This window comes from Thamnophis elegans, chromosome Z, assembly GCF_009769535.1.
Source record: "Thamnophis elegans isolate rThaEle1 chromosome Z, rThaEle1.pri, whole genome shotgun sequence".
NCBI classification, from domain to species: Eukaryota; Metazoa; Chordata; class Lepidosauria; order Squamata; family Colubridae; genus Thamnophis; species Thamnophis elegans.
In genome coordinates this window covers 91,790,682-91,931,188 of record NC_045558.1, presented here as the reverse complement: position 1 = coordinate 91,931,188, position 140,507 = coordinate 91,790,682, and the positions used below count along the sequence as shown (strand labels likewise).

Here is a 140,507-nt window from a genome sequence, read left to right as displayed (position 1 = left end):
AAAATAAGTGATAGACATAAGAGAAAGGGAATATTAGTGTATACACTTTTATATAATAAAATCATTTATATAATAAAATAAAAGGAATAACAAGAAAAAAATGGAATAATTGAATAATGACAGATTGCTACCTAATATAAATATGCATCATTAGAAATATATAAGTTGATTGAACGTAATAATTATGATTAACTGTATTAGTTTTATTTGTATTAGAATGTATGACACCCAGGAGCCACACTATTTATACATTGATTTGATATATTTGTAAAAACTTGGGAGGGGAGAGCTTCCAATATCAAAATAAACAATAGAGGGAACGAGGGGCATCCTTGTCTTGTACCCTTTTGAATTTCACATGAGTTAGTTAGATCACCATTTATGACAATTTTTGCATTCTGTGACGTTTGAATTCCTTAGATAAAATGTTTGAATTCCTTAGATAAAATTCTCTCCAAAGTCCATTTCCTTCAATATTTTAAACATAAAAACCCAATTTAGGTTGTCAAAGACCTTCTCTGCATCTAAAAATATTAAAGCAGCCTGTTTCTCATTATGATATTGTAAGTATTCAATAATATTTAAGACAGTCCTCACATTGTTTTTTCAGCAGAAAGCCTGCTTGGTCTTCATGCAGTCGTGGGATTCAAATAATTTAATAACTGGTACATTAGGGGATACACACACACACACACACACACACACACACACACACACCAATGATGGCTAACCTTTTTCTAAAGGTGTGCCAAAACTGTGCGTGTGCATAGTTTGTTCGGAAACGAACTTCCAGTTGCCCCATTGAGTCTGTTTTCGTCATCTCTAAGCTCCAGAGGCTTTCCTGAAGCCTGGGGAGGGTGAAAAACAGCCCAATGGCCCAACCATAAGTTTAGGAATGAATTTCCTGATTGCCTGTTGGGCTGTTTTTCACCCTTCCCAGGCTTCAGGAAAGCCTCTGGAGCCTGGGGAGGGCAAAAAACAGGCGCAACATTTGAAAGTTTAGCAATATGTAAGAATCTAAGCAGTCCTACTAAACCAAACCAAGGGTCCATTTAGTGCCACATTATGGATCCCTAAATGGATGCTTTATAGCCAATCAGATACACCAAAGGTAGGGGTGTTCTTGTTTTGGGTTTTTTTTTTTAGAAGAGTTTTTTAGGATCTAAATGTTGTACCAATTAGGGGTCATGGGACCTGCAGTCTAATGCAGATGGAGAGCATTGGCCATGAACACGCCATCTATAATTAGGAGGAGGTACATATTCTCCTACAACAGGGGTGTTAAACTCGCATCGTCAGGGCAGCGTCACATGACATATCAGGACTTTCCCCCCCTTCACTAAACTGAGCGGGGCAGAGCCAGCATGTGACACATCTGGCCCTGATGTTTGACACCATTGTCCTATAGTAATAATGCCTTGCGACATTCTTCCTAACCCCATATATGTTACAACACTACTCAATAATGAATGAAAGGTTACTTTTCTCTGTCAGTGATGAAAGATGTAATGTTTGTACAGTAATGAGGCTACTCTGGAAGCATTTGGTCATATCCATTAATTCATCATCAGGGCTATACCCTGAGAAGAAAAAATAGTTTTGCTAGTTTTAATCAGAAGGCAGCTGCAAGTACATGGCTGGGAATTTCCCGGCATTGTGGCAATTCTGCCTCACTTATCAAGACATGATAATCCTTTATTTTGCATTTTAAAATACATTTATTTAGCACTTGCAATATTCATGTAAAGCTTTTAAAAAGTTCTTAACAAGGTGGAAGATCCACCTAAAGCATAGGAGAGGACTGAACGACATTCAGGCAGAGCTCAAATGCTGGTATGCGCACCTGTCATTTCCATCAAGGCCAAGCACAGCAGTTGGGTGAACAATCTTGAGTTGACATTATGCCTGCCTTTATCCTGCATTATGCATTCCTATATTCCAGGGAAAACTGGATTTTTGCATTCATTCAGAAAATTCTGATCAGTTTTGTTGAATAGGAGTTAACCAAGCTGATGAGATGAATTTTCTGCTTACCCAGACTTTGAAAATTAAATCCTTACTGGCTGCTCTTGGGTCCCTGTCTGACTTTACACAAATAATATTGCAATGCCCCTTAAAGACATATTGAAGTCTCATGAAGCCAGAGGATTGCAGAATTGAGGCTTTATTGGGGAGGTAAGAGTCAGGAATGGCAGCTGCTCTACTCATAAGAAGCCTGTCTTGAAAGGAATTGGAACTGAAGCCTGGTTAGGAATCCAGTTGTTCACCAACCCCTCCTTTATGCTATTTCATTTAACAGAACTGGTTGACTCTTTGCAACTGTGAGTCATTTAAAGAAGGCTTTTTTGTCTGCACGACTGGACAGCCTTCCCGTCTGCCGCAAAGGAATTTCATATTCTATTCCCCCCCCCCCTCTAAATAGCTCTAGGTCTGTAACAGTTTATTGCAGGGAACAACCCCCACACTCTTGTCTTTTCAATGGGGGTGGGAAGAGGAGAGGAATCCACCCTGCACAGATCAAACCTCTTTGCTCTCATTCCCTAGCAGCTGGGATTCTTAATGTGTTAAGCAGGCCTCTGCTTCACTGGGGGAAGAAATCTCCATTTCAAAGCCTGTATGTCAACTTTAAGTGGGAATGTAAAAATGCAACATGCTTTGGGGAGGAGGGGAGGATACGAGTCAGAGATCGATTCATTTTTTTAAAGTTAAATTGATTAAAAAAAAAAAACATGCTAGCTTCTGAAAAGGTAACAAAAGTTTATTTCCCTCCCCCCCTTCTTAATTAGCATTGCAAACAAAAAGGGGGCAAGGGAGCCAAAAGAGGGTAGGGTTGAAAAAGTCAAACTGACCTGGAAAGAGGGTAAACATGAAGGAGCTGGAAGGGAGGGGCGGGAGAGAGAAATAAATGAATTTTAGATATTTGTTAAAATGCACACATATGTGGAAAAGACATAAGCCATTCTGACATGAGATGGTCTTTCTTTTCCATAGGCTTCTAAAACCAGAAGGATTAAATTAAGAACAAAAGGGGGGGGGAGATAAACCCATGGCCCCAACATTCCTTGGCAGAGGGAGCTCAACTCTCCTAGGTCCACGTTGCAATGTTCTGTCCAGAGGACACAGAAAGGGGGAGGGGGGTTACTAAAAGTTTGGGTGTAGTCCCTGCTTGTGTGGGGCAAGCAGCTGAAAGACCTTTGCCAAAAAGGGGACTAATGAGATCCATCTGTTGATGTATTTACAGGGTTCATAAGACAGGTTTATAGGAAATGCTGTGGGGGGTGGGGTGGGGGGGAAGAGAGAACCATGTAGATATAATCGGCTATTTTAAAAAATGGAAAAAAGCATGATAACAGAACTTAGAGCTTTATCCTTTTGCACAGCAACTGATGCCATCTAAATTGAGTTTTAATATGAATTTTAATATGAGCTAGAAAACCCAAAATCTGGATCTTGATAAGTTAATGGGGGGAGAAAAATGCCCCTGTCTCATACCCACAAAAGAAAAAAAGTGGGGGGAGGGGAAGACACATTTGTAGTTGAAAGCTTTGGACAAAATGTTGTTCTTGAATTCAGGAGCTCTACTGGAATCTGCGGAAAAACACCTCTAATTTACAACCTCTTGTCACCAGATGCTTTTGGGAAAACCCAGTATTATGGTAGAAGGCAAAACACTGTAACTGGAAATAACAGAGATATTGACATGCTTCATTGCATAGTAGGCAACACTCAAGTACAAACCATATGCAGTGTTGTGTTACACAATAACTGGTTTTTTTTTTTTAGAAATAAAACCAGATAGAATGTGCTTTATTTATTTATTTTGTCCTAGGTGGACACATGTTTATTGCATTCCAGGGTCCATCTGGTTCACTTTAGTCACCCTTTGATTTGGGGCTTTAAACCACACTCTTTTCTCTGATGAAGAGAAAGACTCTGTGTGTGTGTGTGTGCGCGCGCGCACACGCAACATGCAAGCAGTGTTAAGAAGAAAAATAGAGGTTTCCATTTCCATCACTTTTTAAAATGCAAGATTACTTACTTACTTCCTTTCTTACTTCCTCCCTCAGCTTACCCCTAGTATTAAAAATCCCATTTTGCATTATTGTTTCCTCACCCATCCAAATTGTTTCCTTTTTGATGGAAAAGGAGGAGGAAATTATTTATTTCTTTTCAAAGTTTTAAAACTTCACACCAAATGACACAAGAAAGCAACCAACACCATTAGCAACACAAAAGCAGTCTTAAGAATGACAATTTGCCAAGGGCAGGAGGCAGGAGAGGCCATCAGAGTCTGCCACAGGGGGAAATTTTTGAAATTTAATGGGAGCTTTTCAAAAAGATTTGTACAACAATAGGTTTCCTTTTTTAAAAAAACTTCTTCCATATATTCTTTAGCATCCTATTTCATCTTTAGACTCATTGCAAAGAGTGGTTATCATGCTAGAGAAATGGATGGAATTTACTAGCTAACTTCTAGGTAGCACTAGAGCGGCTTCAGTAAAGCCTTTTAGAAACTTTAACTCAAAAATAGCATTTTGTGTTTCTTTATAAATAGTTCCAGCGGATTCCAATTCCACCCCAATTCAAATATTCTGAAAAATTAAAGAAGTGAACTGTTAGAAATATATTATTTAGAATACTGATCAATCATTTTTTCAAATGGAAATACTAAATTTTAAAAAACATTTCTTCTACTATAATAATTTTGAGAGCAATTCTTAATTCTGATAAAAAATGCTCAGGATCCGATTGTTAAGATTTTAATGAAATGATACAGGCTTGCCAAAATTCTCAATATATTGGGAGTAAAAAGAGAATTACAGCAGCCATATCTTTTCACAGTTTGCATAACTAATGCAAAATGCATACGTGTGCAGTCATCATATGCAAGAACTCAATAAAGAATTTCACCAAGTTTTTTCTAATGCTTTTTTCATAAAACATGATAAGAAGTTAATCTATCTGCAGTGATTTTCATGGAAACCTTAGACTGAGATTGTTCCTTAGTGTTATCAGAAATCAATTCCAAATCAGAGACAGTTGATTTAGAAAAAAAATAGTTTAGATTTAATGCTTTTTCATTGAATATATTGCTTTTTTGCTACAGTTGTTTTATTGAATAATAAATTGTTATTTTCCTGTAAGAGGCATTTATAGAAGTTACCCAAACATATATGAAAGTTCTTAAGAACTGTAATAGAAGTTGGGAAAAGTATGCATCTTCAAAAGAAGAAAATAGTAGAAGACAGAAATGTAGAATTTTTTCTCCTATACTGGGAAAAACTGGTAAAATAAGCTTCTTATGCTTCTCAAACACAGTACTTTTCAATTGAAATAAATTCCCCTTAAACTTTCTAAAATGCCACCAAGCATGTCCCTTTTTTAAAAAAAGTTTTTTTAAGATCCTTCTCTTCAAGCAAATGGATATTGCGCTGTGAAATATCAATTGTAGTTTTTAGTTACTTTCTAAAAGCTAAGTGGATAGCTCACAAATAAATTGCTTTGGAGACGGCCGCTGCTGCTTTTGAAAAATACTCAAACTGAATTTGCAAAGAACAAGTTTGTTTAATAAAGGAAATGTCATTTTTAAAAAGCTACCTTTTGTACAAAACATCTAGGAAAAAATAGAAACATACAAATGTAACAAAGAGAATTCTGAGGCTTAAGGCAAGAAAAACTTTCTTGGAGGTCATAATTCTCTAAAAGAAATAAACATAAGAAAATCTGCACAGCCAAGGCCCAAATTTCAGCAAAGGCGAGAAGGCTCAGCCATCTTCCCCCAACCCACCCCAAATATATTTTTCACAGACAGAAGATTGCTTGCCAAACTTTCAACCTGGAAAAGAAAAAAAGAGATGGAAAGAAGTGTTCCTGGAAATCTATCAAAAACTGTAGCTTGCAAAAGGGAGTTAGTTGATGGAAGATGTTTAAGGTGGGTTGGGTGCTGGGAGTGATACAAAACCTGGCTCTGGTGAAAAACTTAGGCAAAAATAGCCTATTAAGGGCCAACCCAAACAGCACACTCCAGAGAGAAAGAAAAGGAAAAAGGGTAAAAAATAGAATTCAAAGAAAAGAGGATGAAAAAAATAGTTTTTCTTTCTTTGATCCCTCCATACTTTTTCTGAAAAATAACGTCCTTGCTGCTGTTCTCTTACTTGTTTTTAAATAGAAATATATAATTAAATTTACAAATGCTATTTACAATTTTAATTACAAAAAGACACCCTTTAATAGTTAATTAAAAACCTAAAGCAAAGAAGTTTAGAACTTGTTTTAATTAAAATGAGAGAGTTTTAAATACTTGGGGAGTTTTTCTCCTTTGTTTTTCTTTTTTGCCTCTCCGATTGTCAGAGGAGTTTTCAGCTTTATGTAGTAAAGAAGCCCCATTTCCCAAATTGCAGGGAGGTTTTCCAAAGAACATCTCCCCATACATACAAACAGAATCAGCTCAAGGAGGGAGATGCAGGCAGATCTGGTGTTTTCTTGAAATTCTGGAGCTGGCAATCTTCTTCCTCCATTTCTCTTCTCAAACTGTAGTCTCCCCATGTTTGCTGTTAGTTAGCCTGGTATAAAACTTCCTCCAGGAATGAAGGGTTTTCCCAGACCAGATCCAGAAACCTGAAGTGATGCCCACAATCAGCGTCATGAGATACTTGATCATGTAGACAGTGAAGTCAGGGGTCATGCGTGGGGTGTATTGAAGTGGACATGGAATGGCCAAACTCTTACAGTTTTGGCTAATCCAGCTCCGCTCCCAGTGCTCACGGAAGGCTTGTTCATAAAAGTAACAAGCAATAACAATGGTGGCTGGCACCGTATAGAGGACACTGAAAACCCCAATGCGCACCATGAGACGCTCCAGCTTCTCTGTTTTGGTGCCCCCATGTTTCATGATGGTACGGATACGGAAAAGTGACACAAAGCCTGCCAAAAGAAATGAGGTGCCTATGAAGAGGTAGACAAAGAGGGGAGCTAAAACAAAGCCCCGAAGTGGGTCTATGTTGTTAAGCCCCACAAAACAGACACCACTGAGGAGATCACCATCAATCTGCCCCATGGCCAGGATGGTGATCGTTTTGACAGCAGGCACAGCCCAGGCTGCCAAGTGAAAGTATTGCGAGTTGGCTTCAATGGCTTCATGACCCCACTTCATGCCAGCTGCAAGAAACCAAGTGAGGGACAAGATGACCCACCAGATGGAGCTGGCCATGCTGAAGAAGTACAGCATCATGAAAAGTATGGTGCAGCCTTCCTTTTTGGTACCCTGCACCACTGTCCGATAACCATCATCTTGGAAACGTTCATTGCACACCACCCGTTCCTCCAATACAAATCCTGCAATATAGGCTACAGAGACCATGGTGTAACAGCCAGAGAGAAAGATGATGGGTCGTTCTGGATAGCGAAAGCGCTGCATGTCCACCAGATAGGTAGTGACAGTAAAGAAAGTAGAGGCACAGCACAGAACAGACCAGATGAGAATCCAGATACGTGCAAAGTGAATCTCCTCTTGATTGAAGAACATGTGACCATCATTCTTGGTGGGTTCACATGGTGCTGCACAGTCTTTCTCCCCAAGAAACTTGTAGTTGAGGTAGCTGGGCACTTTAAGGACTCGTGGGCAGTGGAAAGGGTGGTCCAGAGTGGCATAACGTGGTGGCCCAGCAGTACCTTGTCCAGCAATTGGAGTGGCACTTGTAATCAATGCTGGAGAGCCACCTTCCTCTGAATGGTTCTGTCCTACACAGATCTGCTCTGCCCCATGGCGGGGGAAGTTCTCACAGCGCAGTCGTTCTGGCCACTGGAAGCCAAATTTGTTCATGAGGGCCTCGCAGCCTTGGCGTGCCCTCTCACAAATGGATCGGCAAGGTGGAATGGCTTGCTCCAAGACAGTGCACACAGGGGCATACATAGAGCAGAGGAAGAATTTGAGCTCCGGGGAGCATTGGACCTTCACCAGAGGGTAGAACTGATGGACCTCCAAGCCAGCGTCCTCTTGGCTGGTATGTCCCAGCAAATTGGGCATGATCGTCTGGTTGTATGCAATGTCAGTGCACAACGGAATGGAAATAGGCTGGCAGAAGCCATGGTCGGGGACAGAAATGCCCTTCTCTCCGTGGAATTGGGCCCAGCAGGATCCCAAGAGCAACGGCAGCAGCAGGCAACGGGCCAAAGACGCGTCGGCAAAGCGCATGGTGGTTTGCTCCCCGTCAGCTCTTACGGATACCCAAGCGCTTTTGTCTCCTCCCCAGGACGAGCTGGTATCTGTCACTTGCTTCGGAGACCCTAGTTCTGGCAAAACTTTTTGGGATCAGCCTCGGAGAGCTGAGGGAGGCAAAACTCCACTCACCCAGCGGGAACTCTTCCTCGCCGCGCGTCTCTCCAAGCGCCTTTCGCTTCCCTTTGTGTCTTCCCTCCCCAATTAGTCTGTTTCAAAGGAGGGCCCCCGGGCTGAGTTGAGCTTCGCCCAGCCTTCTCCTCTTTCTCCTCCCAACTTAATCAATTCCAGGCCGGCCCCTTCCCTCCTCCCCTCCTCCCGCCCGGCCGCTTGCATCTCCATCAAAGAGATGCCTAAACCCCTTCCCAAAATTTATTGTCGCCCAATCAGATTCAAATCCAGGGACCAACCCTCGTCCCCTCCTTCCTTCCTGGGATTGGTCAGCCACCTCGGGGTGGGGTGGGGGAGGAATAACGAGATCACGAACCGAAAACCAGATTTCTCCCTGCTATGGTGTCCTGTGGCAGTTTTAAAGGAGAAATAATTTACCTTGGATTATCATTACTCACCTCCAGTCATAATTAAATTATTAGCAGGCACATTACCTTCGTTGTGCGGCAAACTCAACTCCCTCCCTCTTCCCAAATTTTAATAAATAGCTATAAAGTCAGCTATCCCTTCCTTCTGAAAACAATTTCCAACCAAAACACACACACACACACACACACACACACACACACACACACACACAAAACACACACAAAAACACACAGCGCTTGGAACACACGCTAATGTGCTTCACAGGTCCCCCTCCCCACCCCCATTGCCTATGCTTCTTTTGTTTTTTAAACTCTGGTATTTTGTTTAGGGAAGGCCTCTGTTTACAACTCACAACAGTTGTTACTATCTAGGTAGAAAGATTATTTCTCCCCCATATCTTTTCTGGCTAGTGTAATGAGTGAGATAGAGGAGGGAATGTTCTGTTATCATTGCTCTTCAATAAACAAAACTACATGTGTGGCAGGCTTAGAGGCCTTTCTGTCTGTATTATTTCCTTATATAACAACCTGAGGTTTTCCAAATTAGTTCCTTCAGATTAAATAATATTAGCCTCTGTGATGAGAAAGGAGGGAGGGGGTGTAGGTAATCATCCAGCTTCTGTGGAAAACATTTGTTCCATCCCTGTTTAGGCTTATTGTTTCCTTACCATTAGGTAAATTTTCTAGCATTCATCTTGAATCTTCTTTCTTTTAACTGTTATTGTATTTGTCCTGTTTTGGGTTTCAAAGAAAAACATGTCCACCCCATTAACAGCCTTCTAGATATTGACACATGGTTAGCCTATTTATTTTTGGTCTTCTAGTCTGCAAACTACATATGTCCAATTCCTTTCTTCACTTTTCATAGAGCATGGCTTTCCATTCCAACTCCCTTTCTTTTTTGACAGCTCTCCCCTAAAATGATTCCTGATTCATTGTGTCCCTTTTAAAATGCAATGGCCAGAACTGGACATAGTACTTCAGGTGTGGTCTAACCAAAGCAGACTACAATTTAAGTTACCTCCTGTAATTTGAATGCAATACTGCTGTTAATACAGATTATAATTAGTCTGACTACAATCAAGTATTTTGATTTAATACAAACCTGTACAGTCAAATGCTCCAACACTGTAGAGAGCTTCCAAATACCAAATGCCCCTGATGCCAAATACAAGTGCAGCCTAGCTTGGCAGCATCTCAAAAATTATTTCAAACTCAAAAAAGAAAAAAGAAAATATACTCTTAACCAGACCAGTATCACTGATGCTAATTGCCAAAACTGCAGTAGGGCCCATGTCTATGAATGGGGTGGGAATACTAAGTAGGTCTTGGACTGGAAGTGCAAAGAGGAGTAAGAGAGGAAAAGTGAAAGCTAGAATGGAAAGTATTTAGGAGCAATGTTAGGCAGAGCAACTTGCATCTTTATGCTGTGCTAGGATTAGCCATCTAACCATAAATTGAAACTATACTTTGCCACATGAAATTTTCTTTCTCTATTATATCTCTTCTGATTTGATAAGCAAAGTAATTGGCTGATTAATCAGCATTATTGTCCTTCATTTAAACATAATTGTGCTGTTGGCTCTGGCTGTTTAAGAAGACTACAGAGATTGGAGGAAATGGTTAACTGTTCTGATCCCACGCATTACTGGTCACTGGACTATATACCAATAAAGAAGAATATTTTGAAGTCAGGGTTGAGATGAAGGGTATTATCTGAGTGTGATTGCTTTCTTGCAGATGGTGCTAGCACCAATAATGTTATCCAGTTTGGGTAATGAAAAGTCTGCAAGAAAACAACCAAGCTCAGAGAGCATCAAGGACTACTCACTGGACTACAAGTCAAATATTTGGTTGTGAAGCTTAATATTTTTTCACATACTTGAATGTTATTTTCATGTAATTAAGGATGCCTTAAATCTATTGTGATCACTGATCAAGGGGACAATCAGGGTTAATACTAAGGGTAGAAGATCAACGAGTGCCTGCCCAAACCCAGGCTCTTCTCTGGAACAGAAATAGCAGTATATGCAACATATGTTCTACAAAATACAAGACTTCCTTATCCTTGTTGCCATTCCTAGTCATTAAAAAAATAGGACTCAAGGACTATGGAACTGTGTTGGAACTATGTCCAGAATATATTGAAGTAAATGAGTTGTCTCTCTCATCCAGAAGGGCATAGAAAAGTGACACAATCTATGAATATAAGTAGCAGTGACTATAAATGACATGGCCTATCTGATCAAAGCAAAACAGTATAGCATAGATTATTCCCTTCTTGCAATACTTTGATAGGAGAAATGACTATTTTTCTTCAATACCAATTTATTTCAATCGGAATGGATAATGTTCCAAATGTAGAGCTATGATTTTCAGCATCCATCATCATTAGCTGTATGTCCTGGAAAGTTTTCCATGCAACCCCAATGTATCTTTTGGAAGAATGTTGGGAAAGTTCAAGAGGCCTTATATCATCAGAAGGGAGAAATCAATAAGAAATATCACCTATTTCTTATAATCTTTTAAAATTTAATTTCTGCATTCAGATTCAGAGTATCTGATTGTGATGCTATGCATAGATGACAGTGATTTAGAATTTGGACCCAATTCTTGATTAAATAAAACAGTCTGTTGCTTTGCAACAGTTCTTTTACAATCCAGAGCATAGCAGCCTGAAACTACTCCTAATTGCCACTCCCTTATGGCATGAATCTTTGCAATACTGATGAGTCAAAAGGGAAAGTAATGTGGAAACAGTGAGGAAAAAAGCACATACAATTCCTCAAATGCTGAAAGCACCATCAAGCCTTGGAATTACAGAAGTACTGTACCCATTGATGGCTACTGAGTTGAATCTGCCATAGAGCTCCTACGTTTATTGCAATGATATAAGAACTGATGGGTCAAGTAAAAGGTATTTCTCTTGCTTATCTTTTTTATCCTCCTTATACTTTTATTTTAAAGTGGTAATAAGTATATGTCTAATAAAGAACTCCTTCAAAAATCTTTATTACTAGCCAACCTAAATCTCTTCTTTCCCCATCCTCCCCATCCTGCATCAATTTTTCAGAGACTGAAACACTGGACACTTCTTGCACTTTTCTTGGCAAAGCTTTTCAGAAATTGTTTGCCACTACCTCTTTTCTAAGACTGGCAGAAGGTGACTATCCCAAAGTTACCCAACTGGGTTTGTGCTTAAAGCAGAAGTAGAACTCACAATCACCCAATTTCTAGCCAGATGTCTTAACCACTACATCACACTAGCTCTCCTCTGCCTTCTCTTTACCTTCCTATAATCTCTTGTAAATGAGAAAGAAGGAGTTTGGCTCTTTAAAAGAGCTCTTTGAATGCAGATGCTTTCCACACTTATAATCGCCCCTTTTCTTTAACAAAGAAGGCCCATTACGAATCCTTTCTTTCTCCGGGGCACCTCTGTGCAAAGACAGTCTTTCACACATTGGTGTAAAGATTTATTTGGTGTAAAGATTTATTTGGAAAGCTCAGAATTTAGACTGGAAAAGAAGGAGGCTGGACATAATTATGCTAAATTTAGGGGCCATTACCAAACAGATCTGAAAGCAACACTGATTGCATTTTAATTACTGATAATGTTACCTTGGAATCTTCCATGCCTGTTGGAGAGGTGGGATGAGGATCTTAGAGGCAATCCAGTACTATCAGAATATAAACTTTGGGTTGGATAATATGCAATTATGATTCAATTATTAAACAAGAATGAAATTATGATTGATTAAATATTAAAATAACTAGTTTAATACACTGTTGTATTTGTATATAGTGGGATGAGTATATAGTTTTAAACATCTAGCAGTTGTAGTCCACTCTTAAGAAGCACTTCAATTTTTTTGAAATTAAAAATAAAATTAAAATGATACATATTTTATTCAATTACTCATTATGATGAAGACTGGGTTAGATCCAAATTAAAGACAGATGGAACTATTTCCATGTGAAATCAACTAGACAGATTGATCAAGAAAATTAAATTCAACTAACTTTTCTAGGAATACACAATTTAGTGAGTCTCCACTTTTGGGGGAACCCCCCCCCCAAAAAAAAAACAGTGGGGAAACAGATTGACTCCTGCCAAAACATGTCAGGATATTTCTACAAGCCTAGATCCTATCCATAGGACTATTTTCTTGTAGAAGTTCCATTAAAGCAGATAAACCCCACAATCAATTATTATAGCCCATGTGCCAGAACTGTTTTTCCTTTCCCATGGCAGTAAAAAATACAACAGAAATACACCTTCAGAACATTCTAAATCAGCCACTTGATGTGGCAGCAGATGCACTATGCCTGCCTTGTTTTATTATAAATATTTGGTTTATTTCTGATCAAAATTGGTTTTCATATAACTCCTGTTGTTCCCTTGCTTGCCCTACAGAGTGTCTCTCTTCCCCCAGGACCCTAAACTGTAGGAGAATCTGGTATGTGTAATAGAATCAGGCTGTAGCCTTTCTTTCTGAACAACTGACCCTAAGCCTTTCTTCCCTTATCTCTCCCCTACTCTGCCAACTTAGCCTCTTCCTTTCCCTTCCCCCTCCTGCCATCTTGGCTTATCCTCAACCTCTTATCTTCCTGCAGTTGTAATTCTTCCCCTGTCATATTTCAAGTCCTGCTCCTACTTCTCCCCTGCCTGACCCAAGGCTTTTATCTGGGCTTTGCAACTTGATCATGCTTAAAAAAAAACCATCACACCTTCCACTTTGTGCTGTCTTTCTTTCCTCCCACTTTTCAAGTTTTTCCCCCCTCCAAACTGCTAGCACCAAGCTAGGCTTTTGTCCCTGGTGTAGCTGACCCCAGGAAAGCTGCTTCTGTGTTCTTTGAAACTTGGTTGCCTGTTTTGTTTCAAGCTATTTGTGATTTTTTTTCCATTTAAAATAACCCAGGCTGGGGCAACCTGATCCAATTCAAGCCAACCACAAAACTCTTCAGTTCTACATTCCTAGAGACAAATGAATTGCCATTCATGACCACCATAAAAGCAATGTACTTCTGGTACAAAATGACCAGGAAATAGGACCAGAATTCTTTAAATGTTCCATATGATGTCTCAGATTCTCCTGCCCTTGCCTCCCACCTACATACATTTTCTTGCTAGTTAATAGCTGTCCATTATTGCACCGTTTCTTGGTTGGTTTCTTTTGTCTTTTTATTGCAAGCCTAATAGTGTAAGAGCAATGTCTTGTTTTGCAAAACTGGCCTGGTTAAATGCAGCAACAACTTAATGCTGAATTGTATCTCTGATAACTACTACTTTTCACCTCCAGGTCTTCACGTAAGAAAGTACATAATAAACCAAGATCAAATAAAGAACCATCTCCAAACACATTAAGGGAACCCAGACGGAAATATTTTTGAACACAATCGTTATTGCAATTAAAACACTCACTCTTCACAAATTGTAGTAAACCATAGATTATTTAATCATAATTTATTAAACTGCAGTTGACTAGTTTCCACCAATAAGTGAATCACACTTTGGCTTAGCTTGTTCTATAAATCTAGCCACTGTCAGACTAAACTTCTCTCCACTGTGACCAGACTACATCTGACAATAAAACAACTATGCTGAAACTGTAAGAAATCTCTAACCTAATTATCATTGCTAACCTGTCCCCTTAAGGAGCTGTTTTATTATAAAATATTTTGAAATTCCCAAATAAATGAAGTATAGTCATATAATAATGTGCCAGAATATAGTGCTCAGTAGAGCAGGTAATGGCCAAACCATGAATTAGCCAAGTCAAATGCTGGATTTGGTTTTCCTGGTGCAAAGTAGTCAACTATCACGCCAGGCAGGAAATTGCAACCTATTTATTCTGTATAGGTTTTGGGACTACATCACAAATTAAGAGAGCCCCCAATACACAAATTAGAATAGTTTTTATATACTATTATACAAAACAAAGGCACATGTTCATTAGCAAGCCTTAGGCAACAAGCAACAAAATATTCACACCCCTGGTAGAGGATGGTTCTCCCAGAAGATAAGTTCCTTAGTAAAACATTACAGCTTTTGTCCCTAACTCGTAAGGTTGATAATTAAGTATGCAAAACTTTCTAACTAATTTATCTGCAATAGGAAAGGGACTTCAGCTGGAGTGGACTTATAGCTGAATCAATTGCTAGACTGGTTTGAGTTCGGGTTGTCTTTTAGGGTAAGGATGTGAAGCGTAAGAATGAAACATGAGGCCCCAAGGATAGAAACATGAAAGTTATTCAACAAAATGGAGGGTTTTTTTGGGGGGGGGGTGTTAAAACTAGTTATATACTTTTACACAAGGATGGACAGGTTTCAACCATATTTAATGCACTGTACTTAGGTTCCACCAAGTTAGAGACAGGTCAAAACTGAAGCACTTTTCAAGCATGCTATTCTAGAGAGAGAGCAATCATTATAAGTCCACAGAACATTCCAAGCCTAAGGCAAAACACGATAATTAATAAGTTACCCCAAATAGAGGAGAGGTAAGCCCATTTTCTAAGCAGTATGGTTTTCTGTGGAAAAAAAGGCACTCATAGAAATACAGGTAACCTTGACTTACAACAGTTCATTTAGTGACTGTTTAAAGTTACAAAAGCACTGAAAAAAGTGACATGACCATTTTTCACACTTACTGTGATCAAAATTCAGGTGCTTAGCAACTGGTTCATACTTATGATCGTTGCTATGTCAACTATGTTACTAACTTAACAACTGCAGTGATTCATTTAACAACTGTGGCAAGAAAAGTTGTAAAATAAGCCAAAATTAACTCAACAAATGTCTCACTTAGTAACATAAATTCTAGGCTCAATTGTGGTCATGTCAAGGACTACCTTAGAGCCTATTGGAGTCTGTAGTATGGTAGAAAAATGTGATCCTAGTCCTTTCGTGCAAGCAATTCTTTCAAATAATTTTCACTTCTGCATTTCATTTAGGCAAAAGAAAAAAAAACTATTGTTATTAGAAGAGTACCGTATTGATCTTTTGCAAAAACACTCAGAGTTTGAGTTTGATTCTACTTCTGGAACTGAATCACAGACTGTATGTTGCTTCATGTTGCTGTTTTGTGTGAAGCTTTTCAGGCGTTCTCCATTCTTATTGTGGTGAGAAAAAAAATGTACTTGCATAATGCTGGAACATTCTTGCATTCCATTCCATCCTGAACTGAAGCTTCTTGGCTGAGCATCCCTGTGCAGTGGGGCTGGGCTGCTTTTATTCCCGTCTCCTTTTTAATCCCTGGGGCAACACCAACCCACAGTTACATACTCAGCTGGGTTCATGAAACGTAGAAAACCCTAATCCTAGATTAACAAATCACAATGGCAAATTGCATCTTATGCTATATTATTAGCATGAAGACATTACCTGATTCACACAACATGCTGGCACAATAGCTGACTTCACATAACACCATAATGCTTCAGCTAACTGAATTCATTTTAAGGCATACTTAATGTTCTGTATGTAGCTATCCTTGATTGTCTTTAGAAACTATCAAATATCAAAATCAGAAACCAGAATAGTGACTGTCAGTCTGCCTTCCTTTTTGTACAAAACCTAGAATGAGTTGTAAAAGAAAAGCAAGCATTGTAATGACTTCCATCTGATGGAAGTAATCAGGTTGCTTTTATGATTTTCCTGAAGAGCAAGCGGCCTTATGTTCCCAGGAGTCCTTGAGCATGGTTAGTGAGAGAAACAAGGTTGCTTTCTTTGTTTCCATTGTTCCTAAGTCAGAAATGAGAGAGGATGGGTTTCTGCATTTCCAAATCCTACATAACTGATAGGACTCTCACGTAAGCATGGGTGCAATTGAGCTATTTGCCATGAGCTCATCCTGTGTTGAATCTCTGCAGAGGTTCCTCTAAAGTGCCTACTATTCTTACCCTAGGATGTATCACAAATTCCCATCAGGGGCACTTTGAAAACAAAGGATTACCATCCCCCTGGAAGAAAACAATAGGCTGGTGCAAATTTGCATGGTATACCTATTGGGAAAAGAACTCCATTTGAAAAGGTATAGGATCTCCTGTCTGAGCAGGGGGGCTGGACTAGAAGATATCCAAGGTCCCTTCCAGCTCTATTCTGATTGATTGAATTTTCTCAGAGACTTCATCCTGGCAGTGAGATGAAACTCTTTGCAGTTGCTTCTCTAGTCAGTGAAGGAACTGGTTGTCCTCCGTAATAATGTTCTTCTTCGGGACATTTTTATGTGTAATACTTTGGGTTTAATTGCTGATAAATGCCTCAGAATACTCAATAGAAGAAAGCAAATATACCATCTGACTCGTGACTCATTAAAACAGACATGACTCTTTCCAAGAAGGCACATAGCTGCTCAGAGATATGAGAAACCTATACAATGTACCTAACCAACCATGTCTGTATTTGCACAACAGGAGTTAGCTAACCAAAATTTCAACCCAAATGCCAGCTTTGTATGACACTGAATCATAATTTAACCACAAGAGGTGGGCTAGTAGATACTACAAGATTAAATTGTATTTGACTAGTTTGTGATTTAATCTGTCATGCAAATAATGTCAATCACTGGATTCATGTGTCATGCTAAACTAATTATATGCTTGATTTGAAATAGGTGTATTATTTGAACTCCAATTATGATTTACAAACTATGACTTATGAAAGGAGTACAAAAAACTGATACTTGGGTGCTGTATGCTGTCTGCAAATATTCCTTTTGCCATACCCATAGCCCACTGAATGGTAAATCCAAAAGCTCTGTCTCTTTGTGCATAGAGAAAAAATGCTCTCTCTTCATGTATATATGAAGCTTGATTGGTGCTGTGCTGTGGGGCACAGCACCAAGAAAAGCAACAGAGAAGACTCAACTAGAAGGAAAATACGTGGACACATCTCATTGCCTAAGTACACTGTACTTAAATTGTAAGAGATAAATCGCTATATTCACACAATCTATAAATCATAAGCCATTGTTTACTATCTGCAATTGGTTTAAATCCCAATCAATTAGGTATATAAATTCTCATGGAATTCTGACAATATTTAAGAGGACGGTTGATAGAGATAACTGGTTGTCAGGGTGACGTACCCCAAGTTACCCCAGCACTTCTTTTTGTTTTCAATTATAGGTAGTCCTCAATTTACAACAGTTCATTTAGTAACCATTTGAAGCTACAATGGGCCTGAAAGTGACATGACTTTTTCACACTTACGAATGGTGCAGCATCCTCATGGTCACATGATCAAAATTTGGATGTTTGGCAATTGGTTCATATTTATGACAATTGCAGTGTCCTAGGGTCACGTAAACCCCTTTTGCAACCGTCTGACAAGCAAAGTCAATGGGAAAGCCAGATTCACTTAACAACCATGTTACTAACTTAACAATTGCAGCAATTCACTTAACAACTGTGGCAAAAAGTTCATAAAATGGAGCAAAATTCCCTTAACAGATGACTCACTTAACAACAGAAATTTTGGGCTCAATTCCGGTTTTAAGTTGAGAACTATCTATATGGCTGACATTAGATTTTCTCTTTTAATCCTCAATGCAAGCCTAATCTGGCTTTATGTTACGTTGCTTGCTCTCATGTTTGTAAAGTTTTGCTTGCTGACAGAGTTACAAAAATGCATGGAATATCGAAGCACTTAAAACAGCTTTCCCCAATCTGATGCCCCACAGTTTTGGTATGTAAAGATAGTGGGAATTATAATCCAAAGCATCTGACAGATCCTGTGCTGTGTGAGATGAGAAATTGGCTTCCTGAACTACCACTTTCAGCAGTCTCCACCAGCAGGGCCAATGATAAGAGAGGATGGGAGTTGTAGTTTGGCGAATCTGGAGAGCCTTAGGTTCTGAGAAGACAATCTTTTGCACTACTTTCATCAAGAGGCCCCACCAGATGTTAATATTTTTCTCTTCCAATTATTAGCAATTTTATTTCTGAACTATATGTGTTCCATCACTATTCCCAAATTATCCAACCACCAAAACAAACACTGGAGACAGGATTCAACATTTTGTGACACTCTGCTTTCATGATAAGAAGCCTTTCACACATCACCCAGTGGCAAAGAGGCAATTGAAAGGAAAAGAACAGGGACTGGTAACTCTCAGGAGGAGAAGTGGAGCAAACAAGCTTCAGGGAGCAGAGCTTCTGTGCTACCCAGAGCATCTTGCCTTTGCCTTGACAAGTGGCAACAAAATAAATAAACAATGTAAATAAGAAAATATGCAAATAAATGCTATTTGCATATTTACACAAATTGCAAAAGACAGCATTTGGTGGGATAGCATTTCAATTGCTTTGCTGCCCGATATTTATTTATTTCCTAGAGGAAGAGCAGAAGGAAGCTGTTTGGAAGATTCCAGCCATGAGTGAAACTGGTTAGTGGATTTATTTAATTCTACCTCATGTGCCTTGCTTAAGATTGCCAGCACTGAGATTTGGTCATAAATAACTTCATCCTGATGTTTTGAAGTTCTTTGGATAAGTGTTAGTGAAAGGAAAGAATGGCCTGGCCCTATTTCTTTCCTCGCCTAAACTTTCTCTCTCATTCTCACTCACGACTTTTTTCATACTTCTTCCCACTGCCCCCACTCCTTCTTGCTTGTTCTCTTTCCATCATTCTTCTTCCTTTTCTACCCAGTTTTTTCTTTTGGGATTTTCTTCCCCACCCAAGCCTCCCCCGCTCCGCTCCCCGTCTCTCTCTCTCCCCCCCTCCAACTTCTTTCCTTCACTCAGCTCTCTCCTTTTCCTGTAACTTAAGCTTTTGTTGAGAGCAGGAGAAGGCCGGTCTGCCTTGAAAAGAGGCCCCTCTCTGCCTTTCAGGGTGTAATTGAAACCATAGGCGCTGTTCCTAGCCTTGGAGGAGGGGGGTATAGGATCCCAGAATCAAAGATCTGGAGCTGGGCTGGGGGGGGGGGAATAATTTGACCCTTCAAGACAAACAGTGATTTATGATCCTCTTGCTCACCAGCTAGTCAGTCCGCTTTTCCTACTCCAACCTTTGGCAAGCAAGGAATTCTCCCCCCATCCGTAAAACTCAGGCAACTACAAACACACAGAATTTTCTACTTGCACACCATCAGCCAGAAATCCTAGAGAACATTTCATTTCAGATGACTATAAAGAGAACTACTTTTCAGCTCAACACAAAAATTCATACACAAACTTGTTACTTCACTGCTATTTACCAAACCTCTCCTGTCCCCCCTGTCCCACCCCATCTGTTTCTGCCACTAAAAGTTAAGAAAATTCAGTCAGGAGAATTATTTATTTGGTTTTGTGACAAAACTTTTTTTTCTTACTGCTCCATCTATAAACTAGAATATTCAACCAGAATTTAGGATAGATATATGATTGTTAGGGTTTCTTTTCTGATTTTATCTTGTTTTTTAAATTAGGTAAAAAGAAAAACAACAACAACAACAACAATAACAACAACATAGAAAGGTGAAACTGTCAAGAGTGGCTGGATCCTTCCAAAAAAATGTAATCCTACAACTTTTGAGCATATGCAAATTGTGTTTTGAAATCCGAGTTAAGATTCATGGCTTGATCTGTTTTGAAATTTTCATGTTCTGTTAGTTGTGGTTTGTTTTAACCAAGAAAAGACACAAAATGCCTTTGCAAATACACAAAATGTTTTCATTAGAAAATTTATCATTTATTAATTGTATTAGCTACCAAATAATCTTGACTCACAGTGGCTTGTGACTGCAACATAAAATTACAATAAAACATCCACAGTTAAGAAAATTAATCCACAATTTCAAATGATATTATAACATAAACTCATAACAAGTAAAAATGCAAAGTAATAGTTACAAAACACAATAAGAAATAAAATACCAGTGACAAGAAAACTCATAACAAGGTCTGATACCTTGTTCTGAGCTTGCTTGCCACTAATATTTTTTTTGATGTTTTATTTGTATTTATCTTCAGTAACTTCCAGAATGTCATTAGTAAAGAAGCTGAAATCCACATAACCATGTTGCCAAGGCTTAGAACCTCTATTCTAGGGACAGGCTATTGCAGAGTGTAGATGCTACTATGGAAAAACATCCACTTATAACCTCATAGGCTTGGAGCCCCTTTACCACAACGAAATGGGCTAACTTCACTTCTCCAACGCTTTTAAAACATTAGTTTAATAGCAGCAACACATTTTATTATAGCCATTGGCTGATCAATAAATAAAATTAAAATGCAATATAGTACAAGTCTTCATATAATCAAATTTTAAATAAATATAATTGGGCTGACGTGGTTAATAAAATGCCTGTAACTGAATATTTGTGTTTGTGTGGGAAAAGAGAAAGAGGGAGGGGGAGAGAAGGAGAGAATCTCCAAATATTCAGTTACTGTCATTTTATATATATAATGTATGATATATTTTATGATATATATAATGTATGATATAATTTTGATCATTGCTTAAGCAGAGTTATCAAAAGATTTCTGATTTTATCATTAACTTACTTTAATTTTGAAAAAATCCTTTCTCCTATTATACCTGTATTTACATGTTTTAAGTGATTTTTGTAATTGATCTAGAAATCAATTTAATAAGCAACCTGTAATGTAATATATTAAATTAATTCATTCAGTTCAGGTATTGTGCACAATATGTGGACGATAAATATATCCTCGGCTGTGAAAAAGATCCATTTTCATATGAGCATGCATGTTGAGGGAATTCTAGAAGTTGGGAGTCCATGCATCTTAAAGTTGCAGAGGTTGAAAAACACAGAGCACGAGGAAATTTTATTAAGAACAGTTTAGTTATATATAGATTTTTCCTTATGCATTAAGGACAATATTTTGTCTGTATCATATTCCAAAGCAGAACAACTGAATTAAATGTTTTTAGTTTGGTATGACCTGCAGTTGATCTCATGTGTAAAATGTTTGCAAGAGACCAGACCACTAGTGGAGAGCAGCTTATCTCTGACGTAGTTTTTGTCCTGATTAATGCTGAAGTGAACTGAGCTCTCTTGCATACCACTCTGCTATGATCACTATTATTTCTTGCCATTTTCTGAGCAGGATGACCTATCATTTCTATTCGTATATTCATATAATGTCAAAGTGAAATAACCATCTTTTAGTTTTGTGCAAGAAACCAGGAGACCATGAATTCTAATCAAAGATGATATACAGCAGGTTCTGACTAATTCTAGAGAACTGGTAGCAGAAATTTTGAGTAGTTTGGAGAACCAGTAAATACCATCTTTGACTGGCCCCGCTTCCATCTATTTTCTGCCTCCTGAGTCCCAGCTGATCGGTAGGAAATGGGAATTTTGCAGTAACCTTCCTCTGGAGTGGGGAGGTAATGGAGATTTTACAGTATCCTTCCCCTGCCATGCCCATCAAGCAACGCCAACAGAACCAGTAGTAAAACATTTTGAATCCCACCATTGAGTCTAGTCCAGGCTTATGAAACCAAATGGGTGACTTCTAAGGAGAAGGCAGTTGGAAACTCTTTCAAAAAGACTAGCAGAAAGAAATCATTGCCAGGAGTTATAACTAATTCAAAAGAGGGAAGAAACTCAGCCTTTATGTCTACAAAGTACTTTGGCTAAGGTGACCATATTTTAAAATTGGTAAAGCGGGACACCATTGACTGTGTGTGTGTGTGTGTGTTCTTGATTAAAAATTTTGCCGCCTGGCGCTGCGGCTGAAGTGAAGCCACCAAAGCTCCCGCTGGTGCCCCTGCTTGTGGCAGCGGTGGCAGTGGCTCCCCCTCCGCTCGGAGTACCTGAGCTGGGCACCATGTTACCCCTACCACCGCCTCCTCCTCCTCCGCTGTGCTTTTGAGAAGCCATGGGGCCCTTTTTTTCCTGCTCCTGCCCCCTCCGCTGCCTTCCTACTGGCTCCTGCGGCCTCATGGCTCCTCAAAAGCATGGTGGAAGAGGAGGGGGCAGGGGTAATGCGGTGCCCAGCTCAGGTGCTCCGAGCAAAGGGGGAGGCGCCGCTGCCCCGGGCGGGGGCACCGGCGGGAGCTTGGCGACTTCATCTTTCACTGTTTTTATTGCAAAGATCCTCTGAAATCCTCTGTATTGTTTAAAACTCCTCTAGGACTTATGACCTGGTCTCCTAGCATGTAAACAAAGACACCTTTAAAACCTGCAAAATTGCATTTCTCTCACTGCAGCCTATCTCCATCATCTCTAGATAATAAAGGAGATGCTCTGTGCAACTTCTAGAGCAGGGGCCCCCAAACTTGGCAACTTTAAAACTTGTGGACTTCAACTCCCAGAATTCTCCAGCCAGGCTGGAGAATTCTGGGAGTTGAAGTCCACAAGTCTTAAAGTTGCCAAGGTTGAAGACCTCTGTTCCAGAGCTGTGTTAGCTTTTGAAACAGGCTTTCCCATCCTCAGTTTCTGCAGAGACTCCAAACCTAACAGCGGAGCCTCCTGCCTTTCTCCCACCGCTCCTCTGCAAGCCAGAGACATTTACAGAGTGTGCCCGCAAACATTGACCATCAGCTTGAGGGAAGGGTTTCTGTATTTGGTGGCCTTGCACCGGGGGCAACTTTGGTCATCCATGGCGAGAATCTTCCTACTAAATTTGCCACCGGAGCTGCCACCACCCTCACTCCAGAAACACAGCATCCGCCCTTTAAAAGCATCTGTCTGGCTCTCCGGCGAGGGAAAGGATTGTTCCACTGTGCAACAGGAAAAAATGTCCTGTGCCCTTTGCTAATTACTTTATGTGGGCTTTGAAAAGAGGAGAGCGGGTGAAAAGTGGGGTGGGTGAGTGGCAGGGCGAATTGAAGTGAATTTCTTCAGGAGGTATTTGATGTGAAACACGGTTATCCGTGCTTACTCGGAAGTAAGTTCTATTCACCCGGTTTATTTCCTTAAAATAAAATAAAAAAGCTTCAACACTTACAATTAGAGTAATATCGGTTCAGATGAGACGATTCCTTTCCCGCGGGGCTTGCAGGAACTACTAGAGACAGCAGCCGCAACAGCAATAGGAAAGCCATAAAATAACAGTGCAATATGCTCCCCAATTCGGTATATAATAAAGGACCTCCCTGGGCTTGTTTTGCTGAACACGGAGCGACTGACGATAGTTTGAGCGGGCGCGGCAGTCGCCCCGCGCTCATCAAAACAAGTCCGGGGAGATCCTTTGCAGGCGGCCAGTTCTAGCCGCCTGCAAAGGACCTCCCCAGCTTCCGGAGCCTCTGACAGTAGAAATCACTGCGTGGCAGTTGCAAACTGCCACGTGGTGTTTTCTTGCCACATGCGCGGCCACGTGAAAAATTGGGACTTTTTTGAAATGCCGCGGGGCGTGGGACAAATTATTAATAATCGGGACTGTCCCACCAAAAGCGGGACATCTGGTCACCTTAACTTTGGCATAGTCTGTAGATCTGTGACCAAAAATAAATTAATAAATTCTCACATAGTAAGGAAATATATACCCACCTCTTCTGCTTGGAGGATGGGACATTATGGACAGGATTTTATCACAGTCACAAAGTGTTTCAGAGCTACTCTTAGTGTTCCCCAGTTCCCCAGAATTATGAAGAAAGTGGAAATATGAGAAAACAGAAGAGGAGAATCAGCAGAGGGCATATGAAATTGGAGAATGGCAGTCAGGAAAACAAACTCAAAGGATAACAATCATACAGGGCCCAAGGATGTGAGGGAATAATAAGCAGGTGATACGCAATAAATTGACAAGTTTCCTTGGGAGGATTGTGGGGAAATGTGTACAGATGAAGAAGTAGAAGGTATCAGCTTCAGCGGTCATTGGATAAAAATGCCATGAAAATTCACATTTCAAATATAAGAATTCATGAATAATGTTGAAAATCAAGACAATTCCTTTAATTATAATCAGAGATGAGAGCATTGCTGAGAGCTGTAATCCTAAATCGGGGAAGTACAGGAAAGAGTTTTTCACAAAGTTGTAAGTAATTAGGAAGAATTAAAGATAATAATCTGAAATTTTTCCTGAAGTAACATAATTTTCATTTGTGTTTTAAAAGGGTATACTTGGAATAAGAACGGGATGGATTGGAAAGATCCTTCCTACAGAATTTAGTTGACCTTGTTTGTGAATATGTGAAGGAAAGGAGCTGGGAGCCCAACTGATTTCAGTCTTGGCTTCTCAAGACTTAAACGCCACGTGCTTAGAGAAGTATTAAGTCTTTCTTCCAATCACCCCCAATCCAGTTGTCCAAACTTAGCAAGAACAGCTGAGGGCCCTCATATGACTCAGCATGGGGGCTCCATAGAGGAAAGCCAAGGAGATACCAGCCAGAGCAGGGATCCTGCAGCTGTGCTTATCAGGGTTCGCCTCGTTGGAATACTTAACCATGCAGGAGATTGTGGCATTGGTTATGTAGTTCTTTTAAAGGAGAAGAGTAAACAGTTTGAGGATAGGCAGACAACAAGAGTGAATGGTCTTTTACAGTTCCATGCTGATCCCTGAAAAAGTTGCATTTCTCACATGGGATATAATATTTGCACTTAAGAAACCATATAGCTGCTTCCTCAAGCACTATAGCCATATAGTGCTTGAGGAAGCATTTTGTAAAGGGAAACAAATTTAATAAATAAATAAATAAAATGCATTTCTCAGCCCTTATCCAATATATTCTATTGGAATAACTGAAGGAATTGCTGCCTTGAAAAACTGGAATTGGATATGGGATATCGGAATAACTTGTGCCAGTGTCTTCATATTTGACAACAACTTTATTATTTGTGTTCAAAAAAAACACTTGCAACAGACTCTATGTAATATTCATGCTGAAGTTGTAGAAGCAGCCTGGAATTTAAGGGTGGCCACAACTTTGGACAAGATTACTCCCATGCAGCCTCTCTTGAATCATTATTCCCAACCCTCCTCATGGTTTAGGGAAGAATTAAAGGTTCTGAAAAGGGCCAAGGAACACCTAGAACACAGATGGAGGAAGACAAGGGATGACTCTAACTAGACACTACTTAGAACTTATATTAAGGCTTACCTCATGGCAATAAGACCAGTGAAACAGCAGGTATTGCTCTTATTGCATCCTCAGAGTACTGCCCAGAGGCCCTAGGTCAGGCAAAGGGTTTTGTTCAGCATCTGGACAAAATTGCTTGGATTCATTCCCAATTGAAACCCATGCATGGAGATAGCCCATGTGAGATGATGAGGGGGAGCGGGAGAGGAGAGGTCTTGCCCTGTTATCTGGGAACAGTTTGAGCCAGTTGGCCCTGATGAAGTGGACAGGGCCCTTGATGCTGTCAGTGCCATCACCTGTCAGTTAGATCCTTGTCCCTCCTGGATGGTGAAAGCCTAGCAGTTGGATCCAGACAGTGATTAATACATCACTAGAGGAGGGAAGATTTCCAGATGCTTCTAAGCAAGCCCTGGTTCACCCTCCCCTCCTTAAAAAAAATCACTGAATCTCACATGTCTGGACAATTTCCAACCAGTTTCCAACCTCCCATTCTTAGCAAAGGTGGTGGCCTGGCAGTTGCAGAGGGCCCTGGATGAAATGGATTATCTGGACCCCTTTCATTCAGGATTCACGTCTGGTTATGAGATGGAGATGGTATTGGTTGCATTCATTAATGATCTCTGGCGAGAGCAAGATATGAATAGTGGAACTATCCTTGCTCTCCTTGACCTCTCAGCAGATTTTGATACCATTGACCATAGAATCCTTTTGGGCTGGCTGCAGAGGATGGGTGGCACAGTTCTACGTTGGTTCAGCTCCTTTAGCAATAGCAATAGCAATAGCAATTATACTTATATACCGCTTCATAGGGCTTTCAGCCCTCTCTAAGCAGTTTACAGAATCAGCATATCGCCCCCACAGTCTGGGTCCTCATTTCACCCACCTCGGAACGATGGAAGGCTGAGTCAACCTTGAGCCGGTGAGATTAGAACAGCTGAATTGCAGATAACAGTCAGCTGAAGTGGCCTGCAGTACTGCACCCTAACTACTGCGCCACCTCGGCTTTCCCTGTGGTGGTCCCAATTGTTAATAAGGAGTGAGAGGTCCAGCCCCTGACTGCTATTCTATGGTGTATCACAGGGCTTGGTACTTTCTCCACTCCTTTTCCGCATCTATATGAAACTGCTGGTTGAGATCCTCCATCACCATGGATTGAGATATATATTGTACACTTATGACAGCCAACTCCCCCTCTTGATGACTCAAGAGATGCTGTGGCTGTCCTTTCACATACCTGCAAGCTGTGGAGGGCCTGGATGGAGAACAACAGGCTTCAACTGAACCCTGGTAAGACTAAATGGCTTTGGATTGCGGGGCTCCGGGATCAGTGACTTTGTCATCTTTGACTCTGGATGGGATGGCACATCCCCAGAAAGACCCAATCCGCAACTTGAGAATTCTCCTGGACTCAAGACTTTGTTTGAGGAATAGGTGGCAGTCGCAGCTAGGAGAGCCTTTGCACAATTTCTTGTTGTGTGCCGGTTGTGGCCTTTCTTGGACAGGATTCCATGTGCTCAGTTGTTCAGTCCCTAGTCATCTCATTACTGGACTATTGCAATGCACTCTACATGGGGCTACCATTGAAGGGCATTCAGAAGCTACAACTGGGGCATAGTGTATCAGTGGGTAGTTTTGGGGGGACAAGAATGCCCCCTGTGACACCACTGCTCCACAAACTTCACTGGTTACCTGTCTGCTTCTGGGAGCAATTCAAGATGTTGGTAATCACGTTTAAAGCCCTTCAGGGCATGGGTCCTATTACTTGAGAGACCATCTCACCTCACTGGGATTGGCCCATACTACTTGTACCAGCAGAGGCAGCATACTGTAGGTCCCATCAGCCCAATTATTCTGGCTGGCGGGGTACAGGAGGAGGACTTTCTCTGCAGTTGCTCCTGCCCTCTGGAACCCCGCAATGTGAGGTTGGCCCCAAACCTCCTATCTTTTCATAAGTGCCTAAAGATGTGGCTCTGCCAGTCAGCTTGGGGCCTCAGTGAGGGAACAGCGCAATGGAGGTGGTTGAGTAATAACAGATCCCACCTCCCCCCACTCCACCCTCCCCCATGTGTCTTTGGTTTTAAGGTTTGATTTTAACTTTTTATGTTTTAGCTTAGAGGTAACTGTAAGCCGCCCAGAGTTGCCCTATGATAAGATGGGCAGCAATAATTTTCAATTTGAATAGAACAGAACAGATATTGTCCGTTGTGTGCAAAGTACATGTAATCCCCAAGTTACAAACTTTCCCTTAGCGAAAGTTTGAAGTTACGTGATAAGTGCCCCCTAGTCTTTATGAGTAAGTCCTGAAACATGTGCGCACTTCTCACGACACCGAGTGCCGAAAACAGAGCACTTTGTGCATGCTTTGCATGTGTTCGTCTGGGCAGTGACTAGGAAAAGGAGCTGCCCAGGGGGCATATGTGTGCTGGAAGATGTACATCTGGTTTCCGGTGCGCATGCAGCAAGTCTTCTGGTTAAAGATATTCATGCATACTTGCTGTTCAACTGGCCGATGTGTATGCTCACGCCGGAAAATGGAAGATCAGCTGCCTCACGCACAAAGGCCAGCTGATCATTGCATGCGCATGCACAGCAGAAACCTAGAAGAGGAACAGGTGACACTGTGTGTGCCAGCCAACATGGCTCCATGTGCCACTTCAAGCATTCGTGCATAGGTTCACCATCACGGCCCTATAGGGTTCTTTGAACCGGTGCCCCATAGCCACATAAAACTTTTTGGCCAAGAAAACTAAGGCTCTCTAAATCTTCGCAAGTTGAGTATCCACAGGCCTAGTCCTACTCCATAGGAGACCCAGCATAGGGGGGTGGAATGGGCAGGGTGAATGTTGCAGAGGCTCTGTGGTCATTTGTAAGGGCGAACAACTACTGTGGTGATGCAACATTTGTCATTTCCTTTTTGGCACTTGGTTCTTAAAAGGTTTGCCATCACTGCCGTAGAGCTTGAAGAAAAGGCCTTTCCTGACAAAAGCGGAGCCCTGAAGCAATGCACATTCCCTCTGGAGGCTCCGTTCTCTTCGGCAAAGGCCTCCTCAAGTCCCAAAGGGATTTTGAACTGGTGCCACATAGGCGCATAAACACTTTTTGGCCAGAGGCCAAAATGTTAGATCGGATGAATGAAGGCACACTCAGGCTTCAGAGTAACAAACAGCTCTTTATTAGCACAAGTCAACTATGTACAATCCAGCAAAGGTTCAGTCTGACAGCAGCCCTTATATAGGGAGCTGTCAGACCCTTCGACCAATCAGATTGAATCTCTGTTCCCTCCGGAACAGAGGATCTTGGTGTAAACTATTACCAATGTTACTGGTATCTAATACCCCTCCCCGCTTAGATGGGCTCAACCGATTTGTGATGTAGTCATGCAGGTAGGCAGGCTTTCTGGTGGCTTGCCCAGACCTGCGCAGTTCAGTTGGTGGGTGTTCTTCAATCAGGTCGGATGGACCTGTTGTCTCCGCGGCTTCGCCTGGTGGAAGCTCCTGGAACTTCTCACAGGCCGCAGCTGGAGTTTCTGGAGCCAGTTTGCTCAGAACTCGCTGCGGAGCTGCAACAATTACAGATAAGTGCCCCAGTACCTTCGGGATTGAGTTATCTGTGGAAGGAAGGAATACATGCTCCTTTTGTGTAGGGCTTTGGCTAACTTGTGCAGGAGTTACCTCTGATTGCCTAAGACTAGAGTTGGAGATGTGGCCACGGAGTTGGTCAATGTGCCATCTCCAATTTCGACTGTCCTTGAGCTCTAATAGGTAAGAGCGAGGTCCGGGGATGCCTATTACTGTGGCAGGAATCCAAAGAGTTCTCCCAGCGTATTTGTGGGCATAAACGTGATCCCCTACACTAAAGTTTCTTATTTTTCCGGTTGAATCTGGGGGTGACACGGCAAAGTAGTTTGGGTGTAGCTGGTCTAAGTGGGACCTTAGCCGGCGACCCATTAGAAGCTTGGAAGGGCTTCCAGCAGTGGTAGCACTTGGCGTGATATCCTGTATGAGGAGGAATTAATCAACCTGTGTGCCAATCTCCCAGGCCCATCCTGGATAGGACTTCTTTTGCACATCTCACCATTCTCTCCGCCTGACCATTGGAAGCTGGATGGAATGGAGTGACCAGGGCATGTCTGATTCCCTGTGCTGCTAAGTAGGTCTTGAATTGCATGGCTGTAAATTGGGGCCCGTTGTCAGAGACCAAAACATCGGGCAGGCCATGAGTGGAGAAAAGTCTCTGTAACCATTTCACACCGGCGACTGCAGCCAGAGCCTCAGTTGGTTGTAGTTCTGCTCGGCAGCAGACAATGTTCGTTAGTAGGCGATGGGCGCCTCGGTTCCATTGGGCATGCGGTGGCTGAGGACAGCTCCTATGCTAAACGGGGAAGCGTCGCACGTTAGGACAAGTGGCAGGGTCTGGCTATATTGGACCAAAAACATGTCCGCTGATAGCAGTTTCTTCACCGCGGCAAATGCTTCTGCCCCAGGACAACTTGGCATGTTTACTGAGAAGCCAATGCAAAGGCTCAGTAACCGTGGCTTTCTGCTTGAGAAAAAAACTGTAGAAGGAGCCTGAGGAACCCCTGCAGTTCGGCCTGATTGCAAGGAGTAGGGGCATCCTGGATTGCCTTAATTTTTTTGTTGGTCAGGTGAATCCCAGAGCTGTCAATGAGGTACCCCAGGAATTCAACCCTTGGCACGTTAATTTGGCATTTTTCTTTTTTGAGGCGAAGGCCTCTGTCTCTGATTCTGGCCAGAAGAGTTCCCAATCTTTTAAATAATTACGCCTTATTAGCAGCTGATAACAAAATGTCATCAAAATAGGGGACAACTCCTCGAATCTTCTGCAAAAGCCGCTCCATTATGCTTTGGAACAGTCCAGGAGCGATACTAACTCCGAATTGAAGGCAGGTGCATTTGAATGCACCCCTGTGCATCACAATGTTTTGGGCCTCCGTTGTGGCACCATCTACAGGCAACTTCTGGTATGCCTGGCCCATATCTAATTTTGCAAAAACTTTTCTGGGGCCTAATGAGTGCTGTAGATTCTGTACAAAGCTTTGTTTATTGTGCACTTATAATCCACGCAGATGCAGACAGACCTGTTAGGCTTGACAGGTGTCACTATAGAGGTTTCCCAGCGTGCATGATCTACCAGCTCTGGGATTCTCTGGCCAATCAATTTGTCTAGTTTCAAATCAATTTTAGGATGGAGAGCAAAAGGTACTCTCCTGGGTTTTAACCTGGTGGGGGCTACATTGGGGTCCAAATTAAAAGATATTGGAGTCCCCTCATACCTACCTAGACCGGTATTGAAGACGTCCTCAAACTCCTTAAGGAATTCCTCAGTGCTTTTGTCTCGTATGGTGTTGATTCTGGTCACTTCTAGGCCCAGGGTTTCGAACCAGTCAAGCCCCAGGAGGCTCTGTAGGTCTCTGTTGCCTACTGTCATGTAGCTGGCCACAGGACTTGAACCTTGCCTGGCCCACGATGGGGACTCAGTTCCCCTGGTAGTCGCAAAGCCGGATGTCTGGAACCCGCAGCTGATGCTTTTTAAGGCTAGGGATAGCCTGTTTGAGCACAGCCCAAGACATTATGGTCAAAGATGACCCCGTGTCAATCTCCATATTGCATGGAGAGTCTTCAATGAGGACTGTTGACTTTCAGCTTTTTTGGCCACTTCATGTGGACTTGGCCTATGGAGGTGTGGTAGGTGACTCTGGTGTCGCCGTCTGTTCGCTGCCATACCCCTTGATTGGGCCTCTGCTGGTGGTTAGGTATGCTTCTGGGATTCCAGTTTGTAGTAGGGCAATCGCTTCTGCAGACCTTGGCGATGTGCCCCTTGCGTTTGCAGCATTGACAAATGGCATCGCAGAAAGGGCAATGTGTTCTGAGGTGGTTTCCTCTGCACCCGGCGCAAGGCGGGAAACGCAGTTCAAATTTACACATTGGCTTGGTGCGATCACTGCACATGCGATAGCTGTCATCTTCGCTCACTGAGCCTTCAGGCTCTGTGGCCTCGCAATGCAACCCTTCCGCATGCTCTTTGGACTATTTTGGTGCTGCAGGGTTTCCATTGATTTAATTGAAGCCCTGGCTTCGTCTAGGGCAATTTGGAGCGTAAGATTAGTTTTTGCTCATCTCTGCAGGCCAATGTCCCTAACACTGCATATGATGCAGTCAAGTAGTTCATCAAGATCTCTAAACTTGCAGTACTCTGCAGCTCTTCTGAGTGCCGCAACGTATTCGTTGATGGATTCCCCTTCTTTTTGGTTACGGATGTTGAATTCATGCCTCCGGATGTATTTAGACGGTCTGGGAGCATACTGTGTGCTCAGTGTCTGTTGTAGAATGGACCAAGCGACCGATCGGAGTGACGTTGGCTCAGATAAATCCTTCGCCATCTCGAACACCTCTAATCCGCAGTAGCTCAAGAACATATTTCTTTTTCAGCCTTAGGAAAGGCCCATGAGGTTGTTGGCTTCAAGGAAGCAATCAAACCTCATTATGTAGGATTCCCAGTGTTCGGTGGCTGGATTGTATGGAATCGGTGGGGTGTGCGTTGTCATCTTGTGTTCCTGAGCGCGTTTGAATTTGCCACTCAAAGATGTCTGCTCGATGACAAGCCGTACTTCGGGCTTGATTGACTTGCTGGATTGTCATACTCTTTTTGTCTGCCTAGTTGCCTTCTAATCCCACCCTCGTCACCAGTGTTAGATCGGGTGAATGAAGGCACACTCAGGCTTCAGAGTAACAAACAGTTCTTTATTAGCACAAGTCAACTATGTACAATCCAGCAAAGGTTCAGTCTGACAGCAGCCCTTTTATAGGGAGCTGTCAGACCCTTTGACCAATCAGATTGAATCTCTGTTCCTGCCAGAACAGAGGACCAATGTTTCTGGTATCTAACACAAAAGCTTCTGGGGGCCATGATCTCTTGAGACTTCAGGCACCCATCCGCTTTTGCAAAGAATGGATACCTAAAGTCTTGCAATAGTAGGGTATCCAGAAGCTTCCAGTCGTGTTTGCACACCAACAGGAGACTTGAAGCAATGTGATTTTGCTGCCCCAAACCTCCCTTCCGTTTGCAAACACTTTTCCATGCCAACCCTGGAAGCCTTTGGAGGAGACTCACAGCCGCCACTTCAGAAGTAGCAGGTAGCCTCGGTGAGTCAGAGAAACTTAGCAGAGAGCGCTTGTCCTGCTCTCCCTCTGGTCCCACCGCTCATCAGGAGCAGGCAAAGAAACAGAGAGGCTGAAGAGAAGACAGATCTTCACAAGGTAAATGACCTGGTGCAGCAGGTTGGGGGGGAGCAATTGTGGGGACCCCAGGGGAGGAAGAATGAGGTATCTCAGTGGGTCGTGGGAAACCTTGGGTGGTCTGAAGCAGGTGGCCTGTTCCATCACTAGGCCTCCCCATGGCCTTCCCCACCCTGAGATATCATACTTCATGTGCACTTAATGAGCTACACATTCAATTAGTGAATGTGTGGATGGTAGAAGGGAGTGGCCCAGAGGTGGTATTCAGCAGGTTCTGACCACTTCTGGAGAACCGGTAGCAGAAATTTTGAGTAGTCCAAAGAACCAGTAAATACCACCTCTGACTGGCCCCACCCCCATCTAGTCTCTGCCTCCTGAGTCCCAGCTGATTGGAAGGGAATGGGGATTTTGCAGTATCTTTTCCCTACCATGTCCACTAAGCCAGGCCCACAAAGCCATGCCACATTCACAAAGCCACACCCACAAAGCCACGCCCACAGAGACCTGGGAATGATTTTGTCAGTTTAAATTTGGCAACTTTAAGATGGGTAGATTTCAAATCCCCAAATTTTCTAGCCAGCATGCTACCTGAATGCTGAGAACAGAACTAGGTATGATTTCCTCAGTCTAACCCAGTGTTTCTCCAATTTGTCAACATTAAGATGGATGAATTCTAACTTTCAGAACTCCCTAATCAGCATGCTAGGGAAGGTTGGGGGCTCTAGCATGTTGGCTGGGGAGTTGAAGTCCATCCATTTTAAAGTTGCCAAATTTGGAGAAAAAGGAACCTGGTGTAAACATTGAAAGTAGATTGAGTGAAGACTGGAGCTACAAACCTTGTGATGAGCAAGTACATGTTATCAGAATCTGCCTGGACCTCATGACAGTATAGTGTGCATGTTTGAGGAATTCAGTTTGCTCTAAGAAGTGCAGTCATAGAGTACATGGGAAATCCAGCCTGCTATAGATTTTGGCAAAGTATGCCCAGCTGCTGGGACGGTCAGAAACTATTTTAACTCTCCTAAGGAACGTGATACTACAAAAGGAGACGTTTAAAAGAGACTGCAGGTGGGCTTTAGGCTTGTTGAGCCAGTCTGAGTGCTGTTTCCTTTTCCTTCCACATACTACCAGCCCTTCATGTTTGCATGTGACAAAATGCCAAGGGGGACAGCTATTTATAAGGTTGGAGAATCTTCGGGGCTGCTATGACAAATTTTTATCCTGTGTAGGAGATTTGCTACATGGAAATAATTAGCTGTACTCTATTCCCCACCCTGAGGGCAGCAACACCAACTAGCTTTCCTATTCTCTGTATTCCAGCCTATCTTAACTTTCTCATTCATTCTGCATCAGTTTTCTAGGTAGTTTGTTAGACACAAACCTGGGAATCAAGATTTGAATTTTGGGCTTTGATTACTCAACACTGTAAATAATCAGTGGGGGGACGTGACCACTTTTCTCCTGACCACTATGCTTCTCTCCACTTCTCTCTTGAAATCTGTGATGAAGAGTAGCACTCACGAACATGGAAGTAATTGCTTGCTGAGGGAAGCTCATGATTTACTAAAACAGGGATACAAGGTAGGAATTTAATGGGAAAGAAGACCCAAAACAGTGCATTACAGAAAGACTGTCGACTTACTGTTAGAAGGATGTTGGAGTTCAGATATTTAGGAGAGAGAATTGGAGTACTCTGGAAGAAGGCACAGCGATGGCCAGTCTCTTAGAGAGGAGTGTTCAACACCATAACTTTTGCTTTGGGATCTTCATCTGCATGTACGTCACACACAAAATTTCATTCTTTGTTAGATTTATATAGTAATATTTATAAAGTCATCAAGTGAGCTTTCATGGCTGAGGGTGGATTGGAACCTGTGTCTCTCTGTTCCAAGTCTCGCATCTTCATCTGTACATGACACTTATGGTAAATGAGCTTGGGCTTTAATATCTTTTCCAGCTCTTTTCCTGTTACCATGTCTTAAACTGTCTACCGTGGACCTCACCCCATTCCTAAGAGGTCTGTAAGGGGGCTTGTATAAGCACAACGGTGTGCCTACCATCTCTGTCCTACTGTACCCATTTATTTCTACTCATTTCTTATGTATATATGTATACATGCTTATACTTGTATTGTTTTCTCATACATGCTTGACAAACTTAAATAAATAAATAAATTAAAAAATTTAAAAAAATATTGAATGTTTTTAAGCCTATGAGCTGTCTGGCAATATTTGCCATTTTTAATTATCTATAGTTATGAATAAAGTGATACTGGAAAAACAATAAACTTACAGGAGTTAAGACATTCTTTGGTCTAACAAAACATCCTAGAATCTGTTCTGAGGCCTGATACATAGTAGATTCTGCTGAGATCAAGCTCCCATAGCTGATTTCTCTGGTACTGATATAAACTTTGTGAAAATATAAATTCTCCAGCTCAATATGGAATAGAACAAGACAGAATAGATATTTTTGTGGATGGGGCCATTTCTGTCGCTGGGGTAAAGAACTTTGTTTTCTTCAAATGTTATAATGGAAGTGGATTAGATCCAGAGGTGGTATTTAGCAGGTTCTGACCAGTTCTGGAGAACCGGTAGTGGCAATTTTGAGTAGTTTGGAGAACCAATAAATACCACCTCTGATTGGCCCCACCCTCATCTATTCTCTGCCTCCCAAGTCCCAGCTGATTGGGAGTAAATGGGGATTTTGCAGTAACCTTCCCCTGGAGTGTGGAGGGAATGGAGATTTTATAGTATCCTTTCCCTGCCACACCCACCACGCCACGCCCACCAAACCATGCCCACAAAACCGGTAGTAAAAAAAATTGCATCCCACCACTGATTAGATTCAAATTAAATTGCGTGGATGTTACAGGAGCATATGCAGAAAGCCAGCTTGCTGTAACCATAAATTTGCTTGGCTCATGAACTTAGAAATAGGTACACATGTAAAGGAAGATTACATTTTGTGTTTTTTTGTTATATTCTACTGTACTATAATTGTGTTCTATTCTAATCACCTACACCAAGTTGGATAACATTTGAATAATCAATAGCCAGTAAAAGCTATTGCATAAACTAAACTATAAAAGTGTGACATAAACTACAGCAGTATCATTTGTAAACTCATTAGCTTCAATGGGATAACAGAACAAGCGTTGTCTGTTGCAGATGATCTTCTTAGCAAAAACATATTCTTCAACTTAGATGGATCGCAGATCCTGTTGGTTTTTGGTTGGTTTTTTTAAAAGTCTTTAAAACATGCCTCCTCCAAAGAATTTTGAGTGTAGAATACCAGCCCCCTCCCCACTTTTAATTGGAATTTTAATATAAAGTTTTAACCATTTCTCTGGCCCTGGGGTTATTGTAATTTGCATTTTTTCAGCTTGTTTGTAGCCTTCTTATTGTAAAAGGACAGGCAAATCCTAAGAGTCTCTTGAGGATTAGAATAATATATAAATTCTAATAAATAGTTATGCATAATCATATTTTGATTAACCAAACTTCAGTATGCTTAGCTTTGCTAAATCATGCCACAGACAAAAGAAATGAGCTCCATTATTAGGGAGAGGAAGTGAAAAAAAAGAAGATTGCCCACATTTTTTTGTTTGTTTTCCAAGAGGTGATGCAGTAAAAGTGAATTTTATGGTGCTGTTGAGCCCACAATGTATATAACTGTATATTAATGTAGGTGGTTTTGTATGTTACTCCCAGTCAATATGCAATTTAATGGCAGGTAACTTATTTTGAAAGGGCCTGCTGCTTAGATACCTGCACAATAAAGAGCTGTTCAATTATGCAGCAATGGTTTAGGTCAGGGGTGTCAAACTTGCAGCCCGCGGGGCGAATGTATCACATGCTGCCCCCCCCCCCGCCCCCCAGTTTAGAAAAGGAGGAAAAAGTTGCAATACATCATGTGACGATGTGTTGTCGCAAGTTTGACACCCCGGGTTAGGTTGTAAGGGGAAGATGTACCTCAAAGCACATTTCTTTACTTCTTTTTCAGGTCCACATAGCCAGGCTCTCTACGCACACTTTCCAAAATTACTCTTAAAGGGTCTGGGAATGCTCCCTCTTGCTCAGGGTTTTAGCATTGATGCCTGGAGATTTGGGAGGGGGTGTTAGTGTTGCATGCTACAAGAGGAAGACTCTTTCTTCTGATATTTATTCCTGCACATACCCCTTCAGCTTTGCTTTTGTCTCACACTTAAGAGTCTTTTAATTAAAACCAGCTACAAAAGGCCTAACTAGTGCTGCCGCCAAGGAGAAAAAGAGGATCATTGCTATGGAAATCAATGGGAGAGGCTGAACTACCATTACATACTTGGCATCATCAATCAAGGCGAAGCTGGGCTGGGGTAGAAAATCACATAACTACGAAATGTGGACTATCTAATGTATTTCACATTTGTAACCTGTTTCTTACCAACAGCAAGAGTTCTCACAATTCATAGATTGGGCTTGCCCTATACATAGAGAATAGGATCCATAAGATATCCTAATCCAACCCAATATTATTTGAATTTAAAAACCTCAGATGCGCTCAGATGGTCTTTGTAGAATTGTAGAAGAGACTGATACCCAGAAGAGGTACTAACTCAAATGCAGCGCTCTTAATCTTGTGTTCTCTAGCTTTTTTGAAATTACAGCTGCTACAATTCACCAGGCACCTCTGTGTTTACAGTGTCATGTGTTCACTTCATCCTCTAAGTTGGTAATAAAGTCAAAGGCAAGCATAGGCATCTGAGTTTGCTTTTCATTATGCTTCATTTATAAATTGGTGGAAATAAGTGGAGCCAAAATAGATCCACCACATCACACCCGGTGTTCATAAACATTTATGCTGAATAATAAGTTGCTTCCAACTTCCAACTATTTTTATGCTCATGTTGGCTGAAGTGGATTTTCCAGCATTTCCTCCCACCTTACTCATTTCGCAAGAAACGATGGAACTGGCATGGGAAAGAAGGGTCAAGAAGTCAATTTCTTAACAAAGTTACCTACTTAGTGCACATGGATCCAACTCAGTGTTTAATTGCTTATTTTTGTTAATTACACATACAGTTGAAGAAAAGGTGAATTGCTCTCCAAGCTGATAGCAATCTTAGAGTATTCAAAATGAACAAATTTGCAATCATTGCTTACTTATCCGGCTCTACCGGTCAGTGATTTTATCCCAATAACAAAGGTCAATTAATATCTACAATATAATTATATCTATCATGGGTTTAATTAGACTAAATCAGAGGTGGGTTCCTACCGGTTTGGACCCGTTCGGCCGAGTAGGTAGTAACTCGGTCTGCACGCCCCCAAACTGGTTCTCTTGGCAGTGCCATTTGCTTCTGCGCATGTACGTAAGCGTTTTTTAATACTGTGCATGCGCATCAAGTGTGTGAGCATCAAGTGCGTGCGTAAAGCGCGTCCCTGAGCGAAAACGGTAGTAGCAGCAGCCAGAACCCAATCCTGGGCTAAATGTACATTTTGTTCTGAAAAGACTCACAATGTAGATAGTCCATGACTTACAACCATTTAATGACCATCAGACAATCACATCATCCCTGTGATAATGTGATCAAAATTCAGGGCTTGGAAACCGGAATGCACTTACAACCAGTTGCAGTATTCTGGGGGTCACATGATCACTATTTGCAATCTTCCCAGGGGAGTTCTGACAATCAATGGCAAATGGCAATAGGGGAATCAAAATTTATTAAGAAACCACGCGATTTGCCTGACAACAGAGGTTAAATAGGTTCTAAAATCAGGTGTGACTTACTTTGCAACTGCATTGCTTAATGTCAGAAGGTTCTAATCCCAAATGTGGTCATAAGTCAAGGACTACTGGTATAAGGAGGTAGTAAAATGTGGGAAGGAGGGTTACACTTGAAATGGCATATGGGAGACAATACTCCAAAGAATTCTGAAACCAGGGCAAAAGTTAACTTTGATTTTAATTAGCTACTCTCCATATATTTAATAGTTTCCCATCATATAAAAAACCAGGGTAGCGGTGCAGTAGTTTTTGGAGTGGTTTTGGTAGCTAAAGCTTTTGGAGCCTTTGGAATCTCTGATCTACTTGGAAATTCTGGACATGAAAGAAGATAAGTTAAAACTATGAATATTTTTTGTTATTAAGACGTACTGTTATTACTACTGAACTATACTGTAACATTTAAATTACAATCATAACTATTATTATTGTCTTGCTTCAAAATCCAAATTTCCCCAACACTTTGCTTTCTTTTTACTCTCTTCATTCTAAAGCTTCAGGATTCGTATTTAAAAGGAAATAAATTATTGACTTTGCACATTTCAGTCGTTCTTAAATATTACCATTCTTGAATGAGCAGCAACAATGCAAATTCTTGTCCTGCTGATATGACAGTGTGAGGATGACAATTTATCTTGTGTCTTCTTCTCAGTCAGGATGATGTCCTCTACAAGGAGAGCATCGTCAACTCCCAAGAAGGTTGCAGGTGGAAACAAGATGATTATAGAGGTCTTAATAGCTCTTTCACTCAGGTTAACTCGTTCATCCCAAACTGTGGCACAGAAAATAGCAATCTGCCTAACAGGTTTGTTGCACATGGATTGCTATGTGGGAAGCCTTTCACACTTGAAATATGTCACAAAAATATTGTGGAATGCTTTTATACATGTGTCAAATTTAATTTGCCACCAACTTTTTTGATTGTTTAATAGACTTAATAGGTAGCTACATAAACAAAGATTGTTCCTGAAGCTTTTTGTTGTTTGGGGGCTTGGGGGGGGGGGGAGTTGCAGACAGTTTGATTGTGTTGTTGTTATGACTGTTGTTCCTATTAAACAGTAAACCCATCATGGATTGTTAATTTGGAGGGTGGTTCTTTTCTGCTGTGTCAGGTTCAGTCATAGCATGCAAAGCCTTAATCTAGATATGGGATAGAGGACTTTGAGGCTGTCACAAAAAATGATATCTCTCTCTCCCTCTGTCTCCTAAAGCTGTACCTTTTTCCTGCATTGCAAACTTAGGAGCTCTCCCAGCACCACAAGGTTTTCTCATCACCTTATTTCCAAAGTCAAGACATTTTAGCCAGCTGTTAAATGTGCAGAGAATAAAAGGCTGGTGGTAGCCACCAGTACTCACTGCTAAAAAACTAAGTAGGGGCAAAAGACTTTCCCCAGAAAACCAGCACGCTATCCTTCGGGGGAGACAACTTGGTGACCCATCTGGGGTCCAGGAGGCTGGTCTCCTTTCCCGGGTAACTTGAGGGTGAAAGTGAAGAAAAACTGGTAGTGGCGATGGGAACAAACCTTAGTATTGTTCCTGCGCTTCTTCAAAGATGGCCCGTCGGCGCCCGCCGCCCAGTCGAGAGAAGAAGCTGCCTTTAAGCGCACCTTGACCTTGCTGGCGGGGGACGGATCCCTCCACTTGTCCAACACGTCTCCTGCCAGGGAGCGGCATTGAAAGAGCCGAGAGCCAGAGCGCGCTGAGGAAGAGCCTGAAAAGACAGCTTAGGGCCTCCCGCGGCGAGGAGCGAGGATTAGGAGGGGCCTTTGGGGAAAGAGGTAGACTGGCAAGTGGGGAGGGAGGGAGGGAGAGTCACGCTAAGGCGGAGGTACAGCCTGGATTTACCCCAGGAGTGGATTGCTCTAAAACTCCTCGTGCTGGGGAGGCCCAGATACACCGTCCTCTGGCGGAATTCTCTTGCAATTACGTAAGGATCATATCCGAGGAAAGGAGAGGACGAACACCCAGCCCCCTTATAGGCCAGGCGGTTGGGGGTGGGTGGGAGACGTTAGCGAGTTGCTCCGGTACGGAGGGGAGCGGGATAGAAAGCACTGGCCGCCCCACTTGGGGAGAAAAATATTTGATCCTCTTAACTATTGATAGTGTATTTCCTTGCCATCTGGCAAATTGTGGGTTTGCTCAAACCTTTGTATTCTTCCTTCCTTTCCTAAGGTTAAGGTAACTTAAACAGTAAAATAGCCAACTAAACATAGGATTATTGAGAAGCAACCAGAGATGGTTTTGATTGAATGGAGGGAATGCTTGGATTTAATCTGCCAAACTGTTAGAAGAATTTTCTTGGCCCAATTTCTTGAGCCAGGTCATGAATAAATACACATGGTAACTGCTGGAAGTAGTTTAGCCATTCAACCACATTGTTAGGGGGCTACCAGTAGAGCAGTAATCTGTCCAGTATACCAGTGTATAGTATATCAGTATAATGACAAGTGGGATTTGATTTTAGATGTGCAGACTGATGTGGTCCTATCCTGGGCATTGATCTTGAGATGTGTGCTGAATGTGTGTAGAGATAATCCCAACCAATACAGTCCTGAGCTTTGTTTTGCCAATTGGACCTACAATACTTGCTGATACTGTTAATCCATTCTGTTTTGTCTTTCATGGATGCTTTTTATTAAATGGGATCCATTCTATGACAGCCTTTGTTCACCTGCCATCAGTTTTATTACTATGTGACCAGTCCATTTCCATTTCAATTCTTTTACTCTCTTGATATCATATACTTTTGTTTGTTCTCTAATCCATGTGCAGGGCCTTTCTATCTTGTCTTGTAATGCTGAGCATGTATCTTTCTCTGTGCCACTCATAGCTTTTGTATCGTGAGGTTAGTGTCCATGTTTCACCAGCAATGTTAGAACAGGTAGCATACATTGATCGAAAACTTTTCTCTTCAGGGCATTGGGGGGAGGGGTGTTGTTGAAAATGTCTGCCAACTATATTTAAAATGCCGCTCCGTTCCTTTATTTATCATCTTCCTTTGAGATCCAAGTAAATGTAGTGGTCTACTATGTCTAGTTCTTCTCCATATATAAAAACTTTTCTTTGGTGAATTTTATAAAAAATAACCAGGTTTATTTTTAAGCCAAATGGTTCTCCTGCTTTGTGCAGCTCTTGTATGTGTGGGTCTTATGAGAAGAGAACATCATCATCTGCAAATCTTAAATGATTTAAATAGATGCCATTGATCTTTATTCTATCTTTTGCCCAGTCTATTTTGCAAAATACTTCTTCGGGCAGGCTGAGAAAAGGATAAGTGATACTGTATCACCTTGTCGTATACCTCATTCTATGTTATTTTCATCTTAAGATCATTAAACAAATTGTTGCCATTGTTTTTTCATATATTGATTTTTTTCATATATTGATTGTAGTAAGTTTATGTAAGCAGTGTTACACCTTGGTTGAACAATGCCTTAATTATTTCCTGACAGTTAGAACAATTAATCGGTGGAATAGCTTGCCTCCAGAAGTTGTGAAAGCCCAACAATGGAAGTCTTTTGGAAGATGTTGGATAGCCATTTGTCTGAAGTGGTGTAGTTTCCTGCCTATGCAGGGGTTGGACTAGAAGACCTCCAAGGTTCCTTCCAACTCTGCTATGTATTGTATTGCTTGCTGGAATACTGAGTCAAACGCTTTTCCCACTGTATAGATTCCAACAATCAATAAAATTGATTATTGTTTCTGATCTTAGGGTAAGGTTTTAGAATCCCTGTTTCTGGTTTTTACTGATATTGAGTTGTTTTTTAGTCAGGGAATGAGATAAAGAATTTCTACTCAGAAAGGAAATTACAGCTACTCTCCCCCACATAGCAATGACAGAATTGGTTATGAGTTCCTGTCAGTGTTGTTATGCAGTGAAACAGACAAACTAATCCATATTGTAATTTTCCCCAGTTCTCGCCATGTTATTCCTCCTCCAACTGGGAGTCTTCATTGTCCTACTCAGCCTAGCTAATACTCTGACTCCAAAAAGTGGAAAAGTTAAGCATAGACCAGTTTGTTGCTCATCTTTGTCTAGGATAGTGTTTTGCTGTATGAAATGCAAATTGGATCCCATAGGGAAGGGGAAGTCAAAACAATCTGGTTCCACCACAAAACCGCGATGCCCTTATCCGCGCCGACATAAGTGCGGAGGCAAATCCGCGGCGTCCGAAGCGCTAAGAAAAAAACGACCCTACCGCCGCAGACAACAGCGCGGTGACAGAAGGGCGTTCTACATGCTTCGTTCTTGCCTCAAAGGTAGCCCTCCTCCTCCAGCTGACAGCGGCAGCGGGCACGGGGCAAAGCGGGCTGCCCAGCAGCAGCCAGCCTGCGGGAAGGGTCCAGCTCAGCCGTGGATGGCAGCAGGAAGCGGAGGAGGACGCGGCAGCGGCGGCGGCTGAGGCTCTCCCGGGCCGGCGAAGTGGGCTTGCCCGGCGGAGGGCAGGCTGCCCTCTTCTTCCTCAACAACATCTCCTTGGACGGGCGGCCTCCGCCGCCGGCGCCTCCCCCATAGGAAGAGGCAGGGGCGGGCGGCGGCGGCTGAGGCTCTCCCGGGCGGCGAAGCGGGCTTGCCCGGGCGGCGCCGCCCATCCAAGGAGATGTTGTTGAGGAAGAAGAGGGCGTCCTGCCTCTGCCGGGCAAGCCCGCTTCGCCGGCCCTGGGAGAGCCCAGCCGCCGCCGCTGCTGCGTCCTCCTCCGCCGCCAGCGTCGGCGCCCCTGGTCGGGCCCCGCGGGCTTCCTGCTGCCCCCTGTGGCTGTGCGGGACCCTTCCCGCAGGCTGCTGCTGCTGGGCATCCCACTTGCCCGTGCCCGCTGCCGCTGTCAGCTGGAGGAGGAGGGCTCCTTTGGAGGCAAAGAACGCCCTTCTGTCGCCGCGCTTTGTCCCCGCAGTAATGACGCGGGTGATGACGTTGCGACTTTAGCGACGCAATTTAATCTCCGCTATTTTGCATAGTGCGGTTTTGTCGTGCCACGAAACAATCTCATCAGAATCATCTTTCTGCAGTCTGTATCTTCTGGATGCACTGATATGCAACTTTTTGATCTTACTACTTTTACAGATGAAATGTCATTGAATTTCATAATGAGATTTGATTTGCCTTAGCCTGTTTTGTGACCCCAGACCCTTGTGAGTTATTCAGCAAATATGTTTAAAGGATGGCTTTATAACTGTGTTAGCCCTTCAAAGTTGCTCAGATTAGGCAACAGGCTTCACAAGAAGACTAGGAGTTTGATTTATAGAGCAGGCTATATTAACAAAATCTTTCAATCTGATTGTATTTTCCACCCTTCCCCTCGTGAGTCAGGGACAAAGCCAGTTTGAATTCTCTGCCTACCGGTAATACTACTGCCTTTCCATGGTGCAAGTAATGATGACTTTTTTGTTTTTGTAACAACTTCTGAATATTACATCAAAGCCTTTATTATTTACATCAAAACATGGCATGATTCTAGTTACAGCCTGGAAGATCCAAAATATATTGGTCCTTATTCAATGATACTTCGGCACACATCGTTAATTGGTTCTGGGAGATGTGACAAGTACTAAAAACAATGAATGCCAAACAAACCACATGACCCTTTGTTTCAACTGGGAAGGACTTTCTGTCTTGTCACTTTTCCTATGTCGGTGACCTTCCCAGCATGGCCATCTTCCTGTCCTTACTCTGTAGTCGTCCCCCTCTTCCTTTTGCAGCAACTTTCCCAGCATGGCCGACTTCCTGTCCATTTTCCACAGCCATCCTATCGCAGCTTGTTGAGTACCATACAAACAAGTACCAGGACAATGCATCAAAATGCATTGAGTATCAAATTCAGTGAATTTTGAAATTGACAAGTATTGAAGTACCACTATAGTGGAAAATCCAAACCGCCTGACATTTGGATGGCTTCACTCATTAATACTAAAAATTCACTTAGTTTGTGTGAAGCTGCACTTCATTGTAATAGCTTATACTGAAAAACAGGAATGAATTGGCAGAAAATCACAATACATTAATCTTAGTTTACAACTATAAATGCTAAGTAAGTCTAAATCAAACAAATGCTTTAATCAAATCATCATATTAAACTATCATGATGTTTGCTCTATTAAGCCTTGTTAACTTGAACACAGCCAATCTGGCATGTTAAGCCATGGTTTATGGCCTGGAATGTTGTTTAAACATGGTCACTGTATGTGAAATATCAGATCTGTCCTTCTCAGAATTTCACCTGGTATCTGCAAATTCCAAGAAGCCCGCCATTTTATCATACAACTCTATCCACTAAAATAATTTGTACTGAATTGGGCAAATTTTTAATATGGTTAAATGAAGCCCCCTGCTGGTCATTGTTGAAGGAGCAGAAAAAAAACAAGAATGGGAACAATATGGGATGGGTTGCACTGAATAAATAGTATTCTGAATTGCAATGATATTGAATACGCTACTTGGTGAGTCAGTATGTACTAAAAAAATAGCTCTTGTCTTAATATATCTGCGAAACAGGCTATCACATTAAGGCACAACATATAGTTGACCATAGGATGACATCTGAATAGAAGAATTATATGCCAAACTATATTATGTGGCTTTTAGGTAAAGCTTGTGACCAACAGAACTTCAGATTGAGTTTGAATAATAGTAAGGTAAAATTTGGTTAGTCACACAATAACTTAAGTAGGTCAGTTAAGGGGTCATAGTATGCAGAGCATAGCAAGATGTTACTGTTAGATACTGTTTGTGGGCTTAGTATGACCATTTTTCACACAAACACTGAAGCATCCCTATGGTCCCATGATCAAAATTTGGATGCCTGGTGAATTGCATGTATTTATCATAGTTGCAATTGTAAGAAAAGTAATAGCTAAATGTTGTTTTTGCAGGTATCATACATTTTAGGGAACACTAAGAAATGCTTAGGCCTTAGGGCTTAGAATTATTAAAAAAGGTAGATGTTTGCAGCTCCAAAGTCAGGCTAGGTGACTCATGCCTACTTTGCTAGCCACTCAACTAGCAAACAACGTGTTGTGCAATGCTGCTTCACTTAATAACTCTGTCCAATTTCTGACTGGTGAGTGCATTTCTCACACAATGTCCTTGGGTTTTGTGATCATCTTTTGCAACCTTCTAAGAAGCCAAGCCAATGGGAAAGCCAGACTCAATTAACAACTGTCACTACAACGAACAATTGCAGCGATTCCACTTAACAAGAAAGCTTGCAAAATGGGGCAAAATTCACTTAACAACTGTTTCACTTAGCAACAGGAATTTTGGGCTCAATTGTTGTAAGTTAAGAATTATCTGTATAATTAGGGAACTGTAACTAACACATCTGCTGTTATGCAAAATAGGCACAGTTATGCAGTTAAACATACACTTAGGAACCTTGTAGTGTTTAATGAGATTTTATGACATATGATATATTTCTTTCTATCAGTGATTGTGGAGTGACTGTGGAGATTATTGTATACTCCTTTAGTCAATGTTCTAAAATGCTCAAAAAATTATTTATGACACGTCCATTACAGCATCCCCAGAGTCATGTAATTGAAATCCAAGCACATGTCAATCAGCTCAAATTTACAATATTTGCAGCATCCCAGTCCATGTTCATGATCTGCCACCTTCCCAGCTGACTTCGGCAAGCTAAGCTAAAGGGGATACTGGCAGGGAAGGTTACAAATCACAATCACATGATGTTTCTCATAACTGATGAGGCAAAGTAGATTGTAAAATTGGGTGAGAGATGTGATGCTTTACTTAACAACCGCACTATTTAAAAATGAATTTGCAGTTCTCAATTGTGGTAAGTCAAGAACTGTACTCTATGCCTGAATGGTTGTATTGTACTGGACCAACAGGTGGCAGCATCATACATGTAAAAATATTTTCAAAGCAGGAAATTGGAGTAAGTTATTTTCACATCTAGGTCCCATTGCAGGTAAGTGATAATTTATAAATGTATCTCTCCTACAATCCAAAGCCATATTTTTAAAAGCTAGCTCACTGGCACAATACAATTTGGTGAAAATGTGACATATAAAGTTACAGAAGGTAATAACAGATTAGGTAAATCATTACTCCATACTCCATAAATGTTTTAAATATAATGAGATAACTCTGTTAATGTGTTGGGTCATTCTTTAAGAGAAAGGTATAGTGTTGTTGTTGCGAGGTTGTGTCTGACCCATCATGACCCCATGGACAACGTTCCTCCAGGCCTTTCTGTCCTCTACCATCCTCTGGAGTCCATTTAAGTTCACGCTGACTGCTTCAGTGACTCCATCCAGCCACCTCATTCTCTGTCATCCCCTTCTTCCTTTGCTCTCAGTCTTCCCCAGCATTAGGCGGGTTCTCCAGTGAGTCCAATGTACAGTAGTGCAGACTCTTTGAGGGGGGAATGAAGATTAAATTTAGACTGACCATATTTTTAATATTTTATGAAATATTAACCATAATAATGCCAATAATATTTTCTATTATTTCAATGACCATTTTTACCCCAGTTCTATACAGTTCCATGATCATTCTAAGAAGACTATAATTATAATAGAATTTGAATTGAATTGAATTCTTAATTGGCCGAGTGTTATTGGACACACATGGAATTTGTCTTCCATTCAGAGACACTCAGTGTACATGCAAAGTAACAGAATGATGATGATCATCATAATTATACCAATAAATGGGGAAGTAAAGAAGATAAGGTAATATTACAGCCATACTACATGGATAAATAAATGTAGGCATATAACAAAAATAATGGCAAATAGATTTCAATAAGTCAATATTTACTTACCTAAACTGACAAACAGAATGACCATGTGCTTGCAAAAAAAAAAAGCAATGGGAATGGGAACAACTTCTGACTTTCTACTGGTTTCCCCATTACCGGTAACTTGGTTTATGGGAAGTTGGAAGGGAGCATCAAATATCATTAGTCAAGTGTAGCAATGCTGCAACAGCCCAACTTTGGGAATAAAATTGGTCTAATATCATGGAAATTTCAATTCCACAGAAATAATGTGTCCCATATTTTTAATGCATTCTTTAATTTAGTGGATTTTAGGAAGCTTGATTCAAAAATTCTTGCAGTTGAATTATCCTTTGGGCAAATGTGATGGTCCAAAGAGATAAGCAATTAAAGTTTTATTAGTATATTATTTATACTAGATAATAAAGTAAATAAAATTATAAATGTTAAATCACATCTAAGCAAAAATGTAATTTGCTTATTGCCAAAAAAAGTAAGAAAGTAGGCATGACTATTAGGCAAGGCATTCTAAAGGTGGAATGACTGGTTGGTGTCTATATTGAACAAATCCAATTAATTGGATTTATATAATCATTGGTTAGCATTAAAAACTGTGCAAGCTTTGAAAATGTAATAAAGTTACTTGGAAAAGGGAGCCTAAGAGCAAAGTCTATTTAAAGCAACTGCATTCCTACTTTTGGCTTTGAAAACTCTTAAAAGTACAAGTGTTTTAATAAATATGATTAATTAAAGTAACCAGATTTTTAATGGGACTTATTAAAAGTAACTGCTTTAGCGTAGCTCATAAAAGCCTGCATAAAGATGCAACGCCTTTTTTAAAAGAGCTGCATCCCTGTTTCTATACAAGTCTCTTCCACAGGATGATTTTTCATTCTCTTTGAAACAGGCCCCAACATAAATTAACAAAGCACAACACCACATAATCATAAATCAAGTCATGCATCATCTAACGCATAGGATGAATTTGTAGGAATTCCTACAAATTCTCCACCACTCTCAGGGGTAAGGATTTCCTATATCAATTTCAGATGACTGGTGATAACCAGTTTCAAATACAGGAAGCCCACAACGCTAGCTAGAGCAGTTGTAATTTCCTGCTTTTATCAAGGCTGGCCCATTTCAGGAAAGAATTACAGAGGAGGATATTACTTTACCGATATGATTGAAAGGGGTGGGAGATGTAAATGAATCAAAAAGATAGTGAACCTAACACTATACTCAAATCTACAATCAAATGTTTTTCTCCTAATAATTATTTTTTAAAATTCGGTGCATGTTTAGTAAACTAAGCATTCAATTTGTAAAAACCATAATTTCTGTATTTATTTCATATTTTATTCTAAGCACATTAAGTAACTCATATACTGTACATCAAACCTTTTAATTTCAGCTTGAAAGTAGACAAATATTGACATCGTTCCCATTGAAGCTTTTAAGGGGTTTAACTTCGGTTTAATCATTGTATTAATAAAACAACGTGAACTTTATTTTTGTTTGAGATGACCTCATGAAATCAATCGAATAAGTATTCCAGTGGGAAACTCGCTACCTTTCATTCCCTAGTAGTTTTCCTTTTCCCTCCAACTCAGCGTGGGACGTATAAATAACCTAAAAGTGGTCCGGCGAAGGAGGAGGAGGAAACTTAAGCAATAGTGGCTAATCCCCCATGGGTAAAGCACTTCCCAAAGGTGGGGGAAAAGGAAACTAGCCCAGTGCTGGAAGCCCCTGTCATTTAGTACTTCTGAGGGTGGGTTATAATCAATGCCAGGAATAGATGGGTGCAATTCTTTTAATAGCTTCAAATTTTCTCTGAGGAAACGTTTTTCTGCACTTAAAAGGCGACGAAGTTCTGAGCCTCCTCGGAGATCTCTAACCTGAAGGACGTGGGCAGTATTAGGACAAAGGTTGGCTGGAATCCGCAGCTACTAAACACGGGGCGAGGCTGTTTCTGGTGGTTCTCGGGTGCTGCGCTTACTAAGGAGCAGCTTGAGGAAAGGCATTAGAGCTGTAGCAGTTAGAGCTACAGAGGGCGAAAAGAATGGAACCTGGAGACCTCTCGGTCGCTCTCCCATCAGTAGTCAGCTTTCTGAATGTCTAGTGTTGGGGTGCTGCTCCTAGCCTAGAGAAAAAAAATGGTAAAACTTAAACACTTGATTTTCCAAAAAAAAGAGAACCAGCAAAAAGTGACTATATGCAGAATCATAGCTTGGCCGATGTAACGAAGGCACCCTACCACGATTTTAAATCATAGTTCAGCTAAACCATTAATTTCTGAGTACTAAAACTTTTTTTAAAATGTCTGCGCCAGACATACTCGGTCAGTGGGCGTTTTTTTGCTGGTGGTTGTTGATAGACGTCAGGCTAATATAGGGCTACTCTTCTTGGCTGTCAGATTTCGGATTTTATATCCCTAACTTAAAACTTGATTTTTTTTTTAAAACGGAAAATCTCCAATACTAAATAATTACTCGGGTTTGCGGCAGTTTACTTAAACTGGATTCTAGTCCAAATCCAGCGTTCACTAGCAAACAGAACACAAGCTTAACCTGGAGTTTAAACATTCCCCCCGCCCTCCTTCATTATAAAGAACAGGCAGTTCTGTTTTCGCTGCCTTGTAACAGGGAGAGGGTGGGGCGCTGCTGGCCAATCACAATCTTGAGAAAAACCTCTACGTTTAAAAAAAAAGAGGCCAAACAGGCTCGGAAGCTGAGCGTTCGTGTGAATCTAAATCTGAGTCTGTAAGCGACGATCGCCCTGGGGTGTGCGCACGTCAAGTACGTAAGGCTCCTCTTCGTCGCAGTCCTCCTAAGATAAAGGCGAACCGAACGAAAATGGCGGATAGGTTTTCCCGCTTCAACGAGGACAGGGACTTCCAGGTACCGATACCCAACGGCCAGCAATGGCGGCCGTGTTTGACCGTAGCATATGGGTGCCCGCCTTCCTTCCTTTTGGGGGACAAAGGGGAAAACAGTGGCGCCCACTCCCGCTTCGAAGTGTTTATTCCATGCAGTTTAAAGGCCTCTTCCTTTCAGGTTTCCGTCGCCCGCTCTGTTCATCTTGGGGGGAGCCGTTTGACTATTTGTCCTTTTGCTGCTTCGTTTCTCTTTTGAGGGGGGGAGGGATCGAGATTTTCCCCTTTCCGTCAGGTTTGCCACTGGAGACAGAGCTTCCCCAGAGTGAATAGTATGGGATCTTCTCTTGAAGTTTGGTTGGGAAGAGAGGATGCTCTTCCGTTGCATGTTTTTAATCCAGTCTTTTAAAGACAGGTTCTTTGTGTCCCCCCCCCCCCACCTCTCTCGCTTTCATGCCACACATCCCAGTCGAGTATATATTCTGCTTTTATTCCCTCTAGCTTCTAGGGGGATAAGAGAAGGAGAAATGTTTAGGGATCACCAGCCATGTTTTTAGCTTCCTTGCCTTCCGCCAAGGATTTAAATATTATAGATTGATTCGAAATGGCCTCCTTTACTTTCCAGTATAATGCACACTGTAGGTAGAATTTCTGGACAATGCGCATTTCCAGTTACTTTTAAGGGGCTTCTTACTGTGGGATGGTTTTTCCATTTTGATCTCAGTTTAAAGCAATACAAATGGGTATTTTATGGTGAAGGGAATGCTTTGGTAATAATCAGATGGAAGTGGAAATGTTAAAAATGTATTTAGTATTTTCCTCTTCTGGTCCTTGGTATGTACAGCCAACATACTGTATTGCAGAAAAATAAACTACTGATCCTTGTTAATGAGGATATCGTTCTTTTCCATATTGATGATCTTGCATCTAAAGAAAACAATCCTCCACTCTTGTTTTTTGGTAGCTTTGTAAAATCAAAGCTCTTGCTGCCTGATGCAGATTGAAGAATGATCTCTTTTCCAACCTATTGCTTAATAAGGTTACATAATTATGTTTCTTATGCCATCCAGTCTTTTATGATTAGAACCTTTAAACGTAGCAGTAATGGGCTTTATTTCAAATGGGGAAGGTAATCACTACTATAAGAGCTAGTTGAAGTTACATATTTACTTAAAATAAGTTTATCTCACTTTTCTACTTGAAAAGGATTAGGGCATACTTCTCTTTATTACTTAAGTTTTCTTGCCAGCCAGGAACATATATTTGCAGGAGAAATTTTGGGCATGCAGCAGCAGTTTAAAATTGTCAGGGTTTTTTGCTTATTGAAGATTTTATCTATAATAATTTAAATCTTGTAATATGCAAATAATAGTCATAGTTACACAACATTACATAAATCAAAAGCCTTGAGCATTTGAGCATTGACAAAAATATTAGTATCTCTTGAATCTCCTTTTTTTGCACAGCTGATTCCTTCTGATGTAAACATCTAGATGTAAAATTTATATTACTTTTCTACATTCAGATTTCTATTTTTTTTAAATGTCAGTCTTTGCTAGAAATGAGTATATTATATTATACTAGCTCTGTGTTTCAAAAACAACTGGTATTGAGTAGATAATGGGCATATTTATTTTTTCTGTTCCCTCCATAAAACGTAAAGCTTTTTGCAGTTTCAGAGAAAGTACTGCATTATGCTGAACCTATCTGTAATAGCAATGGGGGTTGGAGGATGAATATTGGCTTTTCTTTCTAGATGTCTGATGGAGACTGAAATGTGAACTCTTAGTTGCAGCAGAAATAATTCTGGAGTTCTTCCTTCAGCCATAGGGCTTTATCTCTGAACTGTTTGGAAAAACAAGAAACTATGTTGATACATGAATTGGAAATAGTGTACCTTCCCTCTATTTCTTTAGGACTGTTTTAGTAATGGACATATAAACATGTTCTGTAGGATGATGAAAATTTTACATTGCTATCTTAAAAATGCAACAGTTAATTTCAGTTTTATTGTAAAATAGTATCCCAAGTGTAACTTATTCTTGCATATAAAAATGATATAATTTACACAGTTTTACAGTTATTTCATAAAGGTTTCACAGCTAACTACTGTTCAAACATTAGAGAAATATTAAATTGATTTTTGGGTTTTTATTATCCTGAATTATCATAGTGTTTTTAATATGGCATATCTAAAATGTACTGTGTAATAAATCTTTAAGTAGAGACATTTATCTTCATTATCTTGGTTTTCTTAATGAGATGTAATACGGTAGTAATTAGAGCTTATTTTCTTGTTTTATCTGTATGTGTAAGATATTGTGAAGGACAGTTAGAAAACAATTCTCTTCTACGAGAGCAAGGATACAATCTCTGATGATTAAAAAATTACTGGCAGTATAGAGTGTTTCCATTAGATTTCCAAAGAACATAAACACAGAACCTGTCTACAACACCTTAAAGAAGCTACTGGATCATATCACACACCCCTGAAAATATTGAAAACTTCTGAACACAATTTGATAAGTAAAGCAATTAATAACTTCATTGAACCACTCTACATAAAATTATTAAGCAGCAGTCCTCTATTTCTAAGTGAGAAAGATAATGTACTAAGTTTAATAACCCGATTGTTGTTAAAACATTTGCAGATAAGAGATTCATTGCTACTTCTGTTTAATAAATTACTTTCATTAAAGATACTACAATGCTATAAACAGCCCAAATCCACCCATAAAACTCAGTCCCTCCTCCCCTCATACACACATCATCTGGATAAAATCTTAGTTTGATATTTTTGATTGTTTGTCACAGTGACTGAAGAGTAGGTCCATTCTGGAGAAGTGGTTGACCTCTTGTGTATTGTGACCTGTCTAGTCTCAAGCTCTTTGCATCTGATTGGTTTTTCTAGTTCTCACATAATAGTACTGATGAAAGAAAAGTTGAGCTAGCCAAATTTCTTTATTAAAAACTATATTTTAGAAGATTTTAAATGTATGACTTGATGTATATACTCACAGAAAATTTTAAAAATACTAAAGGTTAACTAACCAGTAATATGATATGTACATACCATTGAGATCCACAAACTCTAACCATGCCTCAAATCACGCTTATATGGGGAAAACTATTACCGTGTTTTCCCCAAAATAAGACGGTCTTATTTTCTTTTTACTCACAAAATATGGCTTGGGCCATTGAGTGGAGGGTTTATTGTTTTGGGATTGCTGGGCGGCTGCTCTCTTGAGAGCGGGCTCCCAAAGGGCCGGGCACAACCTCATGGGCGAATGGTTGTGTTGCACTGTCGCAGCAGCGCAACACAACAGCCATGAAGCGACCATGCTCACGAGCAGCCACCCTGCAAACCCCCTTTCCAACTGGGCACAGCACTATTCACTGACCAAGCCGCGTGAGCGAGTATTCCAGCAGTGGCCGCTAGTTGCCGGCAGAGTGTACAACTATAGAGCGTACTCCCAGGGCCACTGCTGGAATACTCGGTTTGGAAGCCGCCGAAAAAGCCATGCTGGGATGGCAGCGGCGGCAGCAGAGGTGCCCTGGCTCTGCAGGGAGAGCTGGGCCAGGGCATAGTGAGGCTGGGAGGTGCGAGAGCGGAACAGCCGCTCGCGCAACCCCCCTCTCCAGCCATGCAGAGCGCCATTCACTGGCATTTCAAAGGTGCCAAGCCGCGGGAGCTAGACGGTGGCGAACAAGCGCTCATGTGGCTTGGCGATGCGCCTAGATCAGTTAATGGCATTGTGCCCAGCTGGAAAGGGGGTTTGCCGAGTGGCTGCTCGTGAGCGTGGTTGCTTTATGGCTGTGTGTTGTGCTGCTGCATTAGTGGGATGTTATTTCCTACATTTATGTTATAGTAAGCAATATTTATCATGTTTATGTCTTTGTCCTTGTTCTGATTCATTTTTGATTTTCTTATTCTGTAGCCCCTGTTTTAAAATTAGCTTCTGAACATCTTATAAAAGAATCACTATTTTTGATATTTTATAATTCAAAGTGCTCTATTATTTTAGGAATATAGATTAAATCTGATTATATATGAAACTATAACCCAGTTTTCTCATATATCAATCATGAGGCACAAATAGCATGGATGGTTTAACAATTATTTATTTAAGAGTTTCTGTATGGCTGCCTAAGAATTTTAGTCAGGAACCTAACTTTATTTTTACACTCTTCCCAATAGCAACTTCAATCACCTTGACCCCAAAGTACTAAGTTTTAAGAGCCTTTTTAAAAGGGTTCAAAGCCAATAATACGTTGAGGAGGCAGTAGGTATCCCAGTGGAAAAGGCATGCTTCCTGAATTCTATCGGATGATATTACTTCTGGGACAAGAACTGAAGCATGCCCCTCCTATTTAAACAGGTGGAGCAGATAGTTATTTTTGGAAATAAGGACAATAACTCAGTTCTATGCCATACAAGAGTTTGTAGATGATACCCAGCACCTTGAATTGCACCTGGCAGCATATTGGAACTAATGCAGCTCATAAAATAATGATGTTACATGGGTGTACTAAAATGCACCCAAACTTCACATACCACTGCATTCTGAACCAATTGAAGGTTCCAAATGTCCTTTAGGGGCTGCCGCATAGAGCACATTGTAGAGATATACTTGAGAGGTGAGTCTAATTTGAGCTCTAATTCAGGAATGACTACATTTGGTGCACAAGATCAAGTTATGCAAAGGTCCTCCTGGTCTCCTGGAACTGTGTTTCTAAAAGGGCCCCCAAGTTGTACTCTGCTTCTGAATTGGAGAGTGCCCCCTTCCTCAGAATCAACAGTGAAATCTGCAGTCCAGAGATCAGGAGGATCAAGGACCCATAGACAGTCAGCCTTGCTACTCAGGTGCCCACTTTTAGAAACTGGGACAGAACCTTGACAATATGGCTGAACAAAGCAGCAATACACAACTGAGTATCATCAGTGTATGATGATATTGTATCCCATACCTATAGATGGCCTCCTCCAACAGCTTCATGTAGATGAGAGGGGAGAGCCATGAAGAAATCTTGCAAAATAGTGGCCTAGGATAGACCATTCCCTGCATACTGACAATAAATGGAAGTGGTGATGAATGAAGAAGTACGGTTACGAATTTTCCAACCCTCTGAGCCAGTCCAGAATTGCACCTGGCAGAAACCAGAAACCATGGTCCATGATAAAGATTATTGAGAGATCAAGAAAAGTCAGGATGGATGGCTTCTCCCAATAGGCCATCAGCAACCAATTCTTTCTCTACTGTATCTCAGTCTGAAACCAGACTGGAAGGATTCCAAAGGACTCATTCCTCTAGGATCAATTCAATAACCTATCTTTTTAGATATTGGAGTGGAGAGTAAGGAAACATGATATTGATGGAAATAGGCAGAAATCATTACCTAAGCGACGGGGGTTGGAATTTTTTTGAGTCCAGAACAACCAATGTCATTCAAAAGATAACATTTAGAATGGATCAGACAGATACCTCCCTAATTTAGTTGTGTATAAGAGGAGGAGGAGGAAGAGGTACAGCACAATCAGATATTTAAGATTCTGTCACTATAGACAACGTCAACAAAAGTAGTTCTAATCATCCTATAGAAAAATTTATTGGACTGGTGTAACTAGTAGGGCTGACAGTTGAAATCAGGATGAACATTGCCCAATTCAGCAATGGTTTCTTCCAAACAGCACTATAGGTGAACAGATCCAACATATGCTTACTCTCTTAAGGTTCTAACCAATTAGGAAGAGTACAAATCTAAAATACAGTGCCTAATAACTAACAGCTCCAAAGATCCTCTTCCTCAGAACTAAAAGCATTATCTCCTCCAAGATAACAACAAAAGATTATGTCTCAGTCACTTCCATAGGATTTGAGTAAACTGGAATCAAATTTATCGCCAGGTTCCAAAGCAATCCTCATATTAAACTTGCAAATGTTTCCCTGATCCTTTCCTATCAGAAGAGACTAAGTCACATTGAACAAAGCTGCTGGCTGTCACTTGGAAGACACATTAAGAGGAGAGAAATAAATATATGTTGCCATTCCTATTCACATAAATTAAGGAAGGTTCTTACCTGTGTCCAGTTAGATCATACTTTATCTTCCAAGCAGTACTATAGGTATCTTTTCTGTAACTTTATCTTCTGGATGTCCTTTGTAAATTGAGACCCTCTGGGATCTGCATGCAGAGAGTCCACATTGATACAATTTTATTCAAGGTCATTATCATCTTTTCATTCCACGCATTGACTAAGACTTCATTCACTGGGATGGATTGATTTCTTATATAATTACTTATTTTGATTATGAAATACATTAAAACAATTCTGAGCACGTTTATTGTGGCCCTCCATTAGTTTTTCCTCTCTCTTTCAATTCCTATTAAAAGGGGTGGTGGTGAAACAAGGATAAATCTTAGTAGTAGTCCTTTTAATTTTATATTAATTCTGTGGTATTTTATCAAAAACTGAATTCCTACATTAACTAAATTAACCTATCTCAGTTCTTTTGTATGTAGAGGCTGCTGTTGTGTTCTATACATTGAGGTTTGAGACAATGTATTGGGTACTAATTGTACTACTATCCGTAAAAGGAAATCTAATCATGAACCACAAAAAACAAAAGGTTCTATTTCCCAAAGAAGTGTTTATTTATCAATCAGTACAAGATTTTAAATATTTGAACCAAGAACTGTCCATCTGCACTGGATTCAGAAAAAGAACCATTGGTTTGTGGAAATTCTGAAAAGGATCTAATTTAATTGCTTAATTACTTGGATGTGCGAAAGAAGGATTGAAAGAGACTGAAAGAGCCTATTCCTAACTGCTTCAGTTCCTTCGTTTACCTATGTCTCCTTCCAGGTTTATCAAAAGAGAGTGAAAAGAGGAATGTATTAGATTTACTGTGCTCAGCTTGACTTCTGCTGGATCTCTTCAAACTGATCACGTTTTCCTGCTTTGGGGAAGAACCTCTGTAAAGGTCTTCTGCCCAGTCCATTCTCAGAGAAAGGCTTCACAATAACAAATGTCATCTTTTTGGAACTTCAGTTCCCTTCCTTCAGTAAAGTTACCAGTGGACTCTTCTCCTTCCAGGAACCAATAACAAATACTATCACATAACTTCATTCTTTTTTTTTTTCAGTCACTCCATTTTGTATAGACTTTCTCTCTTCTCATTTTTCTCTTTATAATTTGGGATCAGATGGCCAGCATGTCTGCCAGCAACTGAGTAGTTGAATGCCCCTCCCCGCCAGGGCTTTACTCCTCTACACTTACATACCAGGCTAGGCCAATGTCTAGCTGTCTGTTTCTACATCTCTCCACCAGTCATAGCTAGGAGCCAGGTCAGCTCATTAGCCTTTGCAACAGTATAGCTTCCTTTCAAGGCCACAATGGAGCTGCTTCTCTCTCTTTCTCCATAGTGAGGGGGGAGGAGTATCCAGAATGGGTTGACCTTATCCTCTCTTGATTGGATTGAGTCAGATAAGCTCTTGGGCTCCGCCCCCTGGAACCGGGCATGCCCAGTTTTTCTCACTCAAAACGATTGTGAGACGTTGCTCATTCTGGATCTCCAGCAATTTACTAGGATCTAAAGGAAAATTCACTTGGACCCGTCGAGTTTTGCCTCCCTGCTTCGCACATAGCCTCCTCCTGCAGGATTGGGACTGCCACTAGCCCCCCTGGGGCGGCACGCTGCCCTGGCCACTGAGGACATCCGAAGACTCTCAGTGAGGACCTTGGCCGGGCAGCAGGAGGACGGGCAAAAGCCTCTAGCAGGCAGCCCTAACCGCTGAGGCTTGTAAGTCACTGGAGCGCTCTGTTGCTCCCCTCAAGGGTTGAGCAACAAACCAGGGCTTTCAAACGCCCTGGAGCGCCCGCGCTGCCTCCACGTGGCCAGAGGATCGTGAGGAAGCCGAAGAAGCTGTTCCTGGCCACAGCGACATTGGAGGAGAGGCAGGAGGAAGAGAATCCGGCTGGGAGCACACGTGGCAAGCTCTCAGGAGTACAAGCCTCTCTTCAGGCACTTTTAAATTTCGTGCCCCTTTGCAAGCCGGTCGGCGCCATTTCGAAGCCGGGAGGACCCATGTGGTCCAAGATGGCTGCGCCCAGCAGCTACCAGGAAGGAGAATCCCAGGCAGCTGCAAGCATGGACTGCAGCCCCACCGGAGGGGCAGAAGAGCAAGCATCCAGGTCAGTGGCTTCCCCAGAGACTGCCCGAGGAGGGGGAGGGGAGGAAAGGCTAAATGCAAAACCAAGCACCTTTCCCCCAGGGCAGATCCAGAGGAAGGGAGGGGTCACAAGCCTCCAAGCTCTCTAAATATGAGCGGAGGAGGCATAAGGCTTTAGAGAGGCTTTGCAAAAAGGCAGCCAGCCATCAGGATGCCCAGGCAAAGGGGGAGATAATCCAGGCACTCCCTTATCCAATGGAGGCTCAGGGGAGAATCCAGCCCTGCCAGCAAAGATCCCTATAGACACCTCAGGACTTTGGGCTCTACTCAGGGGTAGCAATCCCCTACCACCCTACTGTGGGGGCAGCCTTGCCTACTGGCTTTCCCCTTTTGGGCAGCCCCTCCCTGCTCGGGGGCATCAGCCCCAACCAAGCACCTCCCACAGGGGCCCCCAACTTCCAGGAATTAATGATGCAGGCTTTTCAGCAATACATGGCTGCAGCATTCCAACAGCCACAGCCTCAGGGGGCCCCCTCCCACCCACCCCCAGGGCTCCTGAATTCCCAGAAGCCCAGGAGAAAGAGATTCACAGCTCCTCAGATTCATCCCAGGAGGACAATGAAAGTGAGGAAGGCGAGATCAGAGAACTCAAGCTGTCAGAGGATGAAGACATGCCTCCTCCTAAACCTACATTCACCGGGTTTGTTCCAGCCCTCACTGTTTAAGTCCCTGCTCTTCAAGGCCAAGGCAACGGTCAAGCTAGGCAACAGAGCAGCGGAGGCCACACCCCAACGCCAGGGCTTCTCAGCGGAGAACATCTTCGATGAGCAGGCCATCGAGGCAGACACCGTTCCTACGCCCAAGACCTTCCTCGACCTGATAAGGCGCCAATGGGCATCTCCTACAACTGGCCCCTCACCCTCCTCTTCAGACAGGGTGTTCTTCAATGTGGACCAAGAGCTGGCTAAGCTACTTGCACAGCCCGTCATAGATGATCCAGTCGTGGCTCTTCATACATCCTTCAACATGCCTGGGGAGCCAGAGGATGCCTTGAAGGCGGAGGACAAGAAGGCAGATCTCACCTTGCAGAGGGGTCATCTAGCAGCAGCCTGGGCTGTGAAAGCATCCACCACAGCCTCCTTCATCATCAGATCTTCCTTGCTGTGGCTGCTGGAGCTACAGCAACGCACCCCCATAGCAGATGCCCGGTCACATCAGGACATCAACAGGCTGGCAGCGGCCATCCAGTTCTCATCGGATGCCACCCTGGCTGCAGCCAGATTTGCTTCCAGGGCGATCGCATCGTCGGTGGCATCACGCAGGCTGCTGTGGCTTCGACAGTGGCAGGCGGAGGTTCGTCACAAGTGGCGACTGGCTTCGGCCCCCTTCACAGGGGACTCCCTCTTTGGCTCGGCTCTGGACCGGTTCCTGATTGAGAACAAGGACAAGAGGAGGTCCTCGCCACTGCCCAGAAGAAAGGCAGCTTCAGGTCGACTCCATACCCAGACGCTCCTACTCCCGGGGTCAGGACTCTGGTTCCTTCTTTCGGGGTCAGGACTCCCTTAGGGGGTCAGAGGCAGGTTTCTCTGGAAGCAGGCAGTATCAGGGGGGATTCCTGCTAGACAGAGGTACCCGGACAGACAGCAAAGAGGCAGGCAGCAGAAGCGGCCCTTTCGAGGGGGCGGAGGAGGCGGAGGGGGGTGCTCCTTCCGCAGAAACTAAAGCTAGGCCAGCGTTCTCCCCATTGGGGGATGCTTAGCGCACTTCGCTGACCGCTGGGACCTCACCTCCTCTGACAGATGGGTGCAGAAGACATCAGGCATGGCCTTTCACTCGAATTTCTTTCCAGTCCCCCGAGCTTCTTCCGGATATGTCCGGTTTCTAAGAACCCGACCCGGAGGCTGCTGATACAGGAAGCCATCCAACACCTGTTGGAGATCAGGGCAATCCAGCCAGTGCCTCCAGAGCAACAGGGTCAGGGACACTATTCCATCCTGTTTGTCATCCCCAAGGCCTCTGGGGGCTGGAGAGCGATCCTTGACCTGAAACGCCTGAACCGTTCCATTGCTATAGGAGGTTCAAGATGCACTCCCTACACTCTATCTTGGAGGGGGTTAGACAAGGAGACTTTCTCACTTCAATAGACCTCACTGAGGCCTATCTGCACGTTCCCATTGCCCAGGATCACCGTAGGTATCTCAGGTTCTGCTACGTGGGACACCACTATCAGTACCGGGCCCTCCCCTTTGGCTGTCTTCGGCCCCGAGGGTATTCACAAAGGTAATGGCAGCGCTGGCAGCGCACCTGAGACAGGTCCCGGTGCGCATCCAATGTTACCTGGATGACCTGCTCCTGCAGTCATCTTCCTTTAGGGGCGCTCTGCAAGACCTGGACGTCACCATGACAGTCCTGAGGGACCACGGGTTTACTGTGAACCTAGCCAAGAGTCACCTCCACCCCTCTACTAGTCTGATTCACCTAGGAGCCAGAATAGATACCCAGGCGGGCATGGTCTTCCTGTCGCCCGACAGACAGATAGCGCTTAGACAGCTAGCCTCCTTGATAGCCAGGAAGCGCAAGGTGTCCTTAGTCACTGTCTAAACTACTAGGCACCATGAGATCTCCAATGGTTCCTCTTGCCGTTCCAGCGAAGGCGCACGAGCTTTTCGCAGACCAAGGTACTTCTCCTGGTAGAGGTTTCCCACTCCCTGACTTGGTGGACGTCCCCAGCGATCACGAAGGGCGAAACCTTCTGGCCACCCGACCGCTTGACAGTAACGATGGACGCCAGTCTGAGCGGGTGGGGTGCCCATCTGCTGGCTCAGATGGCGCAAGGACAGTGGACTCAGGCGGAAGTGACTCACAACATAAACTGGTTGGAGCTCAGGGCGGTCCGCCTGGCCCTGTTACGGTTCCAGAACTCGGTCAGGGGCCAGCACATATTAGTCCTCACAGACAATATCACCACCAAGGCTCATATAAACAGACAGGGCGGACAAGATCAAGGGCCCTCATGAAGGAGGCCAAACGTCTGGGTCAGTGGGCCGAAAGGAACCTCCGGTCTTTGAGGGCAGAACACATAGCGGGGGTGGACACACCAGGGCCGACTGGCTCAGCCGGGCCGAGGTGGACAAACTCAGAGTGGAGGCTACAGCCTGCGATATTCGAGGAGGTGGCTCCGAGCGCTTCGGGCGCCCGGAAGTCAATCTGTTTGCCACTCTCCTCAACACTCAGCTCCCTGAAAATGAAATAAAATATTTTGGACCCAGAAAAAAAACACTCAGCTCCCGAGGTTCTTCTCCAGGTACCGGACATGAGGGGCGGAAGGGACGGACGCTCTGCGGAGCTCATGGCCCAGGGGTCTTTTGTATGCCTTTCCTCCCTTGCCCCTGATTCCCAGGGTCATACGGAAGATCCTTCAGGAGGGGGCGGAAGTGGTTCTGTTGGCTTCTCATTGGCCCCGGAGGCCTTGGTTTGCAGATCTCCAGTCTCTGTCGGTGGAGAGGCCCTGGAGAATTCCCCAGGAGAGGATATCCCTCAGCCAGGGGGCGCTGGAGCACCCGGATCCTCAATGGCTCCAGTTGACCGCTTGGCGATTGAGCGGAGCATCCTGAGGAAAGACCTCTTCTCCCCCAGGGTGATAAGGACTATCCAGGCCGCCCGCAGACCCTCCACAGAGCGCATCTATGGCTCCATGTGGCGGGCCTTTGACTCTTGGTGCAACTCCCGGGGGTACAACCCCATCCAGGCTACGGTGCCACAGGTTCTGGACTTCCTCCAGGCGGGCCTGGATAGAGGGTTAGCTCCTAACACAATTAGGAGACAGGTTTCTGCCATCTCATCAGTTCTCCTGTGTGGCAGAAACCAGAGCTTGACGCACCATCCCATGGTCAGGCAATTCCTTAAGGGGGCCTCCAATCTCAGACCACCTACGGTACACAGGTACCCTTCCTGGGATTTACACAGGGTACTGGACGCTCTAACGGGCGCTCCGTTTGAGCCATTACAAACAGTTTCCCTTAAGTTCCTGACCCTGAAGGTGGCGTTCCTGGTGGCCATCACCTCCGCCAGGTGGATATCCGAACTGCAGGCGCTGTCTGTCCACCAGGGAGGATCTCTGTGTCTTCCCCAAGATAGGGTGGTGTTACGGCTGGATCCATCCTTCATCCCCAAGGTGTGCTCCTGCTTCCATCGAGCCCAGGAACTGATTTTGCTCAACTTCTGTCCAGACCCTTCTCACCCATTGGAGAGGAAGTGGCACACTCTGGACATTAGGAGGGCTCTGAGGATTTACCTCAGGAGAACCAGGCCAAACAGGAAATCCGAAGCCCTGTTTGTCTCCTTCCAATCAGGATCCCTGGGTAACAAGGTAACTTCCACCACTATTGGCAGGTGGTTGCGAACCTGCATTGCCACTGCGTACCAATCGCAGGGTTTACAGACACCAAATCATATCACAGCCCACTCCACACCGAGTGCAGCCACATCCACAGCCTGGACCACACAAGCATCCCTGGCCGAAATCTGCAGGGCAGCCACGTGGGCTTCCCCCTCTTCCTTTGTTAGGAACTATAAGTTGGACTCCTTTGCCTCAGCAGAGGCCTCATTCGGCCGCAGGATGTTGCAGGCGGTTCACAGGGCAAGACCCGCGCCTCAACAGGCCTGAGTGGGGGACACGGGGCCTCAGGGGTCTCCCTCCCTAGGGACGTGCAGGCTTTGGTACGTCCCATTCTGGATACTCCTCCCCCCTCACTATGGAGAAAGGGCGTTGGTACTTACCTGATACGCCTCTTCTCATAGTGGGGGGAGGAGTATCCAGTCCCTCCCTGACTATGTTTGTACGACTAAGTGTTATGTTCATTGTTTATGTTGTTATTTAAATATTGATGTTGAAGACAATAAAAGCAAAAAAACTGAATCAAGAGTCTGGAGTGAATGATGCAACGAGTCGGAGAGAGCTCTTCGTCATTAAAACTGGGCATGCCCGGTTCCAGGGGCGGAGCCCAAAGAGCTTATCTTACTCAATCCAATCACGAGAGGATAAGGTCAACCCATTCTGGATACTCCTCCCCCCACTATGAGAAGAGGCGTATCAGGTGGCACCAACGCCCTTTTTCTCCTTCCATATGCTGACTCATGCTAGTATATTAGCAAGTCACTAAAAAACATATTGCAATGCATACTGTACACAGAAAGTTAGTTTGATAAACTTCACTGAGTATATTGGAGAAAAAGTTATTAGGATTTTTCAATAATAAGACATTCTTAGTGTATAAAATTACTTACATGGCATTTATTTTAGAAATAGGATTTTTAAGGTGGAAATAACAAATGGAATGTTTACAGTAGCATTTACAACTTTTACTATTTTATATTAAGCTACATAGTTTTTGTCCTGGTCCATCTATACTTTGCATTCAGCTGAGCACTTAAGGCAGTACAGCAGTTGTACTAAAGTTGTCTGTATTTGAGGCCTAGAAGTGTTGGAGCCAAGCAGCATGTTTTTCGAGCAAAAGGCTATAGAAATTAGTTGGCAGTGGATCTTTCTGGCAGCTGTGATGCTATGGGTTTATTAAGCTTTATAAATCATCAATGGGGCATACAACTGGTTGGTGGGCTGATGTTGCCTTTGTGCCATATGTTGTTCAGGCCAAGCATGATACAGGGAGTAAGTTACTTTTTTCTGGTTTGTGTTTTCTGTTACATGAAATAGTGAGCTCTGTAATGTGACCAGATAAAATATGTTCTGTACTGTAATAAATCTTTTTATTGCTTGCCTTGTTAAAATTTGATCTTAGATTGTACCCATATCTTGTACATTTTGATGGATTGTTGTACATCAAACAACTATTACTATATAGACAATAATGTGAAATCACAGTTACCAGGTTTTTTTTTTATCTGTTTGGCTTCAGATACATCAAATTCATTCCAAGAACCTAGGATGTTGTAATGTATAATTGCAGTATATATACAGAACCAAGCAGCGTGGTATTTTGTAAATGCCAGATGGAAGTTTTGTCAATTTTTAAAAGATTTTTGGTATAGCACCTAGAATGTCATTAACCACTGGGATTACCATAGCCAGTTACTTTCATAATTTTTCACCTTTGATTTTGAGATCTTGATACTATCTGAACTTCTCTAATTCTTTGCCTTCTATTCTACCATCCACTAGTATTGCCATATCAATTATCCACACTTTCTTCTTTTCAATCACAGTTTAAATCTGGTGTGTTATGAGCCAAACCATTATCAATTTCTATTTGATAATCTCATAAAATTTTAATTTGCTTCTTTTCAACTACTCTTTCTCTATTCAGCCACAATATATGCTACTGGTAGTAGGTAAACTTAACTAATAGTAACTCTTAAGACTCATGTAATCATAACCATTAATACTATTTTGTGAGTACAGAAGTTTTAGATTATGAAATTTACATCTCTGGAACAAACTATAGTTCATGAATTTGCTTTCATCAGATGTATGAAACAAATAAATCTATATTCATTGCCATGAGATCCTTGGAAAACTGGTATGATAAGAATAAAGTACACTAGTCCATGCAATCTTAAATTTCACATTTCTGAACATCCATTGTCTGTATTTTACAGTGTAGTATTTATATTTTTTAAGAATATTGTGAAATTAAAGATTTCTATTGGATATTTTGCATTGCAGGAACAAATGCTGAATGTCAATTACTCCGTGTAATGTTTAATCCATAGATTCTTCACTCGCACTGTTGCAAATAACTTGATCAAGAATCTGATTACAAAGGAGGGGTACAGTAAATACACCATTCCAGTATTTTGAGCTGGATTTGATTTAAATCTACTCATTTTAAATTATAATTTTTAAAAAGCATCTGTCATTTCTGTCCCGCAGTGGCTCCTCCTTTGACTCGCTGTTGACTCACCGACAGTCCCATTCATTTTCATGGGATGGCTGGTGATGCAGCAGTGACACAGCAAGGTGTGGGATGTAGCAGGCAGCAGGTGTGTGGATGCCCGTTAACAGGCGCTATCATGATGGATCTGAAATGACATGTGCTTTTTAATATTATATTTGTAAGCTGCTTAGAAGTTTTACTTTCTTTTTTACTGCTCGCTCTTCCTCCTCACACTTGGAGCCTGGTACAGATGCGTTTCTCTTCAAACAGTCATACAGTTTATAGTGTATATAGATTTGCAAAACAATGGGATAAAGGAATATTCCTGAACTTTGTTTTATGATTTATCTCATGGCTACTGTGAAATTGTGTGAATGCATCAATGCAGTGCATTTTATCTTTCTCTCTTTGTTTTGTTTTCTTGCATATTTATTACAGTAGTATCATTATACTCAAATGCTTTGAAACTCATGAAACTATTTTGATGCAAAATATTTTGTCCTGGTACTCATTGTTATTTGGTACTCAACACACAAGCTAGAACTTGTTGGAATAAGCTGCCTTGTGACCCAGTACATTATTCCTTATGGGAAAAGATTGTTATTCATCATTTTTAGTACTCATCGTACCTCCCAGAACCAATTAATGATGAGTACCAAGGTGTCCCTATATTACTATTTTATTAATTAAATCAATTTGTCACCCATCTTATCACAAGGTGACCCTTTGCACTTTGTATTTGTATCAGCATCTGCCACCAGCAGAACTCACTGAGCATCAGAAGCCCCTGCCCCACAACAAGGGAAATCCATTGAGGGGATTATTATTACTATTTTATCCTGCTTTTCTATATATAACTCAAGTTGGTAAACATAACTAATACTCCTGCCTCCTATTTTTTCCACAACAAGAATCCTATAAGATTGGTTGGCCTGAAAAAGAGTGCCTAGCCCCAAATTACCCTGTATGATTTTATGCTTAAAGAAGAACTAAAACTCATAAGTCTCCTAGTTTTTAGGCCATCATCAACCACTACTCCAAACTAGTTTTCTAATTTTTAAGAAATCTGTAGAATTGAAATATTTCATTTAAACATGTTATATTTTTAATCATGTAACCTGAAAAATACTGTAATATTTTAAAGTGAATTATATAGCTATGGGAATTGTCCATACACGATATGGCTACTGTGACATTATACCTATGGTCCACTTTGAAGCCTGTAATTTTGAATGTAGCTTTCTGAGGCTACAGCAGAGAGGGGTTGGAGGAAGGTGGGCAGATGTGGGAGCAACTTGCAATCTTCCCTGTTGGTTTCCCATCTGACTTTCTGAGGAAGCCAGCATGGAGAGTTGCAGGTGGCAATTGTTTGATTGTAGGATGTTTGACAAGCAATCATAAGTGCAAATAGGTTGTCAAGCACCCAGACCACAATCATATAATTGTGAAGATGCTGGATTGTCCGGAAATCCAAGGGCTGATCATAACCACCATTACTTCAGTGCCATCTTAACTTTGAACTGTTGTTGAATGAATGAACAAGGAAACTCTTTCAGTCTTGAAAAGCGAAAGTCAACCCAGAGAATAAACAGGAGATATAATGGCTATTGGATGAGGAAGTGGAAAATGATGTCTGGCAACTTCAACAATAACAGGCAAGAACCAAATCCTGTTAGAAGAGAAAGTTCTGTGCTTGAAATTGAGCTAGGCTACAAATGAGCATACTGGACAAGTGTTTGAAATGCGGATGGCTTATTCAATAGGGTAATGTATAGTACAGCTCTTGAAGGCCACAGGAAAAAGGGCTCAGGGCAGTAATGTTTATAAAAAAGTTATCTAGTTTGAAGAGTATGTGTATGAGTTGGTTGGGGTTTTCATTTTAGGAGATGTGCAAATTTTGGTGAAGAAGAAACACCACTCTTCTCACCTTGCAGGGATGATAATCTTTATTCCCTTGCATAGGTGTTTGGATTTCCTGGAATTGAGGGACAGAAACTATTTTGTGTATTCTGAGAAATTTTAACAACTTGCAGATTTTCTTTCTTTCTTATGATAAGAAATCCTGCATTTACCCAGTTCTTAAAGGGAAACCACTTTGCCAGTTTCAGCCTACATGTCTGCAACAGTACGTTTCTTTGTAATATTGTTGGTTAGCTTCACTGAAGGGTTAGGGGAGAAGGATGAGGGGTGGCATTTAAGCATTTCACCCTTTTTCTATTTTTATATTCCCACACCCCAATCTCTGGATCTTGGCTTCATGCTCAGCAACAAACCTGCATAGAGCACAGTTTGGAGCCTAACCTAGAGCTTTGTTCCATAACTTGATTTACGTAAGGAGTAATCTGAGGTGCACACAAAATTCCCAATATGTCCAAGAAGGTCTGAAAGGAGGCAAAGAACCTTGTGCCACTTTAACCTTAAAGATCTACAGGGCTAAATAAGCTAAAGTCTAAAGACATGTTTAGGTAAGTCACTAGAACTGGGAAAGTGAATTTAATTCTGACCAGCCAGGGTAAAAGCTTTGTATCTGGAATAACGTATGAAGTTGTCATTCAAATTTTGGTGTATCCTGTCATCGTCAAAAGAATTCCCTGCATGGTTGCTGGGATCAGATGTCCCAAATATTGAAAAGCATATGAATTAATAAAAGTTTGGCTCATTTGCCACATTATCAGATAAGTGACAGTTTCAGATCTGCAGAGAATAAGAACATATTCAACAGATTTACCTGGCCTATGTTTAAAAAGAGAGTGAAACCAGTGTTGAGATAAAATGAATAAGGCCAGAAATTGTGATTTATTGGCTGAACTTTGTTTCCCCAAGTAGAATGGTGCAGTATCTTTGGAGCAATGCTGAGAAGAAGACATTAAAACAAGCTACGGTAGTATGAATGCTCTGCATTGTTTCAAGGTCAAAAGCTCTTTCTTTTTTCTGAAAGGATTCCAAATCTTTCAGAAAGCTGACACCTGCCAAAAAGCTCAGATATGTTTGCTTTCCAGTATGAAAGTTTTACTGTGGCAGAAAAGGTTTCTTCCTAGGTTTCACCCAATGACATTCCCTAGCTGGTGGGACCCACAAGATACCTCTCTTTCCGGGCCTGATGGGATGGGCAAATACAAGTGGGGAAAGGTTTAAGTCATGCTTCTTATGTGTAGCATCAGACATTTCTGGGACTCACAACTCATCTCTCTGATCTCTAGGACAGATGGCAAGCCAGCTCTTCAGACTCTTCCAGAAGGTCATCAAAGTCTGGGCCCCCTGACCTTGGGGAGAATGATTTTCCCTTAACCGGATGTAGCAGCAGATATTAAATGATTAAGAATTGAATTTAAAATTTTACAAGCTATAAAAGAAAGTGCAACTAGATATACCAAATCTGAAAATATATTGTCAGGTCATTTATATGATCTGGAATACAGACTGGATTTTAGCACCATATAAAATACATTGCATTTTTTGAAGAAACAGAATTTAGGAGAGGCCTACATAAATATGAAAAGTATAGAAAATCAGTCTATGAAAATGTAGTATGGATTAGGTAGTATTCAGCCAGTTCTGACAGGTTCTGGAGAACCGATAGCGGAAATTTTGAGAGTGGGGAGGGAATGGGATTTTGCAGTATCCTTCCCCTGCCACTCCCACAAAGCCACGCCCACAGAATTGGTAGTAAAAAAATTTGAATCCCACCACTGATATGGACTTATTTTTTCTGTCCAAAGTTACGTACATATGCATACACACCCACATACCCTCCCCTATATATATTCATTCATGAAAAAATATTTGCTAAAACCAATCAATGGAAAGAAAATCTATAGTCTGCAAGATTTAATCATTAACAACAAAGATGGAAGTATTGAAAACATTTTCCTTATAATTTCAGCAGTGTGATTATGGTTTCAGTGTCTCTAAATGAGCAATAATCTAGGAGAAATTACAAAGAAAAGGTGAAAAACTCAAATTCAATTTGATTGAATTTCAAATACTGATAACAAATTACAAAATATCTAGAGTATACCTATATTGTTGCTGAAGTATGATGTAGGCTGAGTAAGTGAAAGGTCATATGTTTAAATTGATATAGAAATTAAACAGGACAATTAATATGTAATAATGGAAGACACACTTTTCCCCAAAACATGATATAACTATTTACTAAATATATAGATCTATCTACCTGGTTTTTACTCAAGGAATCTGATAGAAGGTCAGGTCAGGGGATAGTGCAAAGAGTATGGACTCTAATTCTTATCTATATAGTGCTAAAATTCTCATTGTTCCATCTACTACGTGATCCCCAAGCTAGTTGACACCCATGTTTTAAGCGTCTTCTGGAAGACCAACACCTTTCTGAGTAAAATGATGCCTCTAAGGGCAACAATTTTTGAATCTAATTTTTGTACCTTAAATGGGCTAATTTACAAAATGTGTTCAAAATTCAGATCTTTGAGTCCTGAGAGAATAAAATTTGGGGAAATAATGCTTCAGTGCTATTCGCTGTTACTGTAAACAAGTTTTGTTTTGCAAACACTCATTCCCTCACTGACCCAGCAGCAGTCTCTTATATGCCTACTAGATAAGGTAGGATAGGTTTCTAATCAAGGGTGGGTTTCAAAAATTTTTGATACCTATTCTGTGGGAGTGGCCTATTTTGTGAGCATGTGACTTGGTGGGCGTGGTCAACTTATAAAATGTGGTGAAACTCACTACACTCTTGCTTAGCAACCAAAATTTTGGGCTCAATTGTCAATCCTTCCTTCCTTCCTTTCTTTCTTTCTTTCTTGTTCCTCACTCCATCTTTCTTTCTCTTTCTTTCTCTTACTCTTTCTCTTTCTTTTTCTCTCTCACCCCCCCCTCACACAAACATCCCTTCCAGTTGACGAAAATTTCTGCTTTGCCAGCTAGGAGGCTGGCAAAGAAGCTTCTCCCCCACCGAACTGTCCATGCCCTCCCTCCTCAGGAGGGAAAGAAAGAAGCCGGTCTTGGGAGAGACCTTCCCTCCCCCTTCAGAGAGCCTGTGGAGAGGAGGCAGCCTGGTTTGAATGCAGGCGGGTGATTTAGTGGCCAGTGCCTCTTTTGCTCATTGAGGCAAGTGGAGAAATAAAGGTGCCCCTGCCCCCATGGGTGAAGGGGAGCACCTTCGCCCTCTGCTACCATGTGCCTCCTTTCCTAAGATTGGCAGGATGCCTCTCCCTACTCCCCACCATACGGGGCTGCTACACCCCGCAAGAGATTTCCTGGTCCAGGATCCTGGGAGAAACTCTTCTGCCTAGAGTTGCCAATCTTTCTGATGGCCCAAGAGGAAGCTTCTGCTGCTGCCTTTACAGATGCTGCAGAGATGCACAACTTTCCATCGGCTTTTCCCTCAATGGCGCAGATCTGGAGCCCTTAGGATGCCACCATGGCCAGATTCTCTCTCCAGCGGCAAACCACCGCAACCAAGCAGGCAGCAGCCTGAGTAAGGTTAGGGCATGTAGGGCAAAGAGCGCTGTCTCCTTCTCTTTGGTGACCTTGCAAAAAACAGGGTCTCCCAAATGCTCCCGGCCTACAAAGGCGGCAGCAAAAGCTCCCTCTTGGGCCGGCAGAAGGATTGGCAACTATAGGCAGATGAGCTTCTCCCAGAATCCCGGGCTAGGAAATACCTTGCGGGGTGTAGCAGCCCCATATGATGGGGAGTGGAGAGAGGCATCCTGCCAACCTTGGAAAAGGAGACACATGATAGTCAGCTAACTAAGATATGTAGGAAGCACACCACAATAGTAGTAGGGGATTTTAACTACCCTGACATTAACTGGGAAACAAACTGCACCAAGTGGAAGATCCAACAGGTTCCTAACAAACCTAGCAGACAACTTTGTTTCCCCAAAAGTAGAGAGGGGAACAAGGGGATTAGCCATATTGGACTTAATTCTCACTAACAGAGAGGAAATAATAGAAGATGTTGAAGCCACAGGAACGCTGGGGGCAAGTGACCATGCAATATTGGAATTCAACATTATGCAAACACAAGTAGTAGAACAAAGTCAACCTAGAATCCTGAACTTTAAGAGAGCTAATTTCAATAAACTTAGAGAGACCTTGGGAAGGATTCCATGGATGAGAATCCACAAGGGGAAAACAACTCAAGAAGCTTGGGAAATTTTGAAAAGTGAGATTATAAAAGCCCAATTTAGTACAATACCAATGAAGAAGAAAAACAATAGCTCTCAAAAGAAACCAGCATGGCTGCATAAAGAACTCTGACAAATTGAAAGACAAAAGGACAAATATAAAAAGTGAAAAGAGAGGTACATAACTAAGGCAGAATATCAGCAAATAGCCTGAACCTGTAAAGATGAAGTGAGGAAAGCTTAAGGCTCACAATGAACAAAGGCTTATGACAAGTAAAAATAACAAAAAACAAGCTTTTTCCAACATGTTAAAAACAAGAAAAAGGTTAAAGAAACAATTGGTCCATTGCTGGGAGAAAGTGGCAAGAAGTGACAAGCAACAGGGAGAAAGCAGAACTATTTAACTCATTTTTTGCATCTGTCTTTACACAAAGGGATAAACAGTCCAACCTATCAAAAACAGCACCACAAAAATCAGATTAGGAACACGTTGAAATAGGGAAGAAAAAGGTAAGTGAGCACCTGTCTACCTTAGACGAGTTCAAATCACCAGGACCGGATGGATTACACCCCAGGGTTCTGAAGGAACTGGCAGACGAGATCTCAGAACCACTGAACTATATCTTTCAGAGATCCTGGAGGACTGGGGAACTACCAGAGGACTGGAAAAGGGCTGATGTGGTTCCCATCTTCAAAAAAGGGAAAAAAATAGATCCAGGAAACCACAGACCTATCAGCCTGACCTCAATACCAGGAAAGATTCTGGAAAAGATAATCAAGCAACGAATTAGTGAACACCTAGAAGCAAACAAAGTAATAGCCAAAAGCCAACATGGGCTTGTCAAAAACAGATCATGCCAGACTAATCTTATTGCATTCTTTGACAAAGTGACAAATTAGTGGACCAGAGGAATGCCGTCGATATAGATTACTTGGACTTCAGGGCATTTAATAAGGTAGACCATAACCTACTACTAGATAAAGTAGAAGAATGTGGGTTAGACAGCATCACCACCAGATGGATTCATAACTGGCTGACAAACCGCACTTAATGTGTAGTCCTCAATGGAACTGCATCTATATGGAGGGAAGTATGCAGTGGAGTACCCCAAGGTTCTGTTTTAGGCCCAGTACACTTCAACATTTTCATCAATGATTTGGATGAGGGAATAAATGGGAAACTCATTAAATTTGCAGATGACACCAAGCTGGCAGGAATAGCCAACACTCCAGAAGACAGGTTAAAGATACAGAAGGATCTTGACAAACTCGAACATTGGGCACTATCTAATAAAATGAAATTCAATGGTGAAAAGAGTAAGGTTCTACATTTAGACAAAAAAACGAAATACACAGGTACAGTATAGGTGGTACCTTGCTCAATATTAGTAACTGTGAAAGGGATCTTAGAGTTCTAGTGGACAACCATTTAAATATGAGCCAGCAGTGTGCAGCAGCTGCCCAAAAAGGCAACATAGTTCTAGGCTGCATAAACAGAGGGATAGAATTAAGATCACGTGAAGTGTTAATACCACTTTATAATGCCTTGGTAAGGCCACACTTGGAATACTGCATTCAGTTTTGGTCGCCATGATGTAGAAAAGTTGTGGAGACTCTAGAAAGAGTGCAGAGAAGAGCAACAAAGATGATTAGGGGACTGGAGATTAAAACATAAAGAACGGTTGCAGGAACTGGGTATGTCTAGTTTAGTAGAAAGAAGGACTAGGGGAGACATGATAGCAGTGTTCCAATATCTCAGGAGTTGCCACAAAGAAGAGGGAGTCAAAGTATTCTCCAAAGCACCTGAGGGTAGAACAAGAAGCAATGGATGGAAACAAATCAAGGAGAGAAGCAACTTAGAACTGAGGAGAAATTTCCTGACAGAACAATTAATCAGGGGAACAGAAGTTGCCTCCAGAAGTTGTGAATGCCCCAACACTGGAAGTCTTTAAGAAGATGTTGGATAGCCATTTGTCTGAAACGGTATAGGGTTTCCTGCCTAGGCAGGGGGTTGGACTAGAAGACCTCCAATGTCCCTTCCAACTCTGCTATTGTAGTGTATTATTGATAGCAGAGGGCAAAGGCGCTCTCCTTCGCCCTTTGCAGCAGGGGCTGCTTTATCGCGTGCCTACTTTCATTCTCTGGCCCCTCACTTGTGCTGCGGCACCCTGGCAACGGCAGCTGAGTGAGGGAAGGAGGCGCCTCCTTCTCTGCCTGTCCCAATGAGCAAAGGAGGCACCAGCCACTAAACCATTCAAACCAGGCTGCCTCCTCTCTCCCCACACAGTGTCTCTGAATGGTGAGGGAAGGTCTCTCCCAAGACCCGCTTCCCTTACCTTGCAGCGCAGTTCCAGGACTGTGGGATATTTTTTCTTTCTCTGGTACAGGGGCATGGCCAGGCTGCTACCAGTCAGGTCCAGTACAGCAGATTTTCACTACCTCTTCTGGTTTACCGTCCCGGGGGGACCCACCCCTGTTCCTAATGCTGCCCACCAAATTCTTGCAAGGAAACAGCAGGACATTAAAAGTCGTTTCTGATTCCATTAGTTTTTTGCCTGCCCTTGATTACTGTGTTCCTCTTTTTTAGGTAAGGAAATACTTCTGATATGATAACCCAGAACATGGGACATTTAGTAGGATATAATAATAGAAAATTGAAACCCTGCCAGAGTATTTCTCTGCCCCTCTTATACCAAACAGAAGCAGGGTGCGGTTATTTTGAGTTTCTTACCCCTTTTCTTTGCCAAGAGTGTATTGTTGTTTATTTAATATTAATTGCATTCCTTCTTCAAGATTATTTCCATATTTTACACTACAACTATTAAAAATACAAATTATAAAATTTAAAAATAATACCAAGATAATTAAAAACAAGAGAAACGGAAAATATAGCATTGGTATTGTTTTCTTTTGACCCCTGAAATAAGTGTTTGGCCTTATTTTCGGGGAGGTCTTATTATTTTTGACACCTAGGAGGGGGTGAGCATGGTCACCTCATGGCTGCTGCTTTGCTGCAATATTTTCAGGGAGGGCTTATTTTAGTGCATGCGCTCAAAAACCCGATTATTATCCGTGGAGGTCTTATTTTCAAGAAAACAGGATAGAAATAAACTTTAATGAAGGATGTAGGGTTTTAACAGTTTACAATATACTGGGTGAATGGGAAACCAAATATGCTTCCTCAAAGAATGTATTCCATTGCCTGGAGCTGATCAGGTTAACACCTTAAAATAGAGGACTGCTGGTGGGGGAGGGGATGGAAACATTAGGATCTGATCTAGTTAATTGGACAGGTTCATAGCAGGAGAATCTTGTCTCTAAGATTGTCAGAATATAAGCCATTTAGGATTTTAAAGGTCAGCTGTTACAGCAAGATTTTGATTGAAAGAACCCCCAGTTAGCTAACTATAGATGCAGTGAATCAGAATTCTATCTGAACATCCAAATAGAACATCCCTTGTACCCAAGGCAAAGACAGTGTGTTCTCTATAGAGAAAGCCTGCATTTGGACAAATTTTTTAGCAATCTCAGTTCTGGAAATATTACTAGTAAGTATAGTTGTTACTTTTGCAATAATCTTTAAAAAGGTGCTAGTTTTAGTAGGTGCAGAACAACAATAAAAATGTAATCTTAGGAACAAAAGCAGCTGAAAATCTCAGGATGTACATGAATGTAAAATAAAAATAGTGATCTGTTTTCTTCTGTTTTTGGCCAGCAAGAGTTTACTATTGAGAAATGGAAACAAAAATTGTGGATTTTAATTCTTTGGAATTATTATCTTTAATATAACCTAGCTTTTTAAATGGGTGAATATTGATAAACAGATTCAAAATAAAAAAAATATTTGAGGTTAAAAATACATGGAAAAATTCAAAAATTACTATTCTAAGCTTTATTTGCCTTTTGTGGAAGTTTATTTATGGCAGCACAGATGCTTATGGCCATACTGTTATTGTGATATTTATTAAATTTATTTTAATAACTGCTTAATGTGCTTGCTTTATATGAGATTTGCAGAAAAATATGAGAACTGAATTGCTTTGAAATGTGATGCATCTTCATCTAACATTCAGTTAATTGTTGCTCTGTGGAGCAATGACTACGCTTGGGTATGTCAGTAAGTAATCTGAAGATATTAAAATATCTAGTAAAATATGTCATGCAGTTGTTGCATTATGTGGATACTAGATTAGAATTTTCCGTCTTTTAAGACATAGTAAACTGAGCTGATGCAAAGCTGTTAAATATAATTAACAGATGAAGTAGGCTGAGAAAACTATACGTAGTAATTGTAATGAGCATTTTAACAGTAACTCAAGCACAGTTGTTTATATCACAATGAGGGACTAATATATGATTCTTCTCTTGCAGGGTAATCACTTTGATCAGTATGAAGAAGGCCACCTGGAGATTGAGCAGGCGTCATTAGACAAGCCTATAGAATCGGTAAGACCTAATTTTTTTATTTTCAAGCCCCTGGCAAAGCTAGGTAGTGCTCACATATTTGTCTTAAATGCAGTCACATTCTTATTAGAAGAGATAGATACTAGTGTATTTGCCAATCTTACATTAATGTTAAAATAAGATAGATCATTAAGTGTTGTTCTTTTGAAAAGTGTTTAAATCACATTAATAAATCAAAAGCCTAACATAACAAAATAACTACTTTAATTTGCAGATAAATCAATATTGAGAAGTCTTATATACAGTATTTAGTTTGGCCCAGGGAAGGAGAATACAGAATAAAAACAGCAACATTGGCACAAATAAGTGGCAATCACAAAATAATACTAGTTTTTTATATTTTAAAAGATCTTCTGTTATGAATTTGCTGAAGAGTATCTACAGACAAGGAAGAATGATGTCTCTGCCTTGTTTGCTTCTCCACTTATTTTTTCTTTTATGCATCTTTCATTTTTGAATTTTCACCTCATATCATACTTCTGAATTGCTTTCTTCTTCTGAAATAAAATATAGTTTCTACTGCATAAATATCTTATTTGAAATTCGGCAGTTTAAAGGATTTGGATGAGGCTCTCAATATAAAAATAAATTAACCTCCCCCCTTCCAATATTTTTAGAACTGGAATAAAGAATATCTAATCTATTAACCATTTTGCTCTTGTCCATCTCTTTAGTTTTTTGAATGTACAGTATCTTTAGTTTAGGAGTTTCCAAGCACCCTAATCTTGTCATCACCTATTAATCTCAGGACAGATTTGCATTTGCCAATCTCCTGCTTATAGTTAGCACCTGCTTAACAATGCTAATTGGGACAGGAAACTTTGATGTTAAGCAACATGATTGTAAATTTAAAAAGTTACATGACCGTGTTTGTTCTGGCAGTCCTGGAAATGATGACCTCTTGTCACTGACATGTAACTTCTTGATGGCTTCCCATTGACTTTGCTTGTCAGATGTTGACAAGGACATGACGATGATGACAACAAAGCTCCAATGGCTATAAATATGAGGACCGGTTATAACTACTACTTGTTCAGTGCTGTTATAAGTTCAAACAATTATTAGACTAACTGTTGAACAAGGACCACCTGTATTACTTTCCTCCCTCTGGTGGGAAATTGTAATTGTTCTTGGAATTTTGCACTATGGGTAGTAGACACATGGCCTAATCTGTTCTTGGCATAATCTGTAAGGCAATTCTATAATAAAGAACTAAGAAATAAGCAATAAAGACAATTCCATGAGATCCTCGAATCTTTCTTATGAGTCTTGGAATCCACAGAGCCCTAAGAATATTACTATTTTGCCTCATTTTTTATTATTTCAAAGGTAATTATCTAAAACTGTAGGGAAGAGAACAAGGCCACATGGACCTTTGTCTGAGTCTAGTACAATAGTCCTCAATTTACAATAGTTCATTTAATGACTTTACAAAGTTACAACACTACTGAAAAAAGTGACTTATGACTATTTCTCACCATTGCATCATCCCCATGATTACATGCTCAAAATTCAGACACTTGGCAACTTTCATATTTAGGAGGGTTAGTGTCCTAGGGTCATTTGATCACCTTTTGCAACTTTCTGACAAACAACGTCAATGGAGAAGCCAGATTCACTTAACAACTGTGTTATTAACTTAACAACTTCAGTGATTCACTTAACAACTATGGCAAGAAAGGTCATAAAATGGGGCAAAGTTAACTAAATAGCTGTGTCATTTAACAATAGACATTTTGGGCTTAACTGTGATCATAAATCAAGAACTAGCTATATTGGAATAGCAGAGTAATCTAGTCAACATTATTAACAGTGGTTGCTTTCCTCAACTTTTCTGGTTAATTATTTTTCAAACCACAGTATTCATTTCTTCCCCTATATTTAAGTCAATTCCTACCATGTCCCAATGAAGCCTCTCTGGTCATATCTTCTTTGGATCATTAACACATATAACCCTCCGCTATGAAGAAGTTAAGGGAACTCAGTTAAAATTTTACCTAAAGGCTATTAACTCTTATTCTAAATGTCACTGCATTCATGAATACTTAAAAATCTACAGTATTAAGAAGCCATATATTCTATATATATTTTAATCTATGTATATATCTATGCATACAAAAATTAAAATATATACACAGATTAAAATATATACACAGATTAAAATATTTACACAGATTAAAAATATATAACTGCTTTCCTGTTTAATAGATTGATGTTTGTGTGTGTGTATTTGTGTGCGTGTTTAGATGTTCACAGAAATTTACACAACTTGGGGTGTTCGACATTTTTTCTTTCACAGCAGTTGGTCCAAATTAGCTAAGCAGCCATGACCTGGTTTGTATTTGCACGGTCTGCATTTTTAATTTCTTTTCTAGGGTTTCCTTTCCCCTTCTCCGCCCCCCCTTCCCATTTCTTATTTCTGTTCTTCTGTCCAACAAACACTGCATTCAGTATCTATTCATTGTGCTGGCATGATGCTAGAATTAGGCATGATAGTCATTGGTGACACATGAAATAATGCTGCAGAGAGGGTGGGAAGGATGGTGGTAATGCAGCTGCATTTGATTCTGTTGAATAATTCAGCTTTGTTTGCATGCATAAGCACACATATCAATTGAAATGCAAAGCCAGTTTCCCTCTGTAAGTGTCATGAAATAGTTAGTTTTGGAGCAATATTGTATGGTGTATTGGAGATGTTATTACAAGGTAAATGCCTCTGTGATCCATAATCATAATGCTCACAATATACATATTGCTGACCATCCTAAAAGAAATGTAATAAGAAAGCCCAGTGCTATTTCATTGCAGTGCATCAGTGCATCAAGATACATTGCAACTTTAAAAGGATCATAAGCGCCTGAATGTTTGATTCTGATCCACAGATCTGCATAATGAATTAAATCCATAACCTTACAAATCAATCTTCCCAAAAGTCTAAAAACATGAAAGCGTTCACACACTTTCTCAGGAGCAGAGATTCTAGAATCTATAAGTATTGCTGATGTGTTCCATGGTATATTTTTTCTTTATGCAAATTATTATTTTTTTGCTTTTTGTATTGTTTGGATCCAGAATAAATTATTTAAATTTTGGAATTGGACAAATGTATTACTATTTAAACTCCATTGATTTTAGTGGAAACTAAACATAAATTTATAGAACTCAAGATTTGAGTCAATCTATTTTCAGTCATCACAATTTATATCAAAAATAGATTATTCACATTTACTGTAGAAAATTTGAACTAGATTTTTGGAATTTAATGTCTGTTGTTTAGAAACTTAAAGCTGATGTTATCTCAATCAAAATTTCTTTTGATTGAGATAGGTAGGTAACAAAGTAGGTAATTGTTACACTATTTTTTGAAAAAATGAAAAATAAATAAAGCCCACTGTGTTTTGCAATAAAAAGTTATGACTTAATGGGATATGTGAATTCTGCCTTTACAGAAATATTTCAGAAAATTTCAGAGAGGAAATATATGAGGATAGAGTTAAGAACTGAAAAGACCAAACTATTGACTTTTAGATATTAACAAAGTAATAAAGATTGTTTAATCATTAACAGGAGAAAAATACTTTTCCAGGTTCACTATGATTTAAATCCATTCTTTAGAAGAATGTCTTGTGACTGGCAATTTCAATGGCTGCCTTTATTTTTTCAGCTCTGACTGTTTTTGCAGGCGAATGTATGAGCAGCCAGCTCATAGAGAGGGATGGTTCTTGCAGGAAGCAAGAGGAACCAACTAGGGGTTGGTTCTAAGTGATGAGTTTTGTTTTTATCAACTCTTGTGTTCCTTTTTTTGTCTAGTAATGAAAGTACTGAACATTGTGCTGCCTCACATATTGAGTTCATGTGCTTGTATTATATTTGGTGCAAAAGTTAAGATTTTATTTCACAAATTTATTTGTTCAACTTCAGGTAGTAATACAGTAATTTTTACTTGTGTAGTACTGTATTGTTCGGAGTATAAGACACACTGGAGTATAAGACGCACCAAGGTTTTGAAGAGGCAAATTTAAAAAAAAGTTTTTGCACTCTGCAGACATTCCAAAAATGGCCCATTTTCCCCCAAAATGCCCCCCCCCTTTTAAAGGGCATGAATAGCCTTTAGGAGGCTTGTAGAGTGCTCCGGGGAGGGGGGGCAAACATGAGCAAAGAAAAGGGCATGGATAGCCTTTAGGAAGCTTATAGAGTGCTCCTGGGGGGCTTGAGGGGGGAGTGAGCAAAAAACTGCCATTTCTTTGCTCATTTCTGCCCTCCCCAGCCACTAGGAGCTCTCTGAAAGCCTCCTATGCACGGCCATTTTGGTGAAAGGGGTGGGGTTTCGGGAGGCAAAAATTGCTGTATTAAGTGTATAAGACGGACCCAGATTTTCATCCCTTTTTTTTTTTTTTTTTTGAGGGAAAAAGGTGCATTTTATACTCTGAAAAATACAGTAAATAAAATCCTTTTTTTCAGCTGGAACTAAAAATGTTTTTACATAGCACTGAATAATAGTAGGTAAAAATCTTCTAAAATATAAGTGGGTTTAACTTGCTGAAAAGTATGAGACTAGTTGGATCTGGTAGCAAAGTCCAAGGGAGAGCACAAATAATTTTAGAAAGATCTGGGGAATGGCTTTGCTTGGGAACACAGTTAAATTTATATGTGGCTCTGCAGCATTATCGTTTGAGGTGATCCTGATTTGTATTGCTACAGAATAGAACTGGATGGTAGCTGTAAAAGATTGGTTTGGGAGTCTGCAGATCACTGCATTGATTAAGAATGATGTAGCTGAAATTAGTATTCATCACTTGGTAATGAAAATAGAAAACCTATTGTGCATTACTTTGCTATAGACAGAAGTAAGCTTATGTTTAGGTCCATCTGCTTTGTGACACTATATTATTGAGAAAATGTATTACTTAATATTGAGAAAAGAAATTAGATCAGTAACTGAATCCACAGGTATAAAGATATTTCAGATTATCAATCCTTTAATCAAAAAACCCCTGTTATTTCAATGATGAAATGAATCCCTCCAAGTTGGAACATTTTTTAGAACCTGGTTTTATAGAATTAGGTTTATCTTCACATTTTTCTTATTTTTGTAACCTATCTTATTTATTAGTGTCAATTGTGACAGGGTTAAATTTAGTGGTACTACTCTGGTAATAGATACAATGTTAGTCAACCCATTTGAACACCAGTTTACATCTATTCCTGTGAACAGCAAATCTATTCCTCACTGAGGACTAAAACTGAAGGTTTAAAAAAATATTGATAGCTATGTGAGGCAAAGAAAAACGGAACAGTCAGTTGTGTCCATTCTTCTGGTCAATTGATGCAGAGGGGTATAACCCTTACTTTTTTAAAAAAATTAAAAATTGATTATTACAAATATAAATAGCACTCAGAAAATATTCAGGAAATAGGAAAAGTGATGTTCCAATCCCTGTCTTATTCTGAGTGACAGAAACAAAATGAAGATTATTACACAACCATGTAGTTCTAGCATCCACTTTTGGCTCAAAAGTAACCTGTTTGAAAGCCACTTAAACACGAAGCTTTATACTTTGGGGCACTCAGATTTCCTTGTAAAATCCTCTTTTAACAAGGGCTAAGAGTGGGACTGAACCTGATTTCTTGTCTGATACCTCAGACTCTTGCCAATTTCAGTTCTTTGGGGGAAGAAATAAAAAGAGGAACCCACATATGGGGGAAAGGTTTTACACCTTTCCTTGTTAAAAATAGGAGTTATTTGCTTCAACCTTTCTTTTTTTAATCCTCTGCCATGCAGAGCCTGGCTAGATAATAGATTTTTCCCACAGGTTAGTTCTTATCTTGTAATGATTACAGTTTTAACTATTTATTTTGAAAAGGGTAGCAATTTGAGCAAATATTTAACAAACAACGCAGTCTTCCCCCCTTTTTTTCATTCATATCAATTGTGCTTCATATTAGCAAGGCTATTTTAATATTTTATTGAGATAGATAGTTTCATATTTTCTCCTCCTTGCTTTACCCGTGTCATATATTATTGGTGTTTATAACCATCAAATATTGTAGGCAAGATGGTCAAAATTATTTCTTAACCCCCCCCCCCTTGTGGAATGCAAAAAGAATATTATAGTAATTGTGGGAATTCAGTTTTTGTCACATTGCACATCTATACTGATCTGTGGACTCCCCTGGATCCAAAATGATATCTGTATAGGACTGCCAATTTGATACTTAGCAGCTGCCTGTATATTGCCAAGCACTCTAAATATTGTGCTTTCTGCAGATGCTGAATGATGTAGCACTACTCTTGGGCTTTTTCTCTCTTGCCTTCATTGTGTCATGCAGTAAGCTCTAAGTTTGGGGCTTTTGTTCTTTTTCTCCCTCCTATTTTGCATGGAAGCACCCTTTATAGCACCTAGCTGTTCTTGCTTCTAAATTCTTTGATGCACAATCAGCATCCCTTTTGAAGCCACTCAGGAGGTGATAGTGACATTATTTTATTGAATTAAACAAAAATATTTTTGTGGTAATTTAATTGAACTTTGTGTTCGTAAGCCTTTATATCTCTCTAATCCCCTTAAATGTATAACAGAATTTAATGGGAGACAGTTAATTGCTGAAGCTATCTAGTGAAGTGTCCTTACCTATTAGTTTTTTAAAAAAGAAATGATTTGATTTGTGTGCCTGTTTTATCCACAGAAGAATAATGTGAAGTCTGAAAATTTACACATCTTCATAGGTCATAGGAGTTTTATAGGATAGAAACTATGTTGAAGCGTACAGAATCTCTTGAGTGGCTTGGCAAGCGTGGTGCTAATGTGTACAACCATCCTCAGTTTTATTCTCTTTCCCTATGTTCAGTTTTAATGTTTGTTTCTCTCCCTGCTCCTCCTCTTTCACAATGTCAGTCACAATGCTGTTAAAACTCCCGGCTAGTCTTGTGTTTATTTATGCGTTCATTCTTTTTTAAAACATTATTCGCAAGCAGTGAATAAAAACAAGACAAACACATTAAAAGCAACAAATTACCACTAGTTGGTTGGACAGTTTCTTACTTTGTGTTACATTTAACTGTTCTTTTGACAGCCCAGTTTTTAAAGCCAGGTTCGTATGGAAATGCTTTCACTCCACCTGCACTGCTTTTGGAAATAGCATAATGGCTTCATTTGTCTGTTACTTTTTAGTGCATTCATCACACAACATGTTCAGCACAATGTCTCATCTGAGCAATAATTGTTTCCTTTTGCAGGAATGAAAATACAACACAGTTTTTTTTGTCAGAACTTCTTATTAATCTGATACTAATACTAGTCAGTTAATAACTATCCAAAATGGCTGCATTTTTCTATATTTAGAAAAGTCAGTATTTAAAAAGATTTAGAAAAGTTTTAAACTGAAAGTATCAGCCAAAGAAACAATCTCTTAGTCTAATTCAGCCACTAGAAATCAATAAAACAAACACTAAGCATGGACAACAGAAGCAAAAATACAATAAGTATCAGTGAAGGTGGAGAAGGGGAAGCTAGGGGGGCTGGGGCGGAAGGAGGGGTTGATGAGCCTCTTATTTTTTCATAATATGGTGCCACGATTATTTTCAGCACCTCTAGTAGTCCTAAAGGAAAAATATTGTATGTATTTATTTATTTAAAAATAAGTCCCACTGATTTTAATAGGATTTATGCCTAGGTAGATATGCGTGAAATTATAACAATAAATACACATATACATAGATCAGAGGTGGGTTCCTACCAGTTTGCACCAGTTCGGTAGAACCGGTTCGTCAAATCTACCAAACCAGTTAGAAGAGGTTCCACCAGTGGACCCGGAAAGCAGGCTACACCTACAGAAGAGGTTCCAAAAATCTTTGAAACCCACCACTGACACACACACACACACACACACACACACAGAGAGAGAGAGAGAGGCTCACACAGAGAGAGAAAGGAAGAAATAAAGAAATAAAAAAAGAAATAAAAAGTGAGAGAGGGATAAAGAAAAAAATGAAAAAGGGACAGAGAGACAAAAGGAAGGAGAGAGAGAGAGAAAACACATGGCTGGCAAGCCACTTCCACCAGGTCACATGGCCGGCAAGCCACTCCCACAAAGGAGGCCACACCCACAGAGTAGGTTCGGAAAATTTTTTAAACCCACCACTGACATAGATCTACATATGTATGTATCAACTATCATCTGCCTACACACACACACACACACATATTACATGTTGAATCAAACCCTGGCTTATCCAATCGGCTGTTTTATTTTGTTTGAGATTTTAAGAGAAGGAGACTTCACCAGCTTTATCATTTGAGATCCAAGGATCTTATATCTGCATTACAGGTGCATTATCATTATCATAGCCAAATTTCAGGAATATTCTTACATACAATTAAAGTGATAACAATTGTCAGAATATACATCTTAATAATAAGAGCCTCACATTGTCCATGTCTGGCCTAGTGAGTGATAGAAGTTATAGATCAACAGATATAGAGGCCACCTATTTCTACAAGGCTGCCTGAAGGGTTGGATTTAAATTAGAGTTCATCCCTGAAATAAATGAAACAGAATATTGAATTGAAGTAATTGAATTCAGGTAGAAGAAGCAGATTGATAGAGCTGTGTTTTTTTTAAAAAAAGCTCTTCTATCTAATAGCATGAAAGATCAATTGTTGAAGATCCATTGCTGAAATAAGGGAAAGAAGTTCTGGAAGAAGATACATGATAAGAGTGTTAAGAAAAAGGAGAACTAATTTATGTTTAATTTCTTCAGTTTATATTCCAGGTGAAGAAAATAATTTTAGGGGGAGCATTTAAGGGAGATTCACCAGGAAAGGGCTAATTATCATATATGGTTCCCTGTAATCTTTCTCCTTCCTGTTAATATTAGATAGACGGGAATCCAGTGTTTTTCTTGAAATTAATTTCATCCTAGCTATGTATATGCTAGTTTCTTACTTTATCTTGATGTCAAAAGCTAACATTGAATTGCTACATTTACCTCTTATTACTTTTAGTACATTTTGATTTTTTTTTAAAAAAGATGAGACATTATGCTTGTTGTGTTTTGTCCCTACAAGCACTAATGGTTCCTTGCTGTTTTAACCTGTTGCTAGGCCTGTTCATCCTAACATATTAGTATTTCTGTTAGTTTATATGTGTAATGCATCATCCAGTCTACGCTTGAGCTCATTTTATTTATATATACTTTGATTATTTCTAATTTGTTAATATTTAAAATTGAACTTTTGTATTTTTACTAACTTTGCTATACTTTTTCAGTTTAATAATGGCTGCATGTTTTAATTTTCATATATATGTGTGTGTATATATATATGTGTGTGTGTGCTTGTATATATGTATATATATGGTTATATATGCATATATATATGTGCATATATATTATATATATATATATATATATATATATATATATATATATATATATATATATATATATATATATATATACTATATATATATAGATATTTGTATGTATATATTATTTTCTATTTGTAAAACAATCAAATCTAACATGGATTTTGCTCTGATTGTGTTTTGGTTTCTAGTGGTGGGGCAAGTCTGACACTTAACAACTTAACGTGATCTCTTCAAAGTCTGACACACAAACAAGTAAAAAATAAACTAAACACATTGTTAGTTAGTTTGTTTGTTTATTTGTTTTTACAAAAATCAAGTGGCGCTTTTTAGGTGATGGATATGATTGTATAACTAGATTGATTTAATGCTTTTTAAATGTCGATTTCTTTATTTTTCCCCATTGCTTTTTTTCCCTGTTATGCACAAAAGTTGCCCAGCACACCATCAGAAAGTATGATGATCCTTCCTGAACTCTGTTCCTGTGGAAAAATCTTACCAGCAGGTGTTCTAGTTTTTTTGTTTTGTTTTTATGTAAATATCTTTTCCCTTTTATTGGGCAATTGTTGCCCTTAAGTAGTTCTTATTTTATTTATTTTGCATGCATACATGTAGAAAACTACCTTGCTCGCCATGTGTTAAAATGACATTGTAAAAGAAGAATATATTATTGGAATATTTTTGGTTTGTTTCTCTCTTCTGTCTGTCAGGATAATATTGGACACCGCTTGCTACAGAAGCATGGTTGGAAGCTGGGCCAAGGCTTGGGGAAATCTCTTCAAGGTAAGTAAATATATATATATATAGCCATTAAAATATTCAATGTCCTTCAAATTAAATTTCCAGTTTAGATTCCTTCCCTCCCTTCTTGCCCTTGTACTTACCAAGTTTTACATTTATCATTATTACACTCAGTTTCTCTTCATATATAGTCTCTGTATTCTGAATTATGTATGTATATCAGATTTTATTTAAAGGAAGTTGAAAGCTGGATATTGCAGCAGGAATATAGTATGGATGGGAAACCCACGTATCATTCTGTTATTGACACAAATTGTTTAGTCATTGTGTCACCATGATTTTATCATCACCTTTGGTGGATGAAACATAAGAAAAAAATGCAATAAATCTCTTCCAGAAAATAGTAATTTTTTAACCTAGGAGGTGGTTCTCAACCTTACATATCTAGATTTTAGGCTAAAATTGATTATTGTTTGCATTGCATTAGACAAAAATTGAATATTGTCTGCATTGGAGATATAAGACTTGAAACTACCATAGTAAATGTTAATCTAAATAGTAAGTTTCAAAACCTAGAGAAATCTGATTAATTCAAATTATTTGTTGCTATAATTTATTCACTTGAAGTTTCTTCTAAGAGGTTATGCATTTTGCTTAGAAGAATGTTTATTATAATTAGCATTTACCCAATACAAACTTCTGATTTTTTCTTCCTAGTTTAATTCCCCACCCTATCTCACATCATCCCATATTGAATGTTACTTTCTTTTAAGCTGTGGTACACTTCAGTTAGGTACCCAGGTTTTTGATAACCAATACAAAGTTAGTGAGTAGCCACAAAGCCATTTAGACAATAGGATAGGTAAAATAAGTCCATTATGAAAGTAAAATCCAAACATATATTGGAACTTACTACATTGCCTATCCTCTAATATGTTTCATTCCTATTATGCTCCAGTGCAGTTTACCATTAATGAAAATGGTGAAATTTTTTTGTACTGTGTGAACAATTCAGAATAATTATTAAGTGCTGCTTAGCAAGCTAAGCTATATTTATATGAATAAGAAAGCTCCTTGGTTAATCGATTATGTCAGGTTAATGATGTTTTAATAGCTGACCAGCTGCTGTAATGCTGTAGTGATGATGCAATGGTAGTAATGAGTCAGCAGAGTTATTTGACTGTTGCCACTTTAAGAGTCTGAATTATAAGAGAGGCCCCGTTGGGGCGAATCTTCTCCATGTGTGCTTCCATGCTATAAATTGCTGATTGATTGTTTGACCTTTGCCTAGTACGTGCATGTATATATTCCTTGTAGATAAACCACTATTTGAAAAACAAACCTCTGTTTACTATATTTTGCTCCTGGGTTGTCTCAAAATAGTCACATTGTGCACACACTGACAGGTTATGGCCCAGTCCAGAGAGAAGGCCAGAGTGATTAGTGAAACTAGAGAGAAGAGAAACCCAGTGAGATCTTGAACCAGAGCCAGAGGGACAGAACATCCTGGTTTGTTAGTGGTTAGTGCTTGTAACAGAAACAAGCAACATGGCTTCTGTCAGTGTAATGGGAGGAGGTTTCATGGTGTCCTGGCTGAATGAGAAAAACTACCTCTCCTGGATTGTAAAGATGGAAATGTACCTGCAAAGGGAGGAGTTGTGGATTATAGTTACTAATCCACCAGCAGTCCTGGATGATGGAGACAGGAGAAGAAATGAAAAGGCATTAGCCAACATAATTCTGGTATTAGTGGACAGTCAGCTGATACATGTGAGGGGTCTCCAGTCTGTGAAAGAGTGTTGAGAGGTTTTGTGCATTGTGTATGTTAGTGAGACTGGGCAGTAGAGTGTTGCTAACAAGGAGACTGCATAAAATACAACTGAAGCCAGGGGAGAGCATGTCCACACATCTGCAGGTTATGAGAAAGAATTCCTAGAATTAGAGGAAAGAGGAATGACATTTACTGAGTCACACAAGGTGTATGTAGTGCTCAGTTCATTGGACGCTTCATGCAACATTCTTGTGACTAGCCTAGAGTCTCTGCAAGAGAGTGACATAACTATGATGTATTTAATTGACCGATTGTTAGAGGAAGAACAGAAACGGCTCCCAGAGTTCCCTGGGAGTGGGCGGCATACAAATCCTATTAAAGTTAAAGAGAGATGACTAGGAAAGGGATGAGATAATGCTCAGCACAGTCCCACATCTGCAACATCCCAGGATGCCAGCAGAGCAACTGAGTGTCAAAGTTCCAAGTAACACCACCAACTAATTAAGAATCTGAGGCAAGCATTTCCTCAAAGCTCCATTTTATTAGAGATGTCCTATTGGTACATCTGGGAAAACCTGAATCTGAAACCTCCCGGGTTTCCCCCTACAAAGTAAAGTTAAAGTTCCTTCCCCTGCACCCACATGTCCATCGCATGGTCCAATCAGGTCACCATCCTAACTGAAGTTGTTTTCCAGTCATGCCTCTCCAGGTGCTGGCTGAACGATCTTGACTGCCAGTGAAAGAATGTTGTTGTGGCTATACATCTCACCCCATTGCAGGGGTGATATTCACTTACTTTCCCTACTGGCTTGCAAATGTGAGTGTGCACGCTTTGCTTGCTCACGCCCCATCCACGCTGGCGCTCAGTCTTCCATGCATGCTCTTTGGCTTGAAAACATGCCTAAATATGACGACATAGAGCCAAAGTGGGTGGGCAGCCCACCCACAATTTCCACTACCGGTTCGGGTGAACCGGTCTGAACCAGCTGAATACCACCTCTGCTTGTTGCCATCCAACCCCCCTCCCAGTTCCCACAGCATGCCCGTCCACCAAGTGTGACAGCCCTGAAGATCCAAAGAAAAAATTGGCCTTCAGGCTGACAGGCTGCCCCCCCCCCCCTTCAACTGATGAGTGTGTCCTGAAATGAGATGAATCTAGGAGATTAGTCCAGGCAATCCCTAACCACCTCCTCCCCCTCCAGGAGGGCCCTTGGCTTATTAGGAAATTTATCATGGAATTGTTTTAGTAGTTATCTGCCTTCACATCCCAGCTCTTAACCCAGGTAGCTTCAGACAAAGGGTATCGTTTCTAATGGACCAAATACTGCAACTGACCTCTATATAATTTAGAATCCAAAATTTTCTTAATCTCATAATGGGTTTCTCCTTGCACTACCATTGTACCAGGTGCTGGGCGATCTTGTGGCCTCAGTCTTGAAAGAAAAGCAGGTTTCAGCAAGCTGCTGTGAAAGACTGGATGCACTTTCCCCAGCAGGCATTGAACTGTTACTGGGTTAATTACTTTCACTATTGGAAATGGCCCTAAGAACTTAAGTCCTAACTTTTTGGTGGGCAATTTCAACCTAGTGTATTTGGTGGACAAACTTGATCTTCCAGATGGAAAGGGGGCTGCAGAGATAGGTGTGTATCTACTTGTTTCTTGCAAGGCATAAAGTGGGCTTGTTTAGAGAATAAGTCTATCACAGTCCAGATGATTGTGTTTCCCCACTCTGGGAGTTCAACTCTCTGGGAAATCCATAGCGATTTCCTCCCAGGGCAAGCTGGAGTCAGCTACTTGTTGGAGAAGCCCGGGGAGGTTTCCTGGCCTCATCTTCATGATGGTGCAGGTAGCACAACTGTTTACATAATCATCCACACCGGCTTTCATTTTTGGCCACCAGAACTGCCTCCAAGGTAGTGGAGGGTTTTTAGGAAGCCGAGATGACTGCTGAGTCAGGACTATGCTGCAAGAAGTGCAGCCTCAAGCTGGTGGGGACACATAGTTTGGACCCCTTCCAGGCCAGTTCCTCTCTTATGGTCAAGATATCACAGTTATCATTAAACCACTGATTGGCTATGGCTTTTAGTGCAGTTGTTAGTTGCCATGCCCTGGGGTCTCTTTGGTGTTTGGTTTGGCCCCTGGGTGGTGACTTGCACTGCTGGTTGAAGATGGGAGATGATCCCATGGACAACTTCTTCCCGCCTATTATCAAATTGTGGCTTTCTGGAGAACACGTCTGCTAGCAGTTCTCCCCGCCCGCCCCCGCCAGATGTATTTTAGCTCAGTTGAACCATTTGAAATACTGTGTCCAGCAGACTTGTTTGGGAGACAGTTTTCGGAGGGGTGTGTGTGAGATTTTTGTGATCAGTCCAGACCTCGAATGGCACTTTGCTCCTTTCTAAGAAATATCTCCAGGAGAGGAGAGCCCATCAGACTGTGTAAGTCTTCTTCTCACAGATTGCCTACCTTCTCTCGGTGTTGGTGAGGTTTTTGGACACATATGCACAGGACCAAAGCCGACACTGGGGATCTTTTTGCAGACTGCTGCCACTGCTATGTTGTTGAACAGTAAACTGTTGCTCAGGATTGGGGTGCTGGAGGATTGGCTCCTTGGTGAAGAGGCTTTAATTTCTTGAACACTTTTGGCACTTTAGCGACCAGGCAAGTGTTTGGGTTGGACACAGCTTTGAAGGGGTGGGCTGTTTTCAGGAGCTCCGTAGGGAGAGGGCTACTTCTACAAATGCTGGAATGAATTGCCCATAGAAGTTTGCAAACCTGAGGAGCTGCTTGAGGTTGCAGGGGGTTGCCAGTCCAGCACCGCTTTCATTTTCCCTAAGTCCATCTCGATCCCCTCACTGGACACTGGGTAGCCCAAGCAGTCTAGGGAAGTCTTATGGAATTCACATTTAGAGAGCTTTGCATAGAGCTTCACGGTGAGGAGTTTTTTCAGTACTTGCCTCAGTTTAACATGCTCTTCCAGTGTTTTACTAAATATAAGAATGTCATCCAGGGAAATAGAACACCTTTGTAGAGATGCTCATGCAGCACCTCATTGATCAGCTGCAGAATTACAGCGGGGGCTCCCTGTGGCCCAAACAGCATGACCTTAAATTGGAAGTTGCCCAGCGGGCAGTTGAACACAGTCTTCTCCATAGAGGTGGAGATACGATCCAGGCACGAACAGTTACTAAGCGAAGCAGGTAGCAATAGCAGTGGGAGCAATCCACATCCGGTCATAGGCTTCTCTTAAGTCTAGCTAGGTGAATACCTTGCCCTTCACTAAGTGACTTAGCCATGTCCTTCATCAAGGGGAGGGCGTAGTTGTTATCCACAACATGGCATTAATTCTGCGAAAATCTGCACAAAGTCTCATCCCCCTGTCTTTTTTCTCTTTGAACAGCATGGGGGTTTGAATTTGGCAGGTTGAATGAAGCCCCTAGTTAAATTGGCGTTGATGTATTTTCTCAATTCAGTCATTTCTTTAGGGGTAATGGCTTTGGCAACTTGGCTCCCAGTACGAACTCAGTCTCGTAGTCCGTAGGGAGGGAGGGCGGAAGTTGCCATCCTACTCGCTAAAGGCGGCCATCTTTGGGCACCTGAGGATAGACAGGAGCTCATCTGTGGTGGCTGCAGCGTTTTGCAGCCGGCTAGGGCCGCCGAGATTCGGCGCCTGTTGGCATTTATTCAGCAAAATTGGTGGCAATGGCCAATGCCTATTCTTAGCATTTGGTAGCCATTTTCCCACAAGTGGGACCCATTGTTGGATCCCATTTGTCCAGACAAGTGAGACCTAGTATGATCAATTCAGTCATTTTGGGGGCTACTACAAAATGTATGAGCTCCCAGTGGCATCCCATCTTCAGTCTAATGAGCTTTGTGACAAGTGGTTGGGGCTCTGCCTATTAGTGTCCCATCGACCTGTTCAAAGCGTATGGGGTGTACCAGAAGCTTTGTGCTTATCCTTAGCTGTTGGACAGTTGGGGGGGGGGCTGATCAGACACCTGGTACAGCCAGTGTACCTGGGCCCCAGTTTCTGGCACTACTTAATGGAGAAGCTGTGGAGACTTAATGGAGAAGGGGACTTAATGGAGAAGGGGCAGATGGCTTCACTAACCATCGAATCCTCTTCCCCAGTGCTCCCACTGGCGGAGGCCAGAGAGGTCTCTGAGGTTGGAGTTTCCTCCTCACCAGCGGGAAGGGGAGGAACCTCAACGGCTTGTTGGGTGATCCTTCCCTTATCTGGTGGCATCCTTGGGGTTTTTCTTTCCCAAGATGCTGATGGAGTTCTGCGCTGAGGGACTGGGGCTGGAGCCAGGCACTCAGACACTCGGTCTTGCTGGTCACATCAGAAGAACTTGATTGTTCCTGGTGGTGCCATATGTGATGTTTCAACTGGCTTCACAGGTCAGAGCCCTTTTATCTAGTTTCTCTGCGATGGGCTTCTTGTGTGGGTGGATCTCAGGTCCATGGTTACGGCTATCCAGTACCATTCCTGTATGTGGTCCAGAACTCTCCTATAGCCACAAGCTTGCCTGAGGTCCTGGTCTAGTGCCTCTTAGAAGTGATACACAAAGAAGTGTTCAGGCCAGTCTCCGCCCATACACCTGGACACTTCTGCGCATGCTCAGAAGCGTTGTGCACATGCACATGAGCAAATCAATAGTAAACAGAATTGAAACCCACCACTGTCTGGGGCCCATTCATTGTGTAAATGGGCTATACACTCCACTGCTTCTCCCTCATTCATATTGTTGGCAATTACCAACACTATATCCTGATCAGTCTGAGACTGGTTCCCGTAACGATCAATGTGGGACCAAATCAGGTTCAGGAAATAGGCCAGCTTCCCCAGGGTTCTGTCGAACATTACTCTGAACCTTGGGGGACGGGTGGATGCCGGTGTAGGCTATGGGGCCAATACCAGTTGTGGGCCTGGAACTGGCATCCACTAGTACTGTACCCACCCTTGGCAGGGGTAGAACGCCCAGCCAGGGAGGATTTTGTTGGTGGAAGGCAGTATGACGGCCGGCTGGCAAGCGCCAACATTTCTCCTTGCAATCCCAGTTTGGATTGGCCCAGAGGCCCTGGCTACTATGCAGCATCGACTTCTACAGGAGTTGTCATCCCGGTGGACCAAGCCTGATGAGGAAGGCTAAAGTGTGATCCACCTTGCGCCTGGCTCCACTCTGGATGGTCGCAGCTCCTGAGCCCGGAAAAGTGAACGTGGATTAAGCTAGGACACAGCTGGGCTGGCCGGTTGCGGGAGGCAGTACAATGCTTTCCATACTGAGTTGGTCAAACCGCCCCAAAAGACCCTCTAGCGAATGGCTCCGTGACAGTGGCTGGACATCCTATTCTCTGGATTCACTTGGCTCAGGAGGTCTTGTGGCTCTCCATTCGGAGGCTTGGGTATGTTCTACTCTGATTGTTGCAATCCATGGTTCCTGAAGAATCGTCCCGACTGCCAATTCCAGAGGCAGGGCAGCCCCTGCAACTTCGCCCCATAAGGAAGGATCCAGCTGAGCAATCTGCCAGGGCACCAGCTCTTTGGGCCAGGTGCCTCGCCGATGCTCAGCCTCCATGGCCTCCACTGCTGCTACCATGCTCTCCGAAGGGGAATAGATGGTCTCGAGGATGACCTCTGAATTAATCCCTGTAGCTCCTTCCCTAGTTGCCATCTTCTCCTCCATCTTACATGAGTCTTTGCACCGCCCAGCAATCAGGTCGTTTAGGGCTCAGGACCCGGGACAGCACCCCATGGAGCAGGGAGCGGGGTTAAGTTTTTAAAGGAGATTTAGGTTAATGTTAGGATTCCAAGCAGAGCAACTGAGTGTCAAAGTTCCAAGTAATACCCCCATCTAAGTAAGACTCTGAGCAGGCATTTCCTCAAAGCTCCATTTTATTAGAGATGTCCTATTGGCACATCTGGGAAAATGCAAATCTGAAAGCTCCCAGGTTTCCCCACCCAAGGAAAGTCAAAAGTCCCTTCCCCAGCAACCACATGTTCATCACATGTCCAATCAAGTCACTATCATAACTGGAGTTGTTTCCCAGTCACGCCTTTCCAGGTGCAGGCTGAACGACTTTGATTCTCAGCTAAAGAATGTTGTTGTTATGGCTATACATCTCACCATCCAAACCCCCCTTCCCAGTTCCCACATCATACCCATCCACCAAGAGTGACAGTCCTGAAGGTCCAAAGTAAAAGATGGCCTCCAAGGCTGACACTGAGACTGCTGCTACATGCATGGTGCTACAGAGTGTGGTGCTACATGCATGGTTCTACAGAGCTTCTCCAGAGACGCTGCCCTGAGAGGAAAAACAGAGGAGCAGCGAGACAAGGACATAGGGCTACATGAGGAGTGGTTCTCCATCATCGTTTCCCCTGGCAGCAACATTTGAAAAACACCAGGAACATTTGAATGTTGGACAGTGGGGTGAGTGAGCATTTTGCTAATAATCTATGAACGCTTTCTGGCTTGAGACCAGCTAAGCAAACATTTGTTAGTTTGCCCAATGGTCAACAAACTGCTATTAAAAGGTAAGATAAAGTCTATGTACCTGAGATAGGAAGAACATTAGATAATGCCTTTTATGTACCTGACCTGGATCATAATCTGTTCAGTGTTTCCAGGTTAGACAGTCAAGGGTATGAAATACTGTTTGCAGGAGGACAATACTCCCATCAGGAAAGATGGAAGAATTCGTTCATGAGGGATTAAACATTCTAGGAAGACAGGCTAATGGTTGTGCATGAACACTTATGAACACTCGCATACATGACAACTGTACATTTATGGCACAGGAGATTGGGAATGCGAGTTGCAGAGTACAGCAGAAGATTTCAAACCTAGCTGAGGGGCATAAGCCAAAGCCAAAGCAGTGCAAGATAAACTTAGATTGTGCTGTTTATAAAGAGGCAAAATCCAGGGTATATCCTGCGAGTAGGAAAAACTCAACACTCAAGAGCGTTATACCTAGGAGACCTGAAAGGTGTAATAAAGGTATACCTCCTGATCGATTCACTGCAAATGGGATTAGAGTAGGTAGTATTCGTAATGAACCCCATAAGTACTAAGCGATATGGTCATGGTCATTGCCTAAGGAAAAACAAGATAAATGGAGGAAGTTAAAGAAAATGCCAGGCATACCGATAAGCCTAACTGAGGAAACTGAACTAGTGAAAATAAAAAATGAAGGTATTCAGGCACAAGATGAGGACAGAGTGTAAAGAGTCATTTAAAAATAAAATTAGGAGCAGTTCCAGCAGCAGCAGTAATAATAATGGCACTAGTAGTGTTTGTAGGAGTGAGAACAGAAACAAAAGCAGGAGGTGTGGACATAATAGAGATAGAAAGCATCATGAATATATTAAAGCAGTCAGCTGTTCAGCTTTAAATGGGAGGAGTGTCAGGGTAATCAGAGGTGGTACTCTGCCACCGGTAGTGGCAGCAGCAGCAGGAGGCTCCGTCCACCTACCCAAACATCATCAGGGACACACTGCGTGCTTAGAAAGTTCTGCGCATGCACAGAAGTACACACCGTGCTATAAATTGCTGATTGATTGTTTGACCTTTGCCTAGTATGTGTGTGTATATATTCCTCGTAGATAAACCACTATTTGAAAGAAAAATCTCTGTTTACTGTATTTTGCTCCTGGATTATCTCAAAATAGTCACACTATACACACTTTGACAGATTAAGATATAGAAGTGGTTTCATATGGTTCCTGAATTGGAAAGACTGTTCTTTTCAAAGAAAAAAATTGATTGCAATGAGAACATGAATTCCTAAACTACTGTATTTTTCGGAGTATAAGACGCACCAAGGTTTTGAAATGGCAAATAAAAGACCTCCCTAATGGCTCATTTTTCATGAAAACGGGCCCATTTCTTGTCAAAAAAAGAGCATGCATAGCCTTTTGGAGGCTTATAGAATAGTTCTGGGGCCTGGGGAGGGGAAATCAATAATAAAGAGCCCGTTTTGTGCTCAGTTTTGCCCTCCCCAGTCTCCAGGAGCACTCTGGAAGCCTCCTAAAGGCGATGCATGTCCATTTTTGCAAAGGGGGCAGAGGCAAAAAAAATGCTGTATTCAGTGTATAAGATACACCCATATTTTCACCTTCTTTTTTGAGGGAAGAAGATGTGCCTTATACACTGAAAAATACGGTACATTGTCTGATGTTTATTTGTGTACCTGCAAATTAGTTCAATTTAAAATTAAACACGTGTGTGTCTGTGTGTGTTGCTTCTACTTTATCACATATTTTTAACATATTCTGTACTTACTGAGTTTCAATTTGAAGCTAAAATGTTGTGCTGTTCTTGAATGCATACAAGCATGTTTTTAGTATTTTTTTAATTATTAAAATGTGTCCTTTCTCAGGTTTGCAATGGCTTCTCCCTTCTGTCATTGCATTTGCATGCATACATGGTTGCTTTGTTTCACTGTATTACAAAAGCAAAACAACTGTGTATGCAGGAGCAATTTCTAAAGCAGCCATGTGAGTCTGAAAATTCTATGGTTGCTATGATGATTTTAAAAATTGCTTCATCCACACCACAGCACACTTTGAAGTACCTCTTCTGAAAGCTATTGTCTATTAGCTTTCATTATTTATATGTCCCCGCTGACATGAACCAGAGTGTTACAATTATCTGTTCTATCTAGAAGACTCATTTAAGCTTCTTATCTAATGAGAATTGGTATACTAAAATCTACCCATTAAAATCTATCCAAGAACAGTAACTGAAATTTCTGAAAAGTAAAGTAGAGGTATTTTAACTTTTTGTTCTTTAGAGAATATATTGTATAGCAGAATTTATTTTTAAAAAACATAACTACTCAATACTTTTGTAAGCATTTAATGTAATGCTTCATTCAGTCACATTATTCTATTTTTCATGCTAGATTTTTACAAAATTCTACTTATAATATCTAGTTAATGTCCTCCTCTGCTAAATTATCTTGATGCTCTAAAAAGGAATTTATATGGTCACCCTTCTTAATTTTGTCAAGATGTGGTGCCTAATAATACATAAAGTAATACTAAATAAATAAACAATAATGCAATGTAATCAAGCTTCCTGGTAAACAAACCATAAGAATAATATTTCTCATTTTCTTTTATACTGGCTTTCTATGAACTAACAAACTGGCAGGTCTTTTCTCTGATAATGAAAGCTATTTATTAAAACATATCTTAACACTCAAAGTAGTAATCATTACATTCATGTTTGAAGTACTGTACAATACATAGTGCTATCCATTCACTTCTTATGTCCCTAAATTGGGGAACATCTATCAATGGTGAGAGGAGATCTTGTTGAAACCACATTGGGATTTTTTCATTGAGAAACTGAAGGATCGAAACTGAAAATAAAGTGGTTTGCTTAAATGGAGACAGTAGCCCACAGTCAGATTATAGGAAATCCTATGATTGAAGGCTAGTAGTTGAAAACATTACATCGGTAAACTGCTTCTGTGTTAATATGAATTTGTTCAGGTAACAACCAGCAACAGAGTGCTTTTATTTTACCTTCTTCCTGAAATATGCCATGGTGACATATAAAAAAGGATAATAAATGATTTATAACAAATAGTTTGTTTGATAAAGTGATTGACAGTAAAACAAGATGGTATAACAAGAAACAGGAAAATTCAGTAAAATGGTTGCAGAAGGATTAAGTGTTGATGGTAATTTAATGTCCACAAGACAAGGAAGACTATAATATTGCTGCATTGATGGTCAAGATACAGCTTTAATCAGAACAGTCACATAATATTAGAATTGGAAGTATCAGTCGCTTTTTTTCTGTTTTCTGCCTTGCTGTTCTTCATTTTTCTATTGATCCTGGGAATTTCTAAGAAAGATGCAGTAATTATTCCTGTGGCTTTATATTTAACGAGATATTTATTCCGTGAGGAATAATGCTCATTAGCTCTAAGTCTTAAATACTTGGAAGCAAGATGGTTAGGAAGAACCTGAATATATGAAGAACGGTTGCAGGAACTGAATATGTCTAGTTTAATGAAAAGAAGGACTAGGAGAGACATGATAGCAGTGTTCCAATATCTCAGGGATTGCCACAAAGAAGAGAGAGTCAAACTATTCTCCAAGGCACCTGAGGGTAGAACACGAAGCAATGGGTGGAGACTAATCAAGGAGAGAAGCAACTTAGAACTGAGGAGAAATTTCCTTACAGTTAGAACAATTAATCAGTGGAACAGCTTGCCTCCAGAAGTTGTGATTGCCCCAACACTGGAAGTCTTTAAGAAGATGTTGGATAGCCATTTGTCTGAAATGGTATAAAGTTTCCTGCCTAGGCAGGGGATTGGACTAGAAGACCTTCAAGGTCCTTCCAACTCTGCTATTGTATTGTATTGTATTGTATTGTATTGTATTGTATTGTATTGTATTGTATTGTATATAACCCAGTCAGAAAACATTATGATGGCTGCTCCCCCTGAACACATAATGAATGTTTATAGAACCATTTACATTCAATATTTCTTGTTCGTTCTGTGTACAAACAAGGATTAACTCTTGATGTCTACATGGACAAATTAATGCAGCTTCTTGAGCAATATTCTTGCTAATGATATTTTTCTAAGGCTAAAAGACAGTAACCCAGAGTCATCCTATTGGCTTCGGTACCTAAGGTTGAACTAGCACTCAGGAGTTCCATTGCTACTTCAGCACCTTAACCTCTAGACCAAACTATTTTTCATAATATTGAAAATATTATACTCAAATTTTCTAACATCTTTTTTAAAAAAATCTAGTTTTAAAGACACATTAAGTTTGTAATTATCTACTTTTAAAGAATAACAGTTAGAAGAGATCTTGGAGGTCTTCTAGTTCAATCCCCTGTTCTGTGGCAGGAAAACTTATAGCACAGGGATGTCAAATTCAATTTCTTTGAGGGCTGGATCAGCATTATGGTTGCCCTTAAAGGGCCAGATGGGTGTGGTTGGGTGTTATGTGACTGGGTGACCATGGCCAACTCAATCTGGCCTGCTCAACGCTGCTCACATCAAGGGGCACCTGTGACGGGCCAGACAAGGCTGGGAGGGGTGATCCAGGGTGAGTATCAAAGGCTGGGGGGGCAGCAGAGCATTGTTGCTTGCATGCAACTAGGAGAGTGCCTGGGGACGTTTCAAATGATGCTGGAGCTTGATTGGGAGGGGGGAAGCTGAATTGCCTGTTCGGTTGTAGGCTGAAGTCCAGGCACAGAGGCAATGCAGTGGGGAAAGGTCAAAATGAGAAACCCATGCCCACAGCAGCTTCACATTTTCATCCCCCCCCCCCCATTGCAGTTCATGCAGTACTATTCAATACCCACCCACCCACCCCCGGCACCCTTCTCAGCCACACACAAGCACCAATGTCCTGCAGTTTGTACAGTACTGTAATGCAAGATCACCCAAGATCAGTAGCACGAGATCTTGCACCACTGATCTTGCACTACAGTACTTTACGCCTTTATTCTCTGTGAACTGAGGCTTGTACCAAATCCAGCTGAAGAGTATGAGATTTTGGGGCAGTGAAATTGCCTTGCTTGAAGGCTCCAGTTGGCTTGAAAATGCCTTTCACACCATTCCAATCTTGGCAAGAAGAGTGTTTACAAGCTGAGGTTTCAAGCAAAGCAATTTTGCTGCCCCAAAGTATTGTTGGTTGACGAGACTTTGGGGCTTTCAACACTTTTCATGCTGTCGCAATCTTCCTTTGCACTCAGGAAGGGAGGTGGACAGGAGGATTGGCAGCATTGCCACCAGCCATGGCTTTCTTACACAAGGTTGGGGTGGTCCCAGTGAAAGGAGGCTGTGAGGCCATGCATGCAAGTGGGGCGTGGAAGTGTTGATGCAGGCACAGCGCTGAGCTACAACTTGGTGCATCCATCAGGGCTGGAACATGGTTGTCCTGGAGCCAATGAGAGACCACCTCACTGCCTCGATCCCCCACCCTGGGCATGAACACAGGCAACAGGAAGGTGCTCAGAATGCAGTCAGCCTGAGGGTCAAGACAGTCTTCAGGGGCACCAGGCCTCATGCATGTTCACTGCCTCCTGTGAGTAAGGGTAGTGAGGCAGACACTCAAGCCAGCTTTAAAGGCTTACTGCGTTCCTGCCCAGGTAGATACCACCAGGTTGTAGAATAGATCAGCATCGCATCTGCATCAGAGTCCCCATGCCCCACTTCGTTGGCCTTGCAATCTTCGAGGCTTCCCTTTCAGTTGGACCATCCTATGTTGGAAAGCCATGACCGGGCTTCTTGCTGCAGACTCTGACCCAGGCAAAGCAGGTGAGGGGTGCTCTGCACCTGCCCAAAGCTTCTCTTATCAGACACCCAGGTTTCACTCTTGCTCTGATCTACCAACTCCAAGCTCATCTCTGCCCCATGACACCTCCAGATGCCCCTGGCCAAACCCCATCCACTGATGCCGACTCAGAGCAGGGTGTGGGGCAAGGCTCTGGCAGCCTTTCCTCCACCGACAGATCAGGAAACCCGGACCAGTTTTGCCAGTGGAACTCCTGCCTAGTGGGTTCAAATGATGTGGGTGCCCGTGGGCCTCAGGATTTGTCTCTGGGCACAAGTTTCCAATGGGGGGGGGAACAGGGGCTGTTCCAGTAAAAAGGAAGCACTGCCAGTCTCTCCCCCTCCCCTCGTCCCTTTCTGAGCCTGACCTCATAATCCACAAGGCTTCTCTTTCACTGGTACCACCCCAGCCCGCATGGGAAAGCCACAGGTGCAGTAGCACAGTCTCCAGCAGCACTGCCAAACTCACCCCCTGGCCTTGTGGAGCCACCCTGGAAACAGTGAAGGACCATCCTGTGTCACCGTAGCCTGGCCCAGGCCAATCAGACACTGATCTACAACTTGTGACAGCAATCTGGGCCTGAATATAGGCAGCCTTAGATCTGATACAGCTGCCTCAGAGCCAGCGAGAGATAACGCCACTGCCTTGGCCCCATCCCTTGGCCATCCACACAGGAGGCAGCAAGCACTAGAATCCTGGGTGAAAGGGAAGCACTCAGAACACAATCAGCCAGCAGGCCAAGATGGTCCCCAGGGATGCCAAGTCACAGGTGTGCTCGCCACCTCCTGTGCACATGCCTAGGGGGATGGATCCCTCACTGGCTTCAGGCTGGCCTCACAGATCTAAGGCTGACTGCCTTCTGGCTCAGATGGCTGCTGCCAGGTTGTAGATCAGTGCCTGGCTGGCCTGGGCTGGACTGAGACACTTTGGGCCAGTCCTTCACTGTTTCCAGGCGGCTCCGCAAGCCAGATCTAACCACATCACAGGCTGGATCTGGCCCGCAGGCCTTGAGTTTGACACCCTTGTTATAGCATTTCAGATAAATGGTTATTCAATCTCTTCTTAAAAACTTCCAGTATTGGAGTAGTCACAGCTTCTGGAAGCAAATTATTCCACTGTCAGGAAATTTCTTCTTAGTTGTAGATTGCTTCTCTCTTCCACCCATTGCTTCTTCTCTTCTCTTCAGATACTTTGGAGAATAGGTTGACTCCCTCTTTTTTGTGGCAACTGCTTAGATATTGAAACCCAATTCCAGCAACCAGTCCTCTAATCATCTTTGTTGCTCTTCTCCGCATTCTTTTTACACTCTCAACATCTTTTTTTTTACATTGTGGTAATCAAAATTGGATACAGTATTCCAAATGGTGTCTTACAAAGGAACTATAAAGTGATATTAACCCTTCACATGATCTTGATTCTATCCCTCTGTCAATGAAGCCTAGGACTATGTTGGCTTTTTTGGCAGCTGCAGAGCATTACTGGGTCATATTATTCACTAGAACACCATGATCTCTCTCATAATTATTACTGTTGAGCCAAGTACTACCTTATACTATGGCTCTGCATTTGGTTTTTTCTTGCCTAAATTTGCTATCTTACTTTTTTAGCATTGAATTTCATTTGTTAAATAAGGCCCAATGCTCATGTCTATCAAGATCTTTCTGTATCTTAAGCCTATCTTCTGAAGGGTTGACTATTCCTGTCAACTTGGTGTTATCTGCAAATTTGATGAGATCTCAACTGAATACTTCCCTCCATGTAGATGCAGTTCCATTAAAGACTACATGTTGAATACGGTTGGTAAGCCAGTACAGATCCATCTGCAATGTAACATACCGTATATACTCGAGTATAGGCCGACCCGAATATAAGCCGAGGCACCTAATTTTACCACAAAAAACTGGAAAAGTTATTGACTCGAGTATAAGCCTAGGGTGGGAAATGCAGCAGCTACCGGTAAATTTCAAAAATAAAAATAGATACCAATAATGTTTTTGAATATTTATTTCAAAGAAAAACAGTAAACTAGCAGTGTATTCAATGAAATACTTCACTCACCTCATGATGCTGATGTCCCGCTGTGATGATGATGTCCCGTGCAGCCGCGGGAGCGATGTCCCGCCTCCTATGACACACGGCACAGTGATTCCTATCATTGGATCACTGTACCAGAGGAGGTGGGACATCGCTATGTGGCTGCTTGCCATAACAAGGAGGAGGTGGGACATGGTTGCAGAGCGGCAGGAGGGGGAGGAAGGGGAATCGTAAGACAGCCCTGCATTACATTAGAACGTGAGGAGGGGGGATGGTGCGGTGCGCGCTGCGCAGCAAACTGACACAGAGGGAGGGGAAACTCACAGGGGCACTGGGCCATTCACGAGTGTCACCCAGCGGCATGGCCCCGCCCCTTTTTCTCCTCCATTTCGGGCAAATTTTTAACTGACTCGAGTATAAGCCGAGGCGGCTTTTTTCAGCCCAAAAAGTGGGCTGAAAAACTAGGCTTATACTCAAGTATATACAGTAAGTATGTAGTACGATAGACTTGCAGGACTGGTGCAACATGTTCATATTGGTGCAATATATTATAATTTAATGTTACACACATATATTATAGAGGATTGTGTGTTGTTAGTATAATTCATTGAGTTAGGGATTGTCTTTATTTCGCTGTGGTGTGTATTTATGTTGGGGGTGCACTAAGGGAGGCTCAGCCAATCTCATTGTACACATGTTGTGCACTGACAATAAAGGTTGAATTGAATTGATCTGGTCGTTATGCTATCTAACCCACATTTTTCTATCATCAAATAGTAGGTTGTTGTCTACTTTGTCAAATGTTTTAACTGAAATCCAAGTAAATTATAGCCCTTCTCTTGTCATCTAATTTTGTCACTTTGTCAAAGAATGCAGTAAAAGTTGTCTGACATGATGTTTTTGATCCATGTTGGCTTTTGGATATGATTTTGTTTGCCTCTGGGTGTACTCAGATTTATTGCTTGATTATCTTTTTCAGAATCTTCCCAGGTATTGCTAACAGGCTGATAGGTCTGTATCCTGGATCATTCCCCCCCTTTTTTTTGAAGATGGGAACGATATCAACTCTTTTACAATCCTCTGGTAGTTCCCTGATGCTCCAGGATCTCATGTTTGCAATTCCTTCAGAACTTGGATTATAATCCACCTTGTCCTGGTGATTTGAACTTTTCTAGGGTAGACTAGTGCTCTCTTAACAGTTTTCTTGTCTATTTTAACTTCCTAATCTGTTTTTTTATGATGCGGTTCAGCATCGTAGGTTGGACTGGTTTCTTCCCCTCTTTTGTGTAAATGTAGACTCAAAAACTGTGTTAAATAGTTCTACTTTCTCCCTGTTTCTTGTCACCTTCTAACCATTTTTGTCACTAATTGACCAATCCTTTCCTTGGCTTCTTTCTTGTTTTTTTACATGATGAAAGTAGCTCATTTGTTATTTTTGATAACGAGCCTTAGTTCATTTTGAGCCTTAGATTCCTGATTTTTCTGACATCTTTTCAGGCTCTGGACTATTTGCTGATGTTCTATCTTTTTTGTGTGCCCCCCTTTCCACTTTTTATACTTGTCCTTTTTTGTCTTTCAATTTATTCGAGAGTTCTTTCTGCAGCCATGCTGGTTTCTTTTGAGAGCTGTTATGTTTCTTCTTCATTAGAATTGTGCTAGACTGGACTTTTATAATCTCATTTTTCAAACTTTCCCAAGCTCCTTGGGTTGTTTTTCCCTTGAGGATTCTCACCCATAGAATCTTTCCCAAGCTGTCTCTAAGTTTATTGAAATCAACTCTCTTAAAGTCCAAGACTATAGTTTGACTTTGTTTTATTGCTTGTATTTGCATAATGTTGAATTCCAATATTGCATGATCTCTGTCCTCCAAGATTCCTGTAACTTCAATACCTTCTATCATTTCATCTCTGTTACTGAAAATTAAGCTCACTATGGCTAACCCCCTAGTTCTGTGATGGTGAATCTATGGCACGTAGCGCCCTCTCTGTGGGCATACAAACCATCACCCCAGTTCAGCTCTGCCACACTTGCACGGGTGCCTCCTGACGGCCAGCAAAGCTCTGCACGCATGCGCGGGAGGAAGGGCACGCAGGGGACACTAGATGGGTATGCAGGAGGGCTGTGCGAGCATGCATGGAGTGTGCGGACATGCGTGGGGGCCACATGGGCAGGGGATGTGTACGCAGGGGACCAGGATGCATGCATGGGGGTCACGCGCGCATGTAGAAGGTGTATGCACAAGGGATGCACACTTTGCATTTTGAGGGTTCATGAGCACTTTGGGCACTCTGTCCAGAAAAGGTTAGCCATCACTTTCCTAGTTCACTTCTCTACTTTTTGGGAGACTGTTTATTCCTCATACTTAGTGCAATTTATGAAATTACATCTTAGAGAGTAGAAACAGACTGCGTCCCATGAGCCATATGTTAGGATAACTCATATATTCTCTGTCACCAGAATGATGAAGTCCATTGGAAGGAGAATTCTAGTGAAAAAGCAGGGTCGAAAATAATTCCTTTTTGAGAGTAAAGCTCCTTCAGTTTTTGGTTATACCTTCTTAAAAAGAACAATAACTTGTGATCTACTTCTGTTAGACCACAGTTACTACTTCTGGAGAACATGAAAAGAAAAGAAATAAGTCAAGAGGACAGGAAAATCTCAAAACATTATCTTTATCCTGACTTTTTTACAGTCACGAAGCTCGGAGAGTAGTTTGTATAGACTATAAAGAATATTGTGGGATTATAAAGACATTTGAGGAGTGTAGATTGCTGTATCCTCTGGCATTCTGTCTTAAAGTATCAATAAGTAGAAAAGGGCAGATAATACCATTCACCTATCAACTGAGAAGTAGAAGAGTCACCAAACACAAAAGTATAACTGGGCAGTCCTTAGAATAATCTCCCAGACGTCAGATAAACACTGTTTCCCACACAACATTGAGAATGAGAAGAGGTTTCTTCTGATTGACTTAGATGCAATGCTGAATTCTGCTACTGTATTTTCTGGTGTATAAGACGACTGGGTTTATAAGATGACCCCCGCCCCCTACTTTTCCTGTTAAAATGTAGGGTTTGGGCTATACTTGCTGTATAAAATTACGCCTCTTCCGAGGCATACCGAATAGCTAAACAGCCTCCATTTTATTTCCAGCGTCTTTCTCCAAGCAGGTGGTTTTTCCATCCAACACTCCCCTTCCCCAACCTGGACCCCAGTTGAGTCGGGTTGGCTTCTTCTGGTGACGGGGGTGAGGTGGGGGGAATAGGCTTCAGTCCAATTCAGGCTGAATACCCAAGACCCACATCGTTGCTTTGAAAGCAAAGGCGGCTCTGGGCCACCTTTCATACCCAGGGGGCTTTTCCCAACACTTCGGAGAGAGAAGCCACCACAAGCATTCTCCCTGCCCAGCAATTCTCCCCACAACATCAGCTGATGGAGGAAAAAGGTGGGGAGCTGAAGGAAATGCCGCAATGTGGCTACCCCCCACTCCCACCAAACAGAAGGTTTCCTCACTCGAGGAGAAGTGAATGGTCCACAAACCGCCAAGGCTACAAACATTGCCTGTATTATAGGGCTTCCCAGGCTAGTAAACCGGATTCTGTCTCCTATATGCCCGAAAAACAGAATATGAGGCGCTATGCTGGCTTTTATTTTTGAAAGCTTTCCTAATCCTCTGCCTCTTTCCAGAGTCCCACAACAAACCACAGCCACCACCATCCCACCCGCATCCTGAACCCATTTACCTCAGGCGCCCGCAAACCGGCTGAGGGCCTCCGCACTGCCAGGCTTCCGTAGTTTGAGCTCAGCACCTTCCTCCTCCAGACAGCCAACCACACCTTACTAAGCCATCCCAATGCTCATCCATCCACATGCCCAGGCAAGGAGCGGCAAGGTTATTGATTGAAAGGCTAGCATCTGCGTTGGTGACAGTGCGGCTTTTTGCTTGGCAGCATTGCTTTTTCTTTTGTTTTGGTTTTTTGGTATGGCCTTTCTTATACCCGGCATATAAGATGATCCCCGATTTTTGAAATAATTTTTTGGGGTTAAAAAGTCATACGCCGGAAAATACAGTACTTTTAGTCTCAGGAATGCAGTGAGGAAAAGGAACAGCCATAGTTATATGTCTATGGAGGGGAAGGAGAACCATTATGAGGAGTGCAGATATGCAAACCTCTGTTTTATCTCCAATTATTTTGTCCCTGAGGGAAAAGGTACAATAGCATATGGACATGCTTATCTGAGCAATAGAGAACACCACTGCTTTCTCTTTTTATGGACATACAAAATCTCCAGTTTTGAGCTGAAAAATTGGTCCGCTAAGAAATATTCATAGTGCCCACATTTAGAGGAGAACATTGAAGGCGCCATCATCTCAGTTAAAAAGTTGTCCATAACTAAGCCATGTTAATTTTACTCCTTTTCTGCATCTCCTCCTTCCTCCTATCTCTCCTTTTAATCAAACAAAAACAGATGGAGGAGACAAGAGAGAAATTCAAGAACATGATGAAGAGGAAGGATAGATGTAAACCATCACCAGCAGGAGCTCACTCAGGATTTGTCAGAAGTATCTATGTTCCATAGTTTCAACAGCAGTCTCAAGCTCAATTCTCTTGCCAAATGAACCTTGTGATTTCCATTGTGAATGGGAAGACAGTGAATATTCTAAAAATGAAGCTTGCCTATCCACAGTTTACAAACTCTTCAAAAAAAAACCCACTATATTCCAAGTTGCATGGCAAAGTGATGAACATTCTCAAGGCAGTAATAGGCAAATGTTCAAGTACATTCAGTTTGTGCCTAGTAATCAACGATTTCAAAAATCTTCCCAGAGAACTTTCTGGAAACAAAATTGATTTCCCCCTTTTTCTTTAACAGTGCTCAAGGACATGAAGAGAGAACCAGTGAAAACTTCGTCCCTTCCCAGCCCTAACCAACAAGTCATCTTGCCATAAAAAATAGACATACTGAATATCCTAGTCATAGATGATCCAGTCATGACTCAGGTATTCAGAAGATTAAATGAAACTCTCTCAAGGATCCACACAATTAGGTCATAGAAAAGGTTTCATGAGGTTGCAGTTCAAGCAGCAAAAATACTTTGGTTATGATTAAGGGTTCAGTATTGGGGGCATGTTCTCTCTTTTCAGAGGAGCAAGTAGATAAGGTAGATTTGGATAAGGTAGTAATTAATAGCAGCTTTATTTATGTTCTTCATCCATAGATACAATTCTATTCTCAACCAGGACTGTAGTATCGTGTGGTTCTTCATCAAAACAAAAAAAGAGATCATTGGCAACTGCTGTGATTGTTGTTGTTGTTGAGACCCCTTTTTGTTTTCAGATGCACTGGATATTGCTAGCCTTTTTCCCAACAATCCTTGATATCGATTCTTGCCAGACTTGGGAAGGGAATGGACCATTAGAGTGGCATCATCCAAGTCATTGCCAAAATGTTAGCATACCAAGAAATATATTTGCATCAGTATATTAATACTAGAGATGGCAAAATCTGGCTATGCCCCAAATCTTTTTTAAAAAGATAAAAATTTCTTCCATCTAAATAAAAGATATATGTTAAAGAGTATTCTATGCTGTCAATTCTAAAAGTAAATGCCATAGAGTATGTGCCTCTGCCATTTCCCAGGGCTGTTTTTTATGTTTCTCATAATTTCCCAAATTGGTGGTTGAAAAGCAATTCTAAACCTCAGGATTTTGAAAAGATTCATCAAACAAAGAACGTTCAAGAGGGAGATCCTGAGATCAGTCAAGAAAGTCAGTGTAGTGTTGTAGCAGATCTGTTGATTAAAGACTTGGAACACTCAAGCCATGGAAATTCATTGGATGGTTTTCTCCCAGTTATATTCTCTCATCCCATTTAACTCACAAGAAAAAAAATAAGAGTACTATATATGTTGTCATGAATTCCTTGAGAAAAGATTATGTTTATCAGGAAATTTATTAGCTTCAGCAAATTTATCAAAAGTCTATCACCATGTTTTTGTCAGCCAAATCAAGATTTATTAGCTTTGCTTACAATGTTCCAAATCAATGAGATTTCCCTTTGGCTGGATTTAATCTCATGTATATGCCTTTATTTCTTCCTAGTTCAAGCACTGTATCTGATGAAATGACCTGCAGCTCACAAAACCTAAGCCTTTAATTCTTAGGAAAGAAGCTACAAGACTTCTGATTTTTGAATCATCATATACTAACAGTGCAAACAACAGTAGTTTTTTGATAAACAAATTGTTAAAAAGTACACTTTTTGATAAGTCTACCAGAGAAAGCAGCCCAATTCCTACATTGGTGACTCATTCTAGTCAGTGTTTTCAAGAAGCTCTGGTCAGGAAACCAACCAGAACACTAAGTGAGACACCCCTTTTGAAAATAAAGGATGTGATCCAGGGGTGGGTTCTGGCAATCACTACTGCCGATTCGCTCATGGGTATGGCCCACACATGCGCTCCATACACTTGATACATGCTGTGTGTGCATGTGCAGTACATTAAAAATTGTTTGTGCGTGCACAGAAGCAAAAAACAACCTATGGTGCCGCCCAGAGAACTGGTTCAGGAGCATGGCAGGCCTGGGTCGTTGCAGGTTCCAGTGACCCAGGCTGCCAAACCATTACCGGTTTGGCCGAACTGGGCCGAACCGGTAGGAGCCCACCACTGATGTGATCATTCCATGAGTACTTATTTTCTGTCAGTCAACTGAAACTCAGAGCTGCGCATCTGACTTAAATTGCCTTGATGCCCAGAGTAAAAGAGTGTCAAATCTGATACCTAGAGGCAGCATCTCAATAAGGTCCATGTAAATTACAAAGGAAGATTAAGATTTTTGAAGCACCACAAAGTGGTCACTTTAGCAGAAAGGTATTTTGACACTAGCAGAATACATAAAGGTGCCAATTAACATCACATAGTACATATCCAATCTCAAGAATTAGGCCTTAGCTGTTGAACCTTTTGCAAATGCAAACAAACAAACAAACATACTTTTTCCAGAACAGCAGAGTATAAGTGGTGAACACATTCACCCTTTTGGCCTCTGGGATTGTTCTGGCTATTCTCATCCTGTACCAGTATTCTCCAGAATATCTCATAATATAAAATTTTTAAAGGGCTAGATCTTTTCATTGTTCTGTGCAGGCTACAGAGGGCACAGTTTTGAGGTCAGATGAATATGAATAAGGAACACACATGGCACTCGGACCTATCCATCATCGAAGCTTAGGCTGACTCTGAATATGTCTCTGTAATAGATTAACCAGATGTCTGAGAGTGACTGGAATCGTAGTCCATTTAAGGTACTTAATGACATCGATTAACCTAGTTATAGAGTTACATGGTACCTCTAATCAATCTCTACTTGCCCCTGCCTTTTTACCTCAACAGAAGCTAATCTTTTTTCTATTGAATAAATAGAATAAAAAAAATCTAGTGATCAGAAGATTATGAAGTACCATTCAAATCAGTCCAGTTACTGCTTTTGCTGAATAATTTAAGCATCTAGAATTCTCAATATATAATGTAGAAAAGCATGTATAATCTCTTGTGACCATAAAAGAATTCTGATTGGAAATGTAGAAATTTTTTGTTCTATTCTTACCTCCCCACAAGAATGGGGAAAGCTCATAATCAGTTTACTACCATCAACTTAGTAGTATTCTTTTTTTCCTTTTTTCTTTGCATTTTCTTGCAAATGGTATTAAAATATCGCTTATTGCCTCTTACTGATAATACCAGACTAATATCAGAACTAATAATCATTATCTTATGTTAAAAAATCTCTGGTAGAACAATATTGGAGGATATTTGGTGGATAGGTTATCAGTGAGTGCAGAGTTTGAAACAATCTGAATTAGGAGATCCTAAATTATTTTCACAAGTGGTTAACATTAATGTTCTTTGGATTTAAAATCGGCATCTTGCTCATGGGCTAATTAAACACTCGCCTCCACGTTTTTGTAAAAGAAATAATGGAGCGGGTTGAAGGCCTACTACTACTGATTCTAATTGAGATCCTGTGGGTGGAGACATTTGCAATGCTTTTGTTTTATACTCTCATGAAGAAAGAGGTAGTAATAGGTGCTCCCACTTGGCTTCATTTTTATTCTTTACAAAACATCAACAAGCAATTTAAATTCCTGAACACAATCCTTTTCTATTTTTTTCTTAATTTTTTTCTCATATAAAAAGCAATATAAGGTAATACAAAGTGAAATTAGAGATGGGGCAGGGGAGAAAGTAGGAAATGTATAAAAGAGAAATTATAATTGGAAATAAGAAAAATCTCTAAAGAAACAGTTCCTGATCTATTTTACAGCAATTAAATACAAACAAATCTTCGCACCTCCCTTTTTAAAATTACATCAGGCTTCCCTTCCTCCCATACGCAACTTTTTTTAATTGGCAAATGCAAAAATCATCAATTCATAACCACAATATTACTTGTTTGATTATGTGAAATCATACTATTGAATTCCTACATCATGCCAAATCACAATATAATTCTGAGAATCCAGTGTAAAGGAGTTAAACAGCTCATCAGTTAGCGTACACTGCATTAACAGAGTAGGTGGATTCATCCAGCTACTGAATGAGAATTAAATCTTCAGTTGGTACAGATGTTACTAGATGTTGAGACATTTTCTTCTGAAGAAAATGGGGACCAAGATGTTTTATTTTCCTTTGATAATATAAACAAGTGCAATTTGGCCAGGCTGAGCAATTGTCTTGGAAGTTGGCATCTATCTCTTTATTCTTGATTAAAAACATTTCCTGCTCTCAAATCTAATGTGGAAAAATACTGTGAAGAATAAGTGCCTCCTGATTTCCACAAACCACCTAGTTGATGTCTAGAAGGCAAGTCCACATCTATCCTTAGATTCACATCTGTGTTGTGACATTAATGTTATATAGAACTGGTAAAGAGGCTTTCTTAACTCTGGTGGTAGCTTTTGTATATTTGTAAAACAAGAGTTTAATGTCCTTTTTGTGCCAAAAATATTTTATTCTTAAAAATTGAAATTTAACTTTTAATATGCCTTTTTACCTTTTGTAATTTGTACTTGCATTATCTGCTGCTCAGCATGATTTTTATTTTTTAATTTTGCCTTATAATAGTTAGTGCTGCTTTATGGCATTTTTCTAAAATATATTTTAGAATATTTTTTGTGTTTGGATTTGTGTTTAAGTGGATAATATTTTTATGAGTGACAGTTTCCATGTGTCTCCTGTTATATGTTTCTTATTCTCCAAAATGTTAGTTCCTTTATGTACATCATTCAGCAAGCACATTCTGCTTCTTTAAATCCCCATTTATGTAAAAGAAATAGGAAAACTGACTCAAAAGGCCACCTCTTTTCTTCCTCCTCTTGTTTCTGTAACTTATTTCAGATATTTGCATATATTAAAACAGGTATATAAGTATAATCTTGGATTCCATCTTTTAAAGAATATTGTGTAGTAGAGATACTTCTGAAACTTGGGAGCAGGGGGCATAACAACTCTTGTACACTTATGCTTTTCAATCTTGCTTTGATAATTATTAGTTTAGTTCCTCAACTTCCTTCTCTTGGTGGCTATTATCAAAGGTCTTCTTGCTGTATTAAAATTGCCCTCTATATTCAATAAGACAAAACATGCATATTTGAAGTTATGCATAACATTAGGATTTTTATAAAAGATAGTGAAAAAGTATATGTTGTTAGTCGCATATATTGCATCCCAGTGACTATTTCAGTTGGGGTCATAAACTTGTGTTGTTTGTGCTGAAAGCTTTTCTGGATTCTGGTTATACAATTTGTCAACATAGCTTGAAATCCTGGCAAGGATTAAAAATAAGTTTGTCTCTGAATAGTTAGGCCTATATATGCGATGTCATATGCACATTAATCCAATTCTGTAAATCACAAGCCATCAAGAGATTTTAATCTATTTTACATTTTTTTCCTTTTTATCATTTATATTATATATCCTGTTACAGCCTGTTGAATCTGTTCAAGATTTAGGAGGCTGGCCAGTCTTCTGGAAATCCTCTACAAAATACTTCATGCATTATCGAACCATTTTTAAGGGGAGGTAGTTATTCCTACATATGTTATCAATGGTTATTACTTAGCAATAATGGTAGTGCTGCAGATATCTATTTATGGATTGTGTATTTCACTTTGCTACTGTTTATTAACAGCATAAATAGAATTGTAGATTAGATTTTAGTAGTTTTTTAAGCAATAGAAAATAAAACTTCTCTTTTTAAAGGCATTTTTATTATCAGAAAAAAATCCAAACAGCTTAAGACAAGTTCAGACAAGCAAGATATGTGAAAGAATTTTGAAGGCTGAGCTGTTGCAGGTGCAAACAGAACATAGATGGTGAGTTTGGTGCTAATATTTTATAAGGAAAACTATAAGAATTTAACAGCCAATAAGCTATAAGTCAGGTTAGAATAGTGAGTGGATGACTTAATACAAAATTATGTGTCACCTTTCAGCATTGTTTGAATTAATTATTTGGGAAGCTTAATTTCATTCATATTGAATGAACATCTCTAAGGCCTCCTAGAAAAAAATGAGGATTGCCACACACACACACAAACAAAAGCTTCGTAGAAGCAGGATTGAGCAAATGTAAGATAGCAGAAGGAATGGAAATATTATCTGTTCATCCTCTTGCATCTTTGATATTTCAGAATTGGCCAGATGCTGTTATATTTATATTTTAAAAATAGGCTTGAGGACACAATGTTTTAGAACACATAACATATGTGGAAACAAAAATGTACAAGCCCTTAGGTTCTGTAATGTCTAGGAGACCTTTACTTTGGCCAAATCATTTCTTCACATTATCATGGAATTAGAATTAGCAAGTGTTCTGTTGAGAAATTTCAATAGCATGATTATTGAATGGCAAAACAGAAATGTGGGTATTTGAGTGTTCTGCAGATTGTTTCTTTATTCTTCTTCCCCCTTTTTTGTATTCAGGGGATTATGCAACTGATCTTTTGAGTGTAGCTTCTTAAAACAATAGTCTGGTATTCTTTAACACTGTATTATATACAGTAATTTAAAGTTCTTGGCTTGTCTTGACTGAGGGAAAAATAATGATGTATATTTGCATGTGAATTAAGATAACCAGATCAATTTATATGGTAGCCTGATACTTTAAAGCTTATTTGTTAAATAATCTCTCATGAAAAAGATAAAAATTCAAAAAGACCATATTAAACTAAAATGTGAGTTTTTCAAAACTTGCATTTTGTCTGTGGATTGATTTTTTTTTCTTTTAAAAGCACCCACACAGTAATGTTGCCTGCCTGCCTTCCCTTGTCACATATACCCTAAGTACATTATTAATTCCTTTACTTTAAACAAGTGCAGTGACCTGCAGCAAAGATTAATGTTAAAGAGAAAAGATTTCCTTCTCTCCTTTCCTTCACTCTATTGTGGCACTTTTAATATCATATCATTCTGAAGGATTTCCCAGATATATTTTTTCAAGAGTTCTTCACGGAAAGGAAGTACATTGATTTTTGTTTTTCTAACCTTAAATTGACATCCATAATTTACACAATTGTTAGCTTTTTGTTTGGTTTACAGAACAGTAATGATAGCACTGCAGACATCACTATATGGATAATGTATTCCATTTTGCTAGTGTTTGCTAACAACATAAATAGAACTGTAGACTAAATTGTTAGTAGAGACTCTGTGGCAATGGAAATTTAAATTTCTTTCGTTAAGGGCATTTTTATAATCAGAAAAAAGAACCCATCCAAATAACTTAAGTGCTATTTCAGACATGTTCTGATACTAATTCTGATAAATACTATTTTAAATATAGTTTAAAATTCATTTGATACTTTTTATTCTGATACACTGCTTGATTTTCTAATAATTCATTGTATTTATTTAAGTTTCTTACAGATAAAAATTTCTTTTGTAAATTACTGTAAATTGTTAATGAGCATTGAATGGAGTTTAAAGATTAATAGGCAGCAGTAAAACCAATTTGGGGAATCATTCTAAAAACTTAGTTTAAAATAGATTTGTAGCCTCAAATGTCCTTCTATTTGTGAGTCTTGCTTCTTTATTTAAGGCTATACTTCATTTAATAACTCTCCAGAAATCTTGATTATCTCATAAGGTACATCTTCCCCAATATTTAATAATTGGAAAATGATTAAAAATGGATTGGGAATTGATAATCTAATTTGTAAATTATATTAGACCCAGTTTTGTCTGATTTTTAGTTTAGTTGGAGACCAAGGCTGTCTTGATGGGCAATTTAAGTTGGAGTGAAAACTGCAAATAAGCCCTATAATCCTTGTTCTGTTAAATTTTCTGATAACTTTTGATACTATCAATCGTACTATTCTTTCAGGTTGCTTGGCTAGGTTTGGACTTGGGGATTAGGGTCAGAAAGAGGCTAGCTTGAGGGCAGGAGATGAAATTGTACTCTTATACTGGCCTTAGAGAATTATTGCCATATTCTATTCTAATAAATATAGTGGGAAAAGTTATCCCACAAAGTGCAGAGTCATTGGTTTGAGTGTAAAGAAAATAGGTAGTCCTCCAAATATGATCAGGATGGAGTATCTTCATAATGGTCACATATCATGATAGATGTTAAGTGAAGCATCTCATTTAACGGTTCCCCTATCCCAGCTCTCCACAACACAATTGTGAAACACATGCAGAATGAAACAAACAAAACGTAAAAAAGTTATGATGCTTATATAGTTACTTACCAAGCACATCTAAATTATATTAAAGTAACTAAAATATCCTTATAAACCCCAAGATTTGTCACAACCTTTGGGTACCTCTAATATTTGGAAATTGCAGGTTGAAATATTTGACACACTCTAAGCAGATTGCTAAGTGCAGCACAGGATTCCTCAGGGATGGTTTTGCTGCTTTTCGAGGTTGCACAGCGCTGCAGGAAGTTGCAGAAATTCTTGTAAGGCAACAAAATGGGGCGGTTTGTCCATGGGCTGCAGAGAGCAATTCTGGAAACGTGCCCCAAAGCCAAGCAACAAAGCAACCCATTCCAGCATTATGGAAGGGTTCAAAGCTCTTCCAAAGATAAATGAGGAGGATGTTAAGGCCTGGTGGGTGGGGACATGGTTTAAGACAACAGAGAGCTATTGGGGAAAGGAAATGCTTGCAGGGACCTGATTTTTTTTGGGGGGGGGTAGTTATGGCACTACAGCAGCCATAACTTGAGAGCCAGGTCATAGTAGCTTTCGGGGTGGGGGAGGAGTCCGCCATAATTTCAAATGACTGTTAAGTGACAGATTGTAAGTTAAGGACTATTAGTATATAAAAAGAAGCAGTAGAAAGTTTTGACCCTTGGAGCAAACAAAAAAAGGCAAAATTTAATTAAGATAGAAATTGCTTTGATTTCTAGGAATAGGTTTTCCGCCTTTTTTAAAGACACGGTAGCACTGTTTTCAAAATGTTTTTGGATGTGGGTTTCTTATTTGGATGGTCAAATTGCAGTTATAACATTTATACAAATTAATAAGTTTTTATCCTTGACAGGCAAGGAAGATCTGGCTATTGTTGAATATAATTTGTTCACACTCAGATTAGCATATTACAATTTCTACATAGATATTGTCTTTGAAATATATTTGCATCTACTGCTAGAAGACAATGCTGCTCCTTTGGTAATAATGCTAGCACAATATTTGATCAGATATTGCTCAGTTCCAAGGATTGGTTACTTCTTTCAAGGTCTGAAATGGTTTCATGTAAAAATACTCCAAGTGTGTTTTCCTGTGAAGTGGGATAAGATAAATTACATTCTAAAACAAAACTAACTTGACATATATATTGGACAAAACTGCCTTAGTTGTGGGAAATAGTTCCGAAACCTATCTAGATGTTTATTCCCTGCTGGAGGTATAACAGAAATGTATTCCCTTGCTTGGGTTGCCATTGCTCAGTCACCTTTGTCTTATTTTTAATTGCTGTCCATTTTATTCTCTATTAGTCTTAATTTTTTTTTACATTCTGTTACTACATTGAAACCTTGTAGCTCTTGACCAAAAATGCCATGAATGTTTTAATACAAATAAATAATATTAGTATAATTTATTTCAGAATAGTTTTGTAATAGCCTGTAACTATGACTCTTAATATTTTATATTTTGAATGGTAAAGGACAATACTGATTATCAGAGAATGGGATAAAAGGTACACAAAGACCAAAATAAATATATTATGTTGTAATTCTGTTTACATTTCTTTTTTTTTCTTTTTTTTTGTAATATTCAATATTAGAAACTTTGTTACTTTTTTGGAGGCTGTTAATTAGAATTATAGTAATAGATCCATTTAGAATACGTACTTATTTCTTTTGCTGTTGAGCTGTTTTCTGGATTTAAAAAAAATTACCATTATACCCATTATATTTGACACTGCTGGAGAAAGGATGTTGATAAGAGGGATGAGTATAGTTTACTCCCTCCCTCTGTACCCTTTTTCCAATATTCAACTACTTATTTCTTGGCCATTTTAAAATGCAGATCTGCAAAACATTGGAAGATTGAATTGTATTCATATTATTGGATCGTTTGGTCAATTTCTTGAAATAGTGAATATATTTTAGGGCTGAATTGCTACTGGTTTAGGTGAGGGCTTTCAGAAAAAAAACAGTATAATGCACTAGCAGTTGAGGGAATGTTCTGTTTTATGTTCTCATCAACTTACTAAGTTTTAAGCCCCCAGAGTTATTACCTTTTTGGGGAGACAGGCAGCATATAAATTTAATACATACATATGCACATACATACATATACATACATACATATTCTATGTAAAAGTGCCTTAATTTTCCTGGAATGTGGTTCAGTGTTTGCTTCCAACAATTTAATGTTGTTTACTATGTGGATGAGATTATCAGAAGTTTGGGGAACATTCCAAAAAAAGCTATTTCTTAGCACTTGTTACACTGCAAAACAGCCGTCCCTGCCCCCCCATCTAATTTAATCTGAAAAATTATGAGTGCCGTGTTTATTAAAACTCTTAGCGTTAATGTTCAGTATGAGTTATATGCTGAATGCATCTTGAAAATAAATTAGTGTTACTCCACATACACTATTTCCAGAAAAAAAAGTGGCATGGGATAGGTGGAAATCCTAGTGTCAGTCTGATTTCTCCCCCTCCCCTATAACCCCTGCCCACCTGCCTACTGCATAGGGCCTTTTTCTGCCCCTTGACAGTTTCTGCCTAACAAATGGTGTTTCTTTTTTACAGCATAATGATCCGGGACTTGTTGTGGTGATGGTAAACTTAGTGGTAATTTTTAATTTTCAGACTGAATTTACTTCTTTTTTGTCATCAGAGCACCAAATATGTTAGGCTTACTTTTCTCTGTTGTAGCCTTCATCTTTTCTGCTTGGTCTTTTCGTTTCCCTTTTTTTCCTTTCCATTTCTTCATGCACTCTTTTGTGTCTGATCCTTGTTCATTAAGGGTTTAATGCTCAAAAGGGATGTTTGTGTTAGAACTGCCAAAAATTTGTGGAGATTCACTTCAAATACCAAATCTCTAATACTGTCCAAACTTGATCTCCCCCCACCTTTCCCAAGCACATACTGATTGTTAGTAGTTGCTATGACAATTCAGTAAATAATTGAAATTGAAAACATTGACTGCCTTGGGAAGCAAAAGTACTAATGTATTCTTCACATTATTAAGGAGTCTGTCATATTCATTTGGACAGAACAAATGTCATTCCTATAGACATATAAAAATTAAAAGAAAAGTATATAATTTAAAATACAGTATTATGAATGTGGTCCTTTTGCTCAAAACTGCAGTCATCGTTTTGTATACAATTGGGCATAAATCCCCTTCGTCCCCTACCCTTCTTACTGAAAATGTGTGTGTGTATATATATATATATATATATCTATATATATCTAAATAAAAATTGTAATTAAAAATGCTTTTTCACAGATGGCTAGTGTTTACAAATTTGATCACCCTACCCAGGTTTCTAAATTTGAGGTACAGCAAAAATTTCTCTCTAGAAGAGTTGTTCAACCTGGAAAATGTTGAAATGTATTCCCAAATTAAATTTACATTGGGGATTGGTTTGCTTCTATTTTAATGGCACATAAAGGGCAAAACTTTATTTAAACCTCATGTTAAATATTGTGAGGAATTACAATTCCTGTTTTATAATTAAGAAATAAAAGCAAAGCTAATAAGTCCTCTGACAGTAGTGAGACATGAACTCGGATTTCCCAAGTACAGTCTTGTCAGTTGGGCTACTATAAACTATCAAAAAAATAGCTATCAATTTTATTTAGAAATGCAAATACTCAAGTATTTTAAAATATTATCTGTTATGCCACATAAAGTCCAGTTTCCTTATTTCAGCACAATTCAAGCTTGGACATCTTTTGGCCCAAGGGTATAATATATGTGTTTTTGAATGAGAGGAATATTGTTAACACCAATCCCCCCCCAAGTTTGATAATGAGGGAAGTAAATATCTTGTTTTTTCACTCAAGGTATGCACCAGATAAGGTAAGTAATTCCTTTTTACCAGTGCCCTTACATCACAACTCACAGCGCATGTTGTGATGTAAAAATAAACACCCCAAAGGCTGTGATAGTCGAAGTGCTCGTCTGCCCCATTTTGCTTTGTTTGGCTGGTTATGAGTGAATTAAAATACATATGGAATCTTCAGCATAGTTTGATTAGTTCAAAGTCAGTTTACTTCGCAACTAGTCCTTTTCACAGCTTATAAGGAAAGAATATGGCAGTATCCAAAGAGCCCATTTTGAATCTAGCAAGGTTTTAGCACAAAGGTTAATCTTCCAAAACTCTGAAATAATTGCATGTTAAATGGGTGTTGATAGACATTGGTAATCTATGATCTGACAGAATGCATTTTTCCCATTCCTCAATTTTTTTTAGCTAATATAAAAATCATTAATTGTAGTATTAACTTGCTCAAATATTTGGGCTAAAAGCTAGAGGCAACAAAGAGAAAACAAGGCTACGTCTGGCAATCAAGATATACAGACTTATGATTGTAAGCTGTGAGAATGGCTTGTGTTTGGTTCTCTGTAGCTTTCTGGTCTCTGCACTCCAAAGGCAAGATCTCTAACCAACCCCAAACCAATGTGTACAAAGCGACTTACCAGAGGATAATCATTCTGTCCTATTCACTCAACTGATAGGTCTCATTCCCTTGCAGGTAGAACAGATCCCATCCCTATCGTTGTCAAATATGATGTCATGGGCATGGGACGGATGGAAATGGAGGTAAGTGGCCCTTGCAACATATATTTTGTATCAGTCAAGATTAAGATCTGTGCATGTGTTTTAAAATCATGAAACGTATCTAAATGTTTCTCAAACTGATGTGCTGCTGGATTACAGTTTTCATCATCCAACCCTAAGAATTATAAGTGTTCTAATCAATGCACATAGAGAGCATCCATAGGAAAGGATCTTTGGGTCAAGGAAATAATAGTGCTTCAATATAATATAAATGAAGAATAGGCTTCAGTTTGTAGATTTTTGGCCAAGAACAAGTTTGCTGAGCTCATTACTATCAAGGGATACTCAGAAGTAATATATGTAACTTAATGCCTGAAGAATGCAGCAGGTTTTATTTATTAGATACACTGGAACAGAACTTTCTGTTTTTCAGATATGGAACCAGATATCCTAGTATGTCAGAAAAGAACTATTCTGATTTCTACACAAAGAATATCTGTCTTTAGCTAACTATCAGAGATTTGACACAGTCTGTAACAGATGCAATTTTAAAGAATCTACTAAATTACTTGTAACATAAATCATCTGAAAATTGGAGCTTCTATATCCATAGATAATGGTAGAGTTTTTTAAATAGACTGCAAAACATTTGGAAGAACATTTCATGAAGGAAGAGCCTCTGAACTACTGCTCAAAAGATTATGTTCTCTGTACGGATTGATGTCACTTGTGCAAAGGCTCCTTCATGGTATCTCATTGAAGGTAGTCTTTGACTTACAACAGTTTGTTTAGTGACTGTTCAAAGTTACAATGGTACTGAAAAAAACTGACTTTATGAACGTTTTTCACACTTATGACCATTGCAGAATCCTCATGATCACGTGCTGAAAATTCACATGCTTAGCAGCTTGTTCATATTTATGATGGTTGCAAAGTCTGGGGTCATGTGATCAATTTTTGGGACTTTCTGACAAGCAAAGTCAATGGAAAAGCCAGATTCACTTAACAACGGTGTAACTAGTTTAATAGCAACAATTCACTTAACAGCTATGGCAAGAAAGATTGTAAAATTGGGCCACACTCACTTAACATGTCTCACTTAGCAACATAAATTTTGAGGTCATGAATTAAGAACTACCTGCATGTTTGTATATGTGTAGGAAGCACTCAAAGAAACCTGTGATGAGCTAGATAGTGTAGATATGCTGTTGAAATGGCTACAGAAGGTCTTTAGGAAGACATGGAATTTTGACACTTCAATTCCTCTCTGAATAATTTGTACAGCCCTATTTTTTTTAAATACAGAGAAATGCTTAAGGAAAGTACAAGAAGTTTATCAAATCACAATTTGTTCATAGAGACAAGATTGTTTTCTTAAAACATAAAATGATTGAAGTTGTTGGTAAACTTAAAAAAAAATTGGGCATAATACAATGGTGATAGTGGTTTTGGAGTTTACTCCTTCTGCCTATGCTTACTGCTATTGCACAAACCTGGAAAATATATTTCAGTGTGAGAGAAAATAATTTTCTCTGGTGCACTGCTTGGAGTGTCCAAGCAAGGGTTAAATTCTGTCCCACTGCCCAAGGACTGGATTGAAAATCTTTGGCCACGCTCTCTGGCTCCTTCCATCCTCAGTTTTTCAATTCAGTCCAAAGCTCATCGGACATATTAAACAGCCTTAGCTGACAGAATTCAAATACTACTTTTCCTTAGCTTAGATCTTTATTGTTTTACCTTCTTTTTCAGTTAGTTAGCCTTCCTTACTTTAGCTGTATCCTTTGCCTTGCCCTGAGAAACCAGATTTGCTCCAGACGGAGCGGAGCGCTTCTCAACCTCCCAGGCGGCCTGTAACCTCAGTGGTACCGGCCCATCTGATCTTCACCGGCGGGACTGCCGGAGCCACGCCACGTATTCTCACTGGGTGTGGCCAGCTTGGAAAGCGGTGGTGGCCATTTTGGAGGCAGTTTTTTTTCCCATCGAATTGCCGTCCTTTGCTGCTGGAGCTCCAGGACCGAGCGGACCCACTTCTCCCTGCAGCAGTTTCGGGCATCACGGTGACTCAAGTCCATCGTGCAGACCCACCTGAGTCTCCGGGGAGCCAGGGCCTTTCCCAACCTGCCCCTCCCTCATCCTCCTGCCCAGTGGAAGACCAGGGACCATCTCTCTCAGCCAAAATGAGGGAGGTGATATCGCAGGGCATTGCCCAGGGCCTTAAGGAATATGCTGAAAAGTCGGGCCAGGGTCACAAGAGCAAGTCTAAGACTCCCAGACTTTCCTCACCCTCACCCTCCGTGGTTAGTGCTGAATCAGTCTCTGAGGGGGAGAATCTGGCTGAACCAGATCTGTCTGAGGGGTTGGTAACTGATAAGCATGCCTTGACCGGCCTGTGCAAGCCTTCTTTATTTAAATCTATATTATACAAGGCAAAAGTTATTACTCACCAGGAGGCGACCCCCATCATTACTCAGGAGTCTACAGACCCTGCTGACCCCAGTGGGGGGTTGTTTGATGAGACCATCCAAGTCCTGAGAGTCTGGCATGGAAGATTTTCCCAAATTGCCGGAGGTCAATGCTCCGATGACAGCCCTGACTTCTAATTCCATTCTTCCCCCAGATCTCTTGGAAGGGCTCAAGGCGGAAGATAAGAGAATGGAAAGGGCCTGTTATAAGACACACAAGGCTGCAGCATGGGCCATTAGGGCTTCCACCTCGGCCTCTTTCTTTAGCAGGGCTTCCATTGCCTGGTTGCATCAACTGCTAACCTGTATTCCCCAGGGAGATACCAGGCTCTGCCAGGATGTTAACAAATTAAGCTGAATACACCACAGATGCCTCCCTTAACACATCAAAGTTTGCTTCCAGAGCCATGGCTGTTAATATCCCCTCCCACCAGCTCTTATGGCTCTGCCATTGGGACGCGGACATGCAGTCTAAATGGAAGCTTGCATCTGCTCCCTTCAAGAGTGGCAAGTTGTTTGGGGATGCCTTAGACTCTGTCCTTATTGAGAATAAGGACAAGCGGAAGGTTATGCCTTCTGTCTCGCATAAACCGGACTGTAGAAATTCTTCCTTTCGGAAGCAGTCCTTTGGAGCTGTTGACTCGCAACCTAATTCCTCCTCCACTTCTGCCTCCTTCCAACGCCCTTATGCCCAGGCTCTGAAAAAAATCAGGACAGGCAACCTTTTAGGGACAGGACCTGTCATCAGTCCTTCTCTAGATGCTCATTTTGAGGCGAATCAGCTAACAAACTGTTCCGCCACAACAAATGACCACCAATCACACACTCTTATAGGAGGTCGGCTTCAACTGTTTGCAGAACATTGGGAAACAACATGCCAGATGCGTGGGTACTGTAAACAGTGAGGCTCGGCCTCATCTTAGAGTTCACTCCCCCCCCCCGTCATTTCATCTGTTGTCTCACCCCCAGGTGTGCCACCAAGAGGGGGCTCATGGAGACAGAGACTTCTCATCTGACAGAAATAAGGGCCATAGAACCGGTTCCCCTGGGGCAGGAGAGGGGGTGGTACTACTCCATCCTCTTCCTAGTCCCAAAAAGCTCAGGAGGGTGGAGGGCCATCTTGGACTTGTAGAAGGTCAACTATGATCTTGCCTATAAGAAATTCAAGATGCAGTCCCTCCAGTCAATCTGGGCAGCCTTCGACCGGGGGATCTGATGACTTCCATAGACTTACAGGAGGCCTACCTCCACATTCTGATAGGACTGGCCCACAGAGGATTCCTGCGGTTTTATTGCGCATTACCAGTATCGGTATTTTATTGGCATTACCAGTATCGGGCCCTCCCCTTCGGCCTGTCATCAGCCTCAAGGGTCTTCACAAAGATACTGGCCGCAGTGACAGCAGACCTCCGAAAGCGCCCCATTCATCTGCCATGTTATCTGTACGACATTTTGATCCAGTCATCATCCCACACGAAAGCACTGTGGGACCTGAAAATTACCATGGACTCCCTGCAGGACCACGTTTTTCCATCAACTACAAGAAGAGTGATCTCCCTCCACGAGAGTGTTACACTTGGGAGCGATGATCGACACTTCGTCATGTCTTGTGTCCCTGTCTCCAGATTGGACTCGCAGCCTCGCAAGAGCTGGTACAGCAGGTTCAACAGTCTCCCATCGTTCCCATGGTCCTGCTGTTGCAATTGCTGGGCAAGATGATTTTCTGTCTGGCAATTGTTCCTGGGCAAGGCTGCATGCAAGAGAGTTGCAATGGTTCCTCCTTCCATCGCAAAGAGGCAATGCCAGCAACTCCAGGGCCCGCATTCGCCCATCGCCGAAAGTACTTCGCTCTCTCAGCTGGTGGCAAACACCAGCAATGATGAAGGGCTCATTGTTCCGAGAACCCAAGCACGTGGTAGTCACGTCGGATGCCAGCCTCTTCAGATGGGGAGCTCACTTCCACAGCAAGATAGTGCAGAGCAGGTGGTCTGCCAGCGAGCTTGCCTACAACATCAACTGGCTGGAGTTGAGGGCGGTCTGCATAGGTTCCAATCAGACCTGCAAGGGCACCTTGTGCTCATCCAGATGGACAATGTGGCGGCAAAAGTGCACATAAATCGCCAAGGCAGCACCAGATCCAGCGCATTGATGGCGGAGGCATATGTGCTTGGATGGTGGGCAGACCGTCAGTAAGTTCCATAAGAGCAGAACACATATCGGGGATAAACAGCGATCAGGTGGATTGGTTAAGTAGGGCCACTCTGGATCAGTCGGAGTGGCGCCTGCATCCGAACCTGTTCCGTCAACTCTGTCTCAGGTTCGGCACTTCTCTAGTCAACTTTTTCACCACCCCGGAGAACGCCCAACTTCTCTGCTTTTACACCTGGAACAGTTCACCTCAGGCAGAAAGGGTAAATGCACTCAACTGCCCTTGGCCCAAGGGCCTGCTTTATGCCTTCCCGCCCTTGCCTCTACTTCCTTGAGTCATCAGGAAGATTCTGCTGGAACAAACACAAGTGCTGCTGGTGGCCCCTTACTGGCCACGAAGAACTTGGTTTGTTGACCTCACCAACCTCTTGGTTAGCCAGCCATGGAGAATTCCCCAGGAATTGGTCTCCCTCAGCCAGTTGGTCCTACAACACCCAGAGCCACAGTGGCTTAATGTGAGTACCTGGCACTTGAGGTGGATCGCCTAGCTCAAGCCAACTTCTTGAGGCAGGTCATTCATACCATCCAGGCGGCCCGGCGTCCTTCCACCACCAGAATCTATGGTTCACGTGGTCTGCCTTCTCCACCTGGTGTGGCTCACATCACCTGGAGCCACTTTCCGCGTCTCTCCCTCAAATACTGGACTTCCTCCAAGAGGGATTCGATAAAGGACTAGCTCCAAATACTTTACGACGCCAAGTCACTGCATTGGCCACTGTGATATCTGTAGACTCTTCCCAACTGCTCAGCCGTCACCCCAGTGTAGTGCATCGAACCTGCAGCTGCAGGTGATCCATTGATACCCACCCTGGGACCTCGCTGTTGTTCTCAGGGCTCTATCAGAACCACCCTTTGAACTTCTCCGCTCTTCTTCCATCAGGCACCTTTCCTTCAAGACGGCCTTCCTCGTCACCATTACTTCGGCGAGGAGGGTGTCTGAACTGGCAGCCTATCAGTTAAGGAGGATTTGTGTCTCATCCATAGGGACAGGGTCATTTTCCGTCTGGACCCGTCGTTTATCCTGAAGATCAATTCCTACTTTCACAGGACCCAGGAGCTCGTTCTCCCAATCTTTTGCCTGAGGCCCTCGCACCCTAGAGAACGCCGTTGGCATACCCTCAATGTGCGGAGAGCATTGAAGCGCTACATTAAGCATACATCCTCCTTCCGACGCTCAGAGGCTTTATTTGTATCATTTCAACCAGCGGCCATGGGCCAAAAGATTTCATCTTCCAGTGCGCTGTCAATCTCCCAGACTGACAGCGCACTCAACCTGAAGCACAGCAACTACCGCAGCCTGGGCTACCCAGGCCTCGATTGAGGAGATCTGCAAAGCTGCACTACAAGCTAGACAAATATGCCTCTGCAGATTCTGCCTTCGGAAGACGTGTCTTACAGAGCGTGGTTTCTGCTTGACCCTTGATGTGGATTATGTACCTCATTGGAGGCACCCACCCTAGTGACATTTTGCTTGGGCATGTCCCTTGCTTGGACACTCCAAGCAGGGCACCAGAGAATGACCATTGACTTACCTGAAGTGTCATTCTCGGTGCACTGCAGGAGTGTCCACTCCTACAGGAGTGCACTGCAGGAGAACGCCTTTGGCATACCCTCGACATGCGGGTATTATTTCCAGGATGTCCTGCTTTTCCTTGTGAGGATACTTTGCCAGACGGACATCCATCTCAGATGGACCATACCTTCATTGAAAAACTGAGGATGGAAGAAGCCAGAGGGCGTGGCCAACGGTTTTCAATCCAGTCCTTGGGCAGTAGGACAGAATTTAACCCTAGCTTGGACACTCCTGCAATGCACCGAGAACGACCTTCAGGTAAGCCAATGGTCATTTTCATGTAGTCATAGGAAAGAAAAATGAGAGTATATTTTTAATTGTCAGTGAATGGGTATGCAAAAATTTTCTTTGGAGGACAAGAGTAGATTTCTACTGCAAAAAAGGTTGGTCCTCTTTTTGAGCTCCAAAATAGATCAGATTTTCTTAAAATAAAATGTCTCCTCTAGAGATTTTTAGCATGAGTAGTTTAGTACATTGTACATTTTTATTTATCTTGCAGATGAAGTTGATTCTTTGAGATAATAAGATTTATTATTATTATCAATTGTATCACAGCGGCCAGTTGTTTCGCCGGATTTGGCATTAGTTACTAGTCGGGCCCCACCCAGGGGCCTAGGACGTCGTAACGTATTTTCGTAATATGCGTGCAGATCCAAGCAGTGCGGCTTTTTGCATTTGACTGATGGTGATTTTGTCAATTTTTAACTGTTTTAAATGTAATTCCAGTGCTTTTGGAATAGCACCCAGTGTGCCAATTACCACTGGAATTACCACTGCTGGTTTGTGCCATAGTCGTTGAATTTCAATTTTTAAGTCCTGGTATCTTGCGATTTTTTCATGTTCCTTCTCAGCGACCCTGCTACCACCTGGTATTGCGATGTCTATGATTGTGACCTTATTTTTCTCAACCAGTGTGATGTCTGGTGCATTATGCGCCAGTATTTTGTCGGTTTGTATACGGAAATCCCACAAGATCTTGACCATCTGATTTTCGGTGACTTTTTCAGGCTGATGTTCCCACCAGTTTGTTGCTGTTTTAATATTATAATTTTTGCACAAATTCCAATGGATCATTTGTGCTACTGAATTGTGCCGCAATTTATAATCAGTCTGCGCAATTTTTTTACAGCAGCTGAGTATGTGATCAACAGTTTCATCAGCTTCTTTGCAAAGTCTGCAAATTATTATTATTATTGTTGTTGTTGTTGTACAATTGTATCACAGCGGCCAGTTGTTTCGCCGGATTTGGCATTGGTTACTAGTCGGGCCCCACCCAGGGGCCTAGGACGTCGTAACGTATTTTCGTAATATGCGTGCAGATCCAAGCAGTGCGGCTTTTTGCATTTGACTGATGGTGATTTTGTCAATTTTTAACTGTTTTAAATGTAATTCCAGTGCTTTTGGAATAGCACCCAGTGTGCCAATTACCACTGGAATTACCACTGCTGGTTTGTGCCATAGTCGTTGAATTTCGATTTTTAAGTCCTGGTATCTTGCGATTTTTTCATGTTCCTTCTCGGCGACCCTGCTATCACCTGGTATTGCAAATTCTTTTTTATTGCAGCTTCTTTGCAAAGTCTGCAAATTATTATTATTATTATTATTATTATTATTATTATTATTATTATTATTATTATTTAATATTTCCTGCTCACTGAGTTTTAATGCCCAATGCGTATGACTACTTGATTTGTCTCTGCTTTGACAGCTTGATTATGCTGAAGATGCCACGGAAAGGAGGCGGGTCTTGGAAGTGGAGAAGGAAGATACTGAAGAACTCAGGCAAAAATACAAGGTATTTTCTGCTGAACTAATTAAAGAATCATGGAGAATTTTTCATTGCATGGTGGTCTATCCTTATCTAAAGCATCTCAGTGTAGAATCATTTAATATCTGTAAGATACAGATTTTATAAGTTAGGTTAGCTTAAGAAAGATTCTGTGATATGACAAGATGTAGAAATAGGCAAATTTGCAACCTGGGATGGTTGATAACTTTGTGACATTATCAAAAGGATGAATATAATTTCTTGAAGGGAGTTGCCATAGTTTTTCATTTTTTGGTGTGTTAAGGTTTAATAGAAATCATTTACACATTTTGTCATTGATGTTTTCCTTCCTAATTAGTTTGAAAATTGTACCTTTGGTAGTCTGATGCCAGATTTTGACAATATGGTTTCTTAAAAAAAATAATGTTCTTTTATGTAGTTTTATGTTGTTTTATGTAGGAAACAAAAGCGAAAGTAAGAAATCACATTACATTGAAATCAAATTACTTTTATTTGTATACATCTTCTTTTGGGACATTTTTTGTACTCTAGCGAACCTCAAGTGACATTCCCTTGAATCTTCTAAAAAGCATCTTATCTAGTCACTTTCTTTTCCATCCTCATCTGAACAAGTCTCGCTGCTAATAAAAATCTACTGTATTTTCCTCTCTCCAAAATGCTTACTTTGTTGATGACCTATTATAGGTTGTAAGTACTGTGAATTAGTATCAAATAATTTTAAGTGTTTAATGTTTGTTATCTCAGCAGTGAGTTAAGTAGACTGGTAACTGGGAATTATATTTAATATTTTTGTGTAAGTAGTAATCTTTAGTGGGTGAGGTTAATGAAATAAAGTGAGAGGTCAATCCATACTTCTTAAGACCTACAAAACACCTTTTTAATAAATTCTTTCTTGAAACAATTGCACTACTGAACTTTGAAAACATGGTAAAAATTATTCAAGAGGTACAAAAATGACTGCTGAGCTGAGGCCCTGTACCAGGAGGCTAAATGGTGTAATGAAAGCCTTCCATAAACATTTTTGTTGGATGCTAGTTTCTTCTGAGGATTTAAGGCTTATTCCTTTTGCTATTGCAGGATTACGTGGACAAAGAAAAGGCAATTGCCAAGGCACTTGAAGACCTTCGAGCCAATTTTTACTGTGAGCTATGTGATAAGCAGTATCAGAAACATCAGGAATTTGACAACCACATAAATTCCTACGACCATGCTCACAAACAGGTAAAAAGCAGATTTTTTTTACATTGTTTGTGCTGTGTAAATGTCACTTTCTGACACTGTGATAACTTTCTTCAATCTGCTTAATGTTTGTCTTCTTCCTTTAACACTCCCACTTCTAGCAATTTCATCTTGATGTTTCTTGATTTTATAAGATCCCTTTTGTATCTTAATCAAAACATCAAGAGTGACAGTTTTATCTTAGCTCAGTAAGTCAAAGCAGCATCTTTTTTTGTTTTTTCTTTAAAAGTCAGTTCTTTTGTTGACTAGAAAATTGAAATTAGATTCCTGACTTTTGTTTTTGGATGTTTTTCTCAGTTACCCACAGAGAATAGGGTGCTAGAACCTCAAATGCTGATTACTTGCAGCCTGATGTTTAGGAATATGTTGTAGGGATAGTTTCTGAGCAGGTTAGAATTGGTGAGGTAGTTTATGCTTTAGTCCCGTGATGGCGAACCTATGGCACACATGCCATAGAAAACACACAGAGCCATATTTGCCGGCACGGCAGCCTTCAGCTCTGGTGTGCATGTGTGCACTTGCCAGCTGATTTTTAGCCTTCTGGAGGGCCGGGGGAATGCTGTTTTCTCCCTCCCTCCTTTTTTGCCTGGGGAGGGCAAAAAACAGGCCTGAACCTCTGGTTGGGTCATTTTTCACCCTCCCCGAGCTTCAGGAAAGCCTGCAGAGCCTGGGGGAGGGTTCCTGCAGCCATGTGCAGGTGGGTGGGCATGCGTGCGTGCACGATAGCGCCACACACACAATTTTGGCACACCTCTAGAAAAATATTAGCCATCTCTGCTTTAGTCCGATCTTGATATGTGCACTGGGGTTACCCATAAAAAGTATCCAAAAGTTACAGTTGCTGCCAGCAAAATTTAACAATATAAAGTGTTCTGAAGAAACTGCACTGGTTGCACTGTTTATGATGTTGACATTGATTTTACATGCCTCATCGATCTTATTGATTGACAGCTTATTTTCCATTGCAAACCTGTCTATCAGAGAAAGAGATCCTTTTAAAGGCTGGCCTCCTGGAAGACCCATTCTTCTAGGATGCAATAGAAAACCTCCCATCCTTTTCTCAACTCTGGAACATGGTATCAGTTATGGAAATATTCCTTTTCCATGGGGCTAAACAACTACAACCGCTCAGTCTTTTCAGGACCGAACTAACATTTTTTCCTCCCCATCTGAACCTAGACAACCTCCAGACAGTGGGGCATTACATCAGTAGTTTCACCTAATCAGCCCAGGATTGAAATGTATATAGTTGGATATCATCAGCATACTAATGATACTGAACCTCACACTGATGGATGATTACATCCAGAGGTTTCATGTAGATGCACACCAGATCGCAATTACCTGCATAATGATATCATGGGCAAGGACATATTTATTACACACTGACCTAGCATTCAGAAGTGATAGCAAGGAATATCAAGACCCCATCAATCTGATCCCAATAGTGACTACTGAGAGCAAGTGATCAGGATTATTATCAAACAGCATTCCCAGTATCCATGAGTAGTAGCCCATCCTCTAGCTCTGCCCTTTACTGTACTAATAACGCTTAATATAGTCCTCATCTTACAATCCCAGTTGAGATCAGAATTTTGGTTTCTAAGCAAAGTGGCTCTTGTGAGTCGCAGCTACTTTTATTACCTTTTTGCCACCACTATTAAGCAAATCACTACAGTTGTTTAGTGAATCATGTTGTTAAGCGAATCCAGCTACCCCAATTGAGTTTGCTTATAGGAAGCTGGCTGGTGATCACAAATGGGGACCAAATGATTTTAGGTCACTGCAACTATCATAAATACATGTCAATTGCCAAGTACCCAAATTCTGATCACAAAACCTTAGGGATGCTTTAGTGGTTGTAAGTGCGAGAATTGGTCACTTTTTTCAGTGCCACTGCAACTTTCAACAGTTGCTAAATGAATGCTTGTAATTCAAGGATTAATTGTATCTCTCCAGAGTTTGCCCATGAGTTCTCCTGTCCCAGGCACATCCATCCACATCTTCCAACCTCACAGCACTGCATCTAGTAACACTAAACAATCACAGAAAAACAATATCCATCCATCCTTCACAGGCACTCTGTTAAGTCTTTCTGATCCCCCTATGGTCCTTAGACCTCACCAGCTGTTCTGCTCACAGCACTCTGAAGCTGTGAAGCATTTGGACTTCCCAGGGAGCCCCCACTTTAAACCAATGTAAATGAGTCAGTGCACACTTATTTTTGTAGTAGTGAGTCAGCAGCTGCAACGGATGTACCCTTCAGGGATCTATTATTCTGTATCACATTGCAATAAGTATTTTCCTCGAAAGATTACAGCAATTTTTTTCTGGTAGGGATTGAAGCATTTCTGAGATCCAGTAGCATAGAATATCTTCTGTGTCTGGTTATGCTTAGCATTTTCATCCACTGCTTGTAATGTATGTGTGTATGCATGTATGCGCGTATTAGATTTTTACTTTAGATTTTATCCAACTTTTATTCCTCATAAATAATTTGAGGCAGCTAATCTATATAATAGTCTTTCCTCCTCCAATTTTCCCCACAAAAACAACCCTATGAAATGGGTTTGGCAAAGAGAGAGAATGACTGGCCCAAAGTCACCCACTTGGCTTTCCTACTTATGGATGGGCTGGAGTTCATAGTCTCCTAGTCTCTAGGCTAGCACCTTAATCACTACATCAAACTAGCTCTCTGATTCTTTTTCTTACAGCAGTGGTTCCCAAACTTGGCAACTTTAAGACTTGTGGACTTCAACTCCCAGAATTCTCCAGCTAGCTCTTCTGGCTGGAGAACTCTGGGAGTTGAAGTCCACAAGTCTTAAAGTTGCCAAGTTTGAAACCACTGCCTTACAGTAAGTTATTTCCTATAGTATAATATAGGAAGTATAACTTTTTTACAGAAAGTTATTTCCTGTATCAAACAAGCAAGATTCCTGTTGTAGAACTTTGCTTGTTTGATATATAAATATTTCTTAGTAGCTGAAATATGGTCTTATGGGCCAGTCTTGAGTTTTTTGTAAACGCTTTTGCAAGCTTGCAATTCTTGCAAGCAAACAAGGTTGTTTTCAGGCAAGAATACAATGTATTGCAGCAGGTCAAGATCAAAGAATCATGTTCTTAAGGTAGTGGAAAAGTATTTTTTATTATCCTTTTCTTGGCTCTCAGTAAGCAAATTATGTTTTTACTTAGAGGGAATGTTTGGTAGGGGTTTCTTTTGCCAAACTAGTTTCCTAGTTTTAATTCTCTTTTTACTAGCTTCTTGAAAGTTCCAGTTTTCGTTCTGATTCATAAATATATATTTTGTGGTTGGCTGTTATAATTATTGTGGGGTATGCATATGTTTTCATGATTGCTATTTTGTGAGAAAGCATCCAATGTGTTATCAAAATTCCAGATGTCCCAGCAGTCTCGAAAAACTGCCTATTCCTATTTTAAAATGTCAAAATTTTGTTACCCCACTGAAGATATTCATCAAGTAGGCACAGTCTATGGAATAATTTCTCTCCTTTTTGTTATCATGATTTGTAGCTGAAAAAAATGGATTGGCAACTAAAGCAGCATTAAAATATTGCTTTGTTCTGGTGGAAGGATCAATGCTGCCTCCTTGGCTAAAACTCTAGAAAGGTTTAAAAGTAATTCTCACAGATTTATACCTGTTACGGATTCATTAGTTTTTCTTCAACTATTTTTTTCTTTGCTTTGTTTTCCTTTTTTTCCTTTTACAAAAATGTACGCTTGTCGATTTCTTCTGGAGGTCTGCTTTCTGACTTCTGTTTACCTCAATTTCTTTCCTAAAAGAAAAGGAGCTTCATTTGTTCTATTTGTATCCTGAATTTTTGGCCAACAGATGGAGCTTGGCAGCTAGCAAAACAAAAAACAAAAAAACCCCACAATATAATTTGAAGACAAGCCTTGTTTTTTAGAAACTAATTGGGTTTTTATGCATTTCATAGGTGACTTTGTTAAACACAAAGTGCAAACTATAGAAATGTCACGCTTATGTTGAAGAGAAGCCAAGGTGCAAAGAAACAACCAGACTAAAGCTGGAATGTTATTTTTAAAAAATCCATTTGGCACGTGTTAGTCTAAACATAAGTGTAGAGTGCATAATTTAAATTTGTATTGTGTCATCAATAAAATTTGCTGGTAAAATTTTCTAGTTGTGGATCTCATAATGCAATTACCACTAAAAACATTCCTTGTGTGAGAAGCATTCAATTATACTAACAAAGGCTAAGACAGCCTATCAATCTGATAACTCATCTGTCTTTGAGTGAATCTTTATCATTTCTAGCATTATTATTTTATCTGTTCTTATTCTCTTTTGAAGGGAAAGGATAGGTCATGCATAAAACAGAGAAGCACTGATAAGATAGTGTCCTGATAAGATAGTGTCCCCATTATATATTTTCACACTAAAACTGAAAGAAATACTTATACGTGTGCTTCTACAGAAGTCGCAATAGTGGCATGAGTTCTATTTGATTTAGTCCAACTCTTACACTCTTATAGTTGAAGACTAAAGCATAGATAAAACCTGCAGGGTTTGTTTTCTCTGCAGGCACCCAGCACATATCCTACTTAGTGGAGAAAGCCCATTGTATATAAAACTCTTTGTTCCATGCAGGAAACTAAAAAGAGTGATGGTTTTTCTTATTCTGCACAGTTAAATCCATGGTGGCAAGTTTAACTGAAGTTAGTTGGGTGACTATATGTGAATCTTCAGCCACATTTGGTTACTTATATCTAAGCGTGAAAATCGATGGGAGTAAAATGCAATATATGGAGACCTTCAGTTGAGGATAAAAGTAGTTGTAGCAGCATCCCATAGTAATCCAGAGAGTCAAGAGGCAATGTTTACTAATATATGTTCTTCTTTTAGAAGAACATTGGACAGAATGAGTACCAATTGATGAAATGAGCTTTTCTTGGACTGGAATTGTGTTTTTTCGGTGCAAAATGGAGGGTTTAGAATTAAGAATGCTCACAGCCTTAGTAACAGTAGCTGTCCCCTACAGTGCACAGAAAAGGATTTTAGTAACTAAAGACAATCTAAGCTTACCACTTGAAACATAAAACAAGCTCCTTTAAAGACATTTCATGACATCCAGTATAAAGTACAACCATATACTTTACGGTTAGAGTCGTGTAGTGAAGTGGTTAGAGTGCAGTACTGCAGGCTACTTCTGTTGATCACCGGCTGCCAGCAGTTTGGCAGATTGAATCTCACCAGGCAACCTTCCATTCTTCCGAGGTGAGTAAATTGAGGACCCAGATTGTTGGAGGCAATATGATGACTCTGTAAACCGCTTAGAGAGAGCAGTAAAGCACTGTGAAGTGGTATATAAGTCTGAGTGCTATTGCTATTGTCAGATTTGCACAACTCACAGTACTCTTCATTCCCCATTTGTTAAGTACTACACAAAAGGCATTCTCATGACCCATTTGGGTATTGCCTTGATCCTTTACATGAAATTCGAGTTTCCTACATCAATATATATGTCTTAGATTAAAATGAGCAAAGTAAACTATCCACTTGGGACATTTACACATTACAGAATTAAGATAAGAGAGTTCTGCAGCTTTTTCTAATTAAATTTTATGCATTTATTTGATTTATATATTGTTTTTCAAACAAAAATGTCCACATATTTCATGTAGCTCTTAGAGTGAAAGAGCCCTATTACAAAACAAATGTAGTTTTGTATATATTTCCTAAATATTTTAGGAATAATAATTCCTAAGAAAATAATTGCACAATTATAGAATTGTATACATATCTACTCAGCTTTGTCTTTTCAAGTGACCTCTAAATTACCCTTCCAGAAGTCTCTTATAACATTCCTTAGAAATGTGTTTGTTATTAATTATAAGAATAATAGCTCTTTTTTCCCCAACTGTACACAGTTTGAATATAAAATTACTGCTTACCATAATAAAGCAGCCTCTTCCAAATGAATCTTGTTCTTTCTTGCTTTTGTTCTTGCATAATGAATCCAATTTCTGAGATTTGATTACTATCTAAGTTGGACTCCATTTTCATCCTACCTTGACCAACATGGCCAAATTTTCTGGGAATGTTGTGAATCATGGACAAACCATCTAGAGTAACATACTGAAGCAGGCTGCATAGAAACGAGTATATAGGCATGCTGAATCTTTATGTTCATAAACACTTTTTTTGTGTGCGTGCTTTTGCTGTTTCCTCCTTGCACTGATACGTAATGCATTTACATATATCATAATGTGACAATAAAAAGGAGGTTGTGAAGGCTAAATCATTAAAGTGTTTAAAAATTAGGGTGATCGGTCAATTGTTTTTTCAAAAGTATGAATTTTGCTTTATAATCTGTTTTTCTCCTGAAGTTATTTGAAATTATATTCACTTATAGTTTTGTCTGATGTATTTTTAAAAATTGTTTGTTTTTCTCTCCATAGTATATTATCATTTTCTTCTATTTTGCACAGAGATTAAAAGATCTGAAGCAAAGAGAATTTGCTCGGAATGTTTCTTCAAGATCCCGGAAAGATGAGAGAAAGCAGGAGAAAGCCCTTCGCCGTCTGCATGAGCTGGCTGAACAGAGGAAGCAACCTGAATGGTGGATTATGAGCTACTTACAAGGATGCAGAATATTTAAATTTAGAGTAGGGGGGTGGGATATGTGTGTTTAAATAGAGCTTTTGGCCATTTTGTTCCTTAAAAATACTCAAGCTGCCTTCCATGGTTCCTAGTCCCTTTCAGTTTTTTTATTTAATCCTCCATCTTCTTCCTAGGGTATTCCCGCAGGTGTAGGGTCAGCTTTTTACTTAGTACTCAGTATTCTTTGCAATGTGGTGTTTGAGCTGACAGAATTTGGACATGGTTTGGGGGGGGGGGGCAGTTTTGTTTCAACATACAAGTTAGACTTGTAATTAAATACGAAATTCAAGTCATACACCAGACTAGAGACAGAATGAAGTGCTGCTTGATTTTGAAGGCTGGTATTGTATATATTTAATTTTAATTTTTATGTTAATTCACTTTCTTAAAAGTGTATGCTTTAGAACAAAGTAATATTTCCATAGTGCTTGTAAGAGTAACAAATTCTGTAAGGAACCAGAAATTTCAAAACAATGGTTACTGAATATATTCATTGCTTGCACAGCAATTATATAAAAGGTAAAAAAGATTGCATATGCATAAATGTAACACTAAGGTGAAAATGTTAATAATCATATATTCTATTCTCTTTTTTGGTCTGCTTTTTCTCCTTCTCTGTCTTCCAGTGCTCCAGGAAGTGGGCCGATGTTTAGAACCACTACTGTGGCAGTAGATGAAGAAGGAGTAGAGGATGATGTGGATTCAACATTTCCTAGTAGTTGCTCCTCCTCCTCACCAACTTTGGGGCAAGCTATCAACATGACCATGGATAAGGGTATAGCTTGCAGCAGTGGACAAATCAGTAGTAGTCCTGGACTTGCTCAAGTTCCTGCCCAGATACCACAAGCTGTTGGTCTGGGAATTAACAAGACAGGTGTGTCTTTCTCATTTGCCAAAAAGGCCCCTGTAAAGCTAGACTCAATTGCTTCAGTATTCAAAGACCATGTGGATGAATCCAGTTCTCCTGATGATGAAGTTAAAAGTGATGAAAGAACCCATTCAGATTCTGGAACTTTGGTAAAAATTGGAGAAATTGAGGGAACAAACAGCTCTGACAGCAAGGGAGAAGAAGATGAGCAGTCACAGGAGAAAGATGCTACATTATCAAAGCTTAAAAAAATGAAACGGGATGACGGACCTGTGGCAGTAGAACCAGAATATTATCACTATATTCCCCCTGCACATTGTAAAGTAAAGCCCAACTTTCAGTTTTTGCTGTTTATGAAGGCAACAGACCAAGTAGAAGCAGAAGCTGCAAGCAAAAAAATAGCTCGTGAAAGGAAACAAAACAATTCCCCCAAACTCAAAGTGGCAAAAAGTGATGAGAAGGAGGCAGCAGCAGAATGTGTGATTCCTCAGAAGGAGCAGAGTCCTGCCAACCAAACCAACAAAATGGAAGATAAGGACATTTTGGGGGAAACAAGCAAGAAGGAAGAAAAACAACTTAAAGGAAATAATTCTTCTCTAGATTCAGAGGTTATTAAAGAGATTCCCCAGGCTCCAGGAACTAATAAAGAAACCACAGAAGGGCCTAAACATTTAACAGGGCCATTCTTCCCTGTCCTGAGTAAGGATGAGAGCACCACCCTCCAGTGGCCTTCAGAACTGCTGATCTTCACCAGAGCAGAACCCTCTGTGTCATATAGCTGCAATCCCTTATATTTTGACTTTAAGCGGTCTCGTAATAAAGACACTAAAATGAAAGGAACAGAAAAACAGAAAGGTACGATAAACCTTTCAAAGGAAAAAGTGCAGGCTGCCGAAGATAGTGATGCAAGCAAAAGCAAAGAGAAGGATATTGTAGCTGGCAGTTCAACTGCAGTGTCGGAAAGCAAGACCTTGGTAATGTGTGGCAAGCAGGAAGTCAGCCCTATAAGAACTGGCAAAAGTGAAAATCTGGAAGACAGCAGCAGAGGCAATCTTACTAGTCGTAAAGACAAAATGGGGAAGTCTCACAAACACAAAAAGAAGAAGAAGCACAAAAAATCCACCAAACGTAAACACAGGCGCAAATGTGAGGCAGAGGAGAAAAGCAGAGAAGGGGAGTTGGCAGAAGATAAATCCAAGAAGCCGAAGAAGCACAAGCACAAAAAGAACAAATCATCTTTTCCCACTGAGGCTGAACGGATGCAAAAGGCTGAGGATGCTGGCTATTCTAAAAAAAGAAAGTGGTGTGTACAGGACTCTCAGAGGAAGTCTTTTTCTATTGAAGAAAGCAGTAAGAAAGAGGATGGTGGTACTTCTTCCCAAGATTATGGCAACAAAAAAACCAAGGGCGACGTGCAGCAGCCTTTATCTACAAGCAAAAAGCGACCTTCCACCTCCACTTCAGTTTACCCCAGTCATCGAGTTCAACAGAGCAGTGGTGGCTACGAGAGTGATGGAGATTCCTCCTGCCACAAGCACTTCAGGCAGAAATCAGCATCACAATATAGTGATGATTATGACTCTGGCAGTGACTGTTCACGAAGCTGCTCCCGCTCAGGACATAGACACTCCTCAAGAAGATCATCTCAGAGATCCTATTCATCAACTTCTTATGCTTCCTCTGACAATAGTCGGTACAGTCGGCGCCATAGCTACTCAGAAGACAGCTATAGCGATTACACTGACCGATCACAAAGTCGTACTAAGCACTCCCATGACACAGAGGATGATTCAGATTATACCAGTTCCAAGCGCAGGTCAAAGAGGCGCAAGTACTCCTCTTCAGAAGATGACTACAGCCTAAGCAGAAGCAGGTCCCGGAGCAGGAGCAGAAGTCGAACTCATACCAGAGGGAGGTCAAGGACAAGAAGTCGAGGAAGGACACGCAGCAGTAGCTGTAGCCACAGTCGAAGTAAACGGCGGAGCAGGAGCCGAACAGGACATAGTTGGAAACGGAGTAGAAGTTATAGCCGAGAACGTAGTCGGAGCACAAGAAGCCTTTCACAAAGATCTCTCACACGGAAGGGGTCCCGTAGTCATGAAAGCCCTGGAGAAAGAAGATCTGGCCGGCGTGATTTCATCCGATCGAAGATATATCGCTCACAGTCTCCTCATTATTTCAAAGTCAGACAAGGTGAAGGGTTTGCAAGAAAGGACGAAACCAGAGGAGAAGAAGCTGCAGGAGCCTCCAGTCTCTCTCAAAATATCAGCAGCTCTAACTTTGGGAACAGCTGTAACTCTGAGGAGAAAAATTCTGCCACAGCTAAACTCCTTCTGGAAAAAATCCAGTGTAAAAAAGTAGAGAAGAAATCTACCAGCAATGATGATTCCATTACAGGATCTCACAAGGTAGGAATTAAACTGAAAGATCCACCACAGGGCTACTTTGGCCCAAAGCTTCCTCCCTCGTTAGGCAATAAGCCTGTTCTTCCATTAATTGGGAAACTTCCTGCAGTTAGGAAACCAAGCACCAAGCAGTGTGAGGAATCTGGTTTAGAAAGAGGAGAAGAATTGGAACTATCAGAGCTGGATGAAACAACTCATGAGAGTGGAGGTATTGTTTCAGCAAGTCAGCCTCAAGTGGAGGAAACCTTGGTGACAGAAATACAGGACAATGTTTCAGCTGAGCAGAACCCAGAAGTAGCCACAAAGCTAGTTCCTGTTCCTCTTGAGGCTCCAGTACCCCCAGAGCAGTATGGATCTGGTGACCTGGTTGTTCCACACAACTTCCTCCCTGATCCCAGTGAGAATGAAGCTTTAGAGTCTCTTGACAGTGGAAACCAATCTGTCTCTATAGAAGGAAGGATGGTACCTTTAGTTCCAGATGTCGAGCATTTTCCTAGCTATGTAGCGCAAAGTGGGGAGCCCAGCATCAGTGGGGAGCCTGAAGGCACTGAAGACTCTTCCTTGGCCCCTCTGGAGAGCCAGCCCATCACTTTCACACCAGAAGAGATGGAGAAATATAGCAAGCTTCAGCAAGCAGCTCAGCAGCATATTCAGCAACAGTTTCTTGCCAAGCAGGTCAAGACCTTTCCAGCCTCAGCTGCCCTAGCTCCTGCCACAGCCCCTGCCTTGCAGCCCATTCATATCCAACAACCTGCGGCAGCTGCAGCCACCTCCATTACAACTGTGCAGCATGCCATCCTGCAGCATCATGCAGCAGCAGCTGCTGCAGCCATAGGAATCCACCCTCACCCACATCCCCAGCCTCTTGCTCAAGTACATCACATTCCCCAGCCCCATTTGACACCTATCTCATTATCCCACTTAACTCATTCAATCATCCCAGGGCACCCTGCTACATTCCTGGCCAGCCACCCTATCCATATCATCCCTGCTTCTGCCATCCACCCGGGTCCTTTCACTTTTCATCCTGTCCCTCATGCTGCCCTCTACCCAACTCTCTTAGCTCCCCGACCAGCAACCGCTGCTGCCACAGCATTACATCTCCATCCCCTTCTGCATCCCATTTTCTCAGGGCAGGATTTGCAGCATCCTCCTAGTCACGGCACATGAAGAAGTGAGAAAGAGGTGGCCTCTCTTGGGGAGAACATAGGAGTATATATCTCTGTGTGCATTGGTGTTTTGTACAGACTGTCTGAAGGCTATAACTGACACCATCTGAGAATAGTGAAATGGGAGAACTGGGTGTGGAAAGGGGAAGTGAATGTAACATATCCATGGAAAGGGGGGAAATGTTGCTGGTGTTTTGCTTGTCAGTATTTTCAGGGTCCTCTGCACCCAGAGAGGTGACTTACTCACATCTATATGAATGTGAAGTTCTTCAGCAAATATGCTCCTCTTAATTGCTGATACTTGTGTTTTTAAATCATTTCCTCTCCACCCTGAAATTCTGAGTGAATAATATCTAAATTATTTGCCTTCTTTATTTGCTATTTATTTGAGTTCACTTTAAAGCTTAAAACTTTAAGCAAAAGAGTCAAGAGATAGTCGACATTCAACCCATTCCTCTGTTCCTCTCTCTACCCAGCCAAGAACCATTTTCAACAACCTGCTGATTACTACAAACAGCAAGCTTTCTTCTCAAGCAAACTTGGCCCTGCTATCCTCCCTGTGCCACTGCCCCAAGGGGAAATAGAAACAGAAAATAATTCCTTTAACAGTCTTTGAAGCAATATGTTGTACTGGAATCCTGGGAACATCCAGAATATGACTTATAT

At 40.9% G+C, this 140,507-nt stretch overlaps 2 protein-coding genes across 2 annotated transcripts in view; one reads left to right on the top strand and one right to left on the bottom strand.

Annotated features, from left to right (window-relative positions):
• FZD2 (frizzled class receptor 2) overlaps nt 1–8,487 on the bottom strand; it is an 8,573-nt gene extending 86 nt beyond the window's left edge. Inside the window, exon 1 of the mRNA XM_032235686.1 lies at nt 1–8,487. This exon is cut by the window's left edge and continues 86 nt beyond it. Within this exon, the coding sequence (XP_032091577.1) occupies nt 6,527–8,194 (1,668 nt within the window). The 5' untranslated portion in view covers nt 8,195–8,487 and the 3' untranslated portion in view covers nt 1–6,526.
• Nucleotides 8,488–50,179: 41,692 nt separating this feature from the next.
• GPATCH8 (G-patch domain containing 8) lies at nt 50,180–140,264 on the top strand. Its single transcript, XM_032237833.1, has 8 exons — nt 50,180–50,393; nt 75,915–75,989; nt 86,081–86,153; nt 119,460–119,527; nt 127,437–127,523; nt 128,595–128,738; nt 135,228–135,358; nt 136,026–140,264. Exons 1-8 carry the CDS (start codon nt 50,349–50,351, stop codon nt 139,840–139,842), a joined length of 4,440 nt encoding a protein of 1,479 aa, XP_032093724.1. The 5' UTR covers nt 50,180–50,348; the 3' UTR covers nt 139,843–140,264.
• Nucleotides 140,265–140,507: the final 243 nt, after the last annotated feature.

What these genes read in the sequence shown, in the direction of transcription:
- GPATCH8 (XM_032237833.1), top strand. Translation starts at nt 50,349, where the DNA reads ATGGCGGATAGGTTTTCCCGCTTCAACGAGGACAGGGACTTCCAG. An exon ending in ACGAGGACAGGGACTTCCAG is followed by an intron (nt 50,394 to 75,914) that starts GTACCGATACCC and finishes CTTCTCTTGCAG; the next exon opens with GGTAATCACTTTGATCAGTA. An exon ending in CAGAGGAAGCAACCTGAATG is followed by an intron (nt 135,359 to 136,025) that starts GTGGATTATGAG and finishes TCTGTCTTCCAG; the next exon opens with TGCTCCAGGAAGTGGGCCGA.